The 139,060-nt window shown below is 46.3% G+C and overlaps 7 protein-coding genes, 1 long non-coding RNA gene, 1 other non-coding gene and 1 pseudogene across 22 annotated transcripts; 3 read left to right on the top strand and 7 right to left on the bottom strand.

The window, feature by feature from the left end:
* Positions 1–5,802: 5,802 nt before the first annotated feature.
* On the bottom strand, positions 5,803–12,388 carry LOC132237294 (uncharacterized). The gene is made up of 3 exons (XR_009453503.1): positions 11,968–12,388; positions 9,007–11,918; positions 5,803–8,238 (listed from the first exon to the last, which is right to left on the bottom strand). It is a non-coding gene; the product is annotated as an uncharacterized LOC132237294 (long non-coding RNA).
* Positions 12,389–12,393: 5 nt separating this feature from the next.
* TJAP1 (tight junction associated protein 1) lies at positions 12,394–19,081 on the top strand. Of its 3 annotated transcripts, none has more exons than XM_059701592.1 (8): positions 12,394–12,510; positions 14,006–14,034; positions 14,751–14,912; positions 15,117–15,183; positions 15,421–15,450; positions 16,201–16,308; positions 16,412–16,495; positions 17,260–19,081. In XM_059701592.1, the coding sequence occupies exons 1-8, from the start codon at positions 12,412–12,414 to the stop codon at positions 18,355–18,357; spliced, it is 1,677 nt and encodes a 558-aa protein (XP_059557575.1). In that variant the 5' UTR covers positions 12,394–12,411; the 3' UTR covers positions 18,358–19,081. The 3 variants fall into 3 exon arrangements, with proteins under 3 accessions (XP_059557575.1, XP_059557577.1, XP_059557578.1); XM_059701595.1 differs by having other exon boundaries at positions 12,427–12,547; XM_059701594.1 differs by lacking the exon at positions 15,421–15,450.
* A 414-nt stretch (positions 19,082–19,495) lies between these two features.
* On the bottom strand, positions 19,496–22,941 carry LRRC73 (leucine rich repeat containing 73). Of its 3 annotated transcripts, none has more exons than XM_059701596.1 (6): positions 21,999–22,901; positions 21,301–21,461; positions 20,833–20,955; positions 20,345–20,445; positions 19,973–20,195; positions 19,496–19,823 (listed from the first exon to the last, which is right to left on the bottom strand). In XM_059701596.1, the coding sequence occupies exons 1-6, from the start codon at positions 22,268–22,270 to the stop codon at positions 19,753–19,755; spliced, it is 951 nt and encodes a 316-aa protein (XP_059557579.1). In that variant the 5' UTR covers positions 22,271–22,901; the 3' UTR covers positions 19,496–19,752. The 3 variants fall into 3 exon arrangements, with proteins under 3 accessions (XP_059557579.1, XP_059557581.1, XP_059557580.1); XM_059701598.1 differs by having other exon boundaries at positions 21,301–21,507; positions 21,999–22,125; XM_059701597.1 differs by lacking the exon at positions 20,833–20,955 and having other exon boundaries at positions 21,999–22,941.
* Positions 22,942–29,675: 6,734 nt separating this feature from the next.
* YIPF3 (Yip1 domain family member 3) lies at positions 29,676–34,041 on the bottom strand. 2 transcript variants are annotated; one of them, XM_059701586.1, is made up of 9 exons: positions 33,818–34,041; positions 33,044–33,241; positions 32,797–32,903; positions 31,446–31,491; positions 31,216–31,308; positions 30,933–31,064; positions 30,628–30,741; positions 30,250–30,373; positions 29,676–30,148 (listed from the first exon to the last, which is right to left on the bottom strand). In XM_059701586.1, exons 1-9 carry the CDS (start codon positions 33,896–33,898, stop codon positions 30,000–30,002), a joined length of 1,044 nt encoding a protein of 347 aa, XP_059557569.1. In that variant the 5' UTR covers positions 33,899–34,041; the 3' UTR covers positions 29,676–29,999. The 2 variants fall into 2 exon arrangements, with proteins under 2 accessions (XP_059557569.1, XP_059557570.1); XM_059701587.1 differs by lacking the exon at positions 30,628–30,741.
* A 78-nt stretch (positions 34,042–34,119) lies between these two features.
* Positions 34,120–39,252, top strand: POLR1C (RNA polymerase I and III subunit C). Of its 2 annotated transcripts, XM_059701588.1 has the most exons (9): positions 34,120–34,277; positions 34,386–34,457; positions 37,156–37,263; positions 37,483–37,615; positions 37,906–38,025; positions 38,111–38,263; positions 38,410–38,559; positions 38,676–38,792; positions 38,895–39,252. In XM_059701588.1, the coding sequence occupies exons 1-9, from the start codon at positions 34,209–34,211 to the stop codon at positions 39,011–39,013; spliced, it is 1,041 nt and encodes a 346-aa protein (XP_059557571.1). In that variant the 5' UTR covers positions 34,120–34,208; the 3' UTR covers positions 39,014–39,252. The 2 variants fall into 2 exon arrangements, with proteins under 2 accessions (XP_059557571.1, XP_059557572.1); XM_059701589.1 differs by lacking the exon at positions 38,111–38,263.
* A 648-nt stretch (positions 39,253–39,900) lies between these two features.
* On the bottom strand, positions 39,901–91,818 carry XPO5 (exportin 5). Of its 3 annotated transcripts, XM_059701574.1 has the most exons (32): positions 91,684–91,818; positions 90,074–90,195; positions 89,301–89,373; positions 87,919–88,056; positions 87,407–87,589; positions 84,539–84,565; positions 83,966–84,151; positions 83,029–83,105; positions 79,739–79,838; positions 78,328–78,411; positions 77,610–77,735; positions 76,392–76,482; positions 74,812–74,940; positions 72,428–72,546; positions 68,315–68,470; positions 65,985–66,026; positions 65,583–65,672; positions 64,012–64,211; positions 62,785–62,884; positions 60,862–61,043; positions 50,804–50,904; positions 49,044–49,140; positions 48,075–48,211; positions 46,036–46,133; positions 45,439–45,485; positions 44,893–44,990; positions 44,222–44,284; positions 42,845–42,927; positions 42,313–42,420; positions 42,056–42,193; positions 41,746–41,910; positions 39,901–41,578 (listed from the first exon to the last, which is right to left on the bottom strand). In XM_059701574.1, the coding sequence occupies exons 1-32, from the start codon at positions 91,786–91,788 to the stop codon at positions 41,441–41,443; spliced, it is 3,603 nt and encodes a 1,200-aa protein (XP_059557557.1). In that variant the 5' UTR covers positions 91,789–91,818; the 3' UTR covers positions 39,901–41,440. The 3 variants fall into 3 exon arrangements, 2 of the variants coding, with proteins under 2 accessions (XP_059557557.1, XP_059557558.1); XM_059701575.1 differs by lacking the exon at positions 84,539–84,565; XR_009453502.1 differs by lacking the exons at positions 39,901–41,578; positions 42,845–42,927 and having other exon boundaries at positions 41,770–41,910.
* On the bottom strand, positions 63,506–63,602 carry LOC132237774 (U6 spliceosomal RNA; annotated as a pseudogene).
* A 404-nt stretch (positions 91,819–92,222) lies between the features above and the next one.
* Positions 92,223–120,796, top strand: POLH (DNA polymerase eta). Of its 6 annotated transcripts, XM_059701577.1 has the most exons (11): positions 92,225–92,361; positions 94,795–94,935; positions 95,171–95,305; positions 98,493–98,710; positions 106,689–106,858; positions 110,606–110,709; positions 112,152–112,271; positions 112,893–113,016; positions 113,668–113,733; positions 117,923–118,092; positions 119,425–120,796. In XM_059701577.1, exons 2-11 carry the CDS (start codon positions 94,799–94,801, stop codon positions 120,314–120,316), a joined length of 2,136 nt encoding a protein of 711 aa, XP_059557560.1. In that variant the 5' UTR covers positions 92,225–92,361; positions 94,795–94,798; the 3' UTR covers positions 120,317–120,796. The 6 variants fall into 6 exon arrangements, with proteins under 6 accessions (XP_059557563.1, XP_059557560.1, XP_059557562.1 ...); XM_059701580.1 differs by lacking the exon at positions 94,795–94,935 and having other exon boundaries at positions 92,223–92,361; XM_059701579.1 differs by lacking the exon at positions 95,171–95,305.
* Positions 113,044–113,171, bottom strand: LOC132237828 (U11 spliceosomal RNA). The gene has a single exon (XR_009453654.1). It is a non-coding gene; the product is annotated as a U11 spliceosomal RNA (small nuclear RNA).
* Positions 120,797–126,502: 5,706 nt separating the features above from the next.
* Positions 126,503–135,143, bottom strand: GTPBP2 (GTP binding protein 2). Its single transcript, XM_059701583.1, has 12 exons — positions 134,922–135,143; positions 132,691–132,717; positions 132,217–132,401; positions 131,719–131,827; positions 131,332–131,529; positions 130,862–131,036; positions 130,477–130,696; positions 129,932–130,067; positions 129,738–129,796; positions 128,939–129,110; positions 128,175–128,339; positions 126,503–127,949 (listed from the first exon to the last, which is right to left on the bottom strand). Exons 1-12 carry the CDS (start codon positions 135,105–135,107, stop codon positions 127,773–127,775), a joined length of 1,809 nt encoding a protein of 602 aa, XP_059557566.1. The 5' UTR covers positions 135,108–135,143; the 3' UTR covers positions 126,503–127,772.
* Positions 135,144–139,060: the final 3,917 nt, after the last annotated feature.

Raw genomic sequence — 139,060 nt, 5'->3', positions numbered from 1 at the left:
AAGTAAAAGATACTCAGTAAATATTTGTTGAACGAACAAATTCCATTTTGAAAAACTCAGTGTATAAGAAAAGGCTTTGTTTTATTCAAACTAGAATAAGCCTTTTGCTTTCTGCCAGGTAGCCAGGAGCATTTTTGAAGTGGGAGTAAAATTGAGAGTCTCCTTTCCTGTGATGAAGCAATAAAAAAGGTGAGCTTGGGGACATCGTCAGCGAGCAGCCTGTTAAAAAAAGATTGTTGATGCTTCTCCCATGCTTGTGTTGGGATGACTCCTTGGATGGGTCGTGACATGCATTCGAGGTTGGTGGTGACTTCGGTGGATACAGGTGGGGGCAGGCAGATTTGTAATGTCGTGAAGGCTGGGGATGACTGCATGGTGTGTTTGAGGATCCATGTCTCCTGGTGTTTTTTTGTTTTGTTGTTTTGTTTTTCTCCTGGTGTTTTATGAACTGAAAGGTGTTGGGTGAAGCTGGTGGAACACATCTAGGCATTGAGGAAGCCAGACTTTTGGGGCCCAGTTTCCTTAGGGCTTTGATGATCTTGTGCCACAGCACTGGCTTAACTTGGATACTCCCCAGAAATGGGGCTGGTAGCTGAGAGAGTTGCTGTCTTCTCTTTGCCTTTTTATTTTTAGTGTAGTTGACGGAGGCAAGGGGGTTGTTCCTAGACACCAGTTCTCAGCAGACACGGAAGGAAGTTGTTTCCAGAAGTCTAGACCTCTTAATTGTATAATGCCAGGTGGTACTCCAGTGTGAGTTTATAATCAGATGAGGAAGGTATGTCTGTGTTTTCAGGAAGACAGCTTTCTTGTCTGGCCCTCCCCCAGCCAGGCACCTCTCCTTTGTGCCCTCAAAGCACTCCCGCTCTCTGATGCTAGTGGCTCTTCACCTGTCTCCCCCACCCGGGGCAAGGTCTTCTATCTCTGAAGCTGCTAAGGGCCCTGGTCCTTTAATGAAGGCACTTAGGCCCTACGCCAAGCATGTCAAACGCAAAGGCTAACGCGGGCCAAATAAGGTTTAAGTTTCTGTGAGCTGCAAAAAACTAAAAGCTTCAATTTTCATAGAAACATAGGTTTATGTCAAAAAGTATACCATACAATAGAACAAGAGCAATGATAAAGTGAATGTTTTCTTACATACCATTATTTTGGCTGGGCCGCAAAAATACGCGTTGTGGGCTGCATGCGAACTTCCGGCCACAAGTTTAACATGCTTGCCCCACATAGTCCGAGCTGAGCCCTCCGGGTTATTGTGTGACCCCCACCCAGTCCTTCCTCAGGGAGACTAAGGCAAATAGGATTTATCTGGCAAAACCCTTTGAATGCTTAGGAAGGCAGGTCCTGCATAAACAAAAGTGATAGTATTAAGAATAGCGTCACTGATTGTTTTTCAGGGTTGCGTTAATGTGGTTAAATGATCTTCCAGGTGCTTCGCTTCAGCTGTCTCCCTTTTCAGCCTTTTTATTCCAGAAAACACCCCTAAGGACAGGGTTAGAAGAGGAGGTGAAACACGCTGGTATATTTTCTTGCTGAATTAGTCTTTGGCTTCCGGCATCCTCTTTGTTATCTATTAAGCTTCTTTTAGTGCCCCTATAGCCTGCTTTCTTTTCTGGTTGTATCACTAGTCTTATCTAGGTGTGCTCCGAGCTCACAGCCAGGAGCAATAACCTTCTTAATGCCTAGACAATCAAAAGGAGAAGCCAATAGCTAAAAGTGAAGGACTTTTACCTGGGTGCTACTCCTGGTCTCTCAGTTTGGGGCTGGCATGTCTTCATTGATGGCCTCTTGACAGGAGTGAAAAGCTACCTTGCATGTTAAACAGATTTGAGAGGAGATTGGGTGAGTCAGCTGGCCTGGCCATGAGTAGAAGAATGAGACCTCTTCTTTGTTAGTTACTGTCTTAAAAGTGTCAACTGTCTGCTCTCAGTGGCATTTGGAATCCATTAAGGTCATGACAGAATTGTCATGGCTTTTCTGTGCCTCCCTAGAGAAGACAGCTTTCCATGCTTTGACTGGAATTGGAAACGGAGGGTTCTGTCCCGGTCTGTGGTCTTGGGCGAGTCACTTGTCCTTCTGTCACTTCAGAATGGGAGAACTCCACCCGTTCTGTGGGCCTCACTAGGCTATAAGGATCCAAGGGCATATCATATCGTGGAAGGGAAAGCTCTTCCAGACGGCAAAGCACAGTGAGGTGGAAGGCTTTTGTCTGTCTGGGATCTGTATGTTTTTATCATAAACATAAGTCCTTGTATAAAATACCAATCATCCAGAAAAATACACAAAATAAAAAGTAAAGAGACCCCCCAAAGATAGGAAACTATCTAACAGTTTTAACAACTGTTAACCATTTATCATGTACCCTTCTAATTGTTTTGTGTCCTTCTAGACATTGCTAATAATGTATTACTTATAAAACTCAATAGTAATACTGGTCTTCAATTTGCTCTGGTCACCTTACAAGCTACCCAAGGTCGATGTCCCCGTTGGAACCTGAGACGAGCCTGGTTGAGCCTCTTCCCCAGCCTGGGGTCCTCCGGGCTTGCTCCTTGGGAGGTGAACAGGTGTCCCTATAGGTTCAGGCCGCTGTGGCCCCGTGGTTCTCTCTGAGGGACTGTTTTTATTCTGAGCTGAAATTGTATGGCAGGAGTGCCCTTGAGTGGGAATCAAAATGGATATAAGCATGATGTGGGCATCAACCCTGCATCTTACCTGTTTCTCCCCTTCGGTCCTCTGTCATCTTTGGCTGGGAGGAGAGTAAAGCTACCTGATTTTTCAACCTCGGTTTCAGTGCAGAGAACGTCCCTGGTTTCAACCTTGGATTAGGCAGGTCACTTGCTTCTCTACTTTTTGAAAGCAAACCAGACCCAGCTGGTGTTTTTTGTTTTGTTTTTTATTATTGTTATTATTTTGTGGGTGAGGATTCTGAAGATTGCTTGTTCATGACCTTCCTTCCTTCCTTTGTTTCTTCCTCCCTTCCTTCCCTCCTTCCTTCCCTCCTCCTTCCCTCCCTCCCTCCTTCCTTCCTCCCTTCCTTTCCTTCTTCCCCCCTTCTTTCCCTTCCTTCCTTCCTTCCTTCCTTCCTCCCTCCCTCCCTCCCTCCCTCCCTCCCTTCCTCCCTTAACTCCCTTCCTCCCTTCCTCCCTTCCCTCCTTCCTTCCTTTCTTTCCATTGTGGATTTTCCCCCCATTGATTTTTACAGAGAGAGTGGAAGGGAGGGAGGGAAAGAGAGAGAGAAACATTGATATGAGAGAGACACATCAATTGGTTGCCTCCCACACGCGCCCTGACTGGGGCTGGGGATAGAACCTGCCACCTATATACGTGCCCTTAACTGGGAATCGAACCCGTGACCCTTTGACCCTGATACTCTAACCACTCCTCAGTGGCTGGCCATGCTTTCTTATCAGTCCAGGGAAGAGGTCAGAGCCCACAGGAAGAATTCTTTCTCTTCTAGATGTTTATCTCGCCCTGCATGGTCAGGCCTTGGCCTTTTGAGCTCTGGGGCTGTTGTCATAGCATTATGGGGATCCCAGAGAGTAGGCAATTGGAGGCTTTCCCTGCCTGCGTTAATCATTAACCTGGGCTTGGGAGAAGGGCCAGGCCCCTCTGTGTGGCTAGGGTGGTCACTGGTCTCCCTTCTCTACCCCAAGTCATCTCCTCTTCTGCAGGGCTATCCAGGCAGAAGGGAGAATCCCTCCCTGTTGTTCCCCTGACAGCATGTTGCCTTTCCTTTAGCACAGCAGTATGTGCTGGAGCTCTCCTGTCCTGCTGCCCCAGAGACATTTCTTGTGGGGTCTCTGGGCTCCACTGCTGTGGCTGCATTGCCTTGATATAGTAAGCAAGGGCATGTTACTTCCCTTAGGGTGGTTCTGCAGGATCCAGGAAAGTGTGATGCTTGTCTTTCTGCCATGGCTCGTTCTGAGAGGGTGGACTGGTCCCTGTTGGAGCCTGGCTATAGCATAGCCTTTATCTTTGCTCTGTGGGTTCCACTGGGCCAGCTCCCTGGGAAGAGCCATCCCCCTGGCCCTTTCAGAAACTCAGAGGCAGCAGTGTGCTGCCCTCCCCTTGACTGGCCCAGTGCTAGGCCGGGCCACACACTGCCCCATTGTACTGTGCTTTCCACGCGGCTCTTGTTGCAGCTTCTGATCCCTGAGCCAGTTCTCTCCCAGCCCCTTTCCTCAGAGCCTGTGGGTGGTGGTGGGTGGACTCTGCTAGCACAGGCATGGGATGGGTGGCAGCTGCAGCTGTGGGTGGCTTTGTTCTGACAACCCAGCTTTTAGGGCTGTGGTGTAGCCTGGCATCAGTGTTCGGGGAATAGGTGAGAAAGGAGCTGCCCCGCCTGGCAGCAGCAACCTTTCCACAACAGCTGACCTCTCTGTTGACCAACCAGAGAGCCTTGTTACATGGGGTCAGTGAGCTGGACTCACTGGGTGGCAAGGTGCTGTACCTCTGCCTGGCATGATTTCCTGGTGGGAGAAAGCCCCCGAGGGCCTGATGCTAAGTCCGGAGGAGCCTTGCCTGCCAGGAGAGTGCAGTGTGTACCCTGGGCATTGCAGCTTGGCATTCCTTCTGTTCTCTCTTTGCAGCTCCGGAGTTGGGCTGCTCACAAATCAAGCTGTCTGTTTATATGGAGTGCCTGGAGGGTGTCTGCCATGAGTCTGTCACTAACCGTGCTAACCAGGAGAGCTGGCTGGTTGGGGAGAAGACACTAACCCTGTGAGTCTGACCTGGGCCAGCTAACCTGCTCTGGGAGTACCACCAGCGGTGCCTCTGACCTCTCTCCCTCCCCGCAGCCTGGCCACCTCCTCCCCCTGGCTTACCTCATGCCGTCTCCTGTTCTCTGGTGCTTATAACTGGGTTCCCTCCATCTTCCCAGTCTCCTTGCTCTGGGTGGGATGTGCCCCCTTCATGGCCAGGGAGGAGGGTTCCCTAGGCACAGCCACCTGCTCATCTGCTAGCCTGCTGCTGGACTTGGCCTCCCCTCAGTCTGTACCATGCCGCCCAGATCTTTCTTAAAACAGAATTGGGTCGAGTTTCTGTTTAATATGCCTGTAGCACCATGGAGTGGGAGCGTGTCCCTCGGTTAGCCTGCTGTTTCTCTTTCCTGCCTCAGAGACAGGTGGAGATTTTCTTTTAGACTGAACCGTTTCCTTCCTTTTTCAAGAGGAGGATTGAATGGTATCCCCATTAGTCTCACGCCAGGGTCATAGTTTAAGATTAGCTGCAAGGTTCTCCTTGGGGTTGGGGAGATTGAAGAAAACTTTGGCCTGGTTGTGAGAAATTCCCTGGGCAGAAGAAGTGGGTACCAGAACCAGGTACCCACCTGAGATGTAGCTCCCATTGGTGACTGTCATTCTGGGAGGTGGAGTGGGTGGAGTTTGACCCCCTCCCCCCAACCCCCACCCCGCCTCCCACAGCTGGAACTTCAGGTGGACTTTAGCCGAGAAGAGCTGGGAAGGGCGCCTTAGCCCAAGGGAGCAGGACTTGCTTTGGATCCCACAGTGGGCCTAGGTGAGGCCCTGGCCTGAGATTGGGAGGCTGGTGAACGGCCCTTTAGGTTTGGAAAGGAGAAGGGGGTTCCCGAGACAACAGGAAGGCTGACTGCTTGGAGCTTCCTGGTGTTATGCACAGGTAACTCTTTATTTTATTTATTTAAAAAAAATATATTTCTTTATTGATTTCAGAGAGGAAGGGAGAAGGAAGAGAGAGAAACATCAATGATGGGAGAGAATCATTGATCGGCTGCCTCCTGCACGCCCCCTACTGGGGGGTGGAGCCCGAAACCCAGGCATGTGCCCTTGGCCAGAATCAACCTGTGACCCTTCAGTCCGCAGGCTGACCTCTATCCACTGAGCCAAGCCGGCTAGGGCCACAGGTAACTCTTTAGACAGACTATGTCTCCTGCCTCTGGAGGCCGTGCAGTATGGGGTAGGCTGGATAGGGAAACTGGAGACCTGCTGGTCCGCACAGTGGTTCTGTACTATTGGGCTGGGAGGGAGAAGGTAGTGAGCTGTCTACTAGTGGGGGGTGGGGGTGGGGGGGTGTAAATGTGAGAGCTGGTAGATGCTACTCAGACGTTTAGGGACCCTGAGTTAGCAAGCTGGAGGGGTTTGTGGCTTGGCTCTGACCAGGAAAGCCAAAGGAAACTGGAGGGGAGGCTTAGTTCAGGGCCACCTCTCACTTGGTTCTTGCATCTTAGGAGAGGGCATGGGGACCACTGTCAAGTGCTGCTTATGATCTTGGGGATATGTTGGCCCTCTCTTTATAGGAGGGGGGTTGGTTTGGTTGGATCATCAGTCGTCTTTAGCCCCTTTGTTCCTGTCTAGTGTTTGCTTGAATGAAGTCAGGTGATAGACTTGAGGTATTTGCTCAGGTGGGGAGCCAGGTGAGCACTGAAGGTCACAGCTCTAGTTTTGAGTCCTCAGGATTACTCTGTGACAGAATAATACCCGCCCATTTTGGCTTTTAAAAACCTGTCAGTCTGTTCCTCTTTGAGCAGGCATGAGGCCAGATCAGGGCCCCAGGCAGCTTGTCCCAAGAGGGTGAGATTGTACTTGCCCAGAGGGGTGGCAGCATGGCTGTCAGAGGGGCAGCAGGGCCAGTCTGGGCACAGACTGGCATCTTCTAGCCGAGTCATCAGCCCAGAACAGAGCCTGCCCAGGCCCCGCTCCATGAGCTGCTGGATGCTTGCCCGCCACGCGCCCAGGATTGCTGAGGGCTTTGCTCATGTATCGCAGGAACAGCTGCATGCCGGAAACTGGGGGCTGGTTGCAAGTGGGAGGGGCACCTGGGGCCGGTGTGGGGAGAGTTGAGCCCCAGCAGCTCTTTTAGGATCCGCTCACCGTGCTGAGGGACTGTTCCGCTGTTCACTGAGCCCCGGGGGAGAGGGCCGTACTCATGCTGGTGGAGCCCCTGCCCAGTCACCTGGTTACAGGGCTGGCCCTTGCAGGGGGGTAGTCTGTATTTCTTGGGCCTCGGTTGGAGGCAGAGGCTGGCTTTCAGGAGCTTGCGGTGCAGCTTTCTCCAGGCTTACAGAGTTCAGAGACTACGTACAGCTGTTAGCTAACAATTAGCTGTTAGCTGAGGACAGTTCTCACAGAGGAGGCGCTAGTTCCTGTGTGATCAGACATGCATGTTTTAGCAGTTGATTGGGAGCTATGGAAGGGCCTGTATTTATTTCTATTATTTTTCTCTTGCTGGATTCCAAGGGAATTAAGGCAGAATACAACAAGGCTAGAGTATGCTAAAGAAGGGCTGGTTTTCCTTTCATTTTAAAAGCAGTAGTGACTGCTGATTTCCGTTAGCCTTTTCTTGGGTGAATTATGAAGAAGAGCTTGAATGATTTTGGTGGTGATGTGGGGCCCTTGGTAATTGAGAAGTTGGGTTCATTGACCCACTTGCTTGATTCAGTGCCAGCTATGAGCAGAAAGGCGTATCATCAGGTTCAGAAATAGTCTGAGCCCAGATAAATGTCGGGGCCATAATTTCCTGACAAGAGCATGGGCGATGGGGGGCGGGGGTGGGGGTGGCAGGCTGCCTTTCCAGGGCAGGGCAGCTGAACTGGGCAGTGAAGTTGTAGAGAAGAACTTGGAACCGGGGGAGACATCTGGTGAGGGAAGGCAGAAGTTTGAAAAGCCAAAGAGCCACACCCATGTTGGATTCAATTCAGTCTCCCTCGCTGGGCCGTGTTGAGGGGGTGGCCTCAGCCCTCAGAGGAGGTGCTTGGACCTCCCTTCTGCACCTTTGACTTTGCCCTGGGCCTTGGGGAAACCCAGAGAAAGGATGGCAGAAGGAAGCGAGAGGGCGTCCTTGGCTCTTGGACGTGCACCTTCCTCTGGTGCCTCCTGTGGGTGTTTGGTGGGAGGAGGAGTAAGGATAGTGGTTTGGAGAGAATCAGGATTCTGAAGAATTTTCTCCAGGAAACGACTCCATCTGCAGCAGCGGTGATCCCTGATCACCGTGAAAGTCCCTGGTCACATACACATACTTCACATCCACACAAAAGGAGCAGGTATGAGTCCCACCTCCTGGTTAAAGAGTGAAGCTTGGCGAAGTTTTTGTCCTTTGATTAAAGGATACTGCTCGGCCAACTTCTGGCACACATTTCTCCTTATATCTGTCTCTGTCTACACTCTCTGCTCAGCTGTTCAGGTTCACAGTGCGGGTTCACTGTGCGTGAGAGTACCATTTCCAATGAAAGCAGACTTTGTTCTCCGGAGGCAGCTAATCATGCCCCATGGGCTGTAATCAGGGAGAAGGTATTTAATACAGGGCAGGTGGCAACAGGCGGCCTGCACTGACTGGCAGATTGCAACATGGCAATTAGGAAGCTATCACCACCACCCCGCCTCCACCCCAGCAGATACGGGGTTGAATCTCTCCTCCAAACTGATTCTGAGTAAGTGCAGAATGAAGACTATGCAGAAGAAGAAGGAGGAGGCTGGTTGGTGGGGGTGGTGAGGGGTGAGGAGAGCTGCTTTTTCTTCTCACCTCACCTCCCTGAGTAGGGAGGAGGGTTTATTGCTGCTCTGGGTATCTCCCTCAGCAGTGCCTGCAGGCCCAGCCCAAGGAGCTTCACACTAAACTGGGCCAGCCAGAGGTTTTATCATCGGCCTCAGCCTTTCTCCCGGAGCACAGCTGTACTCGTACAAACCGAGCATGTGATCTGGTAGCTGCACATCCTTAGTCGTCTGCCCCAGTTCCTTGAGGCTGAGGGAGTTTTGGAGTTAATATTCTTCCCCCATCAACTTGTAGACCTTCCACGGACCATTTTCCAGAGCTGGGCACCGAGAGGCCTGGAGGCTGCTTGCTTGCTCATCGTGGCCCGTGGCCCATTCCGAACGTCCAGCTGTGTTCCCTGGAGTCCTTTTCTCCATGCAGGGCTGGAGACCGCCTTGGGCTGAAACACTGCAAGGCCACCTGGGAACCTCTGGGTGGAGATTGGCCAGTGGAGGCTGTCCCTGGTAGCTGGGCTTTCTGGGGGGTCTGCTCTGCTGCCTTTCAGCTTACCTTTCATCTTCCTCCAGCTTGCGGCTTGGTGTCCCGCTGCTTCTTGTTCTGTCCTCCACACCACCTGGCACCGTTCTCCCCCTGGGTCTGTCCTTCCCTGTGGCGCTTCTAGTCCAGGACAGCGGGCGGCCAGGCCCAGTGTGTTCCTGTTCAGTGCCGGCATCGTGGGCCCCTAGACGCTGAATCTGGGGCACTTAGCGGATCTCAGGAGTTAAAGCGAGGGCTCCGGTATTTATGGACATGGGGCAGGGAGTGGCACAGACTCTCCCTCGTGGACTTACGTTTGGGATACTGCAGGCTCCCTGGTGGGCATTGCCCTCTGTGTTCCCCGTTGGGAGTGGCTCCCCTCTCTGTGACTAACGTGCATGAAAAGAGTCGGCTCTGGCTGGGAGAGAACCAGCCCGTCTCCCCACCATCCGTCCCAGAGTGTCCGTGCCTGCATCTACTCCCCATTTCACTGCCACCCACATCCACTCTGTCTGCCCCCTCAGCAAGCCCGACTGGCTGGCTGCGGAAGCTCCGGGAATATGTGCTGAGGGGCTGGGGCGTGGGGACTGGAGGTCAGGATGAGGCAGGATGGGCTGTGGGATGCGTGGCAATTAGAGTGAGGGCTGCGGAGCGCGGCGTGAGGCTGCTCTCCTTACAGGTAGAATTACCAGATACCTGAGCAGTCAGTGTCCTCCCTGCCCATACGCATGTCCTGGCGCCTCGGGGACAGCGTGGGCATCGGCAGGAACAGGGTAGGGAAGGAAAGCAGCAGCTGAGAATAGAGGAGGGTCCGTAAAGGGGCCTGCAGGGAAAGAGGGGCTACCCAGCTGACTGGGGATCAGATGGGAGCTGGGGCCTGGATTCTCCATAGAAAAGGAGAGAAGGCAGAGGCCAGCACAGGAGCCTCCCCTGGGTTTTGTAGAATCTCTTTGGCTGCGTGTAACACTTGCTCCTGTGTTTCTGGCTCTACACACCTTCCCAGCTCAAACACACACCTCCACTTCCACCCCCTGTGTATCGGAATCCAGGTACCCAGGCTGGTTTGGGCTGCCCGGCCTCTCCCCCAGGCCATAGGAACTCTCCCCCTGGGGCCCTCTGGAGGGGTAGCCCTGGGGGACCTGTGGGGGTGACTTGTCTGCTCCCCACAGCCCAGGAATGTACTGTCCCTTCAGGCCCGCCCGGATTCCTGTGCAGGGAGTCAGCTCGGCACAGCATGCTGCTTGTGCCCTGTGGGGACACGTTCTGCTTCACCATCAAAGGGGTGGGGGTGGGCGGCTCGTGCCTGCTGTCACACCCCAGCTCCCCGAGAACCCCAGGCCAGAGACCAAGCTGTTCAGACAGAGGAGGAGGCCACTCCTGCTTCCCCGCCCTCCCTACACCCTCACCTTCTCCCTGCCTCAGGCCCTGTTGGAATGTGACAAGAGTCATGGCCAGGGCATGTCCCAACAGCAGGAACACACGCTCTAGCCCCGAGCTCTGTTTAGGTGAAGGCAGCAGGAAGATTGTTTATGCCCAGAAGGCCACCTAAGGTTGCTGCCTCCGCTGGTCCCTGTGGTGGCTGCTGCCCCCCTGCTGCAGCCTAGTTTATTACAGATGGGGGCAGAGCTCAGAACCCCAAGAACTTGGAGGGGACCACAGGTGACTCCGTCCCGCCACCGGGGGCAGATGAGAAAGCCTTATCCAGGGAGGAAGGGCCACACAGTGAGTCAGCATCACTGAGCCTGGGACCCCAGCCTCTCAGCTCCCCAGACTCGGGTGTCTACGCCAGGGTTTCTCAGCCGTGGCACTGTCAACATTGTGTGTTGATCATTCTTTCTCGTGGGGGTGTCCCGTGCATCACGGAATGTTTAGCAGCAGCCCTGGCCTCTACCCACTACATGCCAATGGCACCCACTCCTGTTGTGATAACCAGAAATATCTTCAGACATTTGCCAGATACCTGAGGAGGGGGCGAGGGGGGACCAAAGTCACCCTGTTTGAGAACCATCATTGCTCTAAACTGCTGCCTTTTTTAGATTTCCTCTCCTGTGCCTTCCCCTCCTCATCACAGAGTCTGTTTACCATGGTGTACACGGAGGTAGCCTTTGGGTTCCTTCTGGAGACTGCTAGGAGCCTTCTTTCCAGCAGCTTCTTACATCTCTACGAGGCTTTTCCCTGGTATTCTCTTGTGCAGCCCATGTTCTCCAAACCTCTTAGTTGTTTGCAGATGCTGAGAGATGAACAGGACAGATGTGGGGTAGGAGAGGGACAGGACAGGGACAGGCCTATTTCAGAATTGGGCATGTGTGTAAGCCACGACCATGAACAATACTCAGACACGCATGACTCTTCATAGAGCAGGCAGGAGCCCGGTGCTCCTACTCCTCTCCCACCTCCACGCTGCCCCCTCAGACCCTGTCCCATGGCTTTCCTGCCTGCTCTCCCTGGGGTGCCTTCCAGGTCCCAGACTGGGCAGGTGGCCGGTGGCACTGACAGGCGGCTGACACCTGGTTTCCACTTTCTTCCCTTCTCCGGTTTCAGGAGCTTTTGGCAAGAGGAAGTGGAGGGGCCGTGGGATGCGGAGAGCCGAGGGCTAACGCGCGGACAGCGGACCAGAGCAAGCTGCTGACAGACAGACAGACGGTATGTCCTGGTGAGGCCTGCACCCCCACGTGGCTCTCTCCTGGGGAGGCTGGCAGGTGAGGGGCAGGCAGGTGGCGCCTCTTGTCCGGGGGCTGGTGAAAGGAGACTGATGGAGGCTAGTGGGGCTTGGTCTTCAGGACCCTGTCAAGCTCAGAGACCCGCTGAGGAGCCTGGGTTGGGTGAATATCCTCAAAACCTTACTTTCTGGTTACAGTTACTTTATTTTGCAGTTACATTTTTTAAGGTAACGTTTAGTAACCATTGCCTAAGTGCCAGGTGCTGCTCTCAGTGCTTTACCCAACCTCACAGTAACCCTGTGAGACCAGTGCTGCTCTCAGCGCTTTACCCAACCTCACAGTAACCCTGTGAGACCAGTGCTGCTCTTGCCCCATTTCAGAGCAGAGGGAGCTGATACGTGTGGAGGGCAGTTTTCCCTTCGAGGCCTCCTTCTGAGCCCACACAGGACGGGGTGGCAGCCTTCACACTCGCCGCCCACTCCTCGGGCAAGTGCATTCTTCCTGGTGCCCAGGCCCCAGGTCTTGCCTTTCCCACCCCTCTGTCCCCCTTGGACCCATGCCCCCCTCAGCACTCCCCTGACTCCTTGGGCGCTGACACACCAGCACCCAGCCCTTCTAGTGACCCCAGCCATGCCCGAGCCTGTGGGCCTGCCTGGTGGCTCCTACCTTTGTTCCCCTCACCGTCCTCTTCCTCAGTCCCGAGGCCACTTGCCCTCATTTCTGAGGCTCCTCCTCCCTGGCTTCTCCTCAGCAGGTCGAGGAGCCCTCGCCTCCCAGAATGACCAGCGCGGCCCCTGCTAAGAAGCCCTACCGCAAGGCACCGCCCGAGCATCGGGAGCTGCGGCTGGAAGCTCCTGGGTCCCAGCCTGAGCAGCAGGTCAGCAAGACTGGCACCCCCACTTTGCCTGGCAGAGGTGGGCCTCTGAAGCTGGCCGTCTGGCTGACTTCTCCCGCCTGAGGGGACTCTGGCCCCCTGAGTTGGGGCGAGAGTATGGCATTGCTGGTGGGGGCAGTGGGGGCTCCTAGAGGCCAGCCATGAGCACATGTCCGCATGTCAGGAAGCCTCGGAGTCTTGGTAGCTCTGCAGAAATGACCCCACACATGCAGTATTGCTCTCTCTACGAGAGGCAGCCCCCCAGACTGAGGGGCCCTAACCTGCTGGAGGCTGGGACTCGTCCTCCACTGGTGGGGGAGAGCCGTCAACCTGAAGCCCCTCGGGGGGCTGTGGGGAGGCGATGCTCCAGCTCCTCCCACCAGACCAGCTGTTCCTCACTGTCCCCGAAGCCAGGCCCTTCCCCCAGCTTTACGTCAGCTCACGTTTGTTAAAGACATCGGTTATCCTCCCTTATTAAGCTCACTAACAGGAGGAAACCAGTTGGTGGTGGTTTATTCTCCTTGCTACCGGTTTCCGCCTGTGGCAATGCATGGAGTGCACTTACAGAATATGAGTGTGTCAGCACATGCTGAGCATCAGGGCACCATGGCCGCCTTGGTCAGAGTCAGGGCAGAGATGCCGTGACTGGCCCATTTCAGCGCAGAGAACAGTGAACAAACAGGCCAGGTATTGTGCTGGGTGCCCTGGTTTTGTGGACGAGGACCCCAGGCTCACTGAGGTTAATATAACCAGCCTGTGGTAGAAACGGATCGACTCCAGGTGTTAGTGGCTCCAAAGTCCACGGACTGGGCCACCCACCGCACTTTCCTGACCCCGACTGGCGTTTGAAGCAGTCAGTTTTCTTTGGAGTGACATTTCCCTCTTGCCACAGCACGTGCCTGTTCAGCGCTGTGTCTGGCTGAGCCCTGGCTCTTGGGCTGTGACCAACATAGGGATTTTGGGAGGGTGGGGTAGGAAGTTACAAGCAAGGAGAGACGCTACACTCCTCTTAGTCAGGATGACCCTAGTGGTTCTCCTTCTCTCATGCACTTGCTCCTCTCAAGCCTTTGTGAGGGCCTGGCTCTGCGTGATGGTCAGAGCTCGGGACCTCAGCTGGGTTTCTTCACTTCCCTGGAAGGTCTCTGCCCCGCCTGCAGGGCTCAGGGTCCTGGGGAACAGCTGAGAGGCTCTTTCCCTGGGAGAGGTGTCATGGGCACCAGGGCTTATTTGCAACTGGCTCTAGGCCTAAGAGGGATTGGAGCTGGTGAGGGTTGGAAGGGGTTCTTGAGTCTTCTAGTTGGCATGGGAAAGTGATCTAGGCTTGTCTGGGCATTACTGGATTGCCTCCATCTCTACAGGACACTCACTGCAGCCCACTTCTGCTGTGAGAGTCTTTGGGCTTCAGAAATGGCCCTTCCCAGGGCTTTCTGGAGGGTGGGCCTAGCAGGAGGCCTGTGGCCTAGAGCTGAGCCTCAAGCTTCTGTTCTTTTGTGCCCAGGAGTCCCTGACTGATGCAGAGAGGATGAAGTGAGTATCTGCTGCCCGAGAGCCTGCCCTGCCTCAGCTCTGTCCCCTTAGCTCCGGGCGAGGCTGGTGGTGTAGTTGGGCTTTTCCTTGGATTAGGTAGAGGTAAATGTTGGGTTGGGGGGGGTGGTTTAGGGACCCTGGGAGGAGGCTTGGTGTGGATATTCCTTTGAAAAAACAGGTTTGTTCCATGGGCTGCAAGAGAACCTGGAATCAAGGAGGGGATGGCTCTGAGGGCTTGCTCTTGCCAGCAAGCTCTTCCCCAGCGCCTGGCCCTTCTGTGCCAGCTGCCTCCCTGGAGCCCTTCCTGTCAGCCATGTGAGGCCTCTGGAGAGGGGGCAGTGCTGGGCTGGATTTCCAGGAGATTAATAATGGAGCAGGCTGGTAGTGCAGTGGGGAAACTGGAGCTGGGGGCTTGGTGGCTGGCGGGCTTGGGCTGTAACCAGAGACAGACTTAGAATCCCCCCACCCAATTCTGTCTTCTCATTCTTCTCCAGTGAGGGGGAGGGTGGGGGGACGACCATCTACTATCCCCTCTGCCTCCCCCACTCTCCAAGCCAGGCTGTGTTCTCTGGGCCAGAAAGGCTGAGGTCCAAGAGTCCCCTGCCCCTAGTTGCCTGTCTTCATGTCATCCCTACTTCCTCCCTGACCAGCCTGGGGCTCCAGGGCTGGCCCTTCCATCTCTAATGCCCCTTTGCCCTTGACTCCTTCCCTGCCAGGCTGTTGCAGCAGGAGAATGAAGAGCTTCGCAGGCGCCTGGCCTTGGCCACCAGGCGCACCGAGGCCCTGGAGCGCGAGCTGGAAATTGGGCAGGACTGCCTGGAGCTGGAACTGGGCCAGAGCCGTGAGGAACTGGACAAATTTAAGGACAAGTTCCGCAGGTATGGGAACAAGGGACTAGGACACACATGCACACATCTCCCCATCATTGGGGATTAGCTGGAAGAGGCCTCATCTGATTCTGGTGAAAAAACTGAAGTTCGGGGAGGAGAATGACTTGCCCAAGATCCCTCATGAAGGAGAGGCTGAACAGGGCCTGAAGAACAGGACCTTGACCCAGGGGCCTGCCTTGTATTCCTCTACAGGCTGCAGAACAGCTACACAGCTTCCCAGAGGACCAACCAGGAGCTGGAGGACAAGCTGCACACGCTGGTAACCTGTCCAAGAGGGCAGTCTGGCTGGCACTGTGCTCACAGCATAGCAGGGGGCTAGGACTTGCCAAGGGAATGCCTTTCTGCCCAGGGGCTTGGGGAGGGAAGCGGGGGCAGTGGTGGGGAGGGGACCGCAGTGTGCTCTGCAAGTCAGGACTGTCTTAATGCTCACACTGTTTCTCTTCTCTCCTCGTCTTCCCCTCATGCTGCCACCGTTGCTGCTGCACTCTCCTCTCAGGCCTCTCTTAGCCACAGCTGGATTTTTGCAGTTGCGTCTGAGTTGTGTGTTTTCTCCCTTGCCCCGGCCTCCTCCTCAGTGGAGATCTGGGATTGCCGGGCCCTGGTCATTTCCCTCTGCCCAGTCCTGTTCTCTTCCTTATGTGAGGCCTGTTCAGTAGTCAGTGCCTCCTTCCTAGGGGACAGCTGGGAGCCTGCTCCTGGCCTAGGCAGAGGTACTGATTGATGTCACTACTGAGCACACAGCCCTCGGCTGCACTGGCAGCAAGCCCAAGCCTTTCGGGGGAAGGGGCCGTCGACGCAGCCTGTGACCTGAAGATCAGAAGGCTGCTTTGGAGCCGGCAGCTCCCTTCCAGCTCATCTAGATAATCTCACAGCCACCCCCACCCCCCCACTCCCCAGCTGCCACCCAGCCTCCTCCCTCCTCCCTCTTCCTAGCCTGATCCTGGAAACACCCATATACATAGGCTTCAGTGCCTGGGTTTGCCCGGTTCTCACCTCTCAGGTACAGCCCCTTGCCTGGTGTGTAGCGTTCCCTAAAGGGATGGGCAGCCTCTTACACTGCTGGGCCCAGGTCATGCTCAGAAAGCCCAGCCCCACAGTCAGCCCGGAGAACAGGAGAGTGTCTGGGCTCCTTCTGTCTGTCCATTGTCTGTCTCTATTCCATCCGCCTTGGCTGCCCTAGCACTTGTGGCTTCCTGTGTCTGGGGCTGGGAGGAGGGAAGGGGAGGAAGGGCTGGCTGGGGCGTGGACTGGGTTCACCACAAGTCTCGTGCTTCAGATCAAGAAGGCTGAGATGGATAGGAAGACACTGGACTGGGAGATTGTAGAGCTGACCAACAAGCTGCTGGATGCCAAGAACACCATCAACAAGCTGGAGGAGCTCAACGTATGTGCACTTCCCGGGCCTTCCTTGCCTGTGGCCGGCTACTCCTGGCCCAGCCCTGCTCCCTGGGGCAGGGCTGGACTCTGAGCCACATTTGTATCTGCAGGAGCGGTACCGGCTGGACTGCAACCTGGCTGTGCAGCTCCTCAAGTGCAACAAATCCCACTTCCGTAACCACAAGTTTGCTGATGTGAGTGCAATACCTGCCCCAACAGTGTCAGTCCAGCCTTTTTAAGACTCTTCTAACTCCAGTTTCTACATCTCTCTCCATCCCCTTGCTTTTCACTACCCCTTGCTTTTCACTACCCCTTTCTGCTTTGCCTAAATGTCTCCTCGCAAGCCAGTCAACTCTGCCACTGGTTGGTATCCTTATGCTGTCACTGGCCCATCACTAGGGCTGAGGGTTGGCCTGTTGGTATTTTTGGAACAGAGACAGGGAGAGAGGGACTCAGTTTCAGGATCCCATGCAGGAAGGAGGGGTGGCCAGAGCTATCAGCCATAAGAATATTTAGAGAGTATTAGGCCCAACTGATCCCCTGACCCCAAAGGACAAACTCTAGACCCAAGACCCTCAGGCCCAAGGTTGATGGGGCCGACAAGCAGTGGGACATTCCCAAGGCTGTCGGTCAGTACGGAGCCTCAAACTTACGTCTGGTTTGGGCAGAAGCTACTGCTAAGATGGGAAAGATAGAAGTTCGAGAGCACGTGGGCCTTAGCATCAGTTCTGGGTTCAGATCCTGCTGGTGTTAATCAAAAGCTTCAAGTTATTTTAGCCCCAATGAGCCTGTTTATGTGTTAAATGAGGATGTACCTGGGCGTGCTGCAAGCACAGGAGACAGCAGAGTGCCAAGCACACCGTGGTGCTTGCATGCGGCAGCCGTGTTTTGCCATGATTCAGCCTGTCTTAGGTTGGGATCATTCATGTCTCTCTTCTCTTCTGTTCCTTTACCCCAGCTACCCTGTGAGCTACAGGACATGGTTCGGAAACATCTGCACAGTGGTCAAGAGGCTGCCAGCCCGGACCCTGCCCCCAGCCTGGCACCAGGGGCTGTGGTACCCACCTCGGTCATTGCCCGCGTGTTGGAGAAGCCAGAGTCTCTATTGCTCAATTCGGTCCAGTCAGGCAGTGCTGGGCGCCCCTTGGCTGAGGATGTCTTTGTGCATGTAGACATGAGTGAGGGTGCCCCAGGTGATCTAGCCAGTCCCCCAGTCCCTGGCAGCCCCACCCCTCAACCCAATGGGGAGTGCCACTCTCTGAGCACTGCTGGGGGCTCCCCAGATGAGGAGGTGCCTCTGCCGGCCTTTGAGAAGCTAAGCCCCTACCCCACCCCATCTCCACCACACCCTCTGTATCCTGGCCGAAAGGTAATAGAGTTCTCTGAGGATAAGGTGCGAATCCCCCGCAATAGCCCCCTGCCCAACTGCACGTATGCTACCCGCCAGGCCATTTCCCTGAGTCTGGTGGAGGAGGGGAGTGAGCGTGGCCGTCCTAGCCCAGTGCCCAGCAGCCCTGCCTCCGCCCAGGCTTCACCCCACCACCAGCCCAGCCCAGCCCCCCCAGTACTCAGCGCCCCAGCCAGCTCTGCCAGCTCTGAGGAGGACCTGCTGGCCAGCTGGCAGCGGGCGTTTGTTGACCGCACTCCACCGGCCGCTGTGGCCCGGTGCACAGCTTATGGACGGGATGCGCTCCCCGAGCTGCAGCGCCAGTTTGCTCTGAGCCCCGCGGACAGAGAGGAGGAGGTTCAGGCACCTTCTTCCCCAGCTGGTGAGAGTGGGCTTTTGCTGCCAACAGAACCCAACTCTGGCCTTCCCAGGGAGGAAGATGAGGAAGAGCTGAATCTGCCCATCAGCCCTGAGGAGGAACAGCAGAGCCTGCTGCCCCGTGATCCTGGCACAGAGACAGGGCCTGGTACTTCCCACACTGAGGGCAGGCCCTGGGCACTCCCCGGCCCCAGCCGGCCCCAGCGCAGCCCCAAGAGGATGGGGGTACACCACCTACACCGCAAGGACAGCCTGACCCAGGCCCAGGAGCAGGGCAATCTGCTCAATTAAGGCCCCTGCTTGCCTTCCTGCCACTGCTGCACTGGGACTGCAAGGAGACCTGATCCCTGCAGCTCATTGTCCTCTCCCCAGCCAAGCCCTTGAACTCCCGTCCCTCTAGGCCCGCACAGCTCTGTTCCTTGTGCGGGGAGGGCCAGGTGGGGGCCACACCAGGCCTTTCAGCTGCATTGACTGACTGGCACCAGCTTGCCTCATGGTTTTCCCCTTCTTGAAATATTTATTCTCCAAAGGTAACATGCAGCCAGGGCTCAAGGTCTTTCTTCAAATCAGTCCAGCCCAAATCGGGCTGTTCTGGGGAGCCGAGCGGCTTATCACATCAGTGTTCATCCTCCATCTTCCTCTCATAGCCATGAGGTGTTGCGTTGTTTTGTTTTTTGATGAGGGGGTGTTATTGGGATTATTAACCTCTAATTCCTATTTTCTATTAACCTTTCTATTTTTTACCTGTTTCCCTCTCCCCCAGAATCCCTTGCACAGCCATTGCCTTTAAGGGGCCTGGCACAGCGCACCCTCCGGGGTGGGAGAGGGCTGACTCAGGGCTCTCCTCAGCTGTTCCCTCTGGAAGGGAGTGGAGGGCGGGTCTCGGGCCTCCAGCTGGGCTCTAGATGAGGCCTGGCTCCCCTCCTAATCTTGGCTCTAGACTGTTACTCCCAGCTTTGGGAAATTTTCACATTGATGATTTTAAAATTAAATAAAACTATTTTACTGTTATGGACTAATTTGTCTATTACTGACGGGTCTGCTCCCCATCCTTGAGTATTCCCAGTCCCTGTGATGTCCTACTTTTTGCTGGTGATTCTCCCTTGCCCCACTCTGCCTGGGCCTTCCCTGGGCACAGAGCATCAGGCAGTGGGAGAGGGTGTACCTTAGTAACCTTGATGGGGCCCCTGTGTCTCCCCTTGAGGTAGAGTCCAGCCCAGCTCTGGAGGTAAGCTCTTTACCTTAGTTATATTGTTATAGGGCCTGTGTGAGGTGTCACCTAGCAGTGCAAGGTCTGAGTCAGACTAGTTTGAGACTTGGGGCCAGGGGATGCTTGGCTGTGGGGTGGCACTGCCCCCTAGAGGTGCCTAATGGTAATGCCACTTCCTCCCCTACTGCCAGCTCCAAGTGACCACAGCCATACACCAGGTTGTAGAGTTCATAAAAATCTCTTCCGAGCCAGCGGGCTGCAGCCAGAGCTGCCAAGTCCAGAGCCATTGCCTTGCGTTCGAGTGCCCCCAAGGCTGGTGCTCATTCACAGCTTCCAAAGCCTCCCATCACGCTGCCAGGAGCTGCCAGAGCCCCAGGCAACCCCCTCCCTCCCAAGCCCCAGGGCCTGACCCTGGTATCGGGCAAGGTGCGGGGACAGAGGCGGATGTAGTAATGTGTGGAAGCCCAAGTGGAGAGTCACATCTCGGTCTCAGCCAACAGACTGTCCCCTAGTCCTGACGTCATTAGCACCATCTGAGAGCTGGGATCTGTGGAAGGCAAGAGGGGTGTTCAGACCACCATCTGTTCCTGCAATGGGGACTGTAAGTAGGAAGAAAGTGGCCCAGGTTTCCACACCCATCCTCCCGGGTCCCAAGCCTCTTCAGACTTGGCTCCCATCAACCCACAAGGCTCTTACCGCTGGGGCACATCCAGGAACTGCTTCCCCTCGGCTGGGCGGCAGGCTCCCGCCCCCTCTCTCCTTCCTGGGTGTGACCAGGCCCTCCTGCCACCTCCTCCTCCTCTTCTCCCTCAGAAAGGAGGTCACAGATCTGCTGCTGCAGCTCTGGGCTGATGCTGTTCTCAGCCAATACCAGGCTCCGCAAAGCTGTGGGGTAATTCTCTACCATGTCCAGCAGGGTCTGGGGTAGAGAAGAGTATGGAAAAGAAGAAACTCGGTTAAGGTGGCTTCCTTGACTCCAGCCTGCCACCCCTTCGTTAAGTCCACAGACCCCTGGCTAACTCCCCCTCCCCCACCCCCAGGCCTTCCCCACACATGAAGAAGTCTCACCTGAGCAGACTGGTTGGTGAGCCCTGTGCTCTCCAAGTCTAGGACCTCTAAGGTGCGACTGGAGGCCACAGCCACAGCCAGCATCCCTGCCACATGATCACCTTGGGAGACAGCATGCACACACACATACTCATCTACATTCATGCACAGCCCTGCTAACCCTTCCCCCCAGACAGCTTCCCCATCGCCCTAACAACCTTAGGTCCCACCCCCAGGCCAGGAAACGCTGACAATTGGTAGGTAGCCAGGAGCAGAGCATTGTGATTGGTGAGTGAATGCATGAAGCGAGCTGGAAGTGGTGATGGATGCTTTGATCTACCTGTTGGTCATCTATCTGGTCCTCCACACAGGTGGCTCCTCTGCTACCTCCCAGACCCCCCTCCATTTTCCCTTCCCCAGTGTGGGGGTTACCGTGGCAACCGCTGGTCCCAGGCTCTTGGATGGGGGGTGGGGTGGTGAGAATCTAAGGAAGTTTTCTGGAGCCTCACCCAGGGGGTTGTAGTCCAAATTGAGGACGCGGACCTGGGAGCTGTGGGCCACGGCAATGGCAAGGCGGCTCCAGCCCTTAGGGGTGATGTCAGGGTTGGCACTCAGCGTTAACTCCTTCAGACCTGGGCAACATCGCAAGGAGAAGCCAGGATGGGAAAGTGTCAGGCCCTCTTTAAGCTCCTACCCTGCCCTAGATCTCTGGGGTGTCCCTAGTGGCTGGGAGGCACCCCACCCCCACCACAGAACTCCAGTGCCTGTTAGAGACCCGGCCCTCCCTGCCCACCAGAACTGGATTTCAGATTCTACACCCTGTTCAACCCCTAACCCTCCTCCTTCCTGAAAATATTTAAAATACATTCTCACCCACACTGTCAGAGCCCTCCGCTCTGGGCCGGGGCCCCTGCCCTCTGCATTTAGCTTTTCATCAAGGCCACACCAGCCCCTGCCCTTAGCAGGGCCCTGCTCACCAGACTTGGCCCCGTCTGGGGGGAGGAGGCCACAGATGAGGTTGATGGCTTCATCACCCAGCATGCAGTCCCCCAGGTCCAGAGCCACAAGGGCAGGATGGAGGGTCAGGGCTGGGTTCAGCAAGGCCAACCCCGCATCTGTCAGGGGGCTCCCATGCAGGCTGGGGGGTGAGACCAGAGAGCAGAGGTTACAGTCGTCAGCCCTATCTGTGGGGGAAGAGGTGAGCCCCGAGGAGAGGAGGGCACTCAGGCCTCGGCACTGAGGCGAGGCTTTGGGAAGGGGGAGAAAGGAAATTCCAGGCTCTAGACTCTAGTCTAGAGAGGAACGCAGGTAGATGGTTTCCTGGGACCCAGGACAGAGGGCAGAGAAGGGGGTGGGGTGGTTTAGGGCGCCTCGGTAGGAGGATGTCGGGCAGTGTTCCTTTTGGGGGACTGAGGAGCTGCCCCCAGAAGTCAATGCGGTGACTCGGTGAGAGGTGCACGTGCCCCCCCAGGAAGGGGTGGGTATTCCACCTGCTTTGGGGTGAGGCTGCGGGTGCTGGTTCCGGAGGAGGGATGTGCCGGGAGGGTGGAGGCAGAGGGAGAGGGCGGTGTGTCAGGGGAAAGAGGGAGGCGGCACCGAGAGGCTCAGGAAGGTGCGCGGAGGAAGGGGCGGCAGGCAGTGCGAGGAGGAACCCCTTTCGGGACAGCACACTCACAAGAGGGACTGGATGGAGCGGTTGGTCCGCAGCGCCTCCGCCAGCTGCTTGATGCGGCTGGGGCTGGACACGACGCCCAGGTTAAGGTTGAGCTGCGCCAGGGACGTGGCCCCGGCGAGGGCCCGGCAGATGCGACCGAAGTCGCGGTCGCAGAGGCGGCAGCCGCGCAGGGAGAGCAGGCGCACGGCGTTGTCGCGCAGGCCGCGGCAGATGTCCCGCACCTCGGCGCCCGACAACGGCCCCCCTGAAATCTGGATGGAGCTGGGCAGCATCGTACCCACGGCTGGACCTCCAGTGCCGGGGCCGGGGCCCAGGCCGCGGGCGAGGCTGGTAGGGCCCCGGGCGCGGCCGGGGCTCAGGTCGGGGCCCGGGCTGGGGTCGCGGCCGGAGCGGGCGCAGCGGCGGCGGCAGAGGCGCAGGAGGCTGCGGAGGTGGCGGCGGCGGCGGGGGAGGCGGCGAGGAGCGCCGGGGCCCGGGGCGGAGCCGGTCGGGGCGGCGGAGGCGCCGAGGTCGCCCGGCGGGGCGGACCGCGCCGTCCGTGCCTCGGCTGTGGGCCGGGACGCGCGATCGGCGGCCGCCCGGGCGCTGCTGCGCGCTTGTCCTCGTCTCTAGCGGTTGCGGCGGCCGCTAAGGGGCCTCGGCTTAGGACGCGCGGGACCGGTCACCGCTCGGAGTCCGCATCCACTCCCTCCCTCCCTCCAGCCCGGCTCCTCCTACCGCGGCCGCAGGGAGAGCCCGAAGCGGGCCAGCGGGCAGCCGGCAGCGGGCGACGGGCGATGGGCGACGGGCGACGGGCGATGGGCGACCGGCGACCGGCGACCGGCTGCAGCTCGAGCTTCGGCTCCTGCGCCGAAGCGGGCGGCGAGTTCCCATGGCAACGATCGCGTCACCGCCGCTCGCCACGCCCCTCGCCCCGCCCTTGCCCGGCCCAAGCCTGGCGGGCCCACGAGGTCAGTGCGCGCCGGCTGGTTCCGAACGGTGGGGCCGCTCGTCCCTTCGGCTTCGGTCGCGCACGGGGCGCGGGGCCCGGCTACAGGTAGAAAATAGGTGTCAGGGTGGAGGCCTGCGACCGACAGGGGTGGGGAGGGAATGGGGGCACGTGACATGGAGATGGCTGGTGTTTGAGACCATAAACGGGTTCTTTTGCCTATTCTGCCGTCGTTCCCCATTCCTAAAGATCAGACCCTGAGCTCATATTGTTCGTATTGTGGCCAAAAAAATATATCATTAAGACGCATGTTAAGGTTTAGTACTAAAATGGCCAGAATGGTCAAAAAACAATTGCCAGCTGCTGTGAGTTTTTAGGAGCAACCGGAGAGGGGGGTGTGTGAACAGAGAGAGAGAGAAAGAGAGAAGGAACGCTGACTCCTCTAGGGTTTGTGTGTGTCTACGTTACTCAGAACCGAGCTTTGCCCCGTGAGCCAGACAAAAGGAAGTGGACCATCTCAGCTCATGCAAAGTTCTTCTGTTGAAAGTGTCTCTCCCTTTTTTGTGCTAATCCACATTTCCCCCCCCCCCCCCCCCACTTAGGGTTCCCAAGGTTGAGCCATTGGAGAGGGGTGTGGCTGTTAAAAACCCTCCCATTCTGAATTCCCACACAGTTTATAACAACAGCAGGGGCCACATTGTCTTGTATGACTCGGCAGCTCAAACTGTCCTCGGACTGCATCAGTTCGCCTTGCCAGACTGAAAGGTCCTTGACACCAAAGACCAACTTTCCGGCTTCCTTTATACCCTTTACAGTAGCTTTATTTCATAGATTGGTCAAATGGGGAGAGGAGATAAAGTGGCGTGGCTGAGAACAAACAGATGATCCACTGGAACCAAACATGGCAATCATGAGTGACATTCATTTCCAGCTCGCGGGGGCTGGAGCTGGGAAGCAAGGCAGACCTCACCTCCCATGCAGAATTTAAGGAGCGCCGAAAAAACTCAGTAATCAAGATGAGTAATATTTTAATGCAGTATTTAAAAATTAATGCGGCCCTAGCCGGTTTGGCTCAGTGGATAGAGCGTCAGCCTGCAGACTGTAGGGTCCCAGGTTCGATTCTGGTCAAGGGCACATGCCTGGGTTTCGGGCTCGATCCCCAGTGGGGGGGTGTGCAGGAGGCAGCCAATCAATGATTCTCTCTCTCATCATTGATGTTTCTATCTCTCTCTCCCTCTCCCTCTCTGAAATCCATAAAAAATATTTTAAAAATTAATGCAAAAAATCCATGATGAACAAAATGTCAAGATTGTAAATAAGATAATGTGTTAGTCTTATGACCCTGTTGTTGTTATTGTGCAATGGAACAGTGGTTACCAATCAGCCCAGGGTTCCCAGGCCTGTGTAGCCCTCAGGCCCCCACCAGGTGATGTGCACAGGTGACTGTGGCAACACTGGCTTTAGACGGAGTTGTGATTTTTAGTCTTAGAGCTTTAATTAGCTTTTTACCCTCGGTTCAAAATAAGTGAGTATTTGCTAAGTGAACATGGGGGTGACATTTTCCCTTATCTTTGTTTCCATATGACTCTTCACAGCATTTCAATTTATAAAGAACTTTAGTATATATCATTTCATTTATTTCTCAAACAAAAAAATCCTGATTTTTTCGGTGGTGGTGTTACCCTCATTTTAGAAAAAAAGAAACTAGGCCTCCGATTAAGTTCCTAACCCAGCAGTGACGGAGCTGGGCTTCTGACCACCCGTGACCCAGATCCCACCTCGAGCTGCCTCACCAGGTTGCTTCCTACTCTCTACCCAACCCTCTGCTTCCGCCTTCTCAGCTCTGTGCTCTCATGTCTGTCTCTGCCATTTTCCCAGGGGGTTGTGGATGTGCTTGTGTGAGTAAGTGTGTACAATGACATGTGTGTTTGCTTGTGTGAGTGTGTACACACATGTGGGTGTGCACGTGTGTGTTCAGAGTATGAGGACACGTGACACAGAACAGAAAATGTGGGAAGGAGGGCTGCGGGTGCTGCTGCAAGGCAGAGCGCCCCTTTAACTTACTTGGACTCCGGTTGGCATGTGGAGAGCTAGCACAGCCCTGCGAGCTGAGTGGACTGACCCCATCCTCCATCCCCTGGAGCTGTTGCCAGGTCAGTGGCAGGCACCGTCCCTTTTGTTGAACAATGTGCCATTGTATATATACACCGTATTTCAATGTGCCAGTGTATATATGTATTGTATATATGTATACACATGCTCAACCCTGATGAATATCTAGGTTGAGAGTTTTTATCATAAATGGTTGTTGAATTTTGTTAACCAATGTCACCTCAAAAAGTTCAATTAAAAAATTGCATCTGGCAATGAAAAGATGCAATGAAGAGAGAGAGAGAGAGAGAGAGAGAGAGAGAGAGAGAGAGAGAGAGAGAGAAGGAACGTCTTGCATCTTTGACGACTCCAGGATTTCCAGTAAATGATAGGGGCGTGACCTGGACCGCAATGGCTCAATGGGGAGTGGGTGTCGAGGAAGTGGAGGCAGGGGAAGAGCAGGTGTGCCTAGACCAATGCCAGCATGTCGTAATTTCAAGAGTTTCATCAAAAGGTTGATGAGACTTGGGGACTCAACAGGGTTGAGTCACACACGTAGTCATCTGTTGGGAATGGCTAAAGGCATTTCCCCAAACCTGAATAGGAAACTGATTGTGGCTGCCAGACGGTTAAAGGGCATCTTAATCTACATGTGATTGCCTCCTACTGGCCAAACACCTGAACAGCCATAGGCTAATTCTCCCAAACTGACAATGCCTCTGTACCCTTTGAAACCTTACCCTTTGAAGTGTATTATCTCCACCTTGCCTTAGGACACATTGTGTTAATAAAAGCAAGGGTCCTAGACAAGGAGGGAGTCTTCAGTTCCTTTAGCTGAAGGTCCTCTGACCCCCCCAATGCCTTTCAAAATTATATCTCGTCTCCGGACTCTTTATTAGTCTCTGGATTCCTATGTCATCTACGCGCAGCCCCTTTTCCAGATTCCTGAACCTTTCTTGATGCTGGGACGTGAACCCCAGCATAAATGGACGCCCGAAGTGGGACAGGAGCGCCAACAATAAATGGCGTCCGGAACTGGGGCTTTCTGAACCCTGCAAACACCAACAATACGGGTGAAGGGAAGAAGAGACCTCAGGCAGCGGCGGTGGTCAGTGTCCTTCCCTTAGAGGAGCCAGCATGCTCTTCAGCAAAGGGAGTCACCTCTCCTGAAGTCCTCTGTAAATCTCACCTGCTGGTCGCGTGGGTGTTTGGACAATAGAAGTTCCTTTTCCATGTGTGCATGTATGTATCACGTACTGCCCGCCTTGTTCCAGAAAGGCCTCTGCCGGCTCGGGCTCCGGTCTGCCACGGACCACCTAGACTCAGCCTCCCGTACACGACTGTAGAGGACGACACAGGTCTGTACGTAAGCTGCCGGTTTCCAAAGCTGACGGGCTATCGGAGCACAGAAGCAAGGGGGATTGGAACGGGGACAGGCAGACACCGTCTCTCCCTCCTGGGGGAGCATAACTCAGCAGGCGCAGTTCTTAGGGCTCAGCTGCTCCTACAGATGGCCTGCTAGCCAGCTCAAGTCCTGCCCAGCCTTAGGTCGCTGACAAGCCTCACATGTGCGGGTTAATGCTATGTCCTGGCTGTGTGGGCCGCTCCCCTCCTGCTGCGCCAGTCCCTGGTGAGGGTCCCTGACAAGCTGAGAGACCCCATCCCCCAGGCATGCCTCACTGTGCCTCTTTTTTTTTAATTTAAAAAGTTATTTAGTTACTTTTATTCCACCCATTTCTCCTACTCTCCCACCCCCTTCCTCTGGCAACCACCGGACTGTGGAGACCACCACTGTGTCTGGCTGCAGGACTTTGCGACCTTGATGTCCCATGCCTCCTATTTTAACCTCAGCTGTCCTGTCTGGACAGTGTTTCGGGGTCTGAAGAGAATGCTGTGTCACCTCAGCAGGCCCCAGGCCTCTTGAACAAACTCTACCTTTTAGAGATTTTTTACCCAGGGAACGTCCAGATTTATAGCCAAGAACTCCCCCCCCCCTTTTTTAAAAAATATATTTGATTTTTTACAGAGAGGAAGGGAGAGGGATAGAGAGTCAGAAACATCAATGAGAGAGAAACATCAGCTGCCTCCTGCACACCTCCCACTGGGGATGTGCCCACAACCGAGGTACATGCCCTTGACCGGAATCGAACCTGGGACCCTTCAGTCCGCAGGCCGAAGCTCTATCCACTGAGCCAAACCAGCCAGAGTGAAGCCCCCTTTTCAAAGGTCTGCTGAGACTTTAGCTTTGATTTAAAAATATATATATATATATATATATATATATATATATATATATATATATATATATTGATTTCAGAGAGGTAGGGAGAGGGAGAGATAGAAAGATCAATGATGAGAGAGAATCATTGATTGGCTGCCTCCTGCATGCCCCCTACTGGGGGTTGAGCCTGCAACCCAGGCATGTGTCCTTAACCAGAATCGAACCTGGGACCCACAGGCCGACGCTCTATCCACTGAGCCAAACCAGATAGGGCTAGCTTTGCTTTTAAAATGCCTTCTCAGGGCCTTCATTTCCTCATTATCAAAATTAGAGATATTATATAAACACTTTCAAGGTCTAGGATTCAGTATTAATCAGGTTGGAGTACCTTAACAAAATACCGCAGGCTGGGTGGCTTAAACAACAGAAATTTATTTTCTCACGGTTCTAGAGGCTAGAAGTCTGAAGTAAGGTCCAGCATGGTCAGCTCCGGGTGAGGGCTCTCTTTCTGGCTTGTAGGTGGCCGCCTTCTCCCTGGGTCTTCACATGGCTGAGTGCTGGTGCCTCTTCTCATAAGGGCAAAGCCCTATTGACCTCACTTAACCATTGTCACCTCACACGCCTCATCTTCAAATACAGTCACATTGGGGGTTAGGGCTTTAACGTGAGAATTTTAGGGGGGCACAAGCATTCAGTCCATAACAGATGCTATGGTTGTTCTGAGGAAGAAACGGAGAGGTAGTATTTTTATATTTCCAATAGGGTGGGGCAGACGGGAGGCGGGGGTTAGGGGAGATTGGCCACACCTGCTGAATGAGGGGAGAACTTGGGACTGAAGATGTGCACTTCTATTAAAAGTGGTTATCCTCACTCCAGACTACTTTGTCACCCTCTGTGGATAGAAGAGAAGCCAAGACCCCAGGTGTAGAGGGCGGGGCTGGGAGCCAGGGCTGGACCTGCCCCTGGGTGTCCAGGAAGGTCTGTGGATACTATTGGGGACCATACTGGCCAACTAAACATGATTGAGAAGAGTTAGTGTTGACTGTGCTGGGCAGGTTTATATATTAGGATGTGGGTTCGTATCAGGATACCAGCTAAGAATGCAGTCAGCGTGGAAGGAGGAGAGATGCCATCAAGATTTAAGCATTAATTTGTAGGATTTTAGAAATAGAGAAGGAACTGTCAGTGGTATCAAGATGGCAGCTTCACAGTGGCAGCCTCAGGGACCTGGTGGGGAAGAGGTGGCCTGAGCTACCAGGCACAGGGAAACCTCTAGTGTTTCTGAGGCAGGTGAGCCTCAGGTAGATGCAGGGCGGGCCTCAGGTAGATGCAGGGTGCTGGGGCCGTTCCTTCCCCAGGTGCTAAGGGCACTGCTGACGCTGAGGCTGAGTACCTGTGAGGCCGGGGTAGCCAAAATAAACGGGGTGTCAGGATCAGGACCTGGAGTGGTGGTGGGGCCATGGAAAGTGGGCTGTAGCTGTCAGGAGGGGCGCACTGTAATGTTGGAATTTTTCCAAGAGTGATGGTCAGGGGGCCTCAGGCGAATGAAGGGCACATCTTTCTTAGTCCCTTTATTAGGAAGGCAAGATGTTGACCTAGATTTACTAGGGTAAAAAAATTTTTTTTTCTTAAGGAGTAATAGAAGTGTAGCAGAGAGAGGTAAAAAATTATATTTCTTGTTAACCAGCGGGGCAGGTGAGAAATAGGTGGTGGGGTGGATAGTGCTGTTTGGGTTGTGATTTTAAATATATATATATATTTTTATTGATTTCAGAGAGGAAGGGAGATAGAAACATCAATGATGAGAGTCACCGATCGGCTGCCTCCTGCACGCTTCACACTGGGGATTGAGCCTGCAATCCGGGCATGTGCCCCGACTGGGAACTGAACCATGACCTCCTGGTTCATAGGTCGATGCTCAACCACTGAGTAGTTGTTTTTAAGAGCAACCAGCACTCTTGAAGAGGAAGGACAGAACTCCTGAAGAGTTTGTTCCTCTGGCTCCAAGATAACCCAGGCAAAGCCAAGTTTGGCTTCAAATGAGCTGACACAGGAAAATTATTCCCACATAATGGCCCAGGTGTGTAAGGGCCTTATAATGACATGGGGTTGAGCCTGGAAGTTTTTGTCCGATTGTCATTGCTCCACTGGTGTCCCCGACTCAAGCTGATGCACCGCTCCACCAGACTTAGGGTTCTTGTGTTTGAGGCCTCCCTGCTGCTCCGTGGGTCAGGTGTCCTCTGCACCCAGGGACAGGTGCCATATTCAACCACTGGCTTCAGGGTAGCCTGGGCTGTCCTACCTTCCTCCTGACTGTCCCACCTTCCATCCTGAGGGTATACATAAGGGAATGTATGACATCACCACCACTGACAGAACAGCAGAGAGCACAGGAAGCAGGGTGGCAGGGAGGACCACTGGAAGGGTAGCTGCAGTCCCAGGCTTCAATCAGTATTTTAATGACCGAGTCTATATTTAACAAGACAATGTGGGAGAAATAAAGAGGAAGGAAGGGGTGGGGAGTGAGAGGCCTCAGAGGCGCTGACCCACTTTCTGCACTGGCTGCAGAGCCCTGCAGTCCTGGCCAGGGTTCCTGGCCTCGTCCTCTTCAGAAGCCCCAACAGGCGTCGAAGGAGGTGCTTAAGCGGCTACAGCTCTCTGGCAGCTGCAGCCCAACAGAGACGTGTGTTCAGTTCTGTCCTTGAATCTTCCTCCACTCTGCAGCAGGGCTACAGGGGGCTGGCCAAGGGTTTCAGGTGGGTCAGTGTGACCGCAGGGTCACCTCGACGGCCTTGACTGTAGTGTTGAGCACGGTGGCTGGAAGCCTCGCAGCAGGGAGTACAGCGGGGATGTCTCTGGGGACCCTCTGCATGGGTGGGATGTTGGGGCCCTCCAGTGTGTCTAGGATCCCTGAGAGGAGGAGGAGGACCGAAGATGAGCAAGAGCTGGCTGGATCCTGCCCTAGGCAGCTATGCTTCCCTCCCCCCATGCCCAGGCCTCCTGTCACTTACCCTCTACCACCTTGTGGTAGGCAAAGTGCAGATAGAGCAGGAAGAGCATGTGTAGGGCAGCGAGGGTGCCACAGAGGAGCAGCCGCTGGGTGGGGCCCACAGTCCGTGACACCAACACTGCCACCTAGGGCCACAGGAATACAGCTTAGAGCAGCGGTCGCCAACCGATGGTCCGTGGGTCCAAAAGGTTGGTGACCGCTGGCTTAGAGGGTCTGGCTCCAGTGAGCAGAATGGAGAAGATACTCCTCCCCAGATCAGAACCATCTTCGGGCTCTTCTCCCCCACTGAGAGCCTTTTATGAGGTTCGGCCCAAGCTCTGGCCTTTCCCCAGCTGCCCGGGAGGACAGCCCACCCCTGGAAATCTCCTGCCCAGCTTACCATACGCAGGGTGGACAGCCCCCCCACCAGCAGCCAGAAGAGGTAGAAGAGGGCATGGAGGTGGATGTTGTAGGTGATGAGCAGGACAATGCAGTGCCCGAAGAGGCCATAGCCCTAGGAGGGATGGCGGAGAGGAAAACCTCAGGGTGGGGTGGCCTTTGGACCCGCATGGGGACCCTGGGAAGTAAATAGTCCACCGGCCAGCTTCTCCCATTCCAGGCCCTGGAGCCCCAGGACAGATGCAGACCAGGGCCCAGCTACTGTTATAAGGTCACCCTTGCCCACCACCATGCCGGACTCCTTACCAGCAGTGCCAGCATCTGGAGCATGGTGATCTGGGCGTTGCACAGGTAGGCGAGGAAGTAGATGAAGGATGAGACACCCAGCCAGTAGCCAAAGCAGGTGCCAATGGCTGTGCCCATCAGGGTGCCCTCCCGCTGTGGGGTGAAGGCTCTACTTAGTCCTGGGAGGCCTCTGGTCTCCGCCTTACCCAGGGCTATCCTCAGGGCTGCTTCTAACTCACTCCAACATTTTCTCCGTGGGCAGCTTTCAACTCAGCCACCCCCCAAGGTCCTCTGTCCTGCTTACGATAATGGTGTCAGATGTCTTCATCCCGTGGAGGAGAATGGCAACCAGTGTGAAGACCAGCATGAGAGGTCCATAGAGCTCACCAGCGATTTTCTGTCAATATACCAACTCATTCAGGCTGGAGGGTACAATGGCTCTTCTGTTTGTTCCTTCCTAGGTTTTGCCTGGTGACCCCTCCCTCTGCCCTAGCACCTCCCCTGGCTCTCCCAGTCATGCTACCCTCTATTCACCTGGGGGAAGTTGACCATCTTGATAGGGATCATGGACTCCAGGAGCCTGGGAGAGGAGAGATGAGAGCAGAGGCAGCACTTATGAGGTTCTGGAGGGCCTGAACCTTATTCATCTCTTAACTCCAGAGAACATGCTAGACGGTAAAGGGAGAAGAGGGCAGTAAAGACAGACAGGGGATGAGGAAATCACTTTGTTGCCTGAAAAATGCTTCCAGGAAGGACCACCTTTGATGCTGTGCTGACTGATGCAGCAGCAAAATGGAGAACCAGGGAGCCCCGCTGGGCGTGGGAGAGGGTTTGACAATTTACCTATTTGAACTGCTCTCCTTTAAAAGGCAAACCTCAGAGAATGCCCAGATTTCCGAACTGTGATGGCGAAGCCCCGGGAAAGGTTTTGAAGGTGGTACTTGAGGGAACCAGTGTGCCTCCTGCCTCTCTCCTGACTGTCATTCCTCCAGGCACTGCTGAGCATTTTCTTGAAATGTATTTGAAGCGGCATGAAAATTCCAGGCAGAGGGAATACAAGTCCCCATTCTCTGCTTCAGTGGCTAGCTCCTAATAATACCTTGGAATTTGACTAGATTTTACCCCCTCTGGGAAACCCACCCTCTAGCCTACTCTGGGTCAGGTGTCCCCCATATGTCCCTTCATAGCAAATGAGTGCTGTACTATAACTGCACTCACGGGCAAGGCTCCCATTTGTCTTCCCCACTAACTCAGACACAACTAGTAGTGTATGCAGAGAAAAAGCTTAGTAAGTACTTGCTGAGTGTACTGGGTATTTGCTAAGTACTGGTTAAATTAAAGGATCAACAAAGAACCAAACCAAGATTAATTCCAGTTCTTGAAAAGTCATTCAACGACTATGTACTGATTCTGGTGCAGAGACTGTTCTGGTGCTGGGAATAAAATGATAAGCAAAACAGAGCCTGCTTTTGAGGAGGTCTCTGGGGAGACAGACCCAAGAATAAGAAAGCATAGCACTGCTCAAATAAACGAGGCACTTGCCTGCCCACCATGAGTTTGACACACTTGGTAAGTGTCACCTGTTAGAGGAAAGCACAGACCTCCATGGGAGCACCAGGAAATAGGGTTGAGGAATGAGAAACAAAGGAAGCAACATTTGAGCTAGGTTTTGAGGGAAGATGAGTGATCTCCTAGATGGAGAGAAGAGGAAGGTGGTGGGGTAACACCACGTCCTGCTCCGGGACTGGTAAGAGGAATGGTGTGGCTGGAGTGCAGATGTGATGCCGAGGGCTGGTGGTGTCAAGAAGAGGGGGTTCCCAGGGCTTGGTCTCTGGCCGTGGTGTAGGTGTGAGGAGGGCAGCGGCCGCCGGAGAAGGGTCCTCACCTGCTTCGCACCTGGGCGGGCTCCACGTCGAAGTAGGGTCTCAGGATGTCGATGTTGGCATACAAGCCGAAGGCCCGGGAGGCCTGTCTCTTCCCTGCCTGCCACATCTGGAGGGAGGCGACGGTGTTGTCAGGCTGCCGGCGCTACGCCCCCTTCGTATTTTCTGTTGGATGTCTACACGGTTCTACGCCAGGACCCGGGGCCTCCCAGGGGCACTTTCCCACCTGCCAGGGACCGTCCTGCTTACCTGGTCAGCCACCTGCCGGCTCAACTGGCCCTTAAAGCCCTTCATGCCCAGGAACTCCCCGTCCTCCTCGTCGGCGGCCGCGGCATCAGCGTCTACCTCCTCCTCGCGCAGGCGCTGGTGCAGCTCACCCATATCCTCGAAGCTGGAGCCTGAGGTATCGTCCATGTTCTCCATGTCAATCACAGCTGAGCCCCCACCCTGTGAAGACAGTGAGCTCCTAGCGCGCAGGACCTTTCTGCCCCATCCATTCTGTCACCCCAGGGCTCGGGGCTTTGTTCTCCCACGACGGGGGACTTGGCCTGGAATCACCACAGACCATGCATTCTCGTCCACTCCTTGGCTCTCGGAACCTTGGTTCTCTTTTCTAGCCGGAGAAACTGACTACTCCCTGTCTCCCACACATGTCTTTCTCCTACCTTCCCTATCAAAGCCCAAAGGACTGCAAAAGCGCCCACTTCCTTTGTCTTTCCCTACCCCGAACAAGCCTGTGCACACAGTATGGTTTCAGCTGGTGCAATACTCCCTCTGGCCCCGACCGATCTCCTAACCTGTCCCGAAAGAAGGCGGGTGGGGTCCGAGGCCGTCCGGCCCGAGTACACGTCCGGCCCTTTCGGGCCAGCACCAGTGCCCTGACTGTCGGGTGCCCCGAGACCCAAAGGAGAGGGAAAGTGCTGCAAACGGAGCAGACTTCTAGGGCCCGGCGAGCGTGCCCCCGACACTTCTGACCACCGCCGTCCCTAGGGCTGCTGGCAGCCGGAGCCTTGAGGCCATTACCTGGATGTTTTCTTCGAACCCTCCCCATTCCGGGCCAGTCCCATTGCGGGAGCCGCCGGCCGGCGTCGCCGTAGTTGCCATGTCCCTCGAGGGCTCCCGTCGCTGAAGCCCGCGCTGCTCCCGCGCGCGGAGGACGAGCAGGAGAGACGTGGGCCTGAGAGGAGGAAAGGTACAGGGGGAGAGAGGTGGGATCAACCGGACCGCAAAAAAAAGAAAAAGAAGAAACCCGGATGTTTGGCTCAAATTGACTTCCGGAAGCTGGGGACGTGGACGGAGGGCAGAGTCTCGCGATATTTAATCTTCCAGGCGGTGACGCGTTGCCTCGGAGACGGAGGAGGGCGACTGGAACGTCCGCGCCGGTTGCATCCTGAATCACGTGGAGGGGGCGAAGATGGCGGCGGCCCAGGCGGTGGAGGAGATGCGGAGCCGCGTGGTGCTGGGGGAGTTCGGCGTTCGCAATGTGAGCTCTGTGGCCTGGGAGTCGGGAGGAGAGAAATGAGGGACGGGAGTGGGGACGGGCTTAGCCTGGCTGCCCCTTCGCGGACAGACGCGTCTCTCTCTCTTTTAGGTTCATACCACCGACTTTCCCGGGAACTATTCGGGCTACGATGATGCCTGGGACCAGGACCGCTTCGAGAAGGTGGGTGGAGCTGGCCGTGTCGGAGAGAGTGTGATGTCGGACCTGGTGGTCTGAGCAGCCTGTGCCTCGGAAGCTGTCCCTGGGGGTTGACTCGGTTCATGAAACGTTTATTGAGCCATGTGCTAGGCGCTCCGTGCACACATGGCTTCCACCCTGTTCTGCGAGCAAGATGTTCAGTCTTGTTGGAGAAGAGCGTGCATCAACAAATGATTTCAGTATAATGTGGAAAACGCGGTTGTTAGCAGTGAGGACGACGGGGGATGGAGTGGGGTGGGGTAACCCGTCCCGCAGAAGCGCTTAATCTAGAATGGAAGGGAGGGTAGAGCAGTGGTTCTCGACCTTGGCTGCACATTAGAATCACCTGGGAATCTTTTTAAAATCCTGATTTCTGTGCTTCATCCTCCGGAAATTCTGTTTCTTTGTTACTAATAATGTGGCCTCACCCCATAACAAAGAAACAGAATTTCCGGAGGATGAGGCCATGAAATCAGGATTTTAAAGATTCCCAGGTGATTCTAATGTGCAGCCAAGGTTGAGAACCACTGGGATAGAGGAACGAAAGATTTCGTTAAAGAGATGACATCTGCTTGAGCCTAGATTAGAACCATGAGCAGAAGCTGAGAACAGCGAAGGGTGAGGAGAAACTGAGGAGCTAAATTATAAGGGCTGTGTGAGCCGTACTGTGGGAATGCCCACGCAGTTCATTATTGCTAGAGTATAAAGTGGATGGCCTGGCGGCTGTGGCTCAGTGGTTGAGCGTGGGCCCATGAACCAAAAGGTCACCGTTCTATTCCAGGTCAGGGCACATGCCTTGGTTGCAGCCTCATCCCCAGTAGGGAGCGTGCAGGTGGCAGCCTATTGATGTGTCTCTCTCACGGATGTTTTTATCCCTCTCTCTTTCTCTCTCTCTAAAAATCAGTAAAATATTTTTTTAAGAAGTATAAAATGGATGGGCATGAGTGGTGGGCAAGATTGAAATGTGTCTTAGGGACTGTAGGTGACAGAGCAAAGGGGAGATAGAAAGTACGTTTGGTGATTCATTGACATGGGTTGTAAGTGGGGAGTGTAAAGTGACCTAGCTTGGGGAACTCTGATGAATGCGGACGGCATTCACTGATGAGAAATAGATTGGGGGGCTGATGATGCATTCAGTTCCCTGCAAGTAGAGAAGTCTGTCAGGCTAGTAGAATACATGTTTGAATTGAGATGCGAAGTGAGATATTTTGGGAGTTGTCAGTACAGATGTTTGCTAAGGCTGAGTGCGGTTGAGGTCACTCTGGAGGGGAAACTTGGGATAATGTTTACAGAGTAGGTGGAAGAGAGAGAGTGAATTTAGGATTCATCAGAGAAGGAAGAAAACCAAAAGATATGTGCTCAGAAATCAAGGCACTACTTTGAAAAAGTAGTGCTAAATACAACAGAAAAGGCTAACAAGATAGGGGTTTACTGTCAACTGGACAAAGCAGTATGGAAGCATGTTTTCTAGAATAGTCTCTGCATGGTCTGGCTAGAAGCCATAATGCAGAGACGCACAGAAACAACTGGTGTCCTTTGATAGATGATTGGATAAAGAAGATGTGGTACAGCCCGACTGGTATGGCTCAGTGGTTGAGCATCGGCCTGTGAACCAGGAGGTTATGGTTCAATTCCTGGTAAGGACATGCCAGGGCTGTGGACCGGATCCCCCGTAGGGGGGTGTGCATGAGGCAGCTGATCAGTGATTTCTTCTCATCCCATTCATGTTTCTCTCCCTTCCTCTCTGATGGAAAGCAGCAATTGAACAAACAAGAGAAATAAATAAGCCAAAACTGGTTTGGCTCAGTGGATAGAGCGTCGGCCTGCGGACTAAAAGGTCCCAGGTTCAATTCTGGTCAAGGGCATGTGCCTGGGTTGCGGGCACATCCCCAGTAGGAGATGTGCAGGAGGCAGCTGATCAATGTTTCTCTCTCATTGATGTTTCTAGCTATCTCTCTCCCTTCCTCTCTGTAAAAAATCAATAAAATATATTAAAAAAATAAATAAAACTCATAGGTACTGACAACAGTATGGTGGTTACCAGAGAGAAGGGGGGGCGGGGTACGGTGAGAGGATAGTAAAGGGTAAAGGGGTCAAATATGGTCATGGAAGATGATTTGACTTTGGGTGGTGGGTACACAATGCAATATACAGATCATGTATCCAAGTGTGTACACTTGAAACCTGTATGATCTTATGAACCCATCACCCCAATAAATTTAAAAAAAAGTTCTTACTACTAAGATTTTGGACCAAAAAAACATTGCAAGAACGAATAAAGAATTAGGGGAGAGCCCTAGCTGGTTTGGCTCAGTGGATAGAGTGTCGGCCTGTCGACTGAAGGGTCCCGGGTTCAATTCTGGTCAAGGGCACATGCCTGGGTTGCGGGCTCAATCCCCAGTGGGGGGGGGGGGGGCGGGGGGGGGCATGCAGGAGGCAGTCCATCAATGATTCTCATCATTGATATTTCTCTCGCTCTCCCTCTCCCTTCCTCTCTGAAATCAATAAAAATATATAGTTAAAAAAATGGGCGAGAAAGGAACATCTAATGAGGGACCTCTGAGCAAAGAGGTTTTTGGATGAAAAAGAATGTTAATAGTTTAAGGGGACTATCTGGGGGAAGGTATTGACTATATAGAGAGCAAGCTTCATTTAGTGTTTCCCCCTTTTTTTTTTTTTTTAGAATTTCCGAGTGGATGTGGTACACATGGATGAAAATACATTGGAGTTTGACATGGTGGGAATTGATGCAGCCATTGCCAATGCTTTTCGGCGTATTCTGTTAGCTGAGGTACTGGGGGCTTGGTGGCAGGGGTGAGTTGCGTGGGGAAACCTTGCCATTACCTCACTTTTAGAATTGTCTCAAGGTTTATTTTTCCTGAATTTTGCTGAGCAGTTCTCCTGCTCATTTGTAAATTTTTCATCAAGCATTCTTACAGGAAGAGGTCTTTCCCTGTGTCAGCAGGCAGGGAGTTTATGTCTTGGTAGATGATTCTGTTTTGTTGGGCAGGTGCCAACCATGGCTGTGGAAAAGGTCCTGGTGTACAACAACACATCCATTGTCCAGGATGAGATCCTCGCTCATCGCTTGGGGCTCATTCCCATCCATGCTGATCCCCGTCTTTTTGAATATCGGAACCAAGGTGAGGGCTTGAGAAAATGAAATTTTGGGAGAAGGGGAGTAGCTCTTTTCTGCAGAGTAGATTCTGAAATCAGACTACCTGTGTTCAAATCCTGGATCGACTATACTGTATAACCTTAGGCAAGTTACTAATCTTTGGGTACATTAGTGTTATCTGTGAGAACACTTGCCTTTAGTTTAATGAATTTATTTTAAGAGGATTAAATGAGAAATGTAATGCAGTCAGTATGGTGCCTGGCACTCTGATGTGCACTAGTCCTTCGAGAGCTGCCACCTCCTCTCTTTGTGCAGGAGATGAAGAAGGCACAGAAATAGATACTCTGCAGTTTCGGCTGCAGGTCAGGTGTACTCGGAACCCCCACGCTGCTAAAGATTCCTCTGACCCCAATGAACTCTATGTGAACCACAAAGGTGAGTGTTGGTAGTGTGACAGAGGGCCTACCTGTTGGGTGCCAATTTTAGGGCCTGAGGTCTTTTGATGTGCTTCTTCTTCCAGTGTACACCAGGCACATGACATGGGTTCCCCTGGGGAACCAGGCTGACCTCTTCCCGGAGGGCACCATCCGACCAGTGCATGATGATATCCTCATTGCTCAGCTGCGGCCTGGCCAGGAGATTGACCTACTCATGCACTGTGTCAAGGGCATTGGTGAGAACCCCATGGGCTGCCCTGGGGAGGAAGGCAGTTTGAATACAGTGGGGTGAGGTGTGGCTGAGGGACTCAGCTAAGATGTCACTGACAGGCGTTTGGGAATGTCAGGAAGGGCTTTCCCACAGGCTCTGATTTCCTTCTAGGTAAAGATCACGCCAAGTTTTCACCTGTGGCAACAGCCAGTTACAGGCTCCTGCCGGACATCACACTGTTGGAGCCCGTGGAAGGGGAGGCAGCTGAAGAGCTGAGGCGCTGCTTCTCACCTGGTGTTATCGAGGTGCATGAAGTCCAAGGTATGTGGTACTGGGGATGCTGTTCAGGCCAGGGCGTAGGTGTATTTTCTTTGAAAGTAGCAGAGAGAATGAAAGCTTTGGGCTCAGGTGTTTATAACATGGTTTGTTTTCATTAGGTAAAAAGGTGGCCAGGGTTGCCAATCCCCGGCTAGATACCTTCAGCAGGGAAGTCTTCCGGAGTGAGAAGCTGAAGGAGGTTGTACGGCTGGCTCGGGTTCGGGACCATTATATCTGTGAGTGTCCGGGGCAGCTCTTTGGTGCTGTAGCTTCCTGGCAGAGTTCAGATGTAAAATCTAGCAAGCAGTCTAGGCTAAACTGTCTGTTTTGGTTCCCAGTCTCTGTCGAGTCAACAGGGGTATTGCCACCTGATGTGCTGGTGAGCGAAGCCATCAAGGTACTGATGGGCAAGTGCCGGCGGTTCCTGGATGAACTAGATGCAGTTCAGATGGACTGAGGCTTGCAGACTCACTGGCACGACTGGGCTTGGGTGCTCCTGAGGCACGCTGAAGATTTTGGGTTCTGACCTGCTGCCACAGGACTGCTGTGGAGAGCCGAGTGTGACTAGGTGTTCTGAGTTGTCTGGGACAATTCCAGCTTTATTTTAGTCAATACATTTTGTTAAATGTGTCACAGAATGTGACTTTTATGCCTTTATAAGGCCTCTATGTAAATAAATTCACATCCAAACAAAAAGTGTTTTGTCTGAGACCACTTCTTCAGGTAGATTCACAAATTTGCGGCCTCAGTTCAAATAGGTTTGGCGCTGACAGCATGCTGGTCTCAGATGTCACTGCAGGTTAGGGCCAACAAGGCCTACATGGGAAATGACAAATTGAGGTGTTTTCTGGGGACACGATCAGAAAATACTGTATGCCACTTAACCTACCTCTTGGGTACTTGAGGAAATGGCTGATAGAGAACCACATGAGTGCCTGGCCAGTATGGCTCAGCAGTTGAGGGTCGACTCAGGAACTAAGGTCACTGGCTCAGTTCCCGGCCAGGCCACACACCCGGGTTGCTGGCTCGATCCCCAGTAGGGGGTGTGCAGGAGACAGCTATCAATTACTCTCTCATTGATGTTTCTATCTCTTTTCCTCTCCCTTTCTCTCTGAAGTCAATACAAATATATATATAAAAAGAAACACATAAGGAGGAATAGCAATTCCCTTTGGACTATCAGGGACAGGTCCCCAGCCACCAATGACAGCACTGAGCGTGGTGTGGGCTGCCTGGTCTACATGTGATCTAGCCTGACGGAGCATGTCCATCAGTTCTTCCTGTCCACTCTTACGGAACAGTGACCCTGAAGTACGTCACTAGTTTGAAACAGTCAGATGGGGCTTTCTGTATGAAATTGAGATTTTTTTATTGACATGCAGATGTGCTTTAGAGTTATGTTTCTACAAAAAGGTTCTATAAACAATAGAAAACTTCTAGCATGAAGTCACAAGATGTTAAAAATAGTACAACACAATAAATACAACTATGCCCTCCACAGCCCCACTAGAGAGGAGGAGACAGCTAACAGGTTTGGAGGGAACCATGCTTTGAGATGGCCTTCACAGTTGACAAGCCCAGAGTACCACCCCCGGGACGTGGGACAAGCATGTGCCATAGAAACAGCTATACCAGACACCAGTCCTGTTTCCCCAGCTTCTCTCTTCCTGAGCCTCCCCTGCCTGGGGGCCAGCTCCAGCTAAAAGCTGCAGCTTCAGCCCACACTGCTCCACTCAGTCCTCACTGAAACCCTCGTCAGTGGATTGATGACAGCCCTCTGTCTTTTTGCAGAACACATGGACACACACTAGTTTCTGTATGGATTAAGCTTGTCTATGGCCAGCAATGACCTCAAGGCTAGGGTCCTGCATCCATGTATCCTACGCTTAGAGGACCATCCAGTGATCTCTAGAATGGACTGGAGACTCACATTAGGAAGGCATATTTCCTTTTGGAAATGGCCCATGAGAGAAGTGGCCAGGGACCGGAAAGGCCATGAGATTTTTGAAGGCACCTGGACTCAGCTAGTCCTATGAGACCAGTGGCTTTGCTAGCTGCTTGTCACAGATGTAGCCTAGTTGGTCTGGATTATCCTTAGATGCCAATGGCATCACATGACGCTAGATGGGGTACTGAGGCTCTTGTGCCTGAGTAGACCCTGGGGCTGGGGAAACCACACTGAGAGGTCATTTGAGGAAGGGCATGTGTGAGCTCTAAGGGGAATGTTAGCACTACTGATGCTGACCCAGCCCCGGTCCCTGAAGGTACACTTGATACTGCGTCCAGAGCTTAGCAGTAGCCTATACCATGGATCCCATCAGCTGACCAGATTCTTGCTCAAACAGTGAGGAAACTGGCCAAATTCAGCACTCAGCACCTGACCCACACATGCCCCTGGGGGATGTGGAAGGCTTCCTGCCAGCCCAGCAGCTTGGGGACTCAGTGGAACTTGCAGCGGTCCAGGAGAAACTCTGGTACAAGTCGTTCAGGGCTAAGCCCTTGCCACAAGGCCGGCTAGTTGCAGTGTTGGGTATAGCACCCCTAGTTACCACTCTGCACATGTGTATGGCTGCATGGGGGCGGGAGAGCTTGGGGAGAAGGGCTGCTCTGCTCTAGCTTCTCTCTCTTGGAAAAGCCAAAACTCCAAGTAGAATGGGAGATACCTGGGAGGTCTAGACAGCGTGGTGTAAGCCCTATCTCCCTTTTTGGACTTTAGTATAATTACTTCTAGCCCTGCACAGGGCCCACTCTCCAGCTCCAGACCTGGATCTCTCCAGGCTGACCATGGTGGTAAGTGAGGTGGCAGTGGAGAGGGGCCTAGAGATTAGCTACAAAGGAGAAGAGATGACAATAAAGGCCAAGGAAGAATGCCCAAAAGCTTGATTCACGGTTCAAAGATGGTGGCCAGGCCGCCCTCCTCTTTGTCTAGCACCTCCGTCTCCAACACTGGTTTTGGTTTTTTGAAAAGTGATGGAAGATTCTTAATGTGAACTTCTTTCCGGAACTGCTCTCCCAAAGGTTTCTGTGGAAAACAAATGAGAAAGAACTAATGCTGGACCCTAATAGTGGGTTGTTTTAAAGGTAATCTCACCATAATGATCAATGAATACAGCTGGTTTCTGGTTTGCCTGAACACATCATCTAAGACCGCAAGGTGGTTGGGAGCACAAAGGAAGGTGCATGACCTACCCCAATACAACCAGCAATGAGGCGTTTGAATTGGTCCTTCCTGCGCTTGTCAGCAACTTTCTGCAGAGAGGGGTTCAAAAGCTTGCAGTCAAACTGGTCCAGAGAGTCTTTCTGTATTTCAGGGATCTGCTCCATAACAGCTCTTATCTCCAGGTACCTGGGACGCTGAGAAGTAAGGATAAACCCACTAAATGGAGTAGGTTTGGGCTCTGCCACTTGCCCCATGCAGCACTAGCAACTTGGCAGCTGCCTACACTTAGAGTAAGGCCCGGCTGTGAAGGGTGAAGCCTGGCTGTCCTGCCCGACTCACCAGCGCCTCGTAGATCTGGAAAGCCAGGTGCACGAGTGAAGCCATGCAGCCTTCATGCTGCCCGTGCGTCTGCAAGCCCTTCAGCACACTGCTGAAAAGCCATGTCACAGCATCTGCGAGCAGTGTCCCTGTCAGCACCTGGGGAGACAGCTATATTGAGGGCCAATGTGGGACGCTGAAGGCCCCAGCACCCCAATTCCTCCAAATGATTCAGCCAATCCTTATGACCCAAACCTTGAAGGGGCAAATAACCATACTTGTTTGAGGAGGGGCCAGCACAGCTGGGTAGTCGTCCTCTGGCAGGACAGAGTGTCCCTCCAGGCCAGGGAATTGAAGGCTGTAATCAATAGCGCTGTACAAACATCCTAGGAAAAGGATGAAGGATTACAATGGGAAAGTAAGCACAACTTTCTCTGAGCATTATGTATCAGGAGCTGGAGTTTTAATAGTAGGTAAGCAGGAAAATAAGAGAAGTAGGCTTATTTCCTCTCTATGTAGATCAGACAGTCAAAAAGAAAAAACAACCAATATAGAAGAGGAAACCTACGTATAGGAAGGAGACGGAGCTCGGGCCTGCTTCGAGTTTTTCTGCGAGCCTTTGCCCACAGCAACAAGGGAGACAACATGGCCTTGAGCTTTTCCCACTCTTTTCTCAAACTTCAGGAACCAGGAACTTAACTCATATAAAGGAGTTACCCCAAAACTTTTCTGAAGGCATCACAGAGTGAGAACAGTGGGAGCTGGCTCCACAGCTGGAGAAGGAGAAACATCACCTTGCCCTCCACCCACCTCGTGCTTCATTAGGCATTTGCCCAGGTCTGTAAGCTCTGCCATGGCCGAGGGGGTTACCTCTGTGGCCATCATCTCTTCATCTGTAAGCAGAGAGCAGAATGTTAACTCCAGCCTGTCAGAGCAGAGCAGGCTCTCCTGTCCTGAGAGAAGCTCACAGAATGCAGGAGAGTTCAGCAGCCTGGGCTGACTGGCGGCTGAGTCAAGCCTCATGAAAGGGTACAGAAGCCACTGCCCATGGCAGATCCAGAGAGCCATCTAGCTGTACATTTAGGAAACGGTGGGAAGTGAGGTTTTCTGGATGGTTAGTTAAAAAGCTGCCATTGGTGAGGAACTTGTCACTGAACAAATATATGAAGACCTACTGCAGTAGACACTAATTTAGTTACTGGGGATATCACAGGAATAGCACAAAGTCCCTTCCCTGGTGGGAGCTGACATTCTAGTGAGAGACACAAGTAATAAATGAATTCATAAATAATAGGTGACATCATAAAAAAACAAAAGTAACATCAGATAGTGATAAGTGCCCTGAAGAAAAATAGAGCAGAGGATTTGCTAGCTGGTTTGGCTAAGTGGATGGGGCGTCGGCCCGCGGGCTCAAGAGTCCCAAGTTCGATTCCGGTCAAGGGCATGTACCTTGGTTTCGGGCTTGATTCCAGGCCCTGTTTGGGCACGTGTGGGAGGAAACCAATCGATGTTTCTCTCTGTCTCACCCCTTCCCTTCCACTCTCTAAAAATCAATGGAAGCCCGGCAGTGTGGCTCACTGGTTGAGCATGGACCTATGAACCAGGAGGTTATGGTTTGATTTCCAGTCAAGGCACATGCCTGGGTTGTGGACTTGATCCCTGGTGGGGGGCGTGCAAGAGACAGCTGATCAATATTTCTCTCTCATTGATGTTTCTCTCTCTCTATTCCTCTCCCCTCCCTTCCTCTCTCTAAAATCAATAAAAAATTTATTTTAAAATAAATAAATATCAATGGAAAAATATCTTTGGGTTAGGATTAACAACAACACAGAAAAATAGAGCAGAGAATATAGCATGGTTGGAGTTGCTGTTTTTGATAAGTTGGCCATGGAAGACTTATTGGAGGTGACATTTGAGCAGAGACCCAAATGAAACAAGGGAACAGGCCATGTATATAGTTGGGAGGAAAAATCATTCCAGAGGAAACAGCCAGTGCAAGGGCTCTGAGATGGAGTATAGTTTGGAGGAATCCAGCAAGGCAGCCAGCAGAGATGAAATCTAGATGTACAACATCCCATCCACATCAGACCCAGGGAAAGAGTTTCTACCAGAACCAACCTGGCTACAGAAGGGACAATATTTAGGAGCCTAAGGGTAGACCTCTTAAGGGCCATGCAACAGACTCACCATCTCCATCTGCAGGGGGAGCAGTACTGTGGTCAGCACCTTTCTTTGAAACACAGCACACCGCTAAAGCAAGAAAGCAGGGTTACTGGCTTGTTACCACCAGACAACAGCCATCTCAGGCCAACAGATCCCAAACTGACTCTGGGGAGAAAGTGAGGTACTGTCCAGGAACATCAGCTTCACCGACAGAAATGAAGGCATTTGACCAGACTTCTGATCCCTCTTCAAGTTAGATTAACTGGAGGGAAATTACAGAATTCTCTGAGACTAAGTGACCGGAGAGGATACCTGATACATCTTTGGTCTACTCTGCATCACAAACAAATGAAATGACCCAAAAAAGAAAAATTAACCACCTTTATGTCCAAGAATTAAAAACTTTCCCCTATTTTGACAAAGCTAGAAGTTATTCCTACCATTAATCTGAATTCCTCCTGCTATTTTAGACCATTTCCTCATATTCTGGCCTTAGTATGAACAAATATAATTCAGTTTGCCATTCATAAAATGTCCAGAGGTTGATTTAAGGACTACCTTGTTTCTACCTAGTAAATTATTTCTCACCAATCTGTTAGCATTTGCTGCAAACATGCCTTAATGGGGCTGGGTGGGTGACCAGTTCTTTCTCCAGAAAAATTCTCTACTTCCCCTGGTTCCCACATGCCACTTACTGATTAGGTCCATGACTTCTCGGGTTAACATCCTCACCAGCTGCTCCTCTAGCATCTCTTGAGACTCTGGGTTTTCCTCTGAAGTCTCATCTTCTCCACTGCAGAACACCAGAGGGTCAAGGTTCCATGAAGTGCAAAAAAGCGAAGGGTAAGAAATGCAGGGACCCTAACTAAACTGTGCCGTTTCTTCTGGCGTGCTTCTGGTCTGCATTCCATGCACATGTTGGGAATGGACAGCAATGATCCATTGAGGAACATGACTTGTGACTATATCCAGTTGGCAGAGAGTACTGGATCAAAAGCCTAAATGGCTAAGATGTCTCAGCATTCTCCTAAGGCAGCTGAAGGTACCCCTATGAAGTCTGAGTCTTATCTGAGTCTGCCTAAAGGTCACGGACAAGCCACCTATCATTCATCTAGGCTGAGAATGACTATAACCCACAGCTGTTCTAGCCCTGGGACAGCGGAAACTGCCTCTCCCCTCTGATCTTCCCCCACCCCAGCTTGGCTCCAGCTCATCCATCAAGGAGAAGAGATGCTCCTTACCACAGCAGGCTCCTCTGGTTGATGACTTGCCACTTTTGGGAAAGCCTCTGGGAAAACAAAAAGGAAGGAAGTGCTAGTACTGTGTAGAAGGTTGGAGCAGATAATATCTAACTGAGGTCTACTTCATGATTAAAATTAGCCAAGGATGACTGCAGGCATCAAAGACAGAGCCTTGGAGGCCCACAGGCTAAAAAACCAGGTATGGTTTCTGTAACCTCCCATACCCCTAACGAGGGCAGCAAATTACACATCTTTGCTTGGAAAGGATGAACAATTTTAGAATTCCTGAGTCACTCTGGACACATCTGTTCTCTACCCAGCTGGCCCCTTGCTTAATTCCAGAGTCAGAGAAACAGAACCAGGGGAGGCACTCCTCTGATCACCTTTCCTCAGGTAACAGGAAGTTAGGAGCAGAGGCTGACTCTGCAGGTGTTTTGTGGGCAATTAAACCAGTTTAGTTCTTGGGGGGCTGCTTAGTCCACTGTAGCAAGGACGAGCTGGTTGCAGACATCCTGGTAAGGCTGGGAAACACTTCCAGAAGCTCCTGACTTGCAAGACTCCTGAGAGGCCACACACCTTTCCTGACCAATCTCTTACCATGTGGAGGTAGGTGAACAGAGGTCCGAGGATGGGAGACACCAGGGCTTCATAGTGCTCTGGGGGGCAGAAGAGCACCAGAGGCTTCACGAAGACCCTTGCCACAGCAGGTTAAGAAGCTTTAGTACGTGAACACATGCCTTCTCATTCTAAAGCACCCTTATGTGTCAGGCAACAGGTCGAATCCTTGGGCAGAGTCAACCGACAAAGGACTTGTAAGATGCCAAGAACATCCTCATCTTCAGGCTCTTTTCTGAAAATCCTACGCTGCATGGATACTCATTTCCATGATATAGTTTCACTGTCCCTTCTACCAGGCTGCATGTTATAGGCACTGAGCTGTCTGAAAGTAGGGCAGAAAATAGGAGGGACATCCTTTTTTTTTTTTTAAATATATTTTATTGATTTTTTACAGAGAGGAAGGGAGAGGGATAGAGAGTTAGAAACATTGATGAGAGAGGAACATCGATCAGCTGCCTCCTGCACACCACCTACTGGGATGTGCCCACAACCAAGGTACATGCCCTTGACTGGAATCAAACCCGGGACCCCTGAGTCCACAGGCCGACACTCTATCCGCTGAGCCAAACCAGTCAGGGCAGGAGGGTCATTCTTGCGATAAACTCTCTTTCACTATTCTTATAACGCAGGGAAAAAAGATACTAAACAAAAGATTAAAAAAAAAAATCCAAATGGCAATGAAGTATGAGAGTGCAATTTCAAAGAGGAAGCACCTGACAAAATATACAAAAAGGATGAAAGTGAGATGGTAGCCCTAGCTGGTTTGGCTCAGTGGATAGAGCATCGGCCTGCAGACTGGAGGGTCCCGGGTTTGATTCCGGTCAAGGGCCTATGTGCGGGTTGTTGGCTCGATCCCCTGTAGGGGGCATGCAGGAGGCAGCCGATCAATGATTCTCTCATCATCGACGTTTCTCTCTCCCCCTTTCCCTTCCTCCCGGAAATCAATAAAAATGAAAAGAAAAAAAAAAAGGTGGCATGGTAAGGATTTGTGCCTGGCAACGAGCTTTCAAGGCCCCCTGGACTGCCTTCCCATTGTTTACTTCAATCTTCTTGTCCTTTTTTTTCTTCTTCAATCCTCACGAAAACAATATATATATATAAAAGGCAAAGTGACGGACCGTATGTCCAACCGACCGACCAGCTGTTACATATGATGCGCACTGGCAATTTAAAAATAAATTGCATGCATGTGAAATACATATAAAGCTCTCACTGGCGCCAATCACTCGTGTGCTTTGATCTGTCATTGTCAATCATGAATTTGGTTGACACTCCTATTATAAAGGGCAAATGGCGACATTACTAGTAAAGTATTTCTTCTAATTAATTTCCTTTCAATGTGCACGAATCTGTGCACTGGGCCAATAGTATATATAAATATTTTTGTTAATCCTCACTGAACGATATTTTCCCATTGATTTTTAGAGAGAGTGGGAGAGAGGGAAAAACAGAAACATTGATGTGAGAGAAACACATCAATTGGTTGCCTCCTGCATGTGCCCTGACCAGGGCCCGGGTGGGTAGGAGGGTGGGGAGGAGTCTGCAACCAAGGTATATGCCCTTGACTAGAATCGAATCTGGGACCCTTTGGTCCACAGGTCCACAGGCTGATGCTCTACCATTGAGCCAAACCGGCTAGGGCACCGAAGGATATTTTTATTGATTTTAGAGAAAGAGGAAGGGTGAAGGAGAGAGAGGGAGTGACAAAGAGGGAGGGAGAAACATTGATGTGTGACACATTGATTGGTTGCCTCCCATATGTGCCCTGACCAGGAATCAAATCCGAAACCTAGGTATGTGCCCTGAGTGGGAATCGAACCTGCAACTTTTTTGGTGAATGGGATGATGCTCAACCGAGCCACCCAGCCAGACAATCTTCTTGTCCTTTTGACATGGTTATTATATACTTAGATATAAGAGTCCATCTATTCCATGCAGCTCAGCTCTGCCTCCTCTGGTGCCTATGAACTGTTCCTGTATTCAATCTTCTGGGTTAGCTAGGGACTTTGAAAGGATATGAAGCATGGGTCTGAGTCGGTAGTCAGGAATATTGTTCAAATTGACGAAGGCTGAGCTGAGGAGCTGGGTAGCCAGGTGCTCCACGCTGTAAAAGTCCTGCTGCATGGAAGGGCCTGCCTTCCCCAGGATATGGAAACTGTAAGGGAAATGATAGGCAATGACACATTCAACATCTACTACTGCCAGCCCGACTGCCCTGGGAAACCTCTGTGCCGTGGATTTTTGGTACAGAGACTTCTAGTCTACAAACAATAAGACTTCTCAGCTAGAAGAGCAATTATATTTACTCCTTAAGAGAACTTTAACATAATTAGTGTACTTCAAAGATGTGGACTTAATCTTTTATTAAAAGTGAAAATAACACCCGTTGCCTCCCACTCTTAAGGAAACTTCTTGATAGCAGGTTCAGCATCTTTTGAAAGCCAGTTGTTGGTATCCTTTGGTACCCAATATCAAGTAGCCTTCATTATTTCCTAAGTAATACAGATTTACAATGGAGAGCCTCTTGTTAGCTTGGCTGATTGGAGCTCTGGGTCAGTGAGGCCGAGGCTGTGGCAGTGTACAGAGCGCCACTTACCTCCCCGCCCCACAACTCGGACCTGAAAGCAAAATCTGGCCAGCCGCCTCCCAGCGTCCCATAAAAGGCAGGCTTTGCGTCGTGAGGGCTGAGAAATGCACCCTTTCCACTGTGTCTTCTGCTTTGGTCTCGTCATGCTATGTATCGGAAAGAGACATGCTGGACGTGCTAGTAAACTACCAAGTCACAGCTAGGGCTGAGGCACATGAGGCAATTATAAAAGAGCAAATGTAAGAAAACTGTGCATTTTGACTTGACACTAGAATTAGTTTCTTGTCAAAATTTTGCCTCATCTTACCTGGCTCTAATTCTAGATCAAAAGTCCAACCATGGCCATTCCTACACAACACATGTCTAGGAAGAGAATGTGGAGGCTGCATTGGTTCATTACCAGTTCTCATAGAGGGTGGAGAAGAAGCGCTGCATTCTTTCCAAGACCGTTTTGAACACAGGAGAGTCATTCAGTTCCAAGAGAGGCTGCGGTAATCCTACAGAGAAACACAGGTCAGGCGCACGCTGCCCCACTGCCGAGTCTCAACTTACCCACACAGCGCGATCACAGGCAGATGTGGTTTGGGGGTGGGGATGGGGGTGGAGAGCGTTATAAATGCCAAGCAGCGGCCAAGTCTTCTACCAGCTGGAGGTGCCAAGAGCTCTACTGTCTTGGTAGGAAAAGGTGAAAGCTATTTACGGACCCAGGACTCGAGACTAGACCTGGATACTCCAACTTTGGCTTGGGTTTCTCCAGATGGGACTTGTACCAAAACACACAATGACAACTCAAAATGGTCTCTCCGTAAGGAAGGGGGGCCTCCCTTTTTAAGTGTGGAACCTCTTTTTCAAGCTAAATTTTATGCAAAGCCCAAGATAACAACAGATCAACATGAAAACCACTTACCTAGGTATAATAATTGCCTTATATACTTCTAATCAGAGGTTATTTTATATGTCAAGTCTTGCTCATGGTTGGAAGCTGCCAGAAGGAACTGTTTGTCCATTCTAGTATGTTTTGGTTGGCCATATATTCCTATAGCAGGAGTTCCTGGTTTAATGTGAATAACTGAATGCAAGGGTGTGTGTGTGTGTGTGTGTGTGTGTGTGTGTGAAGCAACACCTACTTTTTATAATGGCAAAACATTTCTTGGCAGTTTTATTTTTACTGGTTTCTGCAACATGGACCTTATGTGTAGTGGTGCCAAAGGAAATGGCCCAGGACCACGTAGGCCAAGACAGACATAAGCTCTGGAAAGGCCAACTAACACCCTTCCTCTCGTTAACATGCTTACTGGATTGCTTATCCACAGCTAGGCCCAAGGTTATGGCTGGGAACGAAGAGATACTGTGGAGGTAGTGACAAAGCTTCAGAGCCAGCATGAAGCTTCAGAGACAGGCACAAGGTTTAGACAACTATGGATGTCTCCAGCTCTAAGTTCTAACCATCAGGGCCTTGCTCTCTCTTGTTCCAGCCATATGAGTCAGCCCTCTCTGTTTCCTGGACATACCCAGCTCGTTCCTGCATGCCTTAGCATCTTGTATCTGTTTGCCCAGATGCTCAGCTTCTCCTCTTGTTACCTCTTACTCATCCTTCAAGTCTCCACTGGGGGGCAATCTTCTGACTCCTCCCCAACACACAGTCTCTCAATCATTTCCTTCACAGCACATGTCACAATTATGACTGCACAGTTATTTGCTAGTGGGAAAAATGAGTTAAAGCAACATTCTAATCCAGGAAACATGGCTTAGAAAGTATTCCTTAAAATTTTTTGATAACATATTACTGATAAAAGCTATCTAAGCTTAATTATTTTAATAATTTTTTCCTATACATAAAAGGCATAAAATTATGCTAATATACTTCAGGTCAAAAAACTATGGTTTATTTACAATCTAAAGGCTCTAACACACATCACTACCTAGAGGGTTAATGTGGGGTGGGGTGCTGGGGGGAGACACTGCCTCTGAAGACTTTCTCTGTATGCTTATACAATGACGTAAATGCCTGTGGGAACTCCATACATGCATTTCTGAACAAACGGGTGGTCAAGGTAGTGCCATGACCAGAAGGAGACACACGGCACACTGAGGCTGCTTGAGGAGCCCATTAGAGATAAGGTGAACTTCAAGGAAAAAAAAAAAGGCTAGATGTCTTACCTAAAATAGCAGATTTTTCCACTTCAAGCATATCCAGAGCCTTTGTGAAAGGCTCTACCATTTTGGCTAGCATTTCTGGTGCATATAAAGTATTGTGAGTTCTAAAAGAAAAAAAGGACGCTATATGAACTTTTCCTAGTCTGTTGCAGAAGGCAAGAGTGGGTTTCACCTTGTAATTCAGTGACACTACACTTCCACATAGACAAATCTCCCTGTCACCGCTACTCCTGGCTGGGGGGAGAAAACACAGTATATACATGTAAATGCTTCCCTGGAAAAGAGAATAGACTTGAAGCTATTAAGTACAGCTGTATAGTACACAACCTCAAAGCAATCAAGATGAAAACCAAATTCTGAGATAGCTAGACAATATCACAGTCTGAGGCTAGGAAGCAAATTCCTTTAAAACTTGAGGCTGTGCCTTGGCACTCCATCTTCTGACTGCCAGTGATACAGGATGCAATGTCAGAGGCATTGTGGATGCACAGGGAGGAACACAGAGCGAATGGTAACATGCTCCCATTTTTCAAATGTTGTCTCCATTCCAAGAACATGGACCATACAATGCTCTGACAGTTGTTTCAGCCCCCTGGAGGAACATCCAGTTCCCAAAATGCGTGCCTGTTCCCCACGAAAACGACTTACCTGAGCAGTTACTGGCTTTGTATGACTAAGCAGGAATGACTGTGGACCTGATCAACCTGTCATCTACAGTAGCCCTCTAGCTGCCATCTATGGTATAGCCCTCTACCTGTCATTTATGGTATAGCCCTGTGGTCGGCAAACTGTGGCTCGCGAGCCACATGCGGCTCTTTGGCCCCTTGAGTGTGGCTCTTCCACAAAATACCACGTGCGGGCGCACACGTACAGTACGATTGAAACTTTGTGGCCCATGTGCAGAAGTCGGTATTTTGTGGAAGAGCCACACTCAAGGGGCCAAAGAGCTGCATATGGCTTGCGAGCCGTGGTTTGCCAAGCCGCAGTTTGCTGACCACTGGTAGGCTCCTCTAACCTGCCAACTATGGTATAGCCCCTCTACCTGCCATCTATGGTCTATAGCCCCTCTACCTGCCATCTATGGTCTATAGCCCCTCTACTGCTATCTATAGTAGTCCCTCTTGCCCACAGCAATGGTACTACTGAACAATCTACAGCCAAAGAGCATAACTACCTATTTTTCTTTTAAAAGTTAATTATAAAACATCTCAAACATACAGAAAGCTACAAAATATAACAGACAGTAGCAAGGTTACATATTTAAGATGCACATTTAGACCACGCTTATTAAAAAAACACAATCCTCAACATTCTTCTTCTTTATTTTAATGTGTTTTTTTTTTTAATTTCAGAAAGAGATGGAAACATCAATGGTGAGAGGGAATCATGGGTTGGTTACTTCCTGCATGCCCCCTACTGGGGACGGAGCCCGCAACCCAGGCATGTGCTCTGGCCAGGAATCGAACCCGTGACCTCCTCGTTCATAGGCCGACGCCCAACCACTGAGCCACGCCAGCTGGGCTCAACATTCTTTTTAAGATCTAACCATGTACACTTGATAATATTTTCACTTATGGTAAACTACATTTTAGAATGTCACGTAATAAGTTACTTCTAGGTTATTTCCCTGTCTTCCTACTAAAAGCTAATTAATTGTCTCCACTCTTTTGCTTATACAAACAGCCCAGCAATGAACTTTTCTGAAGAGGTCTCCCTGTGTACACATGTGACGGTTTCTCTTGAAAGGGCGAGGGCTACGCCCTCCATCTTACCCTGGATCCTCCATTTTTGGGCAGCTGCCATTAGCCATGTGCTCAGCAAGGAGCTTCCTCCCGGAAGCCCAAGCCTCTGCTAGCCACACCCAGGATTTCTTTAAACTAACCAATGATAATCAAGGGAAGTGCGCGCCATAGATACAACCACATCCTGTGTAACAAGACACCGACTTGCGCCTGGCCAATTGGCAGGGCCCACAGTCCTCTTTCCTCCCCTTACACCAACCCCCCTATAAAACCCCTCTTCCCACAGAGCTAGCCCTCTCTCTGCTGCTTGCTGCTGCATTGGTGAGTGTGGTCGGGGAGCCGAGCTAGCTCGAATAAAGACTCTTTGCTTTTGCATCAGACTCGGCTGGTTCCCTGGTGGTCTTTTGGGGATCCTGAAATCTGGGCATAACATTCTGTGGTGGGTGTAAACAGGTAGAATTACTGGAAACTGGTCCTTTGCAACTCCTGGTTTGCAAATACCTTCTCCCAGTCAGTGGCCTGACTTGCTTACACTAACATTTGCAATAGGCTTTACTTTTCTTGTGGTAAAATTATATAACATAAAATTTACCATTTTTAAGTGTCCAGTTTAAGTGGTATAAATACACTCACACTGTTGTGCAATCATCACCACCATCCATCCCCATAAGTATTTTCATCTTCTAAAACAAACTTTATACATATTAAGCAAAAACTCCCCATTCCTCCTTTCCCTGAGCCCCTGGCAACCATCATTACACTTTGTTTTTATGATTTTGACTACGTTAAGTACCTCATACAAGTGAAATCATACAGTACGTGAACAAAAATGGAGCTACTTGGCAAGCCTGACAAGATCAATGATTGAAAGTAACCACACAGAATGCTTTGATCATGTAAAAATTCCTAACTGAACAGATTATAATGGAAAGAAGTCAGGTCTTAAGGCATATATATATGATAGATTAATCTCTACCTGGGGCAAGTTCTGTCCATTGTTTTTGTCCAAGAATAATATACATAAAATGTCAAAATGATCTCTTCTACAAAATTCCAAAGATAAACACCCCAGTACGGTCAGACAACCCCAACATTCTTCATTATGATCTTTTACCTGCATATCTCTGTCAACTATGTATGTTAAATGTTAAGTATCCTGCACCATCAATGTAAAAGAAGCACGTATCTCTCCACTTTACTTTGTATCCAACCCTAGAGATTTCTCTTGCTTTACTTTCTCTGCTCTTAACCTGCCACCAATGGATTTCATGTAATCTTCCTTATGTCTTCTCCTTTGATTCTAATGCAGTGGTTCTCAACCTTCCTAATGCCGCGACCCTTTTAATACAGTTCCTCATGTTGTGGTGACTCCCAATTTCATTGTTACAAACTGAACATAATTAAAGCATAGTGATTAATCACAAAAACAATATGTAATTATATATGTGTTTTCCGATGGTCTTAGGCGACCCCTGTGAAAGGGTCGTTCGACCCCCAAAGGGGTCGCGACCCACAGGTTGAGAACCGCTGTTCCAATGTATAAAATAAACTGCAAAATTGCTACTTCTTGGAGCATCATATCTCAATCCTTTGAGATTTTGCTTCCCTGACTGGCCCCAAAACCTTGGCTCAAATAAACTCTTTAAACCTTTCTTTAGGTTTGAAATTTCTTTCAACAATTATTTCTTTTTTTATGACGAGCTTATTTCACTTAGCACAATGTCCTTAAGGTTTGTCCATGTTGTAGCATATTTATTTAATCTTCACCCGAGTATATTTTTTCCATTGATTTTTTTAGAAGGAGGGGGGAGGAGAGAAAAACATTGACATGCGACACATCGATTGGCTGCCTCCTGCTCGCGCCCCGACCGGGCTGGAGATGTGGAGATGGAACCTGCAACTGAGATACATGCCCTTCGGTCTGCGGGCTGACTCTCTAATCACTGAGAAAAATCACCCAGGGCACCATTTACTTTTAAAAGCTGCAATGAGCCATCTTTTTAGTTCCTGAATTGAGTTTTATTTGGAAGATGTCTGATATGATAAAATGATCTCTGATAATATCAGTTTCCTGAAGAAATTAAGTTTGACAGAAAGCTGATGGACTGTTTCTTATTCTTTGATTAAAGTGTGGTATGATCCAAAGAGAAAATTTAGAAAACAGAAGGGTTAGTGTATCACATGTCAAATGTCCCTGGAGCTACAACAGAATCTTGTATTCCCTGTATTCTCCTCCTCCTCAAGAGGTGGTACCAACACAGTGGCCGCACCTCTAATGCACAAGAAGAGGAGGACTCAGAGTACATACTGCTCTGATACCTCTGACTCCAGGTCAGTTGTTCAGGGGCATCTACAACACCTAGTAATATTCAGGCTCCTGAACTATCACCTTTCCTGACACACTGGCAAGTTAGAGCTCTCTGGTTCCACATTAAGAGGGACTAGTTACTGCTTGGCAAAGAAAAAGACAATTAGGTAATAAAAGTTTTAACTTATGGATAACCTGTACTTATCTGAAATACAGGGGAGGGCAAAAGTAGGTTTACAGTCGTAATACAAATAAGTAATACACTAATCCTGTCTAATAATAGACAAACATGGTAATTAACCGTACCTCCGACACGCTTCCCATTGGCTAATTAGGGCAATATGCAAATTAACTGCCAACCAAGATGGCGGCCGGCAGCCAGGCAGCTGAAGCGAACAGGAGGCTTGCTTGCTCCAGTGATGGAGGAAGCCAAGGTTCCCCGCCTGCCGCTGGCGGCCTCTGAGCTGCACTGTAAGAAACAATGTTGCAGTTAAAGAAGCTAAACAAACCCCAAAAACCTGCTTTCAGCCAGACAGGCCTCAGAGCTGGAGCTGCAACGCAGTGTTTCAATTATAGAAGCCAAACAAACCCAGATACCTGCTTTCAGCAGCTGAGGTCTCAGAGCTGGAGCCGAGCCTCAGAGCTAAAGCCAGCTCTCAGTTGCAGTGACAGCCATAGAAGGTAAATAAATCCCAGAATAAAAAAAAAAAAGAAAAAAAGGAGAGGTTGGGAGCTTCAGTCACCTGCCAGCCTGAAAACGGCCCTCAGCCCCTCACCCAGACTGGCCAGGCACCCCAGTGGGGACCCCTACCCTGAAGGGGGTGTGACAAGCTGCAAACAGCCATCATCCCCTCATCCAGGCTGGCCAGGCACCCAAGCGGGACCCCAACCCTGATCCGGACACCCTTTAGGGCAAACCAGCTGGCCCCCACCCATGCACCAGGCCTCTATCCTATATAGTAAAAGGTAATATGCAAACTGACCCTAACAGCAGAAGGACTGGGAATGACTGGTCACTATGACACACACTGACCACCAGGGGGCAGACGCTCAATACAGGAGCTGCCCTCTGGTGGTCAGTGTGCTCTCACATGGGAGGAGCTCTGCTCAGCCACAAGCCAGGCTGACGGCTGCCAGTACAGCAGTGGTGGTGGGAGCCTCTCCTGCCTCCTCAGCAGCGCTAAGGATGTCCGACTGCAGTTTAGGTCTTCTCCCTGCTGGCAAGTGGACATCCCCCGAGGGCTCCCGGGCTGCCAGAGGGATGTCTGATTGCCATCTTAGGCCCAATCCCCTGGGGAGCGGGCCTAAGCCAGCAGGTGGTCATCCCCTGAGGGGTCCCAGACTGCGAGAGGGCACAGGCTGGGCCGAGGGACCACCCCCTCTCCCCCAGTGCACAAATTTTTGTGCACCGGGCCTCTAGTTAATAAATAATAATACAAGAATAGCCCTAACTGGTTTGGCTCAGTGGCTAGAGCATCAGCCTGTGGGCTAAAGGGTCCTGGGTTCGATTCTGGTCAAGGGCACATGCCCGGGTTGTGGGCTCAAGCCCCAGTGAGGGGTGTGCAGGAGGCAGCCAATCAATGATTCTCATCATTGATGTTTCTATCTCTCCCTTTTCCTTCTCTGAAATCAGTAAAAATATATTAAAAAAAGAAAAGACAAGAATAAACTGTTCCGAGTTCTCAAAACTGTAAACCTACTTTTGCCAACCCCTATATTTTTAATATCACCAGCTATGAGTATAATCTCTATGCTAAATAAGACTTCACACACTTAAAGATTTCAGCAGAACATACAGAAGATAAACAGAAACAATGTAACAAACTTCAAGCTAGCAGAAAAGCTGCTATTATAAACAGATAATGACGACAAGGTACCTTTTGAGAACTGGCGAGTTGTGCTCCCCATATCTGTCCTCTATCCAACCCACTAGAAATAACATCATCCAACACAAATACAATGTAAACCACTACAAATTTTCTAGCCAGCCAAACTTAAAAAGTGAAAAGAAATAGGTTAAATTAATATTTTATTTAAACCAATGCATAAAAAAATTTCAACATGGTAACATTAAAAATTATTAACAAGCTATTTTATACTTTTTTTGCAATAAGTTTCAAAATGTGGCGTGTATTTTATACTTACAGCTTATCTCAATTCAAACTAGCCACATTTCAAGTGCTCAACAGCTAATTACAACAGTTAGTGGCTAACATAGTGGATAGCATAGCTCTAAGACCTTTTTTTGTTTGGTTTCTTTTTGTTAATCCTCACCTGAGGATATTTTTTTAAATATACTTTATTGATTTTTTACAGAGAGGAAGGGAGAGGGATAGAGAGTTAGAAACACCGATGAGTGAGAAACATCAATCAGCTGCCTCCTGCACACCTCCTACTGGGGATGTGCCCGCAGCCAAGGTACATGCCCTTGACCAGAATTGAACCTGGGACCCTTCAGTCCACAGGCCGACGCTCTATCCACTGAGCCAAACCGGTTAGGGCTGAGGGTATTTTTTTCCATTGATTTTTAAAGAGAGTGGTAGGGAGGGGGATGCAGAGAGAAAAACATCAATGTGAGAGAGACACATCAATTGTTTGCTTCCGCACACACCCCAACCAGGGCCCGGGGTTGAGCCTGCAACTGAGGTACGTGCTCTTGACCAGAATTGAACCCACGACGCTTTTTTGCTTATCAGACTATTTGACAAGGAGTTGAAACTCTCAGCTCCAACTGGTGGAAATGCAAATTGTAAATTAATTAATATACCACTTGAGAAAACTATCTGGTTCTATTGATGTAAACAGAAAATATGCATACCTTATAAAATAGGAATTCTACTCTTACATGTAGAGTTCTACTTCTAACTTAACAGAAATTACGTGTATACCAACAGATATTTACAAGAATGTTAACAGCAGCATTGTTTGTAATAAGAAAACACTAGAAACTACCCCAAAGTCCATCAATGCTACATGGATAAGATTCAACACATTCACACGATGGAATACCACACAAGAAATGAGAATGAACAAACCACAACTATGTGCAACACCACGATGACTCTCACAAACGTAATATTGAGCAAGACAAGCCCGACAAGAAGTGCATGCTTCTGACTCCATTTATTAAAGCTAAAACAACCGTGCAAAACGTTAAACGTCAGAATGAGGGGTACCCTGGAGAGGCAGGTAATGATTTGAAAAGCTGTTGGATAAGGTTGTTTCTTGATCTGGGTGTTGACTGTATGTATGTATCTTGTGAAAATCCACCTACGTGCACTCTTAATTTGTGCCCTTTAATTATATATATACTTTGTCCTTATGTTATACTTCAAGATAAAATTTACTACAAAAACAAGACAAAACTCCAATAGCTCAAGCTGCACACTACTCAAGGAACCTAAATGCTCCTTAATTACAGTCAACATTTTCAAAATACCTTTTGACTGACTTCCCAGAAACACTGAACTCTTAGAAAAACATCAAGATGACAAGCATGCTGTTCTTGTGGCCTCGTCTAACCAGGAATGAACCGTTTCCAGGTGAGGGTTCTCACCACATGGACTCTGGCCACAGCCCTAAAAAGGCTGCTGGGTCTTTGAGTCTGTTGCATCTGACTTCATCACTTTCACATTTCTCTAAGCTGAAGAACCTTTGGGTTTTAAAAACATCAGTATGGAAGCAAACCTTTCCTTGGCTATTTTTCCCTCTCAATATGCAAGCCATAATTCTTTATGATTGAAATCTCTTTTCTCCTTTTGAAATCAGAACAAAACATTGCCTATTTCCACAGACACATCCACAGTGACAACTCTTTCAGACACTCCTCTTTAAACCGTCATCAACGAACTCTTTAAACCTTTGATTCTTAAGCTTATAGTCTAAGCCAGCCATGGGCAAACTACAGCCCGCGGGCGGGATCCAGCCCGTTTGAAATGAATAAAACTAAAAAAAAAAAAAAAGACCGTACCCTTTTATGTAATGATGTTTACTTTGAATTTGTATTAGTTCACACAAACACACCATCCATGCTTTTGTTCCGGCCCTCCGGTCCAGTTTAAGAACCCATTGTGGCCCTCCAGTCAAAAAGTTTGCCCACCCCTGGTAAGCTGTCTGTTGCCAGCAGAGTGTCCCTGAGACAAGAGTAATTTGTTTTGCTCAGTTGAGACTCCACTCTTACACCCTGTATCAGAGGCCGAAAAGCATTGTAACAGAGCCCTAACCTGTGACTCAGGAGTACTGAGATGTAAGCATCGAATTTTGCTTTGGTTAATTCAAACTGAATTCCATCCAAAGCCTATCTTTCTCTGTGGAGAGCATCTCTGAATCATCAAACATACATCAAGTAACTAACAAGCCTAGACTTGACCTACTTCCATTTGAGTAGATTAGCTCATGTAATTATAACAGTGATTCTGAACCTTTATTAAAAAATCAGGTTTTGCCCTAACCGGTTTGGCTCAGTGGATAGAGCGTCGGCCTGCAGACTCAAGGGTCCCAGGTTCGATTCCAGTCAAGGGCATGTGCCTTGGTTGCGGGCAAATGCCCAGTAGGGGGTGTGCAGGAGGCAGCTGATCCATGTTTCTCTCTCATGGATGTTTCTAACTCTCTATCCCTCTCCCTTCCTCTCTGTAAAAAATCAATAAAAATATATTCAAAAAAAAAAATCAGGTTTTTATTGATATTTTAGAGAAGAAAGGAAAGGGGGGGGGGGGGAGAAAATAAAAAACAAAAAAACACTGACCGCCTCCTGCACAGCAAGTTCCCAGGCATGCGCCCTGACCGGGAATCGAACCAGCAACCTTCTGGTGCATGGGACGACACTCAACCAACTGAGCAACACCAGCCAGGGAGACTCTGAACCTTTAATGTGTATAAGAACCACTTTGGAATCTTGTTATAATACAGAGTCTGATTCAATATGTCTGGGGTGGGACCCCATTCTGCATTTCAAACAAGCTGATGCTGCTGGTTTAAGGACCTAGCTTTAAAAAATAAACACCTAGGAAAGGGAGGTGGAACATGTATCATGCCTTCCGTTGGCATGATCAGCCACTGGATGTTTGGTCCATTTTCTATCAAGAGTCATTGCTGATAAATTCAGATTAGCTCATTTGAATACCACCCAGAGAAGCATCACTACAGAAAGCAACTGTCCTGCTCCCAATGAACAATTTCTTTAGTGGCAAAAATTTAGAACAAATAAAACTTAGCAAGTTTAAAAGTATGGATGAGGTATAAAAAAGTAGAACAACACAGAGGAGGTTGAAATTGAGAAAAGCCATTTTGGGATTAGCATCATGTGTTCACTTGGAATGTAAGACAATGCAAGTGAGCTAATGTTATTATTATTTCTTTTATCCTCACCTGAGGATATGTTTTTATTGATGCGAGAGGGAGGGAGGGAGGTAGGAAGGGAGGGAGGAAGGGAGGGAGGGAGGGAGAGAGAGAGAGAGAGAGAGAGAGAGAGAGAGAGAGAAAGAGAGAGAGAGAGAGAGAGAAGGGGAAGGGAGGGAAGGAGAGGAAGAGAAACATGGATCAGTAGCCTCCTGTATGTACCCCAATTGGGGACTAAATCTGCAACCTAGATATGTGCCCTGACTGGGAATGGAACCTGCAACCTTTTGACATACAGGACGATGCTCTAACAAACTGAGCCGCCTGGCCACGGCAAAACTAATGTTATTTTTTTAAAAAAAGGCCATGCTGGCTGGGTAGCTCAGTTGGTTAGAGCCATCATCCCAATATACCAAGGTTGCAAGTTCAATCCCCGGTCATGACAACCATCAACGAATGAATGCATAAATGGGTGGAACCACAAATCCTGTTTCTCTCTCTCATAAACACACACATACTACAAAAAAGACCCCGCCCCCCAAGAAAGAAGTGAGTCCTCATGCCTCATTTACGACCACCATGATCTGAAGAAATAAGACAGGTTTAACTTTTAAGATTCTTAAGGTAAAAAAATAACAACAAATAAAAAACATAAAAACATTATTCCAACTCACCTTACAAGGGCAAGCAAATTGTCAAGAAGTTTCAGAATCTGCTCTGTGCAGGGGTTACGAAAGATTGGATTCCCAGTGGGCGAATAACCCACCACAAATCCCCCAGCTTTGGCCTCTTCAAGGTCAGTGGGCCAGCAAGTTCGTTTCACAACACCCAGAATGCTATACACACAAAAGCTCATCTACAGAAAAACAAAAATGAATGGTAAACATAAAAGGGGAAGAAAAGACAAAAGTGCTATTAGATATTTGCAAGGTTATGGCAAAGGTGATACAGAGACCAGAGAGAAGGAAAAGACCCCTGCCACCATCCCTGTCTCTCTTTTTTAATTCTTACCCGAGAATATTTTTCCCATTGCTTTCCAGAGAGAGTGGAAGAGAGAGAGGAGGAGGAAGAGAGAAAGAAACATCGACATGAGAAAGACACATTGATTGGTTGCCTGCACGCGCCTCTACTGGGGCTGGAGAACCTGCAACCTTGGTACATGCACTTGACTGGGAAATCGAACCCACGACGCTTCGGTTCACAGGCTGACGCTCTAACCACTGCGCGAACAGACCAGGGCTCTTCTGTTCAGGTCAAGACCTTCCACTGCCATCGTCAAGTGCAGTGGTAGGCTCTAGAAACTCCCTTCCAAGGCTAAGATCCTCTCGCAGGACCCCAATGAGAAGGTGGCTTGGACATGCTTCAAAAGAAAGTGTTTCGACAGGCAACAACATGTCATCTTGTTGTTGAATTGACTCAGCACCCTTCAGCTTAAGCCTTGACAGCTTTTGCCCTAATCCCCACTCACAGTACTCTCAACCAATTTTCCAGGTTAATTAATACAACTTTTGACCTAACAAGAACAATGCTTATTTTAGTAGCAAAGAACTGAAAAATCTCAGGTTTGCAAGTTAGTCCATTTAGGACTTTACATGCCAGAGAGCAACAGCAGGAAGGATTCACCCTGCTGACCTACTTCTTCATTATACCTTCAGTCTTCAGAGCTATTTAGAGATCCTTAAAGCCAAAATAATGACTTAACAGAAAAGACCATCTTGTGCTCGATTCAGCAGCACATACACTAAAATTGGAACAATACAGAGATTAGCATGGCTCCTAAAAAAAAAATAAAAAGAAAAGACCATCTTGCCCTGGTCGGTTTAGCTCGGTTGATTGGAGCGTCATCCATGCACAAAAGGGTCATGGTTCGATTCCTGGTCAGGCACATACCCAGGTTGTGGGTTCAGTCCCGGTGAGGGCACGTGTGGGAGACAGATCAATGTTTCTCTCTTACAACGATGTTTCTGTTTCTCTCTCCCTCCCTTCCTCTCTCTCTAAAATCAATAATAATAATAAAATTTTAAAAAAGTATTGCCAGTAAATAATATGTGACTAAAAATAGGAAGGAAGGAAGGAAGGAAGGAAGGAAGGAAGGAAGGAAGGAAGGAAGGAAGGAAGGAAGGAAAGAAGGAAGGACCATCTGCTCTGCTGTGGAAACTAACTCAGGAATTCAAGACCAGCCCTGGCTGGTTTGGCTCAGTGGATAGAGTGCTGAAGGGTCTGAATCTGGTCAAGGTCATGTACCTCAGTTTTAGGCTCAATCCTGGTCCTGGTCAAGGCATGTGCAGGAGGCAACCAATCAATGTGTCTCTCTCACAATTATGTTTCTATCTCTCTCTCTTCCTCTCTGAAATCAATAAAAATGTTTTGTTTTTTTTTTAAAGAAAAGAAAAATATCCTTGGGTGAGGATTAACAAAAAAAAAAAAATGAATAAAAACATATTTAAAAACAAGAAAGAATTCAAGACAAAAGAAAACAGCTTAGGAAAGTGAATAGTCCCAGATTTCTAACCCATATAGGGAAAACATAAATGACAACACCCCTACTCCTACCCATGGTCAATTCAACTTCCCATTCCCAGAGGAGGTTTACTCACTCGTGCACGGTTTAAGCCACAGGAATCCTCCAGGCCAGGGTCACAGCTTTTCCGATCTGCACCCACATAGGCAATAAATGCATCAACATCTGACAGCACTCTGAAGGATGGGGGGAAGACAAGCTGTACCATGACTTTAAGCAAGGACAGTTTCTTCCACAGAGCTAATAAGCTATGAACAGTTGTTATAATGGGAGGAGTTTAATCACATTGTCAGCTTTCACTTGAAGGTTTAAACTTCTCTTCTCACTTCTAAATGTTATTAGCAACAGGTTTAAGAATACAAGTTTGATGGTACCTTCCCCTCTTCTTTCCCCGTGTGCTCTCTCATGCCTGCCCCTTTCCCTGCCCGGCCCCCTTTCCCTCCAGGCCCATTATTTCTGCCTTTCTCTCTAAGCTCCAAGGGCCCTTCTCCTGCTTCTGTAACATGTTTCCTGAGCCCACCTGGTTCACTCTACTGCCTCTGTAACTTTCTAAGTAAACTTTCTCTTATTAGAAAAAAAAAAATACAAGCTTGAAAATGCTATGTGGGCACTCTGTGTGGCTCTGCGGCTCCTACTATGTTCTCATTTCTGGCTGTTCTCACTTCTCTCCATGTACTGGTGCTGCAACGCAGACATATCAGATGTCACTGTGGCTCGATGCCCTGACCAAGAATCAAATCACGACCCTTCAGTGCATGGGATTACACTCCAGCCAACCAAGCTACATCGGCCAGGGCAAGATGGTCTTTTCTTTCTTTCTTTTTTTTTTTTCAGAGGCCTTGCTAATCTTCTCTGTATCGTTCCAATTTTAGTGTATGTTCTGCCAAAGCGAGATGTCCATATAATCCATTTTTACTCATTTCTTTTCCCTCCCTACACCTCTGTTTAGCAAGGGAATATTTTTAGCAATTCAAATACAGGCTGCTTTTTGAGACCTTCATATATCACTGTGTCATTACATCTCGATATCCTTACACTCCCACTCCAGACATAGCGCCCCCCCCTCGTCAATTACAGTTGACATTCAATATTAGTTTGTATTAGGTTTCAGGTGTGCAGCATAGTGGTTAGACATTTATATTAATTACAAAGTGCTCCCCCCATAAGTCTAGTACCCGACTGGCACAATATTACTGACTATATTCCCTATGCTGTGCTTTACATCCCCATGACCGGGCATAGCTCTTAAAATAGAATGGGTGCTTGAGTGCAGTGACAGTCAGTGGCAAAGGGTCTCCTCTACCTGTGCATGTCTTCAGAAAGCCAGATGCTGGCCACTGGTGCCATCAGCTCCTCTAGGAACAACTTCTGACGCTCATAGTTCTTGAATTGGTTGCTAATGAGAACCAGGGCTTCCATGAGGGCACACTTTTCCATTTGTGTGAGGAGTAGCTCATTGGAGAGGAGTTGCTTTACGTGGTTATAAAGCATGTCAAAATTGGGCTGCAGATCAGAAAGGGAAAGAACAAAACAAAAAACTAGAGGTGGTGAAGGTCTGATTTTCAGGAAGAGGTGAGTCGCTCAGGAGGTGGAAAGAGGACCAAAGCAACCCCAGGAAGGTCAAGCCTATAGGAATGTCCTTAGTAATTTGGATAGAATGCTCTTTCGCCTGGACAAGCAAGGCAATTTAGGCAGAGGTGATTGTCTTGAATATTGGGGTAACTGCAATTTCCCATACTGCAATTGTGAAAACAATGTGTCTTTTTCCTACATCAAGTTTTACAATATCTTCGCAAAGATCAGCTTGTTTTATTTACACACACACAAACACGCACACAGACACACACACATACACATACACACACACTGCTTTGTGTTCAGAGAAGAAATTTCTGGTTATTTTGTAATTTGAAATAGTAATACATTTCTTCTTAAAACCCTCCAAAAAAAAGATTGGGTTCACCCGGCCGGTGTGGCGGTGGTTGTGTTGACCTATGAACCAGAGGTCACCATTTGATTCCTGGTCAGGGCACAGGCCTGGGTTTTGGGCTTGATCCCCAGTAGGGGGTGTGCAGAAGGCAGCCAGTCAATGATTCTCTTGCATCATTGATGTTTCTTTTCTCCCTCCTCCTCCCTTCCTCTGAAATCAATAAAAATATGTTTAAAAAAAGAAAGGGGTTCACATCTGGCTTCTACCATCTGGCAGTAGCAGGTAAGAACATCACAGAGTAAAGAGGTGTACACTGATGGGGAAACTTGGTATCATCCATATGGAAAATTGTTTATTTTGAGGGAATAGTTTGCATTTTTAACTCTACTACTAAGTAGGAGAGGAACAAGACACTTATTCAAGAATGCTTATCCTGCCCTGGCTGGTTTGGCTCAGTGGATAGAGCATCAATCTGGGGACTGAAGGGTCCCGGGTTCGATTCCAGTCAAGGGCACATGCCTGAGTTGCGGGCTTGGTCCCCAGTAGGGGCCGTGCAGGAGACAGCCGATCAATGATTCTCATCACTGATGTTTCAATCTCTCTCCCCCTCTTCCTTCCTCTCTGAAATCAATAAAAATCCTATATAATAAAAGGCTAATATGCAAATTGTCCCCTTGACTGGGAGTTCGACCAGGGGGCAGGGCTGGCCAGCCAACCCCGCCCCCCCAATCAATCGGCCCTGATTGGGGCGGGCAGGCTGGCCCCCACCTGTGCACAAATTTGTGCACCAGCCATCTAGTAAAAAATTAAAAAATGCTTATCCTAAGCAAAGATATAGTTCCCTGTTTTCTAGTTATGTGAGTATAAATAGAACTGAATTTACAAAAAAAATATAACCGAACTCAACAGGTCTCAGTGACTACTTGGCAAATCCAGTGGCTTACCAACACGAGCTGAGGGTAGTCTCGACATATCTTGATGATGGAGGAACAAGCATGTCTTCTCACATTCCTCACTGCCCGGGTTCTGGGGGCCTGGGAAGAAATATTCAACAAACACAGAGCCACTTTCAATATAATATAATTTACAGATGCCGCTTATTATCATGTAAATACCTCCCTCCAGAGGCAAATTCAATCATTTTTTACAACTGTGAGAGTATAATAGAGTCACATTTATAGTCACCATGAATACACATATCTACTGTTTGCCCTAAAGTATCTGCAGTACAAAAGACCTTATCATGACCATCTCCTGCCTGTACCTAACCCTTCTTATTAGACTAAATGTTAGGTATTCATACTTTTGCTCCCAAGAAGTAGAATTTATTGAATTAATGGTCTTACCTTACTTTCTTCGACAGTTTCAAAAGTGACAGACGAAAATAGCTATGGGGAAGGAGAAAAAGGCCACTCATCAGTACCAACTAACTAAAGTTCTTTTAAACAGTAGTTACAAAGTTTCCAACAAAATCCCAAAAGTGTTACAATACGGTAACGAAAGGGCTTTCAATTGCCATTACAAAGTTTCAGATGTTTGTTTTCTCAGATAAGTAGGAGAGGCTTGAGATTCACAATCTTACCAGCAAACACTTTACAAAGAATCTCAGAACAATCCATGCCATCACACACACTCAGCTACAATGATGCCTCTTCCTTCTCCACGGTTAAAACTTCAGTGATCATCCTTCCCTAACTCCACCTTAACTTCCCATTTACTTTATATTTTTAACCCTCACCTGAGGACAACTTTTGTTTTAAATTCATTTTTAGAGAGAGAGAGAAAGGGAGAAAGAGAAGACAGAGGAACATGGCCCTGTTGCCTCCCGTACACACCCCAACCAGGGAACAAACCTGCAATTTAAGTATGTGCCCCAACCAGGGATCGAACCTACAACCTTTTGGTGTACGGGACTCCAAGCAACTGAGCCACCAGGCCATTTACTTTTTCACGCCCCCACCCCCGTACCCCAAAGACTTTTTCACTGATTTTGAGAGAGAGAGAAAGGAGGAGGGAGAGAGCAACATTGATGTGAGAGCAAAACATCGACAGGTTGCTTCTGCATGCCCCCTACTAGGGCTTGAGCCCACAACCTGGGCATGAGCCCTGACTGGGAATCAAACCCACAACCTTTTGGTGCACGGGATGATGTTCAACCAACTGAGGCACACCAGCCAGGATCCCATTTATTCTTTAACACAATGCAACCTCACTGCTGCCCTAGTCACTATGACGCAGTAACACTCTAACAATGGTCTACTTAGAAACTTAATGGACATTCTCCAGTTCTCCATTTCTGTTGTGACAAATGAGTTCACCTTTTCAAAGTTCTACTGGCCTTTGTCACATAACATTTTCTCCACTTCTCTGGCTCTCTCTCTCTCTCTCTCTCTCTCTCTCTCTCTCTCTGGCTTTCTCTCTCTCTCTCTTTTCCTTTGGGGCTTCTCATTCTTTGCCATCCTCCTCCAATGATGGTGATCTCCGGGGTTCCTTGCTTGAGGAACATGTCTAACTCTACCTCTCCTCTTCCCTAGGGCTTCACTTCTCCTCTTGACACTTCTATAATGACGATGCCTTAATACTAGCTTGTAATTTTCTAGAGTCTAGACCAGGGGTGGGCAAACTTTTTGACTCGAGGGCCACAATGGGTTCTTAAACTGGACCGGAGGGCCAGAACAAAAGCATGGATGGAGTGTTTGTGTGAACTAATATAAATTCAAAGTAAACATCATTACATAAAAGGGTACGGTCCTTTTTTTTTTTAGTTTTATTCATTTCAAACGGGCCAGATCCGGCCCGCGGGCCGTAGTTTGCCCAAGGCTGGTCTAGACCTTTAACCTCAAATAGCCAATTTAGTGTGAGGTCTCTCCACCTAGCTATTGTACACATACCTCAAACATAGTATTCCAAAACAGAATTCACTCCCTTTTCTTCCTAACTCCTACTCTCCCTCCTGATCCAGTATTCTCCTTCAGGTGGGACTCCATTACTCACCTAGTCACCTAAACTGGAAACTCAAAAACTATCCATACTGACCTCTCACAAATCCCCTCAATCTGAAAGCACGTTCTGATCCCTCCCTTTAGGTCAGCGGTTCTCAACCTTTGGGTCATGACCCCTTTTGGGGGTCAAACGACCCTTTCACAGGGGTCGCCTAAGACCATCAGAAAACACATATATAATTACATATTGTTCTTGTGATTAATCACTATGCTTTAATTATGTTCAATTTGTAACAATGAAAATACATCCTGCATATCAGATATTTACATGACGATTCATAACAGTAGCAAAATTACAGTTATGAAGTAGCAATGAAAATAATTTTATGGTTGGGGGTCACCACAACGTGAGGAACTGTATTAAAGGGTCGCGGCATTAGGAAGGTCGAGAACCGCTGCTCTAGCTACTCTTTCCATTTCTCAGTGTACATGTCTATAATAGCAATGCCAAATAGGCACATCTGTTTATATGCGTTTCCTCCCAAGCAGAGCGCTCTTAAAGGACAGGCTTTTCTACTAGCAGGGTTTCTGATCCACAATAAGTACTGAGTAAATATCTGGTAAATGAATAAACGGCTGTCTGTTTATTAACTTGTCTCACACACTTTCAAAAACAATTACATACATTAGCTTAGAAATGCCAAAATAAAGTTTACAAAGCAGATGGAGTTTACCTTAGAGAAGACCTGGGGCAGGAACTCTGGTCTGTAGGTGACAAATGGAAAGAGTGCTGAGACATCAGTGAGGACACAAGACAGAATGAGAGGGTCCTTAGTGTCAAAGTTGAGGACTATCTGCAATAGCTCTATTCCATCATGAACAGGGATTTCCTGAAATACAGACATGAAAAGGAGATTGACACAGCTGATAACCACTTTTCCTTCGGACTCTAGTTTATAAATACATAAGACAGTTGCCACATATGGTTTGGTATACTACTTTCTAATCCATAAAATTCAAAGCATCACTCCACGGTATTAAAATTTTTCAGCTCTAGCCGGTTTGGCTCAGTGGACAGAGAGCGTCAGCCTGTGGACCAAAGGGTCCTGGGTTCGATTCCAGTCAAGGGCATGTACCTCGATTGCAGGCTCCTCCCTGGCCCGGACCTTGGTCAGGGTGCATGCAGAAGGCAACCAACCAATATGTTTCTCTCACATCAATGCTTCTGTCTTCCCTTTCTCTTCCACTCTCTCTAAAAATCAGTGGAATAATATCCTCAGGTAAGGATTAAAAAAAAAATGTCATATATGCCACCATGTACTATCTTAAAGATATAGCATCTCCTACTATTAGAAATTTAGAATATTTCTAGTTCTTCACCATTGTATATAATGCTAATATATATCTTTGCAAAAAAATGTTGGCTACATATCAATTATTTCTCTTGAATAAGAGACTTTTGGGGGTGGCTGGAATCATTGGGTCAAAAGTTATGAATATATATAAGTCAGGCTGCTTTCCTCCTTTACAGGTTTTATCAGTTGATTCTTGATCCATTAATGTGCCCTTCTTACCATGTTCTCAGCAGCAATGAATCTGTTCCCTAAAACTTTAGTTAGGAAAAACAGAAGGTTATTTAATTTGCATTTTTTCAATTACTACTGAGGTTGATTTTTTCCGTATTTATTAACTACTTTAGTTTCTCCTCTGTATATTATCTGATATCTTTTATCTATTTCTCCATTGGATTCTAGTGTTTTTATCAACTTACACAAAAAGCTTATTGTTAAATATTCCAGACCTTTAAAAACGGTCTAACACTTTAATGACCCTCCATACAACTACTTAGAGAAGATGTTACTGATACTATGGTTGCTCTGTGCACATAACCTCCTTTCCAGCCATAAGGTGGCCACCATCCTGAATTTGGTGTTCATGAATTCATGGATTCCTTCATTTTTGTGTACTTTTACCTCAAATATATTCACTTTTGTCGCTTGCTGTTTTGGGTCAACATTATGTTTATGAGAATCATCCTTATTCATTATATAAGCCTAATTGATTTTCACTGCTCTATTATAATCTATTCTATACAATATATTGCCAAATTATTCTCAAGTGATATCAGTTATATTCTATTAGTGATGTTTAAGAGAGATAAGCTTTTGAGAGTAAGGATATCAATCCCATCCATATTTATTGCAGATACTATTCCAAGTTTGCCTTTTAAAAAACTATGCAGTTAAAACCATCAATTGTTTTATTACTTTCATTGTTTTTGAACTTTCAGGGACCTTTCCCTAAACAGTTAATTTTCCCTAATGCTAATTACTATTGTTACTGTTGTTGTTAATCCTCACCTGAAGATTTTTTTCCAGTGATTTTTAGAGAGAGTAGAAGTGAGGGGGAGGAAAGGGAAGAGAAACATCGATGTGAGAGACACACATGGATTGGCTACCTTCCACTCGCACCCCAACTGGGACTGGGGATGGAACCCTGCAACCAAAGTGCATGCCCATGGCTGGAAATCGAATCTATGATCCTTCAATTGGTGGGCCGACGCTCTAACCACTGAGCCAAACCCACCAGCGCCTAATGCTAATTATTAAATGACCAATTCCTCTCATTTCTTGTATATACTCCAGGTTGTTTCTGGGCCACTTTACTCAAATGAGCTGTGTCTAATGCCAGTTCTACACTGCTTTAAAACACTGTAGCATTAAATCATAAATAAATAAAATGAATTACTGCAGCTTTATATTTTATTATCTGAGGCAAACCAATCCTCATCTTCCAAATGTGATTTTCCCCCCCTCCAAAGCTCTTCCTTACATTAATCCACGGCTAAAGCCGCTAAAAGGCTCTGCCCAATGCACTTGGATCCATACTACTGGAAATACAAGCCCAGCTAATGCCACTGGACAAGATGAACAGTTTTTCAAAGAAGCTCTTGGACAAAATCTTTCATGTGATAAAAGCTGATCTGCTCCGACTGACCCAGGGTGAGAGGGGGAGTGAGGGCAGAAACAGAGCAAAATCACTAGATTAGTTAATACTCTGCCAAGTCTGAAACTGACAGCAGTGAGTGGGAATGTAACAAGCTGAGGTCTGGAACTGGCATGCTCCTGGGACATACAATGTGTCATAGCTTCAGTAACAAGTAGGTGAATAGTTTAATATTTTCAAACTCTCATCTCTCTTGATTAGGAATGCTTATTCTTACCCATTTGATTTTGGTCTTAGACTCAGGTTTACTTTGTCATTAACAAACCTAAATGCTATCACCTAGGATTCTCCTGAGGAAAAAAGAATTCAGTGCCATTTGTTTTTCTCCCCACCCCTGGTTATGAATCCTACCAAATTTCTAATTGTTACCTATGCTTTGTCCCTAGCCCATATCCTTCTTGTATATACATTCCAAACCTTTTTTTGTACTTTTTAACCAACTAGCATTTGGTATTTTGACCAAATACCAGCATATTCAAGGACTTACTGTAAAATCCAACATACAACCAACCAGGTGCTCCCCTCTCCCCCAATACTGCCAGTCCTTTCATACATCTTAAAACAAATACCTGACAAACCCTGACTTCAAGCAGGCTCATACCCATACATCTGGATCCATTTCAAGGTGCCTAACTTAAATGCTAGGAGCCCTAGCCAGCTTGGCTTAGTGAATAAAGTGTTGGCCTGTGGACTGAAGGGTCCCAGGTTTGATTCTGGTCAAGGGCACACGAGTAGGTTGCAGGCTTGATCCCCAGTAGGGGGCGTGCAAGAGGCAGCTGATCAATGATTCTCCCTCATCATTGATGTTTCTATCTCTCCCTCCCTCTCCCTTCTTCTTTGAAATCAATAAAAATATATATATTTTTAAAAATGCCAGGAAAGAAAACAGCAGGGCCATTTCCCTTGATTTAATAAAGGGCTTTCTTGATTTGCCACACTTACTAATACATAGGTCCCATGTAAACTTGAAAAAGGACTAACATAGTGAAAAATATAGGGCCCAAGTAGGGTTCCCATCTATAGTTTAGAACAAACTCAGAAGGCCATCATTTCAAACTGAAGTGAATCCATACAAAAACAGATGACCCTAAGATCTAATTTGTTAATATGCCACTTGTAAAAAAAACAAAAACAAAAACCACACACACTAAAAAACCACAAAAACACACACGCTATATCCCCCTTTCTTCAAGATTCTTTCTATAACTAACCTGGAATACACTAAAATATACACTGCCAAATGAGTGATCAAATCATTTTAATCTAATAAGGTAATGTGATAGGAGTGATAGGTGATATGAAGTATAAAAAAACAAGATCTGGCCCTGGCCAGGTAGCTCAGTTGATTAGAACATCGTCCTAGTATTCCAAGGTTTTGGTTCTATCCCCAGTCAGGGCACATACAAGAAGCAACCAATGAATGCATAAATAAGTGGAAAAACAAATTGATGCCTCTCTCTCCCTCTCAAATCAATAAATAAAAATTTAAAAAAAATTATTCAGAGAAGAGAGACACTGACCCTCAAACTTGAATATCCTGGTCTATCTGCCGTAAATTGAAAAAGATGCTTAAGGTTTGGAATAGTTATCCTACCTGCGGTTCACTGTAGTATCAGGCTCATATTATCCCCTTTAAATGAATACTAAACATTGTAGAGCTTAGAGTCAGAGAGACCTGAGTCAGCTCTGCTATATACTAGCCACTTGAATTCGAATGTTATTTAACCTTCCTGAATCTGTTTCCTCTTCTGTGAGATACACATCCATAGATTTTCCTATCCCTCTGCCAGTTTTAAAAAGATCAAAATTATTACACAATCAGCATGGGAAACGTTACTTACTTCTTTATCTAGTGTTCGAAACATCTGGTTGATCACACTTTCCAAAAAAAAGGTCATGGCTTCCCAGTGCACAAATGAAGGTGAGAAGATGGAGCAGAGGCCGCCTTCTCCAATTCCAGCTATAGGAAAACAGGGTTTTAAAACACACACACACACACACACACACACACACACACACACACACACACACACACACACACACCCCAACTCTAGGTAGGATCACAGAAGACACAAAGACAATGAGGCCTTAGAGACTACTTGGTAATTTCCCAGTTGAAGGAACAGAATAATCTAACCCCTCAGTCTAGAAAAAGAAAAAAAAAAAAAAAAGGAAAAGGAGTCCCTATCCTGCTTACAATGAGCTGTCTGAATTGAGCTCTATGAGCCTTATCTATAAAACCATTTTGAGTACTGAATAAGAATCTATATATATAAAAGGCCAAGCGACCGGCTGACTGGCCGATCAGCCAACAGGTATGACGCACACTGACCACCAAGGGGCAGATAACTTTGCAGCAACAATGCAGCAACTTTGCAAAGTGCCCTCTCGCACTCCAGGACCCCCGGGGATGTCGGAGAGCTGGTTTCAGCCCAATCCCTGCAGGCCAGGCTGAGGGACTCCACCTGCTGAAGGGATCCTGCTCACTCTGCAGATGCCCCACGTGAGGCCGCCTGGGGAGGGACCAATGGAGGTTGGCTCCAGGGTGTGTCCAGCCCATCTTGCCCAGTTCTGCCCCGACAGCCACCTTCTATTTCCTTTCAATGTACATGAATCTGTGCACCAGGTCACTAGTATAGATATAAGTATCAAGAACAGCCCTAGCCGGTTTGGCTCAGTGGATAGAGCTTCGGCCTGCAGACCAATGGGTCTCAGGTTCAATTCCAGTCAAGGGCATGTACCTCGGTTGCAGGTTTCTCTCTGGCCTGGGCCCTGGTCAGGGAAGGTGCAGGAGGCAACCAATCGATGTTTCCCTCATATCAATATTTCTCTCTGTCTTTCCCTCTCTCTAAAAATCAATGGAATAATACCTTCGGGTAAAGATTAAAAAACAAAACAAAAACAAACAAACATACAAAAAAACAGTGCTTGACCAATTAGAGAGAATTGATAAATATTAAATTCTCTCTTCCTCCCTCTTTATAATCTGTCCATGGGACTCTAAGTAATTAAGATATTTAAGAGCATAAATAATCCTTCCAACAAAGAGCTGACATAAGATCAAAAAAATACTGCTTCACATGCAGTAGCCTCAGAACAATTGCAAGGGCTATGGCTAGAGAACTGTGCCACCCTCCAAGTTCACAAGTGTCATCAAGCCACATCACTCAAACAGCACGGCACAGGCAAAAAGATTTACACACTTTCCTTGCTTCCATTAGTGCTCCCATTTATTATCTTCATCTTGATGCAACATTGAGCCTCTGCAAACATTCGAGTTACCTGATACCAAGGACCTTCAGAGTCAATTGTGAATATGCAAAACGGAATGCTAAATCCCATTGATTGTCAGGTAACTAATGTACATGGTAATTGATGATTACCATGGACCTTTCTAAAGCAGTTATTTACGGCCCTTTCCTGCTTTATTAACCCTGTTGCCTATGCACTAATGACAAGACAGAAGATTTAGAGAACAAAGAAATTACCTTGCTTATGCATTTGGGTAGAGGGGGGTGATTTTGAGTTTATATAAAGTGGCATTTCCCAGAGGTTTTGAGGTGGCTGAGTGGGAAGTCCCTGTACTGCTCCTCTTATGTCTGAATAACAGCACATTCTTTCTGAGTTTAGGAGTGGTGCTATGCAAAGCTTGGTTGAAAAGCTTTAAAAAGTTAGGTCTAGACATGCAATTTAAGATAGTACCTGAAGTAAAGTAAAAAAATCAACAATAAACAATTAGTTGATTCTGTGAAAAAGGAAAAACAAAGGCAAAACTGAATGTGGCTTTATCTAATTTAAACAGATTAAAAAATGTAGTGTTATCTGCTTTCTCAGTGTGCAAATGGAGTCTCACTCCCTAGAATGGAACTGGGCAGTGAGCAAAGCTATTTTTGAATACTATTAGCATATTGTTTTGAAGTGTGACTCAGAAGGTTTATTTTCTATGGATAGCTTTGATACAATATTGCACTAATGTTAAGATATTAAAATTTAAATTACAGTTCAACCTAACCCATATGGCTCAGTTGGTTGGAGCATTGTCCCATGTACCGAAAGGTTGTGGGTTTGATTCCCATCAGGGCACATACCTACACTGTGGGTTTGATCTCTGATCTGGGCACCTACGGGAAGGCAACTGATGGATGTTTCTCTCTCACATCAATGTTTCTCTCTCTAAAATGAATAAGCATGTCCTCAAGTGAGGATTAGAAAAAAAACAACTTACAGTTTATGGATCCAGTATCAACAGAAGTTGACAGCTGATACTTTAGCCATTCCCCAGCCATCTGGAAGCTAGTCTTGGGATCCAAACGACATGCTAACCTCATTACCTCTCCTTGTTGGGCCCGGGAGGCTGCCAAGAGAAAGACACGAGTCGATAACTGGTATATAATAGGTACTTAGTTAATGTTCATTCATTTATCCATTCCAGGGCGAAAATGTTGGAAGAGACTCTTGTTTTGCAGACTTGTGCTTTGAATGTAACAAATGTTCAATGAAGCTTTGTTAACAAATCCAGACATTTTAAAAAACAAATTATCTCTGGAAGGTGCCCTATCAGTTAGATCCCGTAAATGGCAAACAAAAAATGGTCTCCCATTTCTGTTGGAATGAAAAGATGAGGTTGGTACAGATATAAAATGGAGACTGCTGTGAAAAACAGCCTGGCAGTTCCTCAAAACATTAAACATGAAATTACCACATGATCCAGTAATTCCCTTCCTAGGCATACACCCAAGAGAAATAAAAACATATGTATTCTAAAAAACTTGTACACTAGTGTTATAGCAGACTAGAGGCCCGATGAAATTCATGAAATTCGTACAAGGGGCTCGGCCCTCGTAGCCCTGGCTTCATCCGGAAGGTCGTCTGAAAGGATGTCCAGAAGATTGTTCGGCTGTTCGATCTCATTAGCATATTATGCTTTTATTATTATAGATTATTCTAAATAGCCAAAAGTGGAAACAGCTCAAATTTCCATCAATTTATGAATGAATGAGTAAAATGTATATATTCATAAAATAAAATATTGACAATACAAAGTAATGAAGTAATGCTACACCATAAATGAATACTAAAAACATTAGGCTAAGTGAAAGAAAGCAGTTTCAAAAGATCACATCTATAATAATAAAAGCGTGCATCGGGCCTCTAGTATTGTGTAATTCCATTTATATGAAATGTTCAGAATATAGAAAGTGAATTAGTGGTTTCCCAAGGCTAGGAAAAAAGGGATTGGGAGCTGACTGCTAATGGGTATGGAATTTCTTGGGGTCATAAAAATGTCCAAAATTTATTGTGGTGATGGATGCACAACTCTGAAAATACTAAAAACCATTAAATTGTATACTACAAGTGGGTGAATTGTATGGTAAATGAATTACATCTCAATAAAGCCAGCTTGGCCCAGTGGGAAGAGTGTCAGCCTGCAGACTGAAGGGTCCCGGGATCAATTCCGGTCAAGGACATATGCCTGGGTTGCAGGCTCAATCAACAGTAGGGGGCGTGCAGGAGGCAGCCGACCGATGATTCTCTATTATTGATGTTTCTCTCTCTCTCTCCCTCTCCCTTCTTTTCTGAAATAAATAAAAATATATTTAAAAAAAATCAATCTCCAAAGGTAGTGTGTGTGCATGCACCTAGGCTTGAAATCAGTGCAATCCCAGCACCCTCTGAAATGTGAGACTAAACAGGCAGCTGTTCAAATTTAGGGCTCTTTAATATTGAACCCCACGGGTCATGCACCATGATTCACAACACTAGATGCCATTCTGAGACTATTGGGAGACATTCCAGGTCACTTACAGTTGAAGAAAGCATTGAAGTCCTCATCGCTATCAAAATCAAATCGAGAGTATTCACAGCTGGGGCTATCTGTTTTAGAAGGAAAGCCCATCTGGAAAGAGAAAGAGAGTTGGTATAAGGGATGAAAATGGACCTATCAAGAGTCTTGAACTCCCGGAATTCAAGCATTAAGAAGAGTTAGGGTTTACATGAGATATTTTATGATAAATAACTAGGTCTGGCCCTTCCACCATGTGAGGACACAGTGAGAAGATGGCCACTATGAACCAGGAAGTGGGTTTTCATCAGAACTGAGTCTGTCGGCCTCTTGATCATGGACTTGCAGCCTCTAGAACTGTGAGAAATAAATGCCTGTTGTTCATGAAAAAATAAATAACTGCTTCTGGTCTATCTCACGTCAACCATTTGGTCCCAGTTCCAATAATCCTAAGAGTGGCAGAAAAGAGGACTTTTACTTGATACTTTCTTCCAGGTTCCTCAAAGAGAATTAAATTATGGAATTTATTAAGGGTCTGAGTATAAAAATGCCTCATGACAGAGGGCTAACACAGCATGAAATAAGTAAAAAAGAACTGAAAACTATCTGCTACTTAAATGCTGGACCCTGAGAATAAGCATAGAACTTTTTATGTTTCATTCAAAAAAGGAATAAAGACTATGGCAAACAATTAGGACACATTGGTGCGTGCTAGGTGAATTCCTTGAAGAAATAAAGGGACTCTTGAATGGGTCCCATTCTCTAATTTTACAAACCAAGATTAAGCATCTGTACTAGTAAGAGTCCTTAGATCTCAGGGAATTCATAAGCAACTCTGCTGAGACAGTGGGCAGTCTGCTTTCACTCTCCCTCTCTTTTTACTCATCTTCCTCTCATTTGACCTTCATATCAGATATTACTTCCTATTGGAGCCTTCTTCATTCTACCCTCCTTCCTGCTTTTAACCTCTGAAAAGCAATTATCTCATTGTATGGTCATGGCCACTGCTCTTGCCCTATCGCTTCTTTTATCTAGCATCTAGCCCAATATTGGTATATAAGTGCTCCAAGATAGAAACAGTAGGTATTATAACCAGTATGGACTGCTTTCTTCTTGCGGAATAAGAGAATACGCTCAAGAAAGGGATCATAGTAACCAAGGCAGCATTGTCAATGGTGCCAACCTAAGCCACATTATGTGTACTTATCTATATTCCACCTGTTCAGATTTCCACTGCATACCTTGACCACATTTGTCATAGAAGCACGAAGATATTTTGGTATCATTGCTAATAGCAAAGGGTCACGGGACAGGATCTCATGTCGAAAGAGGGCTCCCCAAGTCATTTGAGTTGAAGAGCGTAGAAACTAAAGGGGGGAGAAAAAAGTAAACCTGTTTAAGGATTTGGATTTTATATAATCAAGATTATTACTTAGCTCAGTAATTATCAACTATATTTTCTCATGAAAATAAACCTCTATAAAAACTTTGAACTGCCCATACTGTAGTACATCAGTAATGACCACTCATTATGAACCACACGTTAATAAGACAGACTGTGGGTTAGGTGAAATTCCTGGAGTGTTAACTGAAATCTACCCCCTTCTCGTTTATGCAAGAAAGGTTATAGGAATGCCAGGGTAGTATTACAAGAAAAATCTTGAGTTGGATGCAATTAATTTGTATTAAAATATCTTTAGTAGTAAATTGCCTGGGATATACCTCACATCTGATTGAGCATTATCAAAATAATGTTAGCTGTGGGGAAAAGCTGCTGACCTTGATGGTTTAATGCTGGTTCAAGAAGAAGATTCAGCAAGTCTCTTAATGATACTGTAGTTATCTTCTAAGGCCATACGAGTCATGTTTTATTTATGAGCTGCTAATTACTTTAGGCCATAGTGCTTTGTTTTGGCTTACCTAACTCAAATTTCAGAAAGTTACCTGCATTATGTTTACCTGACTTGGATGCGTTGTGAAAGCAAGAAAAGATTCCAGGTATTTTCCAAAGTTTGCTGGTGTTTCTACATTAGAATCCACACCCTGTAGGACAAAAAGTCCATTACGTTAATGATGTTGATTAGGGGAGGGGAGTGGGAAGAGTGGAATAACAAATACAGATAAGTTAAATCCTCCAAAATTCCAGTTTTGAAATGACTGTATACTTCCTTGTGGTCTAAGAAAGACCTCATTTCAAGGGCTAAAAAACAGGAAAGCCGCTTTACTTCCTTAATCATAATCATTAAAACTCATCTGCCCATGACAGGTGTGGCTCAATTGCTTGGAGTATCATCCCATACATTGAAAGATGGCGGGTTTGGTTCCTGGGCAGGGCACATACCCAGATTGTGGGTTTGATCTCTGGTCAGGATGCATATGGGAGGCAACCAATCGATGTCACTTTGATCTCTCTCTAAAATAAATAAAAAAACAAACACACTCCGTAGTCAAATAGTAAAACAAAAGAGTATTCATTTCAGAAATCACAGAAAGATATCCATATTATTTCTTTATTTCTGAACTATTCACATCTCTGTGACCCATTAAATACTCACTCCATGGTACATGTCTTACATCTGAAGCTCTATCCTCTAACTATTCAAGCTACCAGGAAAAGGTATAACATAAAAGATAAATGTCTGTCCCAGTATTCTATCTTTCAAGTTATAAGACCAAGTATTAAATATTTCCATAAAGATAGGTATTTCTAGGTAAATCAGACTAAAGTTTCCTTTAATGATCCAACAATAGATCCTTTAAATTTGGTAAAAGGATTCTTATTCAAACCCATGTTTCATAATCTAATAGGACTTTAAGGGTTAATATACTCAGCAGACTGATGTTTTGTAAGTACCAAAATTCACAAGAATAACACTGTTGAATTTATGGAATAACATATGTGAATGTTTGCTCTTATTAATAGTAATTGATTTGTTAAAAGAAATTTATACCATTTAAACTCTGTTAAAAGAATTTAATCTATAGAACCACATGAAATAATCTATACGCAATGCTCCATATGAGGCTAAAATCAATGGCACGTGTCAGCCCTAACACAAATATAATTTTCTAAAAGCTCTCCTCACCTGGCCAGCATGGCTCGGTGGTTGAGCGTCGACCTTGAACCAGGAGGTCACAGTTTGATTCCCGGTCAGGGCACATGCCCGCGTTGCGGGCTCAACCCCCCAGTGTGGGGCATGCAGGAGGCAGCCGATCAATGATTCTCTCTCATCACTGATGTTTCTATCTCTCTCTCCCGCTCCCTTCCTCTCCCTGAAATAAAAATATATTTTAAAAAATTAAATTAAATTAGAAAAAATAAAAGCTCTCCTCAACTGGCCCTGAAATGCTTCAGAAAGTAAGTGCTCACCAGCAACGCACAAAGCTGATTGCCCAGAGCACACAACACCTGACAAAGTCTTTTCAGGAAGACATAGTGTTTTTCTACCAAGCCTCCTCCGTCAGCAGTCCTGTAAGATGAGAAAACAGTGTGATTAATTGCACATCAAGAGAACCAAAGAGATTCTCATCAAATGGAATTGTATATGGTCTGTATTGCAATATTTAAATTTGTTATTAAAAAACAAAACCAAAAACACCCTCCAAACACTGAAAGATGGACGGAAAAAAAATAGCGTTCAATGCAATTTCATCCATCAAGAGACACTCTAATTTGGGTAATTTATATGGTCCTTGAATATTCTGGAATAGTGACATAAACTCTGAGCGTGACTCCATAGAAGAACGTATATACTTCTATTCATAAAAAGCTGCACAAAGCCCCAGCCGATTTGGTTCAGTGACAGAGCATCGGCCTGCGGACTGACAGGGCCCAGGTTCGATCCCAGTCAAGGGCACATGCCCAGGTTGGGGGCTCGATCCCTAGTAGGGGGCGTACAGGGTGCAACCGATCAATGATTCTCTCTCATTGATGTTTCACTCTCTCTCCCTCTCCCTTCTCTCTAAAACCAATAAAAATATATTAAGAAAAAAAAAGAAGAAAAAAAAAGATGCTCTACATATCATCAGAGAAATGCAAATTAAAGCAAGATACCACTGCACACCTATTAGAATAGCCAATTATCTAACAATAAAAATAGCAAATGCTATCAAAGATGTGGAGCAACCGAAACTCGCATTAACTGCTGGTAGGAATGGTACACCCACTTTGGAAGACAGTTTGATAGTTTCTTACAAAACTAAGGATACTCTTACCATATCATCCAGCAATTGATATAAATTCATTGGTACTTACCCAAAGGAGTCGAAAACTTGTGTTCACACAAAAGCCTGCATTATGTTTATAGCATGTTAACCTTGGATGTTTATAACAGTTTTATTCATAATTCCCCAAACCTGGAAGCAGCCAACGTGTCCTTTGATAGGTGAATGGATAAATAAACCCTGATACATCTGACATTGGGATATTATTCAGTGCTTATAATCCATAGAACATACAACACGTAGAAGAGTAAACCCTAAGGTAAACTAGGGAGTTTGGATGATTTGATGTGTCAATGTAGGTTCATCAATTGTAACAAATATGCCACTCTGGTTAGTGAAGTAGCTAATGGGGGAAGCTACTCAATTATTGGGATGGGAGGTGTATGGGAAATCTCTGTACCTTCCCCTGAATTTTGCTGTGAACCTTAAATTGCTCTAAAAAAATAAAGTCTTGCCTGGCAGGCACAGCTCAGTGGTTGAGCGTCTACCTGAACCAGGAGGTCACAGTTCGATTCCTGGTCAGTGCACATGCCCAAGTTGCAGGCTTGATCCCCAGTGGGGGGGGGGTGAGCAGGAGGCAGCCAATCAATGATTCTCTCTCATCATTGATGTTTCTACCTCTCACTCCCTTTCCCTTCCTCTCTGAAATCAATAAAAATAAATTTAAAAAATAAAGTCTTTAAAAAACTATAATAAAAGCATAACTTTGTCTAATTTTTTAGTTCAAATCTGCAATCCCTTATCTGCTCTTTTAAAACTCACCCCCCATGGACACAGACAGGAAGGGGTGAGGGCATGTGCTGGGGGGTAGGGACGACCAGGGAGAGGTCAATGGGGGGAAAAGGAGACATATGTAATACTTTAAACAATAAAAAATTAAAAAAAATAAAATAAAACTGACCTGTTATGATGTACAACTATTACAGTAATAAGAATTAATAATGAACAGTGGGGACAGCAGCCATATCAGCTGTGTTCTGGAGGCAGTAGAGTATAATGTAAAAAGCGTAGGCCTTCAGGTAAGCAAGACCTAGGCTCTAGTGATACTGAAGGGCAGTATGGCATTACGGTTCCAGTGCAGGTTTTGCAGTCTGCTTGCTTGGGTTAGAATCATAGCTTTGCTAACCAGTATTAGTAGCACAAACAGAGATAGGACACCTTAGGGTGAATGTCATGGTCTCTACAGAACTAATGGGTCTTGGAGACAGAACCTACAGTGGCTACTCAAAAGAAATGTCACTCCTTTAATTAACAGGACCCCTTAAAAACAGAGCTGTAGTCTCCAAAGGAAAGAAAGTCATAATAACTGTATTAGAAGAGGATGTAGGAGATTATAAGTAACACATATGTGTTGCACATCTTTTCACTTATCCTTGGGACCAAGAATTAGTGAAGAGTATTGAAAAGAGGGTGTTGCAACAGTTTCAACTATTTGTAAGACACAGTTCTATGTGACTCCCTGGTAAGAAACACATTATCAGGAAATGCTTTAATATTTTCCAGAGCAGCCCTGGCTGGTTTGGCTCAGTGGATAGAGCATCAGCCTGCGGACTGAAAGGTCCCGAGTTCGATTCCAGTTGGGGGCACATGCCCGGGTTGTGAGCTCGATCCTCAGTGGGGGGCATGAGGCAGTCGATCAATGATTCTCTCTCATCACTGATGTTTCTCTCTCTCTCTCTCTGTCCACATTCCTCTCTGAAATCAATACAAATATTTGGGGGGGAAAATTTTCCAGAGCAATTAGAAGAAAACAAACAGAGTCATTATTTTAGGACATTGACTATGTTTATAGGTTTATGCACACATTTCTCATTGAACACATTGTTCCTGCGTTTTCCAAGAGCCTCAACACTTCAGGTATTAATTACTCTGATGAGAAGATCAGGGAGGAGTGTCTGAAGTTCTATAACCAGGCAGGCCCTGGGACCATATCTGCAGGGTACATATCTAAGCACTCTCAGGCCTGGTCACCAAGGAGACTTGGAGGCTTAGGGATCATCAGAAGCAGACAAAGAGAATCATGGAGATGAGCTGTCTGGGGGATAATGGGGAAAACTGTGAAAGTGAGTGGGTGCTGAGTCAGTGGCCACGACTTATTTCCAGTATAAGGTCTTCAAAAAGATTCAATAGTCCCTTGAAGGTTGCCTGATTTTTTTTTTTTATTGTCTAAAGTTTTACGTATGTCTTCTTTTCCCGAATGAGCCATTCCCACTCCCGAGAGCAAGCCCCCACCGCCCCTGTGTCTGTGTCCATTGGTTATGCTGATATGCATGCATACAAGTCCTTTGGTTGATCTCTAACCCCAAGGTTGCCTGATTTTTTAATTAGAAACACTACCAATGGACTGCTAGCATCTAGACAGGAACCTCAGATATATCCAAGTATGATACAGAATAACAAAGGAATTAGAAAAAACATAGAAAAGTAGATACTCACTGTGCAGCAGAGAGTATATAATGCATAGCAACATCTCCAAATAAGACCATTAAGGGCTTCCGGTCTTCCAACTTGCCCTAGACCCAATTTTAGGAAAACACAGGTAATAGAAAAACTATATTATTAAAAGCCTCCAAGTACTAACATCTTCTTACCTCTCTAATCAAATATACTGACTTCATAATTTCTCTTATAGCCCCCAGATTGACTGAACACTAGAGCAAAGCCAGCTTTTTAAAACCTAATCTGGATAAAACTTATATTTTTAAATGTGTGGGCAATAGTGCTGATATGAAAGATAAATAAGTTACATCTGATGATAGAGTTCCTATGGAGAAAAGAGTCATGGTCCCTATTGTTAGTCAAGACAGATAAAAAGCCAGTGCAGCCATCATCTAAGATTCTTTGACACAAACACTGAGTTTTAAACTTTATTTCTTAAGTGTGAAGAGGTACGATTCACAGCTGTTTCGAGAACCAAGTAGCCTGACAGATCTCTGTATATTCTGCTGATAAATCCCTAGAATATTGGCAAACTGTTGTCCAAAGGGGTTGAAGGGCCCTAGCTGGTTTGGCTCAGTGGGTAGAGTATCAGCCTGCAGACTGAAGGGTCCCGGGTTCGATTCTGGTCAAGGGCACATGTACAGGTTGTGGGCTTGATCCCCATTAGGGGGCATGCAGGAGGCAGCCGGATCAATGATTCTCAGTCATCATTGACGTTTCGATCTCTCTCTCCCTCTCCTTTCCTCTCTGAAAATAATAAAAAATATATTTAAAAACAAAACAAAACAACAACAAAGGGGTTGAAGGTAGGTAGGTAGTTGGTATCAAGGAAAAAACAACAACACCCAAACCTCTAAATGTCTTTCTGCCACAACAATTAAGCACCCCCCTCAGAGACTGCACAGATAAGAGTCAGTTTGAAGTGGTAACTTACTTTTCTGCTCACTGCAATGAGAAGACACTCGGCTGCTCCCAGCTGAAGCTCCTGCTCGTTGAGCAGCACGCACAGTACCTCCAGGAGCTTGCAGTTCTCCGCAGTGATGTGACTCATGGACACCCAGTCAATGTAGCCTGCCAGAGTGTTTAAGGCTGCAACTCCTACTCGACAGTTTGCTTGAGCCTGAATGAAAAGAAATAACTTTTTGACCAATAAGTCCTCACTCACAGACAAGAAAGCAGTGGTTATACACCTGAGCTCCTTCTATTTTCTAATTCTAAAAAGAAAATGATTTTTTTAAAAAAGTACTCATGTAACATCACATTTTTTTCCTGATGAACACATTCATTTCTCAAACACCGGCAGTCTCAATATATCAATAAGACCATATTGATATGTGAGTCCATTATATTTCCTACAAGAAATCTCAAATATTGTAATTTTAACTTCCTTCCACCTTAGCTCAATGATCAAATAAACCAAGGCTGAGGTCACCCTCCACTAGGTGGATACATCCTGTACCTGAAAGCCTCAAAGAAGTCTCCTTCCAAAGCCACAAAGAGCTCTTACCTTTGGCTCCTGAGAATTATCTGTCTTCTGAAAGAAAAGAAGTATAAGGATCCAATGTTTTTAATGAGCAAAAGGCTATGTAATAACTTTCCATCCCCATAATCAAGGTCCTCAAATAGATTCTCAAATATAGACTCAACTTTCAATCTTGGAAAGAATACAACTTTACTAAGAACATATAACTGATATTCCTCCTAAGAAGAACAGGTTACTTTAATTTTAGCAATATGACAAAAAGTTATTATTTAAAGAGCTTACACAAATTTGTTAGAACATTCAGAGCCACAAAGACAGTTTCAAAGCGCATGATTTACAAAGAAATACAACCAAAAGATGAACAACAAATAAGGCTCAATATTGCTAGTGATGAAAGAAATACAGTTTAAAACAAAGTATTAGCATGTTTTTTAAATTAAAAAAAATAAAAAGACAAATTATAATTGGCAAAGGTATATTGAAATGATATAATGCTAATGGAAAAAAGCAAGAAACAGAATTAAATCAATACAGCCTGGGGAGGGGGCGGGAGTGGGAAGGAGGGGATCAATGGCGGGTGGGGGTGAGGGGTGGCGTGGGGGGTAAGGGGACATCCGTAATACTTTCAACAATAAAGATAAATTTTAAAAAATTAAATCAATACAATTTATGACCACATATGGATGGACATATAGGGAAAATATGTACACAAAAATATTAGATGCTAAACAGATCAAAATAATGTCTTTTCAGTAAATATACAATTATAACTGATTTTTTACCTTTATATCCCAAATTCTGTAAAAATATTACATGTTTATAATTCACAAGTATATAAAAATAATATTGTCCCGAGGAACTTCTGAAATTAAAATTAAGAGTAACTCCTGAAGACCATTAAAGGAAAAATAATACAAGTAGGAATAACAACTTCTAAAATAGATAAAACTTACCACCATTAGGACAATAAAGAACTTGTTTTACAATTCCTTTTCTCAATTATAAAAAATATTTTCATAAAGAACAAGTATTAAGCCTCCATTAGTAGTGCTCATGTAGATGTGTTAATGGGGTAGAACCCTCTCACCAGCATCTACTAATGCTGCCCAAGGAGGAAAGGGATCCAAGTGACAACAGCCAAGTCCAGCCTTTACTCTCCACTCCTACAAATCCTTCATTCCTGTTTGGATCCTCCACGCCCCTGGGACCAGTGCAGGAGCCAGGTGATGGGACAGGGAAAGTGAGCCTGCTCATCCCATCACTGTTTACCATTCAACCTACTCTCCAATTGGGAAGGTGAAGGGCTGGAAGCAGACAAGCAAACTGAGAAGTTCGAGGTACAAGACATGGCTCTTGGTGTGCTCTGGTCCTGGGCACAAGTGGTGGCACAGATGAAGAAAACGGAAAGTGGGGCTAAAAAACACACACCACAGTAGATGTTTCTAACGTGTGTCAGATTATCGCCAATAATCTGTTCTGGCAGGTTGGCTAGATTTCCAGGGCAACTAAGCATCCATAATTTGTTCTCCTCCTAGGGGTTAAATCTCCCAGCGAAATGAAAAAGAATACCTCAATCACCCTCAATACACCTAGGTTTTTAAATGCAAGTTTATTTCCTTGATATTTTCTTTTGAAAAATCTTGGGGAGAAATTTTTGGGGAAAAAGTCCACTCTAGTAAAAAGAATGAGGCTTGAATTTTATGAAAACCATTTATTAGGGGGGGTCTTTAATAATTACCCCCTGAGCCTGTTTTTCTTATCTGTAAAATGGAGACAATATTTTCTGACTCTTAGGGTTGGTTTTGAGGATTAATAATATATAAAGTACAAACAGGGCCAAGGTGGGGCAAAAGTAGGTTACAGTTGTTTTGGAAAATAATTAATAAATAATAATACAAGAATAAACTCAGTTTCTGTACTCGCAATTGTAAACCTACTTTTGCCCCATCTTGTAATGGTATATATTAGGTATTCACTGTTAGTTCCTCAGCTCATAGCACCTTCTCCCACTTGTGTTAATGTCTAGTGCTTCTCTGAAAATAGATCCAATGAAGCTGTTAGAGGCATAAAAAAAAACACACAAAAAAACCTCACTAATATTTAATTCAACCTATTTTGTGAAATAAGTACATATGAGAATTCTAGATCAGGGTTTTTCAACTCAGTACTTTTGACATTTTGAGTTGGATAATTCTTTATTGTAGGGGCTGTGTATTATAGAATGTTTAGCAGCATCCATGGTCTCTACCCACTAGATGACAGTAGGAATCCCTACTTGTGACAACCTGGGGGGCTAAATTGCCCTCTGGTGAGGACATTATGTTAGATTAACTTTTATACTGCCTTCCTCTGAAGGCTCTCTACTAACAATGAAAATGGTTAGAAAGAGAGTACCTGGCTTGCCCTTTTCTGCAGGAAGGGACAATTAAAATTAAGAGTAATTCTATCTCATCAGGAAGAACAAAATACCAAGAAGCATGCAGTCAAGATGAATAAAACTTGGCAGTTTACACTACAAATGGGACCAACACTAAATGAGACCTTAAATTTTAACCGGGATACTACCCTGACCTATTAGATATCTGGGCTTTCAAATATTAAGAATTAACCTTCATTTTTATACTATTTAAAAACATTTCTCACTAAAAAAGGAATTATTTTTTCCCAGTACACTTGGAAACTAAACTCACTGACTTGAGTTTCTTAGAAAATCAGTTCTTAAACAAAAAAAAAAAATCAGTTGTTTTTTCTGCCACCTTTTCTTTTTTGCCCATAAAACGGCCTCTTCTTTTGCTGAACTAGACACCTCAGTTCCTTGTTCATTTGAACTTTAAACAAACAAAAAAACACTCATTAAAAAACACAACTTCAGGGAGGTGGGCTATTCCTTACCACTTGCCGGTACTTGTTGACATTTTCCTGAAGTGTGTTAAGTAGAAAACTGAAGATCCTTTCCATGTTCTGGGTTAATGTTTGCTGGATGTCCCTTCTTCTTTGAAAGGGCAGTGTATGAAAGGTCACTACATCCTCTGCCAGTCGCAAAAGGATGAACATCACTAATTCTGTCTGCGTTTCCTGCATTAACAGAAATTAGCTAGTTAAACAAACATCTTTTCATTATAGGTTTGTCTAAAGGCTCTTTTCTGTTGACAAAACAAACAAATAACAAAATCCCGCCCTACCCTGACTGGGTAGCTCAGTTGGTTAGAGCATCGTCCCAATAAGCCAAGGTTGTGGGTTCAATCCCCACTCAGGGCACATACAAGCAGCAACCAATGAATGCATAAATAAGTGGAACAACAAACCAATGCTTCTCTCTCTCTCTCTCAAATCAATCAATAAAAATAAAAATAAACCTCTGAAGAACAAAACAAAACAAAAAAAGGTACAGCTGTATTTCATACCCCTTGTTTGGAAAGAGTGTCCAATTCTATTAGCATGTCAGGCCAGTGCTGTGGCCACTCCCGCTTAATCATTTCTACTACAATTCGAGACAGAACATCTTTAATATGGTTCTCCTCTTCTAAGATGTTCAGTGTTCCCTGAAAAAGAACAAGAGTCATTAAGAGGTCTGCAAGACTGAATTCAAGGGAAAAACTGGGCCATAAAAGTGGGAAAACTCATCAAGAGGCCTGCTTTTAAACTAAACAGAATAAACCAACCTGTTTTCCATGTCTGAGTCACTTGTCCTGCGTTCTTGCTAATTATTCTCCCCACTTAAAGCTTAAGTGAGGGTTGCACTAGCCTATAAAATGGTTGTCACACAGAGTAAGGAAGACATCATTGTTCTCCTTTAGAAACTGAAGAGAATCTCATATTGATTGTTCCATTTTGTAAGAAAGCCAGGGTGAAGAATATGAAATAAGTACATTGAGGGGCTGAAATTTGGAGAGTTAGGAGGCGCCCTAAATATTTTAGCAATAGTTCTAGTATTAGAAAATAGAAAGACTACTACTGGGACTCTCCTTTGTTTGATATCAAGATTAATGATGCCCTGGCTGGTGTGACTCAGTTGGTTGTAGTGTCATTCCAAACACCGAAAGCTTGTGGGTTTGATTCCCAGCCAGGGCATGTGCGCATGTGCAGAGGCAACCACTCAATGTTCCTCTCTCACACATCTGTTTTTTTTTGTTTGTTTTATATATATATTATTGATTTCAGAGAGGAAGGGAGAGGGAGAGATAGAAACATAAACGATGAGGAGAATCCTTGATCGGCTGCCTCCTTCACGCCCCTTACTGGGGACCGAGCCTGCAACCTGGGCATGTGCCCTTGACTGGAATTGAACCAGAGACCCTTCAGTCCACAGGCTGACGCTCTGTCCTCTGAGCCAAACCAGCTAGGGCTATTTGTTGTTGTTTTACCAAGTTTCCCCACAACTAGCAAAAATACAAATCCTAAGTTAATTAATAGTTTTGAAGGGAATTTTTTTTCCTATTAAAGGCACCAGACTTTGGGGATGAACAGAGGTAGAGATTCCACTTTTTATGACCTTTGTAAAAAAAAGAAAAAAGGCTGTGGATCTTAAACATGTTTAAAGTCATATTCTAACTCCTGGAACAAATTCATTCTGCATATTTTTACTATTATTATCATACAGTACATTTGTGATGAATTATGATTTGTTGTGATGATGGTTCTTTTTACCTTGAAGGTAACATTTAGTATCATACAAAGCATGCTAACATATGAGGAACCATTGAGTTTTTACACAAATGCTATATGAAGAAGTCACTCTGTCTAAACTACCTTAGAAACACAAGTCTTCCAACCAACCATTCCTTACATTTTCAATCAGCTCCATGACACTGTTCTTCAGATAGACCTTCTCCAATCGAGACATGCTGTTCCACCGAAACCTGGCCATCAAAATTTATAAAGTCAACAGAACAGTCAATATTAAAAGTCTTCTCTTTATGAGACTAGCTTTGATTCTTGTGTTAGATTATGTTGGCGATTTCACTAAGAAATTATGCTTTTGATTAATTTGCTTCAAAGAACAGACAAAACAGTCTACACTTAACCAAAATATTAATCACAGAAAAATTCTTGGGAAAGAGTTTTATACAGGCAATGGTCTATTAATTGGAAACCAGAGGATTTGTGCACAGATCAGCTTTCCCCTTGATTTTCCTGACAGACAAAAGCAAATGTATTTACCTGGGACATCTTCAACAATATAGTTGTTTTTTGGAAAATACAATTTAGACATCACTAATTCCATTTCTGTGATGATTTACAAAGTCTTTTCTAAAAAAACTTTGAGGTCTGCTGGCATATAGTAGGAACTCAATAAATGCTGGCTGAATGACTATCAGTTAATATTTATAGAATGCTTAGTATGTACTATGCACTTTACATGGACAAAGAAACTGAAGAAGAGAAAGGTTAAGTCCTGAATGAGAACAGCATGAGGTTGTGATAACCCCTAGGGGACCAATCCTTTCTTCTAGGGGACTGTTCTTTTCTGCTCACCTAAAGAGCATCTCTATGAGTTATGTAAGAAATAAAGATTAGCTCTCTCATGGGCTTCAGTGGTAACATCCAAAAGCTCCTTACTTAACAACGTGTTCCAGGATCTGAAGGCCAAAATGTCTGACGATGGCAATTTGTGTTTTCTCAGCCAACCTCAAGCCACAGGGGACACAAACAGGGCACTTTTCTTTAAACTCTTCACAAAACTGAAAGAAGAAAAGTTAACATTTCCCTTAGGAGCCAGGAGTAGGGACTAAAAAAAGCATCATCTTAACTCAAACCTGAGCTACATTTTAAAGATACAAAGTATAAATCAATTATGATGAGTAAAGACTGATAAACATTCCTTTCACTTTCATAGTTCCAGATATCCCATGCAATATCCGACTAATGTTGAAAAAAAAATCTGACCTAAAAGACTAAAAAATTATGTTATGCCCAACCAGTGCAGCTCAGTGGTTGAGCATCGACCAGGAAGTCAGGGCACCTGCAGGGGGTTGTGGGCTCAATCGCCAGTGAGGGGCGTTAAGGAGGCAGCCAATTAATGATTCTCTCTCTCTCTCTCTCCCTCTTTGAAATCAATAAAAATATATTTTTAAAAAATTATGTTAGAGATACACCCCTGAAGCAAATGGGGGTGAAACAACAATTTCTAAGATATATTTTAAAAACTTTTGGTGGAGGAGTGGGAATAAAGCAAACGTAAAATCTTTATAACAGCTGAGTTTATGCAATGGGTATACACAAACCAACTGCAGTATTCTCTCTACTTTTGTATCTATTTTTAATATTTCATAGTAAAAACAAATACAACCCAAATGTTTGATTCCAAATTCTGTTGCATACATCTACATATTGTAAAGTTTCCTCTAAATGATGCTCACTGTGCATCACTTAAACTATGTAAACCATTTTTCCTAATGGTTATTTCACTTCTCATAGCCCACATACACTGCCTGATGCGGGAATATGCCCAAATTGCATGAGCATCCCCACTTGTATTAGCATCACAAGTCAGTCCCAGTAGCACAGCCGGGGACTCAAGAAAACTACTTTCAGGAAATCAAAGCGCCCTTGTATTTTAAAATGCAAAGTAAGTGGTGGAAGTTCATCATCGCGCAAAACAGCCTAAGAATGTCACGCAATAAGAAGCATGAGGACGTGTGAGAATTAGCCCAAAATACCCAAGACATACAAGAGGGTAGGAAGGGGTCTAACGTTTTAAGTAAAGGGGCACTATGGGGGCTGGAGCCTATTTAGGGCGGGTCGGGAGAGGGCTAGCGGGGAGACCATAAAGAAGGTAGGTAGCTGGCGATGAGTACGGGATGGACACGTGCGCCAGGGGAAGGCGAGGAGGTGAGGGGCTGGGGGGAGTAAGTGCAGCCAGCTGTGGGAAGGGTCAGGATCGTGGTGCGAACATCAGTGAACAGAAGCGGGGATCGGGAGAGGAGAGGGCAGTGGGAAGCGGTGGTGAGAAAAGACCGCCAAAAGCAGCGAGTGGCCAGGGCGTCCCGGGAAAAGGGCAGGCGCGGCGAGCAGAGTAGGCTGGGAATGGGAAGAGGCGCGGAGGGCGGCGAGGGAAGGTCCCTCCGGGTTGGGGAGGGAGGTCCAAGGGCCACGTGAGCAGGAGACAAGCAGGGTTATGAGCTCAGGAAGGGTCTCGGGGCAGGCCCGGGGCGCCAGACCCCAGCTACCTTGAGGGCTTCCAGCCGATAGCGCTGGGTGGAGCTGGGGTCCATCATGACCGTCACCGCTTTCACCAGCTGCTCGCACAGCGCGTTCACTTGATCCATCGCCATGGCTACTGCCACGCGCCGCGAGAGCGCACGGTGGCTGGCCGGGAGCGCGAGGTATAGACAGCTCCCTGGCCGGGACCACACGCTAGTACCGGGCCGCGGAGGGCTGGGGAGGGAGGGGGGGAGAGCAGGAGGGGTAGCTGACGCTCCGGCGGGGAAAGAACCGGCGCTGCACACGCGCCCGACCCTCCACTGCGCACGCGCGGGCGGAAGTGGCGGCTCCCTTGTGACGGTTGCCCCGCGGTGGGCGGAGCGGGGGACGGAAGAGCAGCGGTGCGCAGGCGCGACAACGCCCTTCGTCGCGGGCGCGCGGTCCGATCTTGGTCAGCGGGGCCAGCTGCGGAGTTGGTCGGCGTTGCCGGAACCCTCGCGGCTGTGCGGGCCGCTGCCCCGACAACGGCCCTCTGCGACTCTTGGTCCGTTTCTTCATCCTGACGGGGATCAACCTCTCGACACCGACTGACCGGCTCCGGGGAAGGGGACAGATATCCAGGACCCCTTCATCTTCCTCTAGACGCCGAGCCCGGCATTTGCGGCGTCCACCGTTGACAGTTTCGCCGGGCGTTTGCCACATTGGTAAGAGAATTCGGAAACTTTCGGGATCACTGCTAACAAGCTTTTCGTGTTGCTTTGGGTACTGGTTCATGATGTAGCAGTGGCTGGTGGCAGCATCGGGCCAAAATGACATGAAATAGAAATGCGTACGGAGAGATACGGGCCTGGTATTCTGTGAGAGGGTGTGTGTGTGTGTGTGTGTGTGTGTGTGTGTGTGTGTGTGTGTTTGGGGAGGGGGGGCGGCGGTGGGGGGGACTTTGTCTCCATAGCTCTTAGCCCTCCCTCTTCGCTTGTGCTTACCCGCCTCGGATGTACTGTCACCTGATGGGCACCAGACTTGTGTTGAACAGATTGGGATAAGTCGGGGTATTTAAACATTGCAGTGGCGACTCTGTGCCGCTTTGATCACCCGAAGCGCTGTGTGACTTCACGGTAGTCTAACCCTTGTTCTGAAAAGAGGGTTTTGGCCGCGAGTACGTTTCATGTTCCGTCTTTGAAAAGCTCTTGCTTTCTCCAGCGACGTGCGCGAACTGTTTATAAACGCCAGCAGCTTCGTGATCTGTGAAAAGTCCGCGCGCCCGTATTTGTGTTTGCATGGCCAGTGGTATGTTCGCTGGACGTCAGCTCCGCTTCGGGGTTTGGGTCTAACGCGGCGCGCACATCTGCTGTCCTGCCCGCCTGGGGTTTCCTTTGTGTGAGGGAGAAAAGGCATTTGCTGTTTCTGTTCTGGCATCTGTTCCAGCGCTACGCAAAAGGCACTTCCAGGCAAAGTGGTTCCTGGCCTGGTACGGCTTTCACTTATAAATGTGCAGGGCACCACATCCTGCCCGTTTGGGGTACGTGGAATGGGTAAGGAATCAATGCCTCAGACACTCTGATTTTATAAGGTCGTTGTTTTCTTTCCACTAATCTCGCAGTTTGTAGCTGCATGTCACTTTTTTCAAGGTGAATGTTACTTGTTGACACTTTTTAAAAAAGAATACAGTTGAGTGCTTACTCAACCGTAGAACCTGTGTTTCTCCTATTTAAATCATATACTTTAGGTCGGTGGCTCTCCGTCTTTGCTGCATATCAGAAGTGCCGGGGAAGCTTGTTAAAATCACAATGCCCAGGTCATATCCATGCCAATTAAATTAGGTGTCCGGTGGTAGAGGCCAGTATCAACGTTATTTAATGTTCCTAGGTGATCCCAATCTGCAGCACAGTTGGGAAGCCATTTCATTAGTTTCACATTCCTTCTTCCAAATTTCTAACATTGTTAAATGATAATATTAGTTTGTATCCACTATCGAGTATATAAGGTTTGTTCTTCCAATCTACTATCCAAATGGCATGTAGTAGTTTTTTCAGACATTTCCATGAGTGAGTAGAAAGTTGCCATTAGAACACTGCAAAATTATTGTTGCAGAAAAGATTCACTGATGGGTGCTTAGTTGAAAGTTTGACAAAAAACAAACAGGATATTAGCCATCTCAAAGTATCTTCTCTAAGATTAGTTACAAAAGGAAAAAAATAGTAACTTTACAGTGAGAAACCTGGCAACTAAACTCTCTCAACTAAATGATCATCATTAACATCACCAATAATAAGACATATTGACATTGTGTACCTCCCAGTATGATACCCTGAGAAGAGCACATAACTTTTGTGATATTCTTGCCCAAAATGCATAACTTCAGTCTAATCAAGAGAAAACATCAGACAAACCTAAATTGAGAGATATTCTCAAATTAACTGATGCTTCAGAAGTGTCAAGTTCATGAAAAACAAGGGAAGACTGAGGAGTGTCACAGATTGGAAAAGGCTAAGCAGACATGATGACGAAGATTGGATCCTAGAACAGAAAAAGGACATTAGTGGAGTAATTGGTGAAGTTCAAGTAAAGTATGTAGTTGAATATTACACCAATGTTCATTTTTTAGTTTTTATAATTGTGCTATGTGAAATATTAACATTAGAGGAAACTGGGTATAGGAGAACCCTACTATTTTTGCAGTATTTTCGTAAGTCTAAAATTATTTCAAAATAAAAAGTTAAAGCAATTCACAGGAATGCTATAATGCTATGTATCATTTTCTGCTTTTCTTTCCCTTGAATTTATACTTGAGACTTATCTATAAATTAGGTTGTGCATTGTAGTTTTAATTTGCATTTCCCTATGACTAATGATGTTGAGCTCATTTTCATGTGCCTGTTGGCTATTTGTATACTATCTTCTTTTGTGAAGTGTTCAGTTCTTTTGGGGGATGAGTATTTTTAAAGCTTTTAACACTTATTACCTTCCTAAAATTGTACCAATTTATTATCTTCCTTCTAGCAGTAGATGAAAATGCCTCTTATATTCTTGTTAGTTTCTATGCTCTCAGACTCATGGTGGAAGAATGGAAATACACTTTTCCTTGGCACTTTAGATTAGGTCTCTTTTTTAACTGTCTATAAAATATTGTCTTCCAGGAAGATGGCTAATGGACAGGACCGGGTAGTTGCTCTAGTGGACATGGACTGTTTTTTTGTTCAAGTGGAGCAGCGGCAAAATCCTCACTTGAGGAATAAACCTTGTGCAGTCGTGCAGTACAAATCATGGAAGGGTGGTGGGTATGTATCATAGTTATTGTAACTGTCAACTACTGTTCTAATCTGGAAGAATGCAATGCATGGCCCTATGCTAGGCATTTTTGAGATGTCTGAACTGCTGTGTTTGAAATTAAACAGTGGCATCTGTGGCCAAAAAGTTTCTACTATTATATGTATAGCCTATTCATGATAAATCTTAATTATTTGTGCCTGTGTCAGGTAATATTTTTCTGTTCCTTTCTTTTGGTAACCTTAGAATAATTGCAGTGAGTTATGAGGCTCGTGCATTTGGAGTCACCAGAAACATGTGGGCAGATGATGCTAAGAAGTTATGCCCAGATCTTCTTCTGGCACAAGTTCGTGAGTCTCGTGGGAAAGCCAACCTCACCAAGTAAGAAGGAAAGATGATTTGAGGGGAATGGAAGGGTTGGAAATATTATTCCATGAGACTAGGATCTGATTTTTCCAATTTGTTTTGTGTAAATAACATCTGAAAAAGTTATCTTTGGTCAGCCAACTTTTCTATGGGACTGTTTCAGGAACAGTTCAGTTATTATAACCTATAATAATTACTGCCTTGACATCCTTTCAGTTTCTTATTTAAAAATGGGTTGTTATACTTAAAACTTAATATCAAATTACATGTTCGCAGGCCAAGTCTGAAGTGTTTGAAGTAATTAAATTGACTGTGAAACTAAGAGTTTACCAGAGAAGACTTAGTCAAACTGGCATTCTAGTGCAATATCTAGAATTATTTGTCAGAATGAAACAGTTTCAAAGGAGATTACCTTCTCTGTTTTTGAACTGAGCTGTCTCTTTCCAAATTTTAGAAGGTTAGCCTTGGAATGAGAGACATGTACAAGCATAGCCAAGTTAGAGGGAGGTATAAGCACAAGCCATTATAATAATCCTAATAGTATGCATTGAGCTTATGTCATATGCCAGGCACCTGGTTAAGCTCTCCTTAGGCAATGTCTCTTAAATTTCACATTGCTATGTGGTATGTTTTAGTAGTACTCTCCCCCATACACACATCCTCCCACACACAGACAAGGAAAGAAGTTTAGAGACATTAAATAAGTTCCTACAGCTAAAAAGTAGAAGACTGAATTTTTTTCTCTTTCCAGTATCCACATTCTCACACTACATTATACTGTGTGGTGTGATGTGTAGGGATCATGCTTTGACTTGGGACTTGAGATATTCCTGAATTCACCTGTGAATTGGAAGTCTAAAGATAGAGTGTCATAGCCAACCACATATTGAAGTTATCACCAGAAAAGATAGATTTGACCGGAGCTTAATACTTTAATCATAAATTAAAATTAATTTAGTTAGTGGACATAATGTAATTTCCCAGAAATATAGTTGACTTCAGAGTGTGATTTTAAAAAGTCACATGCCACTAACTTTAAAGTTTTTGAAAGGCAGTTTTAGAAAATTTAGGAGAGAATTTATAGGCCAGAGAATTATTAAGACTTGATCATTTAAAATTATTATTTTAATAATTGACCTGAGATACAAGATTATAAAAATTAAAATATGATTTGCAGAAATGTATATACACTAAGTTTATTAAATATTCTTAAAAATACTTTGGAGTAATTTGCTTAAGAGGCTGTGAAGGAACACTAACTACTGCAATAGAGTATCCTTTCTTTGCTCTGCCCTGGCCACGTAGCTCAGTTGGTTAGATGATCATCCCAATACACCAAGGCTGCAGGCTCAATCCCTGGTCAGGGCACATATAAGAATCAACCAATGAATGCATAAATAAATGGAACAGCAAATCAATGCTCCTCTCTCTCTCAAATCAATCAATAAATGTTTAAATTCTTTCAATTGTCCTTTCCTTGCTCTGTTTGTGGGTGAGTGTACTGTGCGCTTTTTCTCTCTCTCTCTATCTCTTTAATATGTTTTTATTGATTTCAGAGAGGAAGGGAGAGGGAGAGAGAGATAGAAACATCAACAATGAGAGAGAATCACTGATTGGCTGCCTCCTGCATGCCCCCTACTAAGGATTGAGCCCATAACACAGGCATATACCCTTGCCCGGAATCAAACCCTGGACACTTCAGTCAGTAGGCAGATGCTCTATCCACTGAGCAAAACCAGCTAGGGCCTCTCTCTCTCTTTTAATATATTTTTATTGATTTCAGAAAGGAAGGGAGAGGAAGAGAGAGATAGAGACATCAATGATGAGAGAATCATTGATTGGCTGCCTCCTGCACGCCCCCTACTGGGGATCCAGCCCACAACCTGGGCAGGTGCCCTGAACTATGGCCTCTTGATTCATAGGTTGACATGGAGCTCTTTTTTATTTGAAGTCTGACTATCCTCTCTCCAGCCCAAATAATGACTGAAAGAAAAAAAGCTGTCTTTCTCTAATTCTTTCATTTGAGAATGTTTTAGAACAATAATTATACCAGTTTTGATAGATGTTTTGGTGAAGTGCAAATATTTTCATTTTTATGATAAATAAAATAGGTTCAACAGGAACAAAGAACTTATTTAAATTCCATAGCAAGTCCAAAGCAAAGAAAACATCCACATATTGCCTAGAAAACTAGCTACATTAGCCAGAAAAGTTGCTTGTTAGGATTTGAATAGACGTATATGGTGAGATTGGTATCCCCTAACAGAGGGTGTCTGCCTGCCCAGACACATTACCACATTCTAGGAGCTTATCTTCAACTTGATAATTTGAATGTTAGTATATTCAGAAGTGCTTGGACTTTATTGGTTTTGTGTGTGTGTGTGTGTGTGTGTGTGTGTGTGTGTAGCAATAACCAGCTCACATGTTAATCAAACTGAAATATAAAATCCACACGTCACTTTGCTAGTTTATAAATAAAAATACCAGCCTGAGAAAGACAAGATACTTGGGTTCACTAATCAGTGCAGTGTTCCCTATAAGTTACCTCTTATTTGAAGACAAAGGTCAAAGCAGAATACTATGTGGGTGTATTTCATGTAGAATACTATATGAAAATAACAAAAGGAATAGTAGATGATCATAGTAAAATATTTTCTAGTTAAACTAGTTTGAAGCATTTCTTTTCTCTTTAGAGAGATACTTGTCACACAGATATGTTCATGGTCTAGATCAGTGGTTCTCAACCTTCTGGCCCTTTAAATACAGTTCCTCATGTTGTGACCCAACCATAAAATTATTTTCGTTGCTATTTCATAACTGTAATGTTGCTACTGTTATGAATCGTAATGTAAATATCTGATATGCAGGATGGTCTTAGGCGACCCCTGTGAAAGGGTCGTTCGACTGCCAAAGGGGTCGCAACCCACAGGTTGAGAACCGCTGGTCTAGAAGCTTTCTACCTTGGTGTGCTGGAGTTGCACTACAAATGTTTGCCTCCATAGTTCTTTTTCCTTGCTTTTGTTATTGACCATCTTCTGCCTTATCAATTGGGTTACTATCTAGTCTCTGACAAGCCTGTCTTCTCTTTAAGGAGTTTTTACCCTGATTATGTATATTATTATTCTATTATGAGGGGGGTATGTGGCCCACAGTCTCAATGTTGCCTCCATTTAGTGCCTACATGTATAATCATACTTTTTAGGTACCGGGAAGCCAGTGTGGAAGTGATGGAGGTAATGTCTCATTTTGCTGTGATTGAACGTGCCAGCATTGATGAAGCTTATGTAGACCTGACCAGTGCTGTACAAGAGAGACTGCAAAAGCTACAAGGTCAGCCTATCTCAGCAGACTTGTTGCCAACCACCTACATTGAAGGATTGCCCCAAGGCTCTACAACAGCAGAAGGGACAATTCAGAAAGGTACTTCATAGCATCATTTGCTTCTGCTTCCTGCCTTTGGAACCTGCTTTGCTTGGTCACACTGATACTTCTTGGATTGATTGAAAGGAAACTTAAACTACAACCTGAATGAATCACAAGGACTCACATAGAAGGATATGCAAATTCTCTTATCTTTCCAGGTATATGGATGTTTAAAACCGTGGACTCTGTATGAAATCAAGTTTCTCTTCAGATATGACTAGGGCAAATTAGAATTATCCATAGAAGTCTGACTGAGCACTTTCATCATTTTGAAAGTTAATTTATATTATTGTAACTTGGTTTCTTTATCAAAAGAAGGGTGAATTTTTTTTTTAAGGGAGACCTCAAGTACCGGGAGTTGAATCACTCAAAATTTCTAATCAGTTCATAGCACACTGTCAATGAGCTATGCAAAGGCCTCTCTCATTTAATTTTACTTCTTTTTCCCTTCCACTCCCTCCTGACCTCATACACCCTTTTGCACCTACCAATATATCGGTATTTGGCATATCTTCTTAAGTATGTGTATGTCTTTATAATTATACAATGTTGCTTTGTGTATGTGCTTTTTACATTTTTGCTTTTTAATTACAGTAGAGTATTATATTTATAGAGCTCATTCTTTTTCTTAATTTTCTCCCATAATTAAGAAAATGGTTGATTTTATAGCTCTGTCTGTATAGCTGTGTGTTTTTAGAGAGAAAGGAAGGGAGAGGGATAGAGAGATAGAAACATTGATGAGAGAGAAGCATCATTGGCTGCCTCCTGCACACCCCCTTCTGGGGATCTAGCCTGTAACCCGGCTTACCTACCTGGCAAAAACTTATAATTTGCATGAAATGCTTTAAAAAGAAAATGTACTTGCTGGTTAAAAATATTTTCTTAGACTAGAATAAAATTAGGGCAATAAAATATTTGCTTTCGTGGTAATATTAGATTATGGTGGTTCTAAATACCAGACCTAAGAGAATCTGGGTCTTACATTTTTAATCAAATATGATGAAAAAGGAATTCTGTGGGATTTCCCAGAGAAAATAATTCTTTCTGTATCTAGAAGCTTTTCAACAGGGTGTTCAGACATTTTTCATAGACATTTTCTAGTACTGTTGATCAAGGCTATATTCAAAACAGTGTATCTATTCTCCCCTTCATTTGTAACATGTACTTTTAAAACTATTATTTTGTAACATTGTTCTTATTCAGAAGAGCTCTTTCACTAAAAAAAAACCCACCACTTTAAATATTGGACATTAGTCAAAAGAAACTGTCTGGATACAAATGTGTAGCAAATTAACTTCTTGGGGGTAAAAATAAGGCAATCTGTTATTACTTGTAGAAATAATATAGATTTCTCCAGAAAAACCTCCAAGAGAATGTAGCTTATTTCTAGTTACAGTGGTTAAAATAAGATACGCCTTTAACATGTTGTGCTGAAGGGTAGTAGAACTATCTAGGGAAGCCTGTGGGAATAACCATTGAGAAATTACTTTATTCTCTGATCCTGATATAGGAGAGTTTATCAAGCTGGAGTCTGCAGATCCTTTAGTTCTATAGGGGAAATAGAGTGTACAATAAAAATGTGCCGCTTCAAAGAGGCAAAGTTGTGGTACATAACCATTTGATGATGAAACATGTCATAATTTCTTTTTTGTTTGTTTGTTAATACTCACCCAAGGATATTTTTCCATTGATTTTTAGAGAGAGTGGAAGGGAAAGGGAGAAACAGAGAAACATGATGTGAGAGAAAGATAGCAATTGGTTGCCTCCCACACATACCTAGATCAGGGCCAGGGATCAACTGAGGTACATGCCCTTGACAGGAATCGAACCTAGGACCCTACAGTCTGTGGACACACTATCCACTGAGCCAAACTGGCTGGGGCATGATTTCTTTATTATTCTAGGACCAAAGTCAGAAATGTAATGATCATAATAAGGAAGGTTGTCTTTGGTCTTAACTTCGTGTATCACGTTCTTTTAAAAAATATGTTTTTTACTTCAGAGAGAGGAATGGGGAGGAAGAAAGAGATAGAAATGTCAATGATGAGAGAGAATCATTGATCTGCTGCCTCCTGCACATTGCCTACTGGGGCATGTGCTCTGACAGGGAATCCAACTGTGACCTCCTGGTTGATAGGTCGATGCTCAATCACTGAACCATACCAGCCAGGGTGTGTGTATCACATTTTATTGTGTAGCTTATTTAAGTAAACATTTGAAATTTCTTTTATAATGCTTTAAGTCATTGGTTCTTTGTTTTATTTTTTATTTTTATTTTTTATTTATTTATTTATTTTTAAATATATTTTATTGGTTTCTTACAGAGAGGAAGGGAGAGAGATAGTTAGAAACATCAATGAGAGAGAAACATCGATCAGCTGCCTCCTGCACACCCCCTACTGGGGATGTGCCCGCAACCAAGGCACATGCCCCTGACTGGAATCGAACCCGGGACCCTTCAGTCCGCAGGCAGACACTTTATCCACTGAGCCAGACCAGTCAGGGCGATTTGTTTTATTTTTTGTTTTGTTTTGAGGGCTGCATACTCTTTTGAAAATCTGTTGAAAGCTATGCACCCTTGCTTGTCTCAGAAAAACAAATATACATATAAGACAATTTAGTGTGCAGTTTTCAGGAGATTCACAGATCCACTGAAACCCACACACCTCAGAATAAGAACTTTTACTATAAATTACATTGGTTTTTGGCTAATACTCATTGAGCAGCTCTCTGGCTGATGATGGAGCATACCTTTGCTGGTGGTCAAATATTCACTCAAATGGACATGCTCCTTTTTTTTCTAGACTTATCTTTCTTATTTATATACATTTTTATTTAAAATGCTAGTGTTGCCTAGCCAGCGTGGTTCAGTGGTTGAGTGTCAACCTATGAACCAGGAGGTCATGGTTCAATTCCCGGTCAGGGCACATGTCGGGGTTGCAGGCTCAGTCCCTAGTGTGGGGTGTGCAGGAAGCAGCCGATCAATGATTCTCTCACATCACTGATGTTTCTGTCTCTCTCTCTCTTCCTCTCCCTTTCTCTCTGAAATAAAAAATATATATGTTTTTAAAAAAATGACAGTGTTGCCGAAACCAGTTTGGCTCAGTGGATAGAGCGTCGGCCTGCGGACTGAAGGGCCCCAGGTTCGATTCCGGTCAAGGGCATGTACCTGGGTTGCGGGCACATCCCCAGTGGGAGATGTGCAGGAGGCAGCTGATTGATGTTTCTCTCTCATCGATGTTTCTAACTTTCTATCTCTCTCCCTTCCTCTCTGTGAAAAATCAATAAAATATATTTTTAAAAAAATGACAGTGTTTATAAAGAAGTCTGAGGTATCTGTTGCTTTAATGTGGCCAGTTTAAATATTAAGCTTTCAGATTCAGTGATATATTATTTATAGAGTTCAGAATATTGCAATGTCTAGTGAATGGTTTATGATGCATGTCATATTCCTGAGTCTTCATCTGATATGTACAACAAAAAACTGATAACAGAAATTATCTGATCTAAGTACATATAACCTTTACCATTCTGATTCTTAATGGGTTCAAAGCTAGCAGTTCTGCTAAGCATGCTGCATTTGCAACTTGGTATTTTCTGTTTCCGAAACAGTTATGTGTGTGTGTGGAAAGTTTAAGTAGTAGGATTACTTAAAAATAGTACTGAAAAATTGCCAGAGTAAAAAATTTCCCTTTAGGGCCATTTTGTAACTAGTTTGTGTTCACTAAGGAACTCATTTGTTCTTTCCTCCTTTGCTTGCTCTTAATTCATTTCTTTTTTTAAAAATATATATTTTTATTGATTTTAGAGAGGAAGGGAGAGGGATAGAGTGATAGAAACATCAATGATGAGAGAGAATCATTGATCGGCTGCCTGCTGCACGCCCCCCACAGGGAATCAAGCCCTCAACTCTGGGCATGTGCTCTTGGCCGGAATAGAACCTGTGGCCCTTCAGTCCGCAGGCTGACGCTCTTATCCACTGAGCCAAACTGGCCAGGGCCACATATTAAATAGCTTCTGAATGCATATGACATGAAACAGTGATGTATTAATTTCTTTCTTTCTAAACACATATTAAATAGCTTCTGAATGCATATGACATGAAACAGTGATGTATTAATTTCTTTCTTTCTAAACACATATTAAATAGCTTCTGAATGCATATGACATGAAACAGTGATGTATTAATATAAACTATCATATATAAACTGTCAAAGGTAAAAGTTTTAGAAGTTAAGAGTCCTTGCTCACTTTGAAGAAGTAAGCTGCCATGTTATGAGAGGGCCTTTGACGAAGACCCCATGGCTAGATTCTGATTGCTGCCCTCTGCTGACAGCCAGCAAGAAAACAGGGGCCTCAATCCTACAAGCTGCAAAATGATAAATTTTGGCAACAACCTGATGGAGCTTGGAAAGCACTAATCAGCTTTCCAAGGGATTTATTTCTCTTTTGTAGTTATGGTCCCTGGAGTTGTGGAGTCTAGCTAGAGGTTTATCACTCTAAGCCCGAAGTTTTGGCACAAGTCAGCAATGCTCGCTCTTAGGCCTGTTCTATTCAACATTGTACTGGAAGTACAAGATGGTCCATTCAGGACAGAAGAGGAAATAGAAGGAAAAAGTAAACTTTCTTTGCAGGTGACATTACCATGCTTATAGAAAAACCCTAAAAAGTCTACCACCACCAAAAAACCACCACCACCACAAAAATAAAATAAGTGAGATTAGAAAGGTTACAGGGGAAAGGTCAATCTAAAAATCAATTGCATTTCTATATACTAAAATTTTAAAATGAGAAATTGAGATTTTCAAAGCAATATTATTGGCAATAGCATTAAAATCATGAAATTATCAGAGAATATTAATAATACATGTGGAAAACTAGGTCAGTAAAAACATCACTGAACCCGGCTAGCATAGCTCAGTGGTTGAGCGTCAACCTATGAACCAGGAGGTCACGGTTCGATTCCTGCTCAGGGCACATGCCCGGGTTGTGGGCTCAATCCCCACTGTGGGGCGTGCAGGAGGCAGACAATCAATGATTCTCTCTCATTGATGTTTCTGTCTCTCTCCCTCTCTCTACCTCTCTCTAAAATCAATAAAAAAAAATATCAAAAAAACATCACTGAGACATTAAAGACAATGAAATCAATGGAGAGAGACATACTATGCTCATTGATTAAAAGACTAAATGTTATCAGAGCTCATCTCCCCAAATTGGCCTACAGATTTATTGCATTCCCTTCCAAAATCCCTGTTGGATTTTATAGAAATTGACAAATTGATTCTAAAATCTGTATGGAGCCCTAGCTGGTTTGGCTAGTGGATAGAGTGTCAGCCTATGGACTGAAGTGTTCTGGGTTCAATTCCAGTCAAGGGCACATGCCCAGGTTGTAGGTTCAGTTCCTAGTAGGGGGAGAGCAGGAGGCAACCAATCAATGATTCTCATTGATGTTACTCTCTCTTTTCCTCTCTGAGATCAATAAAAATATTTTTTAAATGTGTATGGAAATACAAAGGATGAGGAATAGCCAAACAACCTTGAAAAAGAACTAAAATGGAAGGTTTATACTATCTGACTTTAAGATTTAATTATAAATTTACAGTAACTAGGGCAATGTGGTATTGGTACCAGATGAGACAGATAAATGGTGCAGAACAGAAAGTACACCAATAGGTTCCCTCATTTTTTGATCAATTATTTCCCACAAAGGTACCCAATAGGAAAAGGAAAGTCTTTTCTCACCTCAGTGGGTATTTTTCAGCAAAAACTGCCTGAATTTTCTCCCTATACCTCAGCATAGCAAAGAAAAATTTTTTTTACAGATGTACAGATTTTTCTTACTGACTAGAGAAGAGAAGAAAACAAAGAATGCTGTTTATCTTCTGTGGTCCTGTTCAATTGACATGGATATGGAGGGACAGAGGATTGCAACATTACCTAATCCGGGAGAGCAATAATGAAGAAATCTAAAGCAGAGAAAACTTAGCTCTACTAATTAAGAGTCCAGCCCGACCAGCATGGCTCAGTGGTTGAGCATTGACCATGGACCAGGAGGTCATGGTTCGATTCCCAGTCAGGGCACATGCCCGGGTTGCTGGCTCCATCCCTACTCGGGTGTGTGTAGAAAGCAGCCAGTCAGTGACTCTCTCTCATCATTGATGTTTCCATCTCTCTCTCCCTCTCCCTTCCTCTCCGAAATCAATAAAAAAATATTTTCAAAAAAGAAAAGGAGTCCAGAAATCCCCACAATTTCAGTAAGTTACCTTGTTTCACAAAGCTATTACTAAATACTAATAAATGGTTGGATGTTATACTTAGTGTTCTATGGGGTGCAGTATACAATCATTTTATAGACAATAAAACCAAAGCTTAGAGAATTATGTAACTTGCTCAAAGTCACATCATAAGTTGTGAAGCCAATATTTGAATCGGTCCTAACTATGGAATGTGTACTTTTAACAATTATGCTAGACTTGTTGCATATAAGAGCTAAAGGACTTTCGTGGGACACCCTAAAGTTAGCTAGAATAGTTGAAGAGGATCTCATGATAGATAAGACTTGAGATAAGCCCTGAAGTACAGATAAGATTTATTTAAGCAAAGGGGAGAACAGAACAGAGTTAAGGATTAAGAGTAGGGAGGTAGAATGTAATGTCTTGAGGTAGAAACATGGCATGTTCAGGAAATTTAAGGATATAACAAATTTGGGATTAGTGGAAGATAAATTTTTTATATATATATATATATATTTATTATTGATTTTTTACAGGGAGGAAGGGAGAGAGATAGAGAGAAACATTGATGAGAGAGAAACATCAATCAGCTGCCTCCTGCACATCTACTGGGGATGTGCCCGCAACCCAGGTACATGCCCCTGACCAGAATCGAACCTGGGACCCTTCAGTCCGCAGGCTGACGCTCTATCCACTGAGCCAAACCGGTTTTGGCGGAAGATAAATTTAAAGGGCAGTGGGACCTAGCCAGTTTGGCTCAGTGGATAGAACATCGGCCTGTGGACTGAAGGGTCCGGGTTTGGTTCCTGTCAAGGGCACATGCCCAGGTTGCAGGCCTGATCCCCAGTGGGGGGCATGCAGGAGGCAGCTGATCAATGATTCTCTCTCATCATTGATGTTTCCATCTCTCCCTTCCTCTGTGAAATAATAAAAATATATTTAAAAATAAATAAAAAGGCAGATGGGCCCTGCTGGTGTTGCTCAATGGTTAGAGTATTCACCTGTGCACCAAAGGGTCTTGGGTTCAATTCCCAGTCAAGGGCACATACCTGGGTTGCACGTTCCATCCCCAGCCCTGGGTAGGGTGCATGGGGGAGGCAACCAATCAATATCTCTCTCAAATCAATGTTTCCCCTCCCTTCTCTCTCTCTCTCTCTCTCTCTCTCTCTCTCTCTCTCTCTCTCTCTCTCTCTCTCTCTCTCTCTCCTCCCCATCCCCTACCACCCTCCCTTCCACTCTCTCTAAACACCAATGGAAAAAGTATTCTCAGGTGAGGAGTAACAAACAAAAAAAGAAAAGAAAAAGGCAGACAGTTGTCAGTGCCAATTTATAGAGTTGATTATTTTGTAGGTGTGAGAATCAATGACAATTTTGAACAGGCATTTAAGATTGATAACATTGGTATTTGAGAATGTTTAATTTGTGGAGACTGTGTAGAAGGCATGAATAAAGAAAACCTGAATAAAATAGGATGGGTTAAGATGGATATGTGAAATATTTTGAAGTAGGCTTTCACTAAATAACTAAATAATGAGGAATAAAAGAAAAAAACAAAATTATTTGTTTTTTAAACTTTCATTAGAAATTGATCTCTCTTGTACCAGTCTTCTAAAATGGCTGCCATTTCTGTGAAAACCTACATATATCTAAAGTACCTGAAATTGAAGCATTTCTGCATTAGATAACACAAATAAAATTCTGATTTAAAAAAATTTCTAAATGTGACCTCTCAACTTTTTCAGAGGAGATGCGAAAACAAGGCTTATCGCAATGGCTTGATTCCCTTCAGTTTGATAACGCCCCCTCTCCAGACCTACAGCTCACCGTGGGAGCAGTGATTGTGGAGGAAATGAGAGCAGCCATCGAGAGGCAGACTGGGTTTCAGTGTTCAGCTGGGATCTCACACAATAAGGTGAAGGCTCATGGCGGATTTCAAAGAGAAACATAGATCCTGTCCTAATACAGCACGGGTAGATATGAGTGGGGCATTGAAATGATTACATACATACTTTGCAGCGGGTTTCTGTTTGTTTATTTATGAAAATATTTTTATTGATTTCAGAGGAGAAGGAAGAGGAAGAGAGATAGAGAATCATCAATGATGAAAGAGAATCATTGATCAGCTGCCTCCTGCCGCCCCCTACTGGGGATCGAGCTGGCAACCTGGGCATGTGCCCTGACTGGGAATCAAACCAGACACTCAAACCACTGAGCCTGGCTGGGTTTCTATTTAAAATTCATGTCGAGGACTAAATAAAAGCCTAAGTAATTCTTTAACATGAGAATCAACATTGAACATGTACTTTCTTAAGAGGACTGAAGGGTCCCAGGTTCAATTCCAGTCAAGGGCACATGCCCGGGTTGCGGGCTCCATCCCCAGTGGGTGGCGTGAAGGAGGCAGCTGATCAGTGGTTCTATCTTATCATTGATGTTTCTATCTCTCTCTCCCTCTCCCTTCCTCTCTGAAATCAATAAAAAATAATAATTAAAAATTATTATTAATTAATTAAAAAAAGAAGCAAGCTGAAAAATTTGCAGAAAATGCTTATTTATATAGTTGCATCCAAAGTATTTCCTTAATGACTGAACTATCTAGAAAGTAGGAGGCTAGTCTTTGAATCTATCTATTTTCTTTTTATTTCCAGAATATTCCAGTATTATCTGATTTCTTTTAAGTTTCTTTCTTTTTTTTTAGATTTTTAAATTGATTTTTAGAGAGAGAGGAAGGGAGAGAGAAAGAGAAACATCAAGGTGAGACCAGAACATTGATGGGCTGCCTTCTGTACACCCCCTACTGGGAATCGAGACCAAAATCTGGGCATGTGCCCTGACAGAGAATTGAACCAGCAACCTTTCAGTGTATGGCTGACACCAGCCAACTGAGCCACACTGGCCAGGGCTTATTACAGTATCTCATTCCTTATGTGGAGTGACCTAGGTGTTTTATGCTTTGCCTATTCCCCCATCTACACTAATAAAAGAGAAAAATGGTAATTGGCGTATGACGATACCCTTTTCATTGGCTAATCAGGGCTATATGCAAATTAACTGCCAACTATGATTGGCAGTTAACTGCCAACAAGATGGCGGTTAATTTGCATATGTAGGCACAATGCAGGGAGGCGAAAGGGAAAGCAGGAAGAAGCCCCCTGCCACTGACAGTGATCAGAAATCCAGGGGGGAGCTAAGAGCTGGGGGGCAGGGCAAAGGCGGCCCTGGGGCCGCCTTTGCCCTGCCCCCCAGCCATGATCAGAGAATCAGGCGCCTTTGCCGCCCTGGCCAGTGATAGCAGGAAGTAGGGGTGGAGCCAGCGATGGGAGCTGGACACGGTCGAAGCTGGCAGTCCCGGGAGCTAGGGGTCCCTTGCCTGGGCCTAAAGCGAAGCCCATGATCGCGGGGCCGCTGCAGCTGAGGGTCCCCGCTGCCCGAGCCGGACGCCTAGGCCAGAGGCGTTAGGCCTGGGCAGGGGCGGAGCCTGCAACTGCGGGGAGCTGGGGGTCCCCTGCCCAGGCCTGACACCTCTGCCGGAGGCCTCAGGCCTGGTCAAGGGGCCGATCCGGTGATTGGTGATCGGAGGGTGATGAGGGTCAACTCCTCTGGCCGAGGCATCAGGCCTGGGCGGGGGGCTGAGCCGGGGATTGGGGGGATATGATGGTCCCCTTGCCCAGGCCTGAAGCCTGGGTCAGAGGCGTCAGGCTTGGGCGGAGGGTGGAGCAAGCGATCAGAGGGAGATGGGGGTCCCCTGCCCAGGCATGATTCCTGGGCCAGAGGCCTCAGGCCTGGGCGGGGGCCAGAGCCAGTGATCAGGGGGAGATGGGAGTCCCCTGTCCAAGCCTGACACCTCTGGCGGAGGCGTCAGGCCTGGGCAAGGGGCCGATCAGGTGATCAGAGGGTGATGGGGGTCTACGCCTCTGGCCGAGGCATCAGGCCTGGGCAAGGGGCAGAGCCAGCAATCGGAAGGGTCTGGGGGTCCCCTGCCCAGGCCTGATGCCTGGGCCAGAGGCATCAGGCCTGGGCTGGGGGCAGAACCAGTGATGGGGGGAAATGAGGGTACCCTGCCCAGGCCTGACACCTCTGTCAGAGGCGTCAGGCCTGGGCAAGGGGCCGATCCTGCGATTGGAGGGTGATGGGGGTCAATGCCTAAGGGCTCCCAGTACGTGAGAGGGGGCAGGCTGGGCTGAGGGACACCCCCCCACACACACACCCAGTGCACGAATTTCGTGCACCGGGCCCCTAGTTCCTAATAAGAGAAATGAAAGAGTAAAGTTTTATTAATTTGAACACTATTTTGATTTATGGGATATGGGCACTTTTAATCCTGGGGCAGAGTAACTGGTTTTCTGATTACAGTTCAGTGAGGGCCTGGGGTGTTCTTCCCCTTCTGACTAGGCTCAATAATTGGGCAGTGGCTGAGTATTGGTTACTCCCTTCTCCCCCCTCACTCCAATAATAGGGAAGTTGACAAACTACCCAGAAGAATTTGGGTGTTTTTGTTTTGTTTGTTTTTCTGCTTGGGTGGAGGAAAAGAAAAGTCCCAATGTAATAATTTAAACCAGACTAAGTATTGCCCAGTAAAAGTTCCAGAGAATCCCTCCAATAAACTTAAAGAATCATTTTATACTTTCCCCAGCAATTTAAGTTGTGATATGGTACCCCTGAAGTACCTTATTCTTTGAAAGAGTTCTCAAGGATTTAAATCTGTTTCATTTTGAAGTTCTGTGTATAGTATAGTTCTGTGTATGTTTACTGTTGGAGGATGATTCTGAGCCCAATCATCATTATGAGAGATACTAAATTAGGGCAATATGTATTAAATCCAGGACTATGGACTAACCATTAATCAAGAAATGTAGCCGAAACCGGTTTGGCTCAGTGGATAGAGCGTCAGCCTGCGGACTGAAAGGTCCCAGGTTCGATTCTGGTCAAGGGCATGTACCTGGGTTGCGGGCACATCCCCTGTAGGAGATGTGCAGGAGGCAGCGGATCGATGTTTCTCTCTCATCGATGTTTCTAGCTCTCTATCTCTCTCCCTTCCTCTCTGTAAACAATCAATAAAATATATTAAAAAAAGAAAAAAGAAAAAAAAATGTAAATAGCCTGGCGTGTAGCTCAGCGGTTGAGCATTAACCCAGGAACCAAGCAAGAGGCTGCTGGTTCAATCCCCTGTGGGGGGCTTGCAGGAGGCAGCTGATTGATGATGCTTCTCTCTCATTGATGTTTCTATCTCTCTATCCCTCTCCCTTCCTCTCTCTCTAAAACATATTTTTTAAAAAAGAAATGTAAATATACGGGGTAAAACAAATTTGTTTCAGCGTTTTCATATGAACACGTTAAGAAATGCATCATAAGTTTCTTCTGCAGTTTCTCTGCTTTTTACCCTCTTGAAGTGGGAGACAGGGGTGGAAAATTACTAAAGGAAAACCAATAATGGAAGATCTGGAAAGAACTATGTGGATAATGATGGTGGGCCATGTTTTCCACTAAGGGTGTTGTGCCCAACCAATGTTTAGAGAGGTTGAGTTTCTGGTTTTGTTTTTAATGTGGACACCATTAGTTACAACCCTTAGATGTGCCTGCATGTGTATGTGTATGTTAATATTCACCAGTTTTCTGTGAGGGTGTTGACAGCAATGAGATTTTTACACTTTCCATCCTCCAGGTCCTGGCAAAACTGGCCTGTGGACTACACAAGCCCAACCGCCAGACCCTGGTCTCACATGGGTCAGTCCCACAACTCTTCAGCCACATGCCTATTAACAAAATGTAAGTATTTGGGGAGCGCCTTAACTTTCACTCAGAGATATCTGAAGGCATTCCTCTGGTTGTAGTTTCTTCTGTTCCTTAAGGATTGGAACCATGGAAAATAGGTATTAAGGAGGTGGGAGGGAGATAACAGAAAATTTTGAGAAACACACAGACTTGTTTCCTTAACGAAATCAATTCTGGATTATCTGTGGAAGATACTAAATACTGAATTTTCAAAAATGAACTGATTTTTAGATGTATGTTTAACTTCCCTCTAGACTTTTTATTCAAATCTGTTACTAAATAACAAAATAAATAGGAGCTCTACTTCTTCTAATATCATATCAAGGTATGCAGGGCTACTGAATTGCTCCCAAACTGAGGCATGAAAGAATCCAAACAAAGTGAATATCTAGGTCAGTGATGGCGAACCTATGACACGCGTGTCAGAGGTGACACGCGAACTCATTGTTTTGGTTGATTTTATTTTGTTAAATGGCATTTAAATATATAAAATAAATATCAAAAATATAAATCTTTGTTTTACTATGGTTGCAAATATCAAAAAATTTCTAAATGTGACACCGCACCAGAGTTAAGTTAGGGTTTTTCAAAATGCTGACACGCCGAGCTCAAAAGGTTCGCCATCACTGATCTAGGTTGTGCCTACCAATTGTGTGTCCTTTACAAGGGCTTATAATATTGTTGAAGGGACAAGATAGGGCAGGTCAAAGCAACTGTGAGAGTGTTATCATGAGAGTGTATGTGATTGCTAAATGAATTGTACAGGGAGTTATCGAAGTTCATAGAAGAGTAGTTTCAAAAGGATTTATGAAAGAGGCATGGGATTTGGCATAATTTGGAGAGTCAAATGAGAATAGAAGAGCAATAGCGATTTGGACAACATTTGAACACAAAGAGGGAAAAAGTATGAGGTATTTTTAGTGAACTGGGACATAAACTAGTTTAGCTGGATCATATTAAGGAGGAGAAGTGATGGAAGCAGGACTGAAAAGGTCAGTTGAGAACAGATTATAGGAAGCCTCTAAGGCCAGGCTGATGACTTTTTACTTTATTCTTAAGTATAAAAGCTTTTAGCTTATGGATTTGTTTGGGGGCTGCATTTAGTAAGGTCTAGGCCTATCTTTAGGTTAATTTTAATCCCAAAATGGGACAATAGATTCTATACAATTGAAAGTTTGCTATATGATTGGCTTAATGACGAATTAATGACTTTAACCTTTTATTTTTGCTATCGTTAATCTTCCCAGGTCCTAACTCCCAGAATATCTGAATTCCCAGAATCATCTAGTCTTATACTAGATATCAATATTCTACAGTACCTGTATGTGCTCTTATTTTCCCTGAATCTTCTGGAGAGCTACTTACACAAGCGAAATGTCTTTGCTGCTAAATAGATATTTAGGATGTGACCTGTAAATCTTTGTCTTTTTTGTTAGTCGTAGTCTTGGAGGGAAACTTGGGGCCTCTGTCATTGAAATCCTGGGGATAGAATACATGGGTGAACTGACCCAGTTCACTGAATCCCAGCTCCAGAGTCATTTTGGAGAGAAGAATGGGTAAGTGATTCCTAATACTTTTCAATCATAATTCTTATTATGAGAATACTAAGTTCAAATATAGACCAAAGAATTTAGTAGTCTAGGCCTACCTTTAGGTTAGCATTTGCTCCTTGAGGTAATTTTATTGGTCATTTTGCTTCAAAATATTAGATAACTATGAAAAAAATTAGATAACTATGGCCTGTCAGTCTAGAGTAGTTTTTTCATGTACCTAAATAGGTTGATAGGAACTGTTACTTTGAAGTTTAGATATATACAAGTACATCATCTATGTATGCTAAGATGCTGATATTCACTTAAAATCCTTGTATTTAGGCTTAGTAAGTACCAAAAAACTTGGGAATATAAATCAGTGGCTTGCTTGGCACTTTTCCAAAAATACAAATAATGACTTGGTTTTGAAAAGCATAACCAGCATTCCACTCCTTGGCAATATATTGCACTGGAGTTCATTGGGAAGGGCAGGGATTCTGTTAGAGGTAAGGTATACTTAATTTTGGACAAACGTTTCCTTTTTCATGAAGGTGATAAAAGGATAGTATAATATAGGTATTTTGTTTTGTTTTAATAAGAATAATCATTTGTTTTCACCTTAAACTTTTTGGCTGGTTTTATTAGATCTTGGCTATATGCCATGTGCCGTGGGATCGAACATGATCCGGTTAAACCCAGGCAACTACCCAAAACCATTGGCTGCAGCAAGAACTTCCCAGGAAAGACGGCTCTGGCTACTCGGGAACAGGTCAGCAGGCTTTTTTTTTTTTCCTTTGGGGGTGCCAGAACCAACGGTCACCAGCTGCCCATATACCAGCACATTATGCTTCCAAAATCTTGATGTCAGTTCCACATGTAGAGCAATCAAGCTGCCCAACGTGCTCATGACAGCACCCGCTTTTAGGCTGGTCTTCTTGGCAGAACATTGCCTCTCTCACGGGGGTTAGGTTTGGGTACTGCAGAAGTTTAACAAGTTAGATGGAAACTTTGTGCTGCAAAGGATGAAGTAAATAGAGTTCTTTTGTGTGTATTGAAAATTGACTAGTTTTAATGTGATTTATTATTTTTTGTTTTCCTCCTGAAAATAAAATAGTAGGTGAAAACTTGGGAGGCCTAGGCTATTGTGTCTTAAGTTTGTGTCTTTTTTTCTCTCTCTTTCTTCTCAGAGCTGGAACATGCCTGAAATTCACCTGATGGCATGCCAGCAGGAAAAGAAAATGAAAAATTATAACTAGGGCAGGTCAGAGTACTGAACATTTCTATGATGTTGGTCCCTTGGTTATAGGGAAAACTTTCTTGTACACTTCTGTTTGGGGGAGAGCCTAACAAATCTACCATCTAGTTCTATAATAAACTACAATTTTAAAATGAAAGATTAAAATATCAATACTTTTTTTAGGTACAATGGTGGCTTTTGCAGTTAGCCCAGGAACTAGAAGAGAGACTAACAAAGGACCGAAATGATGTAAGATTTTCTTTCTTTATTCCTGGGGTGAGCTTTGGGATTTAACATACCAGTTTAAATATCTTACCTTATGGAGTAGAAACAAAGATACAAAAATATACCAGCTAAGAACTTTTAAGGAATCTTTTACCTGCTTCCATAAAAGTCAACATGATCTTCGAAAGCCTGGATCTGTAAACATAAGACCTGATATTCCTGTCTTCCTCATTACCATTTACCTCTACTTTTTTGTGTATGTCCTTTTTTTGTTAACTTTCAAAAAATGTATTGATTTTTAGAGAGGAGGGGGGAGAGAGAAACATTGATTTATTGTTCCTCTTATTTATGCATTCATTGGTTGTTTCAGGTATGTGCCCTGACGGGATAACCTTGCTGTATATCAGGATGATGCTCTAACCCAACCAGGGCTTTGTGTATTTCTTTATCTAACTACTTCTGCAGACCTGAATATACAGTGGATCTTTATCAGAGTACAGAGCCATTAAGCAGGACATTTAGAGATTGGACTGTAAATTATTGGACTTAAACATAGTCCAATAATTTACAAAGAAGCACTGACAAAGAAGTACTGACAATTGACCTGGCTAGGTGATTTGGTTGTTTGGAGTGTCGTCATGAACACCAAAAGGTTGCGGGTTCAGTTCCTGTTCAGGGCACATACCTAGGTTTCAGGTTCAATCTCTGGCCAGGGTGTGTATGGGAGGCAGCAGATCAATGTTTCTCTCTCTCCCTTCCTCTTTAAAATCAACAAAAACAGTTTTAGCTCTGGCCGGTTTGGGTCAGTGGTTAGTGCATCAGCCCACAGACTTAAGGGTCTTGAATTCAATTCTCAGTCAAAGGCATATACCTTAGTTGCAGGTTCAATCCCTGGCCACCTGGTTGGGGCTCAAGCAGGAGGCAACCAACCAATCAATGTGTGTCTCTCATGTTGATGTTTCTCTCTCTCATCTCTCTCTTTTCCCACCCCCTCCCTTCCACTCTCTCTAAAAATCAGTGGAAATAATATACTCATTCCTTGGGTGAGGATTTTAAGAAAACCGTTTTAGAGACAGTGTTAAGTCAAAGACCTGACATCTGATGATTTGTTTCTCTATCTACTCTCCTAAAAAAACCAAACCCAGCTTTATTGATGTATATTTTACATACCATAAGATTCACTTGTTTTAAAAAATTCACCCATTTACAGTATACAGTTGAGTGGTTTTAGTATTTTCCAGTTGTTCAACTATTCCACAATCAGTTCAAGAACATTTTCATCACCCAAAAAAGAAATCCTATACCTATTAGCAGTTACTACCCCCGTCCTAGGCAATCACTAAGTTTCTGTCTCTATAGACTTACTATTCTGGTCATTTCATATAAATGAAATAATATAGTATGTGACCTTTTGTGAGTGGTTTGAAATCTTTAAGTTAAAATAATATTTTTAAGGTTCACCCACATTGTAGCATGTATCATTATTTTATTCCTTTTTATAACTGAATATTCTATTGTATAGATATTACATTTTGTTTACCCATTCATCAGTGAGTGGATATTTGAATTGTTTCTACTTTTTGGCTATTATGAATAATGGTGTTGCTATGGGCATTTATTTACAGATTTTTATATAGACATCTGGTTTTCATTTCTCTTGCTCCTATATAACTAATACCGAGAATTCCTGGGTCACATGGTAACTCTGTTTAGCATTTTGAAGCTGTTGCTGCACTCTTTTATATCCCCAGCAATGTAAGAGAGTCCTAATTTCTCTATATCCTTCTTATTGTCTTTTTATTTTATTTATTTTTTTAGCCCTACTAGTGGGTATAAAGTTTGTGGTTTTCACTTGAAAACCTTATTGTCCATTTTCTTATCCTTTGGGGAGAAATGTCTGGTGAGATCCTTTACCCATTTTTTAAATGGGTTATCTATTGCATTTTAGGAGTTATTTTTATATTCTGAGTATAAATCTCATCAGATATATAACTTACAAATTTTTCTCTCCCATTCTCTGGGTATTCTTTTCATTTTCCTGATGGTATTGTTTGATAGGCCTTTCCCTTTTGAAACATCTGGGAGCCCTACAAGTCAACTGTATACAGTCAGGAAGTACCCAAAACTACCTGTGTGCCCCCTTTTAGCTGAATGGTGGGGAATGTTTGTTCTTTGCAGTTAATAAAGAGAGGTATGATCCCAGTTTATTGTTGTGAGCCTATTTGACTTTGCCCACTAGGTGTCGCCCGTTCTCATCTCTACTAGTATAAGCCTCTGGGACTTTCTTCCCACTTTGCAGCGCAACTCAATAGGTAGGGATGCCTGTAAATTAATCTGTCTTTAAGCTTAAAAGGACTTTATCCCCAAAGAATTCTGGACATAGAAGATCATATCTCTTTACTTTAAAATATTCTAGCCCTAGGTCAGTGGATAGAAGGTCGGCCTGCAGAGTGAAGGGTCCCGGGTTCGATTCTGGTCAAGGGCACATGCCTGAGTTTCGGGCTCGATCCCCAGTGGGGGGTGTGCAGGAGGCAGCTGATCAATTATTCTCTCTCATCACTGATGTTTCTATCTCTCTCTCCCTCTATGAAATCAATAAAAATATATTCTAAAAATAAAATAAAATATTCTAGTGGTTTCCCTTCACACTTAAGTCTCGTGTGGATTTATTTCATTTTATAATGACCAATATGATTTGGTCTCTGGTTACATCTCTAACCTCATCTCCTATCCTTTCCCCCTTATTCCGCTCTAGTTTCCGCTCCACTGGCTTCCTTCCCTTTTATTTAACACAACAAGCAAATTCTCACCTTAGCACTTTAGTATTTGCTGTTTCTTCAGCCTGGAGAAGCTTTGCTTATATTCTTAAAATTTGCTTCCACAGTTTATTTAGGTCTCTGCTTAAATCTCACCTTCTCGAAGAGGCCTTCTCAGCTACCCTCTTACATCAGCAGCCTCCAGCACTCTCTGCCTTATTATGCTTTTTTTGATAGCCCTTTGTAGTCACTTTTATTACAGGTCTACTTGTTTAGTATTTGTAGCTCCTACTACAACATAAGATCCATGAGGGCTGCCCAGCTGGTGTCGCTCAGTGCTTGAGTGTCAACCTATGCACCAAAAGGTCACCAGTTTAATTCCTAGTCAGGGCACAAGCTCGGGTTGCAGGCTCAACTCCCAGTGGGGGACGTGCAGGAGGCAGCTGATCGATGTTGATGTTTCTCTCTCATCATCATCAATGTTTCTCTCTCCTCTCCTCTCTTTCTCTACAAAAAAAAAAAAAAAAGAAAAAGAAAAAGAAAAAAATCCATGAGGGCCTGGACTTTTGTTCTACCCTGTATCTCTGCCTATATGAAGTAGGCATTCAGTTATACTTGAATGGTTTAGTCAACAGACTCCTTTTATAATTGCCAATGTGTATTCTTTCAAGATATACAAATCTGTAGGAATTGTATTTCAAAGTATACAAAAATACAAAATTCTATTTTTACTCCCAAAATAGTTGCTACTCTTGGCTTGTTTGCCTTAAGGGTATTCCTTCTCAGTAACATCTTTTGATTTTGAGGGGGTCCCAGTAATAGACTTTTTACCTTCTTATATTTCTGCCTCTTGACCTTTGTTTCTTAGTTTGCTTTGCAGCAGGAGCATTCAGATGCTTAGACTTCACTAAGAAAAGTGAACCAATGATCTTGCTGTCTGGAGGCAGGCTCACTACGCTGTATCTTCTAGTGATGGGCTGTAAGAAGAGGGTGCTAGTGAAAACTTCTCTCTTATTAAGCATCAGAGCAGATTAAAGAACAAATCCACTACTCCATCTTGACATCCTAGCTTGGATCTTCCATTCAGACAGTTACTTATAAGAGTTCTTCCTTCAGCCACAAAATAGAATATAGTACTACAGGTATTTGTTATCATCTTCCTGCATAGACACCATAAAAAGAACATTCAGGAGAGTCCATTTTATTTATTCTCTCCTCTTTGCATCACCTGTCAAAATTTCCTAGATATCCTAATAATCATCCAAATTGTATCTTCTTTAATTTCTTCTTATCCACCAAAATAGCACAATTCTTTTTTTAATTTCAAATTAAACTTGACTATTTCCAAACCATTCTGTCACCCTGGTTCTTTTAATGTTCTCTCACACAGTTCAGTATACAGAATCCAGATGCTCACGGTAACTTTATTTCTGGTCTTAATCCTTTTATACCCACAGAATGACAGGGTAGCCACCCAGTTGGTTGTGAGCATTCGTGTACAAGGAGACAAACGTCTCAGCAGTCTCCGCCGCTGCTGTGCCCTTACCCGCTACGATGCTCACAAGATGAGCCATGATGCATTTGCTGTCATCAGGAACTGTAATACTTCAGGAATCCAAACCGAATGGTGAGTTTCTTTCTAGCTCATTTTTTCAGAAGAGACTTATACCCTGTCTTGCTCTAAAATTAGTGGGTAATATAAACTTTCCAGCCGGAGTAGTTGTGACTCTGGCTAGCAGGACCTAATACCGAGAGCAATAGTCATGCACAAAGGAGAGAAACACAGTAGAAACACCAGCAAAAAGACAGCTCAGCCGCAACTTTTTTGCCTACACTTGGTGCAATCCAATTCTCAGGGGTAGGTTTGAGAGACAGAGTGAGTCAATACTATTCTTACCTGTGTCATTTGCAATAGCCAGGGGAATGACCAATTGCACTTGGGAGTACAGAATTAACGTTTCAAGAACACAGCACACTTGGGAACTTCTTTCTCAACTACTTGATTTTTCTATCTTAAAAGCATCTTCCTTGATAATGAAACCCACACTCATTGATAACCTCTATCTAGCATCCAAACTCAGTTACAAGCTCCATGGTACAATACCAAATGTCATGTTAAATAAACTTTAGTCAGTCATGAAAAATAACCAAATACATGATTGGATGGTGTTCATTTACTATCCAGATACTATTTTCAATGTTGGAATCCTTTAACTATTTAACAGCCCGTTACATTTTTTAAAAAGTATTCCAGTCTGGCTGGTGTGGCTCTGTGGTTGAGAGTCAACTTATGAACCAGGAGGTCACTGTTTGATTCCCAGTCCCGGTCAGGGCACATGCCAGGGTTGTGGGCTCAGTCCTCAGTAGGGGGCATGCAGGAGGCAGCTGATCAATGATTCTCTCTCATCATTGATGTTTCCATCTTTCTCTCCCTCTCCATTCCTCTCTGAAATCAATAAAAATATAAAAGAAATATAAAGAAAGGAAGCCTGTCAGTGTTAGTATCAGGTGGTGCCCTTTTAAAAACAAAATGGGTGAGAGGTTTTTTAAAAAAAATTTTCTTGTCTAAATTTTCTGAAGCTCTTTGTTACCCCGAATAAAGTTTCTTGCCCTATCCCTGAATTACAGCAGCTCTGCAGCAGTATCGTATGAAAACAGTAATATGTAGCTGTCAGGGGATTCAACTTACACATATGTGACTGGTTCACCAAGTCAGCAATTCTCAAGATGTGGTCCTAGATCAGCAACATCAGCATCATCTAGGAACTTGTTAGAAAGGCAAATTCTCTGTCTATCCCATGTCTATTAAATCTACATTAATCTGATACACCCTAAAGTTTGAGAATCAATGCAATAATAATTACCTCTTGTGGCAGAATCAGAATCCCAGTCACTTATAATTCAAATCAGTGACCTCGTGCTAATCTTGTTTTTTGTTGTTTTTTTTCTTTCCATACAGGTCCCCTCCCCTCACAATGCTTTTCCTTTGTGCTACCAAATTCTCTACCTCTGCCCCTTCATCTTGCACAGACATCACCGTCTTCTTGAGTAACGATTCAAGTCCTCTGCCAAAGGTACCAATTACCAGCCCAGAAAGTAAGACCCAGGGCAGTGGCCCTACGGTGTCAGCCACTAAGAAAGCAACCAATCCTTTGGAATCCTTTTTCCAAAAAGCTGCAGAAAAGCAGAAAGTCAAAGAAGCTTCACTTTCGTCTCTCACTGCCACTACCCAGGCCCCCAAAAACAATTCACCACGCAAGCTCTCATTACCTTTCCAGACCAGCGGTACTACAGGAATCGAGCCATTCTTTAAGCAGAAAAGTCTGCTTCTGAAGCAGAAACAGCTTAATAATCCTTCCATCTCCTTCCCTCCACAAAATCCACAGCCTAGTCCTAAAAAGTTAAACAATGTTCCAGCAGAATGTCCAGATTCTGCCCCTGTCTGTGAGGAGGTTTTGAAGCTAGAATCCTGTAAAGCAACTCCTGCAGAGATGGATTTGGCCCAGAACAGCCCCAGTGGGCTTGCTCCTTTAACTCCCGAGTCTGCTCTGGAGGGGGCTCAGAAGACAACCACTATCCCGAGTCTTCTGGCTACTGAGGATCAAGTGTCCTGTGAGAAGTGTGGTGGTCTGGTACCTGTGTGGGAGATGCCGGAACATATGGACTATCATTTTGCACTGGAGTTGCAGAAATCCTTTTTGCAGCCCCACTCCTCAAACCCCCAGGTTGTTCCTGCCAGTTCTCCTCAAGGCAAAAGAAATCCCAAGAGCCCTTTGGCCTCCAGTAACAAACGCGCTAGGCCTGAGGGCATGCAGACATTGGAATCATTTTTTAAGCCATTAACACACTAGTGCTGCCCTCAGGCTTGCTACAAGGTTTTTAATATTTTATTTATAACCTGGGAAATGGAAATATGTTCACTTTTCAAGGAAATTCATAACTTTATAAAAAAATTTTGTAAGAAAAATAATGCACTTAAATGCTGAGTTAAGGCTCCCATCTCTTCGCCGGCATGGATCCTGATTTCACTGCTGACAGAGATGTAAAAATTCATCTTCCAGAGATACAACTGCTTTCAGTTTTTAATTGTTAAGTGTTTAGGGAGGCATATAGTTAAAAATGTGTGGACCTTGGAGCCTCAGAGATCTGGTTCCAAACCTGGTTCTGCCTCCTAAAGTATATGGCGCTGAGCAAGTCACTTTCCTCACTTTTCCTCATCCCTGAGATAATGAGCAAAATAAAAATAATGCCTTACAGGTTACTGTAGATTAGGAACAATTTATTAAAGTACTGTAGCACAGAAAAGGAACTGAGTAAAAAAAATGTTTTTTTAGAAAATTTCCCCTTATCTCTGTGACAGGGGTCACTCAGTAAATACTGAATTTCATACAAGCAAACTGTATGATAACCAGTTTTAGCCATTGGCCCTTCTACCTCTTGCATCATGTCCTAATGTACGAGACTGTTACGGCACCACTTCAGGAACTCTGTTTTATCATGACTTGGATAAGTCATGATCAGAACTAGATCAGCTCTAGACCTTTGCTACTCTGAATGTGCTTTTCAGGAGCAGCAGCAGCAGCAGCTTCATCAGGGGACTTTTTAAAAAATATATTTATTGATTTCAGAGAGGAAGGGAGAGGGACAGATAGAAACATCAATGATGAGAGAGAATCCTTGATCGGCTGCCTCCTGCACACCCCCTACTGGGGATTGAGCCTGCAACCCAGGCATGTGCCCTTGGCCGGAATCGAACCTGGGACCCTTCAGTCCGCAGGCTGACGCTCTATCCACCGAGCCAAGTCAGCTAGGGCAGGGGACTTGTTAAAAGCATCTCAGCCTCACCCACCTCAACTGGATCAGAATCTGTATATTAACAAGATCCCTCAGGCTGTATCTTAGAGTTTGAGAAGTTCTGATCCAGAAGATACCAACAACCAGCCAGGTTTGTAGAGGGCATTTACTTAAATTCTAAAGTACAGATTTAAGGGGTAGTGCTTGGGCCTTCAGGGTCACTGGGTGTTCATCTCTTTCCTACTAAAGTGACTATTTAGCTTAAGGGTTTTCAATTATTGTAGCTTTATTGCACTTGTCCATGTTTATAGTACTGTATTCTTAGCTCTGTTCTTATATGTGGAAAGTCAGCTTTTCTGATATGGGGGAACCTTGAATAAAACTGAAGATGAAGGGTAGTGAAGACATTGGGGGGGGGGGGATGGGAGAGAAGACGGAAAAGGGTGGGGGAATGGGAGATATCTGTAATACTATCAACAATAAAAAATATATAAAAAACTGAAGAATTGCGTTTTGTGTTGGGGGTAGTGGAGAAGTAGGGAGAATGGTGTACATATCCCCCCTCCCACACATACACTCAAACCAACTGCTTTTTAATCTTATAAACTGGGGATCTGTATTTACTTTGAAGATGGGGAAAACATTTGAAAACCACTAGGTCTAACAGAAAATTTATTCCTCCAAAAATAGTTTCCTTTTTGTATTGCAGTTAAATATCTAATAAAAGACAGTATTCACTGTGTACATGGCCCTTTCCCTACTAGATCTGCAGTTTCTTGGAGGTAAGAATTCTTCAGTGTCTTGCACATAATAGATGCTTGATATTCACTAAATGCAACATAGTAAATTTTAGATAGTTACTAGAACTGGAACAATCAAAATATACATACTACTTGGGGGGGGGGGGGCAGAGAGCTGCTTTATGTACCCTTTTATCCTGCATGTCCCATTGACATAGCAGAGTGGCTCACTAGTTCCTGAATATGTCTCATTAAGTACTGAGATGATTTTCCAAAATTTCCTTTCTCAATCCAGGAAAAGTTAAAAAAAAATTTTAATAAAAAAATATTTTAATTTAAAAAAAAAGCATTTTTGTTCTTTAACAGGTGATTTGTGTATAGGTTTAATATTTCAAATCCATTTATGACCAAAGTGAAATTGTTTTAATTCAGTTGTTTATGACAAGTTTTAAAAAGTTGCTTTGATATAAGGACGAATTATGCCAGCATGTGATCATTCTGCATCTGTTGTTGATAAGCAGTCAGAAGCCCAACTGGAGGGTCCTGCTGGGGGCTTACCAATAGGAACATGTGGAGAAGCAACAATGGTAAGGGGATATACTATATAATAAAAGCCTAATATGCAAATCGACCAAACAGCGGAACGACTGGTCACTATGGTGCACACTGACCACCAGGGGGCAGACGCTCAATGCAGGAGCTGCCCCCAGGCCAGCCAAGGCGGGTGCCAGTGGGAGGCCCCTCCCCCACCCCCATCACCCCACAGATCAGCCCCGATCGCTGGCCAGGCCTAGAGATCCTACCTGTGCACAAATATCGTGCACTGGGCCTCAAGTTTAGACTATAAATACTGAGAGTTTGTGAGGACTATGAGAGTTTTGGTTTGGGTGAAATAACTATTAGCTAACCCCGTGGTCAGCAAACTGCGGCTTGCAAGCCACATGCGGCTCTTTGGCCCCTTGAATGTGGCTCTTCCTAAGCCTTAGGAGTACCCTAATCTACACTAATAAAAGAGAAAAATGGTAAATGGCGTACGACGATACCCTTTTCATTGGCTAATCAGGGCTATATGCAAATTAACTGCCAACTATGATTGGCAGTTAACTGCCAACTAAGATTGGAAGTTAACTGCCAACTAAGATTGGCAGTTAACTGCCAATAAGATGGCGGTTAATTTGCAGATGTAGGCACAATGCAGGGAGGTGAAAGGGAAAGCAGGAAGAAGTCCCCTGCCACTGACAGTGATCGGAAACCCAGAGGGGAGCTAAGAGCTGGGGGGCAGGGCAAAGGCGGCCCCTGGGGCCGCCTTTGCCCTGCCCCCCAGCCATGATCAGAGAATCAGGCGCCTTTGCCGCCCTGGCCAGTGATAGCAGGAAGTAGGGGTGGAGCCAGCGATGGGAGCTGGCAGTCCCGGGAGCTAGGGGTCCCTTGCCTGGGCCTAAAGCGAAGCCCATGATCGCAGGGCCGCTGCAGCTGAGGGTCCCCGCTGCCCGAGCCGGACGCCTAGGCCAGAGGTGTTAGGCCTGGGCAGGGGCGGAGCCTGCAACTGCGGGGAGCTGGGGGTCCCCTGCCCAGGCCTGACACCTCTGCCGGAGGCCTCAGGCCTGGTCAAGGGGCCGATCCGGTGATTGGTGATCGGAGGGTGATGAGGGTCAACTCCTCTGGCCGAGGCATCAGGCCTGGGCGGGGGGCGGAGCCGGCGATTGGGAGGATATGATGGTCCCCTCGCCCAGGCCTGAAGCCTGGGTCAGAGGCGTCAGGCTTGGGCGGAGGGTGGAGCAAGCGATCAGAGGGAGATGGGGGTCCCCTGCCCAGGCATGATTCCTGGGCCAGAGGCCTCAGGCCTGGGCGGGGGCCAGAGCCAGTGATCGGGGGGAGATGGGGGTCCCCTGTCCAAGCCTGACACCTCTGGCGGAGGCGTCAGGCCTGGGCAAGGGGCCGATCCTGCGATTGGAGGGTGATGGGGGTCAACGCCTGAGGGCTCCCAGTATGTGAGAGGGGGCAGGCTGGGCTGAGGGACACTCCCCCCCACACACACCCAGTGCACGAATTTCGTGCACCGGGCCCCTAGTTAAGTTAATAATAATGTACCTACTTATGTAGTTTAAGTTTAAAAAATTTGGCTCTCAAAAGAAATTTCAATCGTTGTACTGTTGATATTTGGCTCTGTTGACTAATGAGTCTGCCGACCACTGTGCTAACCTAAGAACTCTCTGAAGACACTTGAGACATGTGCTCCTACTTGTCCACAGTGGTGTTAAGCCAGCCATGGGCAAACTACGGCCCGCGGGCCGGATCCGGCCCGTTTAAAATGAATAAAACTAAAAAAAAAAAAAAAAAAAGACCGTACCCTTTTATGTAATGATGTTTACTTTGAATTTATATTAGTTCACACAAACACTCCATCCATGCTTTTGTTCCGGCCCTCCGGTCCAGTTTAAGAACCCATTGTGGCCCTCGAGTCAAAAAGTTTGCCCACCCCTGTGTTAAGCCCATGCAGGGTTTTGCCCTGGCTGGGTAGCTCAGTTGGTTAGTAGTGGTCGCTAACCAGTGGTCCATGGACCACTGGTGGTCTGTGAGGTCCCAAAGGTTGGTGACCACTGGGTTAGAGCGTTGTCCCAATACACCAAGGTTGTGGTTTGATCCCCAGTCAGGGCACATTCAATGAATGTATCTTAAGTGGAACAACAAAAAGATGTTTTTTTCCTCTCTCTAAAAATCAGTAAAATTAAAAAATCAACCCATGCAGGGATCTCAGAAGTGATAATCCTCATAGCAGCTTAGCCCTCCTACTACCAAATGTCCTTGTGCTCTAGCAACAGGGGACTTTGACTTTTATGCTGGCAGCTGGAAATCAGCTCTTTGGTGGGTCGATAACCCAAGTGCCTCCTGATAGTGTGATTAACCTGTCATTTGTTTGATGTACGTTATTTCTTTACTTTGCTTATTAAGAGATATTGTATGCTACTGGCTTTTGAAATCACAACACCCACAGCGAACCTGTGCTAAATAAGTAGCTGACAAAAACAAAAGTCAATTTCTGAGCATAACTTTGTTGTCTCCCAAAAACAAAAACATTTTTTGTGTGCCAAATATACCCTTTCCGTATAGCTCAGCAATTGTACAGATGGAAGCAAACCTTCTCTTAGTTCCCAACACGGGAAGGTCTTCAATGGTAAGGCTTCTTCGTGACAAGTGAAACCAGTGAGCAAAAAAAGCAGCTGAGCTTGAGAGGTAGGGAAGCTATCACTTTACTACCCTGGACACAGAATGCCCCTGGGGACCTCAGGCCACATTTATCATTAAATTTCATTTTCCAAGTTCAGTGCTCAAAATGCAGTCCCTGTTTTTTGTAGTTGATTTTAACGTTGAGCCCTATTTCTCTACCCATAGACTGTGATAATCAGGTACTCTGAACACAGAACAGGAAGGTACTAAAGTTTGGCAAGGTGAAGGTGGCCCTCATAGCTCCAAGGAGCCGGTTTAGGCTCCATAAGCCTCACTTCAGGCTATTTTGCATTGCTAGGTAAAGCATGAGGACCAGATTACCATGTCTCTAAATTCTACTCTTCATTAAGTAGCTGGCATACTAATCTCTGACACAGTAGTGAGTTCCTTACCATTAGCAAGTGGCCAATTCTTTAAACCCTAGTGCCGGGGAGCGCAATCACACTCCTGAGCGCTATCGCGCTCCTCTTGCAGTGTCACTATTAGGTGCTAATAGTTCACTCTTTATTGACAGATGGCACCTAAGTGCAGATTACTTATGATGCTGAATGTTTGTAGTTCTAAAATTGACCACTAGCATTTATCTGCCTAATTTTTTACAGGTACTACGATTTTATGAAGGTTACTCAGATTTTGTAGCCCTGAAGCTTTGAAATGGCGTCCAATTCTAAGTCTGCTTTTATTAGTGATGATGATATTGCTAAATATGTCAATTCCTGCTATGAAGATGATTTTGTGGAAGATATTGAAGAAGGGTGTCCCTCTATTTTAACATTACATGTTTCGTTCAATTTTTTTTCTACTAGTATTTTATAATACCATCAGCAAACAATATATGTCAAAGATGAAAAATGTAGTAAAGGTTTCCTTAAGTTTTTGAATATGTAACTTCATTTACTTGCGATTCATAATTTTTTTCCTAAACTGCTGTAAAATCAGCAAAAATGCCTTGGCAATTTTAGCACAGTTCCTAGGATATTGGTTGGCACTCAAAGGGTTTAAGTATGAGGTGGTTACCTATCTCAGCTCAAAAGACAGCAGTTTCGCTTTCTATTCTGCTCACTCAAAGAACTATGCAAAACAGCTCAGAATACTTGATCACAATACTGGAACACTGATCACAGGTGGGAGAGAGGAAAGGAAGAATGGTGAATGAGGTATTCGATGAGCTCTTTCCCCGTTCAGGGTTCAGCAGTGTTGGGGTTTCACTTGTCTCTAATCCCAGAGAGGAATCTAGTTCTGGAAGTTGAACCTGTGTTTAATAAGCACAGTGTGTTCAATAAAACATTTTTATTCTGTACAATATATATATATATGTGTGTGTGTATTTAAATATATATATGTATGTACATATATATATACGCAAAGAAACCTCAACCAACAAATCCCTGAGTCCATGGGAACCCAGGACACTAAAAAAGGGAAAGGAGGGAGTCCATGTCCTAAAGAGTAGGAAATACGGCAACAACTTTCCCTTCTCTCCAGGTTCCCAGCAACAGAGGGAAAGGGATAGTCACTGCAAATTACTAAAACAAGAGGACTTATGTAGGAGCGGGAAGCAGGGTGGGGGTGGTGGAACGGGAGCTGTGGGTCAGTGTGGGAAAGTAAAACATACGGCTTGCTCCAGCATTAAAAACAACAGGTCACTCCTGGCCGGATAGCTCAGTTGGTTAGAGCATTGTCCTGATATGCCAAGGTTTCTGGTTTGATGCCCAGTCAGGGCATATACAATAAATGCATATATGAGCGAAACAACAAATCAATGTTTCTCTCTTCCCTTCCTCTTTCTAAAACCAATTGGAAAAAAAACACACAAAAAACCAACAGATCACTGCAGAAGAGGGGACAAAACTGATTGACATGCAGCTGACCTTTGGTATACCAAGCCTTAGCTTGGCAGCCCCACGCCTGGGCCAGCTCACAAATAGCACCTGTGGGGCCTATGAGAAGAGAAATGGGGGAGATGGCCCTTGAGTGAAGAAGGGAAGGGCCATAGAGCTGAGGAATAGGCTGCATGTCTCAGCACAGGATGGAACATTGCCATTCACTGTCCCTGTGCCATTTCTTCAGACCCTAGGCCACCAGATGGCCAGGAGCCTGAGTAGATGTCTTCTGTCCACAGTCAGGTAGAGATGGGCAACTTACATGGTCTTCAGAAGAGGTATAGAAAAAGGAGTGTTTTCGAAGACCACTCCCAGTTGTGACAATTCCTGAAGTGCAGGGACCACACTGGTGAATCATGCCCAGTCCTGACAGTGGGGCCAAGGTGGCAGCAGTCAGCTCCCTCCGGAGACAGGTCATGGGGTTTCCAGGGTGGATGAGCCAACGAGATGGACACAGCTGCTGAGCACTGCCCTGAATTCTCCTGTCTTCTCCCTCAGGGCTTTCCCTCCCTGGCCACACCAAGCTTGGCACCTTTCCAGCATGGTGGCAGGGAGCACCCCTCTCCCTAGCCTATTAACACACAGAGCCGCCAACAGGGGGCAGCATGGCCAGAGGCATCTTATATTGTAGGGACAGCAATAGAGCTGTGCCTGCTTGGAGTTCAGAAGCCCACGCTGGCCTGGGCTTCTCCCGCTGCAATGGCTTGCACATCTGTGACATGGCCGATGCCCTTGGTGACACCCTCCCGGAACAGCAGCTTGGCGCCCACCTTCAGGTACTCTGGGTGTTTCAGGAAGCGGAAACGTACCACTGCCTTCTCCCCTGTCCGCAGCTTGTCCTGCAGCAGATATGCGGTCACTGGCCCTGGTAATGCCTCGGGTCCCATTCTCTACCAGCCTGGGTTCTCCACCCTCAGGGGCCTATCAGGCTTCTACCCACTCTGAATGGGTCTTTGCCCCTTTTGTGGGACCAGAGAGTTCTCTATGAGTCTGGGGCCAGGCCTTTCTGGAAGGAGAATTCTGACTTTTCCCTGGAAAAATGTGCACAGCTGGGTCCCTCTCACCTTGGCATGGATCTTTTCCACCACGGCCGTCTGGCGGACATTGCCCACGTGTACTGTCACTTGGAAGCCTCGCCGGAAGGTGGTGGCATGGAACAGTAGGACTATTTCTGCCTCGAACACTGAGCAGATGGTGGGGTTCATCTCGGGGCTCACCATCACCATGCCCTGGGGAGGACAGCCCCAGACCTCATGTTAGTCTCTCACTCTTACAGCTCCCTAAGTTTCCTCTTCCTCTAGGACAGTGGTTCTCAACCTTCCTAATGCCGCGACCCTTTAACAGTTCCTCATGTTGTGGTGACCCCCAATTGCATTGTTACAAATTGAACATAATTAAAACATAGTGATTAATCACAAAAACAGTAATTATATATGTGTTTTCCAATGGTCTTAGGCAACCCCTGTGAAAGGGTCGTTCGACCCCCAAAGGGGACACAACCCACAGGTTGAGAACGGCTGCTCTAGGACTTCAAACACAAGACCTCAGAAGGCAATATCCAAAGCTCTCCTCTTAGGAGGAACCCTCCTTACCTACCTCCCAGGTCCTCTAACCCTTCTAATGATTTGTATTTCTAGGGTCCTGGACACTTGGGTTGGACCACAGTGATTCACAATTAGTGATCTGTGCTTTATGAGTATTCTACCCCTTTTCAAACACAAACCGTCTGTGTAACCAGCTTCCTGGGGGAGAGACCATGTTCTCTCTGAGTTCCCCTAACACAGGTGCTTCCCTTGTGTCCCCTCTCCAACCCACCCTCCCACCTCACCTTTCGAAGGAGCGCACGGTCAAAGTCCCCGAGGGCCAGTGTAGCAGCCTGACCAGCTCGCAGTACACGACAGGCAGAGCGGTTGCGCTGGATGCTGCATACTCTCAGCTCCAGGAAGCAGCCATCGTCCGTGGGGCCCACCACCAGCTGGTCGCCCTCACGGCAAATCCCACTGCAGCCCAGAGGGCGGATGGCACAGCGTCAGCCCAGGCTCCCTCCCTTACTTCTCTGCTAGGGTCACCCAGAGCATTCTTTCCCCTCTATGGGGGGTCCCTCAGGAGGGGAAAAGAGACCCTAAATTCTGACTTAGGGAAAAAATTCTAACTTGGAGATAGAGGAGATAGCTGCTTGCCCCAGTTCAGAGTTCAGATTCTGCAGGGTAGTACCAGGAAAGGCAGTGACGACTGGCAGAGGTGTGACACTGAACATCTGATCCTGAAAGAGCAAGGCAGCCCCTTGGGTTTCATCCTCTGCTTTGGAAAGTCTTAAGGGCCCTCTCATTTCCCTACTTGAAAATGAGGTCAGCTGAATACACTCTAGTTTTCTTCCTGGAGCCCAAGACCCACACTTCTCCCTCAGGGGCCTGGAGACGCCCTGTAAAGCAGCAATACTGTTTCTTCCCTCTCAAGCCACTGGACTAGCTTTCTCCAGCTCTTCTGATGGGGAAAGCCTAATCTGAAGATAAGCACAACTTTCAGCTAAGCTCTGTTCACGTCCAGGGTCTCCTTGGACCATGATGTCTTCTAGTGTCTGGGTATGTGAGGGCTGAGTGGGGTGGGCAGCAAGCAAGGAAATTCACCTGGAAAGTGTCCCTCCAACAACTGTCCCCACCTCTGGTACTGTGTAGATTTCATCCACCTGAAGCCAAAGAAAATTCTATCAATGGCCTGTGCAGGTGCAAAATCTCTAAGTCTCTTAAGCAGACTCGGGGCTTAGCCAGAATTAGTCCTTCCTAGTTCCCCGGCTCACTGCCTGTTTGGGTGGACAATTTACCTGAAACTCTGTCAGCTGTTGCATGAGTTCCTCCTGCTCTTTGCTGTTGGTGAGCGGTGGCAGGATGTTCAGAAAGACTTTGAGCAGGTCCAAACTCTCTCCAGACACACTGGACAGGGTGAAGATAGGGGTGACGCTGTAGAGGGAGGCATGAGACAGACAGATGAGGAAAGTTCTAACAGGAGGCAGAGGCTAGAGCCCATTCATGGAAAGGTGAGCTTTTATCAGGGTGGCTAGGCCCCCCCTGATAACCTTCCCAGGAGCTTCAGGCCTCTCTCTGTGAGCCAGCCAAGGACCTATCCAGAGCCCAGGGGGGTTGGTGAATGCCTGTCACAGCACTTTGTCTCCAGGGTCCCAGGCATCAGCAAAGCTCCAGGCTGGCTGGGGGAAAGGGTCGGCTCTTTAGCAAAGACACCCTCCCACAATCCCAACCTGCAAACCACAGAGCTGAGCCAGACTGGTTTGGTCCTGAGGTGGGACACGCTGTTCCCAGGCCGGTGGCGGCCTTCCCCGTGGATCGGGGCTCTGGAGTGAGGAAGGCTTACTTGGGCGACTGGGCAAACTGCTGGGCAGCGGTGACGGCATCATCCTCGGAGATGACCAGCATGGGGACTTTGTGGCAGCCGGGCTGCTTCAGGACCCGCTCTAGCTGGCGTACTGTCCTCTCCACTGTGGTCTTGGCGCACAGGTCCACCTTGCTGACCACGATGAAGAAGGGCACTTTCAGGGCCAGGGCCAGTCCCAGATGTTCCCTTGTTGTGCCGGCTGCCTCAGAGAAGGAAGGCAGGAGTCAGGAGAGAAGAGTGAGGATATGGGAGGGAGGAGAGGGAACAAGAAAAAAGTTCATCTGGCTCCCAGGTTGGAGGAGACCCAGGGTAGGAGAAAGTCAGCACCCCCTTCCAGCCACATCCCTGCCCCAATGCCTCGTACCAATCCCAGTGTTAGCACTAACGAGGAGCAGGGCACAGTCAGGGCAGTAAGAGGTGAGGCCAAAGATGGTGGTGTGTAGGTACTTGTGGTGGCCGGCCAGGTCGATGAAGGTGATCATCTTGGAGCTGCTCTCACAGATCTCTTCTGCCGTCCGTGAGTCACTGTAATTCACCACCTGGCCCAGAGCCCAGGGCTCTCAGTGCCCCTGCCAGCCTCCCCAACCCTTTCAGAGTTGCCAGGACCTAAACCAGTCCCTGGGTGACCCCGCCTCTTAACCCTGAGCCCCATTTCTGATTTAATTCAGTTGATTCCCCATGGGTTTTCTAAGGAGGACAGAGCTTGCGCACTGCCCTCAGGGCTTCATCTACGCTACTCCAAGAAGCCTCCACACACTCCCTCAGACTCTGTCCCCACCACCACCCTCCCATCCTCACAGTCTGGCCCCACTGGGTCCCGCTGATTGCATGCACCTCTCCCTTGCTGTTAAAGCCCAGGATCTCGAAGCTGATGCTGGAGGTCCGGCCAGACTGAATCTCATGCAGGTGGCGGAACAGGTTGAGCCGAGCCCGGCCCCGGCCATTGTCCAGCTCTCCTTGGGTCAGGACTCCAAGCAGAGTTGACTTCCCCGAGTCCACATTCCCCAGGACAGCCACACGAAGGTCCAGAAACTGTGGATGAATTGTCAGAGGTAAGGGCTCCAATCCCTTCTCTCTCTCTACTGAAGGTTGGGTCAAGGGCTGCTCCCTGGGAACCAAATGATGAACTGGATACCCGCAGGGTCGCAGGCCAGGAGACGGCCTGCCACCACAGGGTCCTCAGGGAGCATGGGTGTGAAAGGCAGGGAAAAGTGTGCTCACCTGCTGGTTGTCAGGGACCTTTCGTACCAGCACCTCAGTGATCTTTCGGGGCATGTCGCTATCATAATCCACTTCGCGCTCCCGGAGAACAGTGATGTCCGCCCCGACCCTATCACAGCAAGGCCGAAGCTGCCACATCTCGCTTGTACTCCCCCATCCCCAGCCTTCCATCCTGGCTCTGGACCTTCCCACACGTCCCAGAGAGCTCCCAACGCGTTACTTTCTCTCCTACCACCCTCCAATCTATCCCATATCCCATATCCACATGTTAAAGATCACTTTAAACAAACAAGTAAACAACTCTTCAGTCAAAAAGCAAAAAAGCCTAGGTTCCAATGTGGAGGAGCTCAGAACTAGCCCTCCCCACTTCAGCCCTTTGTCAAGAGAAGGCAGCAAAAGGAAAGTATCTTCTTGGCCCTAAGGCCCTAGGCGACTGGATGCACTTGGGTTCTCCCCAGAGTTAGGGAAGCGAGAGCTGAGGGGGGAGGGGAAGCATACTTCTCTGCCATCCGGTGCAGGGTCTTGAGGGAGGCCCGCATCTCCTCCTCAGCCAGCCCCACCAGCAGCCCATTGTCCTCCACCCCAATCTGGTAGACTGCCTCACCACGGCCCTCCTGGAGCCGCCACTTCATCTGTGTCACCAGGTGCTCAAAGCGGTACTGGGATGGATTCACCAGCTTCAGCTTAGGGCAGGTGAGGGATCATGAGAAGGTGAAATCAGAGATGCTCCCCCTAAACCCACATGCTCACCACCTGTCCTGCTGTAAGGACCAGGACCTTCCCTTCCCACTTAAACCCCCTCATGCCTGGCCCCCCTCTAACAGTGAGTCCCCCCCAATAAAATGAGGTACAGAGCCCTTACCCTGAACCACATCCCTAAATTACTACAGATCATGAAGTTGGAAGGATCTCAGAGAAATCGCCATCCCATGCCAGCAAGGACAACCTGCACCTCCCCAGCCTAAGACTCACTTTATATTCGATGTTTCCATCTTCAGCCTGAAAAGAAACAGAAAGCGGTTACCAAATACGGTCCAGACCCAACCGCTACTTCCCCGATTCCTGATGGCGCCCAGGCAACAGCTAACTTGAGAGAGCAGAAAGCCACAGTGGCAAAGGTCACTGGCAGACAAGCCCTCTACCCAGCCCCAGTGTGACTTCTCCCAAGGAAAGGCCTCTAAGAACAATCACCCGTCTGAGCCAGGAACAGAACCCTGAGTCCCTCCTTGCTTTGGTCACTGGCAGCATGTTCTTCCTAGAGCAGCGGTTCTCAACCTGTGGGTCACGGCCCCTTTGGCGGTCAAACGACCCTTTCACAGGGGTCGCCTAAGACCATCCTGCAGATCAGATATTTACATGACGATTCATAACAGTAGCAACATTACAGTTCTGAAGTAGCCACGAAAATAATTTTATGGTTGGGTCACACCATGAGGAACTGTGTTTAAAGGGCCAGAAGCTTGAGAACCACTGTCCTAGAGGCAAGATCACTCCTTCCTTCTCTTCAGGCCCTCAGACTGTCGTCCCCAGAAATCTATGTCTCCGCTGTGTCTGGGCTGTTGAGGCCATTCTCTGCCACTGGTCTGGGAGACACCATTTCCTCCCTCCCCACCCTTCTCAGCTGATGTCATCAAGAGTAAGAGAATGCAAGAGGTTCTGGACCAGGGCCAATGACTGAACTCAGCACTGGTCATTACAAGCTCAATGAGAGGGGAGCTGAAATAAGAGAGGGATAGGGCTCCAAAGTTGGGGCTGAAGAGAAGAAACTCAGAAAATATAATTAAGGGGACAGACTCACAGTGGCTTTTATCTCCTACCCCCTAACCCAGGGGTGGGGAACCTTTTTTCTGCCCAGGGCCATTTGGATATTTATAGCATCATTCGAGGGCCATACCAAATTATCAACTTAAAAATTAGCCTGCTATATTTGGTCAAACAATTAACTCACCCCTAATGCCTTGGCAGGACCAGACCAAATGATTTCTCTGGCCTCATACAGCCCGTGAGCTGGACGCTCCCCACACCTGCCCTAACTCTTATGTCCAAGCTGAGGTAGAATCCTGAGTCCACTCGTCTCCTCTACCTCTTCCCTATATTAAGTGACCCAACAGAAGTATCCTATTGCCTGAGCCTTCCCCTCTCAGGTGCAAAAGGATATGAGATTTGCTGGTTCTGCCTGTCTTGCATGTCTGCACTCCTCCTCATTGGCGATTTCTCTTTCTCCCTTTCTGTCATCATTCCATCTCTTCAAGGCCCTCTGACTCCAGGCTCTAATAGGCCTTCACCTATCATCTCTATTTCATGGAGTATAAGGGAGATCTTTACTCATCAACAAAGACCTTCCTTTTTACCATTCTGATGGAGATGAAACATTAGAATGAATGGCTTCAGAAAAGTGGTTCAAGGATGATCCAAAGTGTGGCCCCAGGACCAGCTGCAGTAGAACCACCCAGGAACTTGTAAATGCAGACTATCAGGCCCACCTGACCCTGACCCACTGAGTCAGGAACTCTAGGGGCGGGGCAGCAATCAGATGATTCTGATACTGTGCTAAAGTTTGATAACCACTGGTTTAGGCTCTTCTTCTGGGTCCTTCTTTGCTAAGATGGACAAAGTAGCATTATTCTCTGCCTTAAGGTGTAGATGAAGCAGGTATGTAGAGGCTGCCCTCACATCCTCCTAGGACAGGCAAAGGGCAGGATTACCTGACTGACTGTTCTGGGGTGTGTGTGTGTGTGTGTGTGTGTATGTGTGTGTACTCAGGGATAAAGACAGAACATACTGCTCTTTTCCCCGGTACTCGCCTCCTCCCCACGGAACAAGTGTAGAAAACTCTGCCTCTCCATCCCAGGACTAGTCTCCCTGCTCGTGGTGCAGCACAGGCATGAACCTGGGCATCCATTCTGATCACCCCAGGGGATGGGAGTGGGATCTCCCTCCCCCACTTCTCCTCCTGGCATTACCTAGAGCAGAATAGGGGGATCCTCCTCCCCACTCTTCCTCTCCGGGGTCCTGATCCCGGAAAAGGGGGCCAGTCTCTCTATCCCTCCTTCCAGGGGTCCTGGGACCGGAAGGAGGGGTTCTACTCTCCCCAGGGGTCCTGACACCGGAAGGGGGTGTCAAGTCTCTCCGTCCCGCCTTCCCGGAGTCCCGGGACCGGAAGAAGTGGTTTCTTCTCAACCCGCCACTTCTCAGGTGCTCACCTCGGGGGGCAGATACGGGGGGTTGTTGGCTTTGCTCCCTCTGTTCTTTCCGTTCTTCTTCTTCCCCTTCGGGCCCCCGCAGCCGCTGCTGCCCCCGGCGCCCCTAGCCTTGAGGGTTCCGCCCATGGCCGGGCCCCCTCCGGGCCGGCAGCAGCCGCCGAACAGCTCCGATACCCGCGAGTCCATTCGCCGCCGCCGCCAGCCCCCCGCCCGGCCCCTCCCCCCCGCCACTACCGCCGCCGCCGCCCCTACTGCCACCGCCGCGTCGGGCCAGCCAGAGGAGAGCGGGGTGGGGCCCTGCCCAGGCCACGCCCCCACCCGTCTCGGGCTCTAGGCGCGTCAGAAACAGCCGCGGTGCACCACGGGATATCGAGTCCTCAAGCCCAAGAGCTTCCTCCAAAGAGGTCGCCGCCGTCCTACAACTCCCAGGAAGCATCGCGGCGCAGGGGCCGCAGGTGGCTTCGGGGCGCAGACCGGGAGCGCGCCTTTGCTCGCAAGGGTCTAAGGGAGCTGTAGTCGGTTCCCAGTCTCCGCGCTCTGAACGGGTCTTTATCTAAGAAGGCCTTGGGGTGGGGGGTCACCGGAGGGCTTACTTCGGAATCCAGCTTGGAGGACACTCCTGGGTGTGGCCCCTTAGCGCGGTCCCAGACAACAGGTTTTAGACCTGGAGAGTTGCAAATGCACGGCGACCGGTCCCTCCAGCCTGCTGGCTCCGCCCCACCTCTGTTTCTTCCCCGATGGTCGGCGTGCCGTCGGGGTGAGTCAGGGCGAATGCCAGGGCGGAGGCGGGTGATGGTTAGCCTAATTATGGCTGTTATTGTTACGATGATTATGCCGCCTTTACACAGCAGTCGCTGCTTTATTACCGGCTGGCACCCTCCGGGGGCTGGTTTTAGCAGCCCAAGACACCGCGGTAGCGCCAACAGGAGGCCCGAACCCATAAACCAGCCTTGCTGCCCGAGGGTTACAAGGATGCCCGCCGCGAGTATTGCTCCTCCTCCCTGTTTTGAAGCAGAACCAATCGGGGAGAACCGAGTTTAGTTTTAAAGCATTCAGGGCTATAGGAGGGGCGGGCTCGGGTTACCTCGACCACGTCGAGGGCGGGGACGTGGCCGAGAATAGAAACTTGGCCGAGGGCCCCAGAGGATTGCTGCTGACTTTTGACTTCCTTGCCAAGTCATCCCTCTTGCTCTTTAGAGCTCTGGCAGCCAGCGAAGAGTAAACATGTAGCGACATAAGCCCGTGTGCAAGACACTGGAAAAGCAGAGTGGAGAAGCAATTAGTGTTGCTGGGTTGGGAGTCAGGACGCCAGGGTTCAATTCCGAGCCCCTGGCTCCCTCATGACTCACCATTCATTGTATGTCCACTTCCCCTCTCTTCACAAACAGCGAGATGCTCACAGGCAGCCAAGAAATAAAACAGCCCACCCCTCCAGACCTCAGTTTAACTTGGAAAATTAGAAGCAGCAACAGTGGCTTACCTCTGGTGATCCTTTCAGGAGTTCAGACGTGGTAGAATCCATGGCTTCCCCACAAGACGACAAGGAGGGTGGCAGATTACTAATTAGAATTGCTGCCCACCTGGCATAACTCCCCCAAACAGTGGGAGCTGACGGGCCAAAAGCTGCAAAAGGCCTTAGCCGACCCAGCCAATTATGTGGTCTTCAGTGGTTGAAAGCACATTTGAGTTCTCAACCCTGTTCAGCTAAAGGAAGTTTATACTGCAGAAGTCAACCTTAGCCAGAGAAACTGCTACGTAGAGGCTGAGACCCAAAAACTCAGAGACAGATCTCAAGAAGGATGGGGATTGGAAGGGAGAGCTGAGGCCATTCCCATTTTCTCACCACCAGCAGCTCTGGGCTCTCATGATAGCCAGGGCCTGCTGCGCTTGCCTGATAACACTTGTCTTCTCATCGTGGATCTTTCAACTCCTCCAACACACAGTTTCACTTTACCCATCCCAATACCCTTGTCTCCTAAGTGGAGGACTTTTGAGAGTTGGGAGAGGATAACTAATTTTGATATCCCATTCTTTTAAAAAATTTATTATTGATCTGTTTTTCAATATCATTCATACACTTTTTTCAATATCATTTTTTTTATCCTCACCCGAGGGTATTTTCCATTGATTTTTAGAGAGAGTGGAAGAGAGAGAGAAATATGGATATGAGAGAAACATGGATTGGTTGCCTCCTGCACTCGTCCTGGAGCCTGTAACTGAGGTATGTGCCCTTGACCGGAATCGAACCCAGGACCCTTCAGTCCCCAGGCTGACGCTCTATCCACTGAGCCAAACTGGCTAGGGCAATATCCCATTCTTGAACAACCTGGCTTACCACAGATAGGAGTGAAGGCTGGCAGAGAAGTAGGCTGAATATAGGTGTCTGTCCAGGAGGGGATCAGGGTCCTGGGAGAAGGAAGGTGCTATGTGTTTAGTTTCCTGGAGGAATTACTTGTGAGATGCTTATGCTGTGGTTGACTGGAATATATATGTATACACACACACATACACTTTTTTTTCTGGGATGTAATTAGTCATTTATTCTGTGTATAGTGCTTTTACATAAGATTTTATTCTTTTGGAATTAATCTTTATGTAGGATGTGTGGTAGGAACTAATTTGATATTCCCCCCTCTAAATGGATAGGAATTTGTCTCAAGTTATTTGCTTTTTGTTGTTGTGAATCCTTACCCGAGGGTATTTTTCCATTGATTTTTTAGAGAGAATGGAAGGGAGGGGGAGAGACAGAGAGAAAGAAACATCCATGTGAGAGAGACACATTGATCGGTTGCCTCCCACACGGTCCCTGACAAGGGCCAGGGATTGAGACTGTAACCAAGGTCTGTGCTCTTGACGGTAATTGAACCTGGGGCCCTTCAACCCAGGGGTTGTTGCACTATCCACGGAGCCAAACTGGCCAGGACTCAAGTTATTTGCTTTGAAAAGTCACCCTCATAATATACTAAGATTTATATATACATGGATCTGTTTATGGACTCTCTTCTGTTTTATGATTTGTTTGTTTATTCCTGAGTCAATACCACAATACTTTAATAATAGTAGTTTTAAAAAATATTTTTATTGATTTCAGAGAGGGAGAAGGAGAGAGATAGAAACATCAGTGATGAGAGAGAATCATTGATTGGCTGCCTCCTGCATGCCCCATACTGGGGATCAAGCTGGCAACCTGGGCATGTGCCCTGACTGGGAATCGAACCGTGATCTCCTGGTTCATAGCTTGATGCTCAATCACTGAGCCATGCCGGCAGGGCTATAGTATTTTATTTTTTAAGCGATTAACATTTTTTTTAGACTAGTGTTTATTTTGTAAGTGAAATCCTCAAGAAACTTTAAAAAGTTCTGAAGGCCTAGAGATAACCAGGTTTCAGATAAGATTATAGGCAGGTGCTGACTGTTGGTTTCTTGGTTGCTAACGCCTAAATTTCATTGTGCTCAATTCTGTACTTTACTTCCATGATTCTTCTAGTTGAGGAGTGGTGAATTCCTCCGACTTCCGGCATACATCAACATTTACCACAATAAGAGTGATAAGAAAAACAGTGGCAATATCCATCATTGTCATTGCAAAGGGAAACATTTTATAACCCAGGGGAAACTTGCCACAGCAAATCCAAAAATCAAAATCATTAATCCAGTAAAGAAGAAAAAGTATCATTTGCAGAATCTATGTGGATACTTTCCTTGGATTATTCTCTGCAACCAAGTCTGCTGACTATAAACTTGAGATGTTGAGATCATGATGAGTTTAATCTTGTATTTTTTAAAAATCCTGTTGAAAGTGTTACATATGTCCCCCTTCCCCCGCCCCATTGCCCCCTCCATCCTTCCCCTGCTGCCCACCCCAGGCCTTCACCACCCGATTGTCTGTGTCCATGGGTTATACATACAAGTTCTTTGGTTGATCACCCCCACCCACCTTGTCTCAGAGATCCCACACTCTGTTTTATGCTTCCATGCCTCTGGATCCACTCTGTTCATCAGTTTATTTTGTTACTTAGATTCCACATGAGTGAGATCATGTGATACTTGTCTTTCTCTGACTGACTTATTTCACTTAGCATGATACTCTCCAGGTCCCTCCATGCTTTCTCAAAGGGTAAGAGATCCTTATTTTCTAC

This window comes from Myotis daubentonii, chromosome 6 (assembly GCF_963259705.1).
Source record: "Myotis daubentonii chromosome 6, mMyoDau2.1, whole genome shotgun sequence".
Taxonomy (NCBI): Eukaryota; Metazoa; Chordata; class Mammalia; order Chiroptera; family Vespertilionidae; genus Myotis; species Myotis daubentonii.
The sequence above is the reverse complement of the archived record's forward strand: the minus strand, read 5'-3'. Positions and strand labels throughout refer to the sequence as shown.

Coding starts and splice junctions, on each gene's coding strand:
- TJAP1 (XM_059701592.1), top strand. CDS start 12,412: ATGACCAGCGCGGCCCCTGCTAAGAAGCCCTACCGCAAGGCACCGCCC. Junction 15,184..15,420: donor AGGACAAGCTGCACACGCTG/GTAACCTGTCCA, acceptor CTCTCCTCTCAG/GCCTCTCTTAGCCACAGCTG. Junction 16,309..16,411: donor ACAAGCTGGAGGAGCTCAAC/GTATGTGCACTT, acceptor TTGTATCTGCAG/GAGCGGTACCGGCTGGACTG.
- LRRC73 (XM_059701596.1), bottom strand. CDS start 22,270: ATGCTGCCCAGCTCCATCCAGATTTCAGGGGGGCCGTTGTCGGGCGCC. Junction 20,446..20,832: donor TTTGGACTACAACCCCCTGG/GTGAGGCTCCAG, acceptor CTGTCTCCCAAG/GTGATCATGTGGCAGGGATG. Junction 19,824..19,972: donor TTCCTGGATGTGCCCCAGCG/GTAAGAGCCTTG, acceptor TGCCTTCCACAG/ATCCCAGCTCTCAGATGGTG.
- YIPF3 (XM_059701586.1), bottom strand. CDS start 33,898: ATGGCAACTACGGCGACGCCGGCCGGCGGCTCCCGCAATGGGACTGGC. Junction 33,242..33,817: donor GGTTCGAAGAAAACATCCAG/GTAATGGCCTCA, acceptor CTGTCTTCACAG/GGTGGGGGCTCAGCTGTGAT. Junction 32,904..33,043: donor GCCGGCAGGTGGCTGACCAG/GTAAGCAGGACG, acceptor GCCTCCCTCCAG/ATGTGGCAGGCAGGGAAGAG.
- POLR1C (XM_059701588.1), top strand. CDS start 34,209: ATGGCGGCGGCCCAGGCGGTGGAGGAGATGCGGAGCCGCGTGGTGCTG. Junction 34,458..37,155: donor ACCAGGACCGCTTCGAGAAG/GTGGGTGGAGCT, acceptor TTTTTTTTTTAG/AATTTCCGAGTGGATGTGGT. Junction 38,793..38,894: donor GGTTCGGGACCATTATATCT/GTGAGTGTCCGG, acceptor TTTGGTTCCCAG/TCTCTGTCGAGTCAACAGGG.
- XPO5 (XM_059701574.1), bottom strand. CDS start 91,788: ATGGCGATGGATCAAGTGAACGCGCTGTGCGAGCAGCTGGTGAAAGCG. Junction 72,547..74,811: donor TGATACTGGATCCATAAACT/GTAAGTTGTTTT, acceptor GTTTTCCTATAG/CTGGAATTGGAGAAGGCGGC. Junction 65,673..65,984: donor AAACTGTCGAAGAAAGTAAG/GTAAGACCATTA, acceptor ATTTCTTCCCAG/GCCCCCAGAACCCGGGCAGT.
- POLH (XM_059701577.1), top strand. CDS start 94,799: ATGGCTAATGGACAGGACCGGGTAGTTGCTCTAGTGGACATGGACTGT. Junction 98,711..106,688: donor AGAAGGGACAATTCAGAAAG/GTACTTCATAGC, acceptor CAACTTTTTCAG/AGGAGATGCGAAAACAAGGC. Junction 113,734..117,922: donor TAACAAAGGACCGAAATGAT/GTAAGATTTTCT, acceptor TTATACCCACAG/AATGACAGGGTAGCCACCCA.
- GTPBP2 (XM_059701583.1), bottom strand. CDS start 135,107: ATGGACTCGCGGGTATCGGAGCTGTTCGGCGGCTGCTGCCGGCCCGGA. Junction 132,718..134,921: donor CCCCGTATCTGCCCCCCGAG/GTGAGCACCTGA, acceptor GTTTCTTTTCAG/GCTGAAGATGGAAACATCGA. Junction 129,797..129,931: donor AACAGCTGACAGAGTTTCAG/GTAAATTGTCCA, acceptor CTTTGGCTTCAG/GTGGATGAAATCTACACAGT.